This window comes from Podarcis raffonei, chromosome 3, assembly GCF_027172205.1.
Source record: "Podarcis raffonei isolate rPodRaf1 chromosome 3, rPodRaf1.pri, whole genome shotgun sequence".
NCBI lineage: Eukaryota > Metazoa > Chordata > Lepidosauria > Squamata > Lacertidae > Podarcis > Podarcis raffonei.
Window position 1 is genome coordinate 95,891,748 of NC_070604.1, and position 125,882 is coordinate 96,017,629.

A 125,882-nucleotide genomic window follows, 5' to 3' on the forward strand; every position below is an offset into this window, starting at 1 on the left:
TTTCCAGGCCTCCATTGCTCAGTTGCCCTCTGCTTCCCAAACCCCACCTCCTTCCCCCCACAGACCCATAGATGTTGAACAGTACTCATGCAAACTGTGCAAGTAAGAGATGTGCAGGTCTCTGTTCCTGGCTCTGGGGTCTTAAAAAGTCACACCAGGAAGCAGAATCCCCTTATTTTAAAAGGTATTTCCAAATATCATAGGTAGGTTCATAAAGCAGAGCAGGTAAGGTTTGGAAGAGTGAACTCTATGATTCCATTCCTTATCAAATGTCTGAGAAGCAGGCTTGTTCCACCACAAGGACTCATCACCACCAGTTGGAGCTACCCCTCATACCTGTAAGACCACCTCCATCCCAACAGACCCTCACTGGTGCTAAGATGGGCAGAGGAAGGCTCTCTTGGCTGTTTTATCACCCTCAAAAGTTTGGTGGCTTGCAGCCTGGAAGTGGGCATTTTCTGTGGCAGCCCCCAAAGTTGTGGAATTCCCACAGAGGTGTGTCTGGAACCTTCATTATACAGCTTCCAGTGTGTGCTGAATATGCACTACTTCGCCCTGGTCCTTGAGGTGTATATTTTCAAGGCTCACCTCATTTCTGTGAGTGTCAGTTGTTTTAAACCATTCTTATTCCCTAGCCTAGGACCTTAGGGTGAAGCATAGGCACCGAGTCTGAGGGGCTGTGGGTGCTCCAGTCCCCACAACATTCCCCATGAAGGGGCAGGGCACCCACAAATTTTTTTAAAGTGAATTTTTATTGTTTTCCTTACATATTCTTTTCCAACAATCCATAATAATACCATACATTCCCTTTGACTCTGCCGAGTTGCGACTCCCCTCCCTCCCTACAATTGGTATATTTAACCCCTTTCTATTACGCACATCATTCTCACAATAATACTATTATACATTGGAGGTATTAAGTCAATCCTGCTAGTGTCTTAACCTCTTTACAATTCTTCTTTAAATATTCAATAAATTTACTAAAAGGTCATGACTACTTTAGGACTACTTTGTAGAGGAAATTCCTGTTTGAAGGATGTTCAAGAGCACTGCTCTATTTGAAGGTGTCCTCTATTTTACAAGCTCTCCAGGTTCAAGGTAAAGAAGGGTGGCAGGCAGGGGCAAGAGCCCCCAGGACTTGCTTCTTCTCTCTTCTCCGTTGCAACCTGCTTGTTCACTCATGTCTCCCTCTGGACCAGCAGTGGTGAGAAGGAGGAGTGGCAGGTGGCCTTTCTGACTTCCTCATTGGCACTCTGCCTGGCAAGCACACAGGTGGTGGCAAGGATGAGGAAGAGCAGCCGCCTGCTGTGAGAATGGTGATGAAGAAGTCGATACACTGAGGGTGGGCCTTTCAAATCTTGGAGCCATCTCTGGCAGGGCCTGTGAAGTTAAGCCTAAGAGCAATTGCTCCCTCCCATTTATTGGTGCAATTGCTTGCAGTTAAGTAAAAGAGAAAGGCAAGAGGCACTTTACATATTAAGAACAGCTTGTACTGTACTTTGGCCCTTAGACAGTATACTTGGCTCGATAAATTATTAATTCGTCCCAGTTTAACTTCCTGTGGACTTTGTGAAATATATCACCTGGAAAATATTTATCAATAAGAGCAGATCACTGGTGGCAGCTTAGCTATGAACATGCTCAAAAATAAAATTTGTATATGGTCATTTTGGCTTGCAGGAACATTACAAGCGCATCTAGAGCTACGGTCATTTTCTGCTTAGATCACACCCTCTGTTTCCTTGTGCTTGTGGCTATTTTCAACAGGTCTAATGTTTGCTCAGGAAACTCAGTAAGGTGTCGTTCACCTGCCCTCTTGCCCGCCAAATCTCACTGGCTTCCCTCTCCCAAGCTTTGTGCATTCGGTGTGAAAGTCTGAAGGGAGATTGGAACTGTGTTCCATTGAACTGTGGTTAGAATCTTTCCTGCAACCAGGAATCTGTTAAGCTGAATGTGATTAGGTTCTTTAGGATTTTCTGCAGATTTTCATGCTCACACAGAAAAGAGAAGGGGATGGGGAGGTGAACACAGGAACGTTGGGGCACAGGTGTGTTCCCCCACCTGCTCCATGCCCCTATTCAACTGGAGTCCTCACTCATTCATTTGATGCCTGAAAAGGGCTTAATTTACTATGCAGTCCTATACATATCTGCCCAGAAGGAGGTTCCATTGAATTATGAAGAGCCTTAGAACACAATTCTACACATCCACTCAAAAGTCAGTCTGCTCATTTCAATGGGATATACCCCCAGGTTAAGTGTGCATATGAGAGAGAACATTATATGTCATTATATGCTGCCTATGATTTATGCTATGGCAAGATTAATTGTTCTGGGAAAAGTCTTGCCATATGCTTATTTAAGCTGATTTTTTTAAAAGAGCCCAATAAGGGAGATTCCCCAAGCTCCCACGGGCAATTTATTTTGTTGCCTATCTGTTCCTGGTAAGGCTGTTACAGTTCCTGAGCTGCTGCCCAAGTTGTTCTTCCTATACCATAAATCCAGCTTGCCCTCTCCTAAGAGGCCAAGCAGAACAATTGTATTTTTGCATCATTTCATTCCAGATTTTTACATAACTAAAGACTGTGGCCATGTTCTCTTTCAGCTCTCTGCTCCTGAGACTAAACATTCCCATTTCTTCCAACCTTCCCTCAGAGGTCTGGCATTCTGAATCTTTTATCATCCATGTTGTCCTCGGAATTCTTTCCAGTTCATCTTCATCTTTCTCAAAAATGTGTGGAACAAAAGCACGGACAATTCTCGTAAAGCTGGTTGCTTCTTATACATCATCTTTTGGTTAAGAGGACATGTCAACATAGTAACTATTTTCTAGCAACAGCATCAAATGTTTAATTCCTTCCACCACCAACACAGCAGCTACATCAGATGTACCTGAGTTCTGGCCTTCATGTGGGAGTTCTGGGTGTATTATGTGCTGGCACACGTGGCAGGAGCCCAGATGTTCTCTTTCCTGAAAGTAAGTCCCATGACACACCATAGAATTTACTCATGTAGAAGATGCATAGACTTGGGCTACACCTCTCACCATCACCAGTTGGAGGGAGCTTCAGTGGCCTCTCTAGCAGGGTAGGAGAATGTTGTTGGACTTCAGATCCCATCAACCCCAGCCAGTATGGTCAATAGTCAGAGATTATGGGAACCAACCACATTTAGTAAGCCATAGATCCCCCAACACTGTCCTAGAGTGTCCCTTCTTAAACTGGAATCTTGTTACTGTGGTACCTCTGGTTACGAACGCTTCTGGTTACGAACACTTCAGGTTACGAGCTCCGCTAACCCGGAAGTAACTGCTCCTGGTTGTGAACTTTGCCCCAAGATGCAAATGGAAATCGCGTGCCAGAGGCAGGCCCCATTAGTGAAAGTGTGCCTCAGGATAAGAACGGTTTCAGCTTAAGAACAGAACTCTGGAATTAGGTTTGGAACCAGAAGTACCACTGTACTTATCTTTTCTTTGAAAATTCAGATAGACCAGTTTCTCTGAAGTCTGGAAGTGAAGTGATCTCTAGATTCGACTTCCTATAAACTTTAAAAAGTTATGAATTGGCCTGATGCTCGTCATCTTAACACTAATTACCCTGGCTTAGCCGTGTTGTAGTTCTCTGGCTAAAACTCTGATACAAAGAACTAAGGAGCCTTCTGAGTCAATGGTGAGAATTGTCTGGTGACATCTTCCTTGGTGGGTCTTTTTAGTTTTTTAATATAAAAAAACCCCCAATGAATAAAGTGGTAACATAACTGAAGCTCTTATTGTGCTAAAGTGTTTAAGAAAAAGCAGTGTGTAATCCCCCTATCATAGTTCCTGTGCCAACCCAATAATTGCATCCAGATTATTTGCAATTTTGCTTTGAACATTAGTGGCGCTGGAAAGCGTTAGTGATCCTAATTGCAAAACCTACCATGGCTCAGGAGGATCAGCAAATGCACTTGCCCTGCTTAAATGACAGTGTTAAGTAGGCACTGAAAACACCACTAAAATAAACCTAGTCAAAAGCACACAAAACTGCTAGCCTGTTCAATATGCTTGCTCACACAACTTAAATCAAATTTACTTCCATTATTTTCCAGCCCTACAAGCTGCTCCAGGGGAAAACAGCAGGTTAGATAAAGCACAATGACCAAAGTGCCAAAGCAATGTCACAAACTGTGGCTGTTGCACTGGCACTGCAGACTATGTTATGTGTGCCACAATTTGGGTCAACGCTACCATTCTGGCAACCACAGTTTTCAAAATTGCACAGTAGAAAAATAGCAGTTTTAGAAGGTAGAATTCATATTTGTGTTAGGTCTTTAAACTTCAAGTGTGCAGATTCTGATAGGGGAAACTTCATGTTCTCTTTACTGTTATTCATTGGAGTTTTCCTCCAAGTCTATTACTTTCCTAATGCCAATTTTTAAGCATCAGCACTATATATCAACCAATGGCATTGTAGGTCACTAGGCCGGCTTTCGGCTTAGTGACCGTATAATGGATTGTTCATGTATGCACAGGCAGTTCAAAACTAGCAATGTCAGCATAGCCAAGGGGCAGAGGTCAGTATGGAAAGCAGACTGTAGGCAATCAGGAAATTGTTTGAGTGATCTGGATCCAAGGCATCAAACAGAGTCAAAATCAGTTTTACCAAACCATACTCATAGTCCAGGTGAGAAAGAGGTGATTTAGAGTTAATGGCAGGAGGAGGAAGAGGCAGCATACAGTACTAAAGTCCTGTATACAATGGTGATTCTTAATAGTATTCTTATGACCCCTAAATTCCTGGGTCCAGTAAGTGTTAGATTTTAATCAAGGTTTGTGTGTGTTAAACTGGATTCAAAACTCCTAATCCCTGGACCCAGCTTCCCATGTTCAGGAGATTGCCTGGGTCATTAAGAAAACAAAGGAAAGGTAATGGGCCATTAAGAAAGCAAAGGCTGTGGCCCAGATGATCAGTGGGTAGGGCCATCTCAGAGTCAGTTAGAAGACAAAGCCAGAGTCTGAAGTAGAGATGAGAGGTGGCTGTGATGTAACCTAGAGGAGGAAAAAGTTGCAGGCTGGGAAAGGCTGGAGAGAGGATCAGAACACAATGGTTGATTGAATCCAAAGCTGCAGCTATAGGAGAAACAAGACCCTCTTAATGCTGTGAATCCCTCCATCATGGGCTCAGGTTGTATATATATATATGTATAAATAAACCTTATATCATAAAGACACCACAGTCTCCTCTGTGCCTCATTCCTGAAAGGAAACACATGCCTGGAAGCTCACACTGCTGGGAGACTAGGGTGGCGTGTAGCAATATTATATTTCTTACCCATCCACCCTCATAAGGGCAGGTTACAAAAATATATATATACAGTTTTAAAATCCTGTAAAACAAATTACAGAAATGATAAATTACAAGAACATAGAGTGAGTCCTAGCAAGAGAGAAATGATGATGAAATAGCATATCTGGAAAACAGATAAGGAGGAAGGAGAGGAGGAGAAAGTGTTTCCTTGTACCAGAGCAGGGTGTACTCATGCAGAGGATGTCATCACAGCTGCATTGATGGTACCCACTATATGCACTCTCACAGCTACAAGTAGCTTGAGGATTTCTGTTGCCTTGCATATAAGTTCAAAAAAGTTTCTAGTCTGCAAGTTTACCTCTCCACCTGTCCCCATATACCTGTATTATTTATATGTGGCATACTGACAGTCTAAGTGGAAATATAAAGAAACCGGTTCTTTTTCCAATTTACAGAAGATTCCTTGCTGCTCACTTGGGGAGGATTTGTACTCACCACTGGTGACTAGGTGAAGGGCTATTTACACACCCAATATAAAGTTAATCCTTGTGGACTTCAGCATTGGCCTGGGCATCTCAGCGAAGCTAGATGCTATTGAAGCCAAGAGCGGTTCCCCCCAGTGCATTCTCAATGGAGGCAGCATCCGAAATGCAAAAGTATGGAAAAGCATTTAGATATCATTTTGCTGAAAGAATTACAAGGAGCCTCTTGCCACACACACACGGGCTCTGTTGACATGAAAGAATAGCTGACCGTTAGTCTGAATAAACTATTACATAACAGCTAAGCTATAATAAAACCCTGATTCCAAATCAAATAAGTCTCCCAGACTGCTTTCAATGAGTCACCAACAGCTTTATAAACATACAAAATACTTGACAAGGAAGTCTCTGATAATTTTTTAGCAATTATGTCTGCGAATTGTTCCTTGCTGACATCACCGTTTGAAATGGTTTCCCATAAGTTTGTGTTCCCTCTTTATGTCTGCTCATTAATCATTACAGCTTGGAATATTTCTTTTTCCTACCAACACCCCCCCCCAACAAAACCCATTATCAGAGCGTTTTCATGGCTCTGAAGCCAGCTGATGTGTCAGATTCTAAATTATCAGTGGCTCAGGAGAAACCATTTCCCCCTTTCGGCTCTGTAGAAGGAGGAGGCTTTTGTCTATACAAATAAAAGGACTGCATGGTTAGAGCAGCTCCATTGTAGTGGTTTGCAAACGTTTCCCTATGAAATAGATCTTTCTGCATTGACCTGTCTTGCCGCCCACCTGTCAAAATTGCTTACACTGCATTGCAAATCTCCTGCACTCCTGTCTGAGCAAAAACGCTCTTTGAAGCAGCTGCCCCTTTTCCTTTAAACACCACCACCCACCTGCTTGCTCTAATGTTTAAAGGAGGAGGTGGCTGCTTCAAAGAGCACATTTGCAAAGGGCTTCTTCCTTGCATCTCTGGTGTCAGAGGTGCAAAGCAGAATGGGGGAGGATCCCACAGGGTTTTCACTTCATTCTCATGTGGCTCTTTCCCACCTCTTATGTCACAGATGCCCCCCATTTCCATCACAGAGCTACAATTCCAGGAGTTCACTGGAAAGCGGGATGGACTGTTAAACCACCCTGAGAACCATAACTTTCTGAGGGGAAATGAATCGCCTAACAACTCTCAGCACCCTTAACAAACTACAGTTCCCAGGATCCTTTGGGGGGAGCCATAACTGCCTTGGCTTTGAATTCCTTTTCCCCACAGCACGTATGTAAGTGGTAATCATGGTTATGGAGAGACACTCTGCATATGTCCATTAGGAAACTTCATTCCGAATACTCCACAAGGTTCTCAAGCTAAGGCCTGTGTAGTCCTAACTCCAGTTAGGCTCCAGGAGAGTGGAGCACAGCAAAACATCGTCTGATTCCTGCACAATTTATCTCCCTTATCTTGGACAAGCAGCTTGACATTTTGCAGCAACATACAATTAAGAAGCAAAATCGGAGCCGCTGGCCCCAAGTGTCAAATGGTGAGCTCCATAATATGGCTTGGCACAACCGATGCAAGGGAAAGAGAATTTTAAAAAGCTCACCACAATAACAACAACAACATCCAAGGCAGAGCCAGAGGAAATAGCCTCATAATGTTGAATGTAGACTAGAAGGGCCCACGTGGTCCACTCATTCCTTCAGATCTGAGCTTGGGAACTAAGAAGTTGCTGAGTTCATATGGGGGACTGAGGCACCAATCAGTGTGCAACCTCAGGCAAGACATCTGATTCTCGCTGAGCCTCGCTTAGCCCCAGATTCAACTGGAAACCAGATGTTGCCTGTGCACTGAACCAAGTAAATAAGTTGTAAGAACATCATACTTTCAAAACATGCCATCACTGGGGGGGGGGGGGGTTTACTAATGGCAGGCCAAGTTGTGCACATTTCTTATGGACATGTGAATGCTTAGTAATGGTTTGAGCCAGGGATGGGGAACCTGTGGGTATAGTGAAGCTGTGCTGGTCCTCAAATTGCCTGCTCATTCCTGTGCAAGAGGCTGCTGTTAAAGTCACAATGGCAGGGGTTGGCTGATCATTTGGCAACAGTCCCCAATTCAAAGGCTGAACCATACCACTATTCCAACTATTTTCAGTTGCAGAAAGAACCATGTACACCATCTTGGGCTGTTTTTTTGCAGGGGGAAGGCAAGATAAAAATGGTCAATAAAGATCTTATAAATTTAAGAATCACAGAAGTCAATTGCATCCCTCTGGTCCTTCCAGTGTGGTGTAGTGGTTAAGAGAAGTGGATTCATAATCTGGTGAACCGGGTTCACATCTCCGCTTCTCCACAAGCAGCTGCTGGGTGACCTTGGGCTAGTCACACTTCTCTGAAGTCTCTCAGCCCCACTCACCTCACAGAGTGTTTGTTGTGGGGGAGGAAGGGAAAGGAGATTGTTAGCCACTTTGAGACTCCTTAGGGTAGTGATAAAGCAGGATATCAAATCCAAACTCTTATTCTTCATCTACAAGAACATAAGAAAGATCCTTACTGAATCAGACCAATGGCCTATCTAGTCCACTATCCTGTTTCCCACAGTAGCCAATCACATGCCTCTGTGGAAGCCCAGAAGGAGTTCCAAGTCATAAGTATGCTCACGTGTGTCCAAGGCTCCTATTTTGCCCAGCCAGTGTAGCTTTTCTGGTCTTCTTCCACATTGTGGCCCTCCAGGACCTTTTGCCTAGCCAGGCTCTCACCTTTTAGGAATAAGTACAACTCTATAAGGTCAGGAGTGGGGAAGCTGTGGGCCCTCAGTTGTTGTTGTCCAACTCCCATCAGCCACAGCCAGCTGAGCCAATATTCAGAGATGATGGAGGTTGTAGACCTGCATACCCTCCAACATTTCTCCAATGAAAATAGGGGAAAGTGGGACATTCTAAATCAGGGACATCCCTGAAAAATAGAGACACTTATCTGGAGAACCACACCATAGCATAGGTGATCTCAAAGAAGAATGACTTGCTTTCTCTGAGATACTTGATTTCAATCTTCTTTCATAAGGGCAAGCTAAGAAATATTGAGTGAGAAGGAAGATTTTGACTTAAAATCTAGCCAGGGCTGTTACCAGAGGCCAAATTCAGTAGCTAGTCTTAGCCCACCCTTCCTGAAAAGAATGCCATTGATTTCAGGGGTGTTGCGACTATTTCCGAACGAATTACCATTGCTTATTGGAGAAGAACTTGAAATTCTAGCATAGCATTGGCTTCAAAGATTCTGGAATTTTTATGGCGATGATGACTGAAAGGCCCATTTTCACAGCAGCTAAGGTCAGCTCCGCATGATGACTCACTTACACCACTGATCTACACAAATAGCATGTGCTATGATTGTCATCTGGTATAACAATCTGCATCACAAGACTCCACATTTCCTGTTCCCCAGCGTACATCCACTGCAGGCCTGAGGGAAAAACTTAGCAAGTTTCCCAAGTATCTTTACAGAGTGAATAATGTCGCTTACATGGTGTTGGAGGAAGAGTGATGGGAAGAGAAAAGGGGGGAAATTATGAGGTAACTCTCCTTTCCTTTGTCCCTCCTCATGATGCTTGCCATTTCAGAGAAATGAAATCTATGTAATCAACATCCTACCTGAACAAAGAAACTCTAGAGTGGTGTGGAGTGACTCCTTCCTTAAACCCTGAAGGCCTGTTGCCAGCCAGTGTAGGTAATACTGAGCTAGAAGGACCAATGCTCTGACTCACTATATGTTTCAAAATAAGGAGAATGTGCTTTGCCAAGAAGGATAAATTACAGCGTTGTATTGGAGAGGTTCTCAGACTGTGGTCTATCCATGCAGGGGAAAATGCAGAACAGTTGAATATATATATATATATATATATATATATTTGACAACACACTTGATTTATTTATTTTGATGACAGAGATTGAGGCTGTTCTGTCCAGGGCCAGATTTAGCATGCAGCATAACAACACCCAGAAATGGGGACCTGTGATACTTTCACAGTGTAACTGGGGCAGTCTACAAATTTCCTCCCCTGAAAATTATCGGCTAAAAGGCAGAACTATGGTTATCAAAATATGAGTTATGGATATAGGTTGAATTGTAGACCCCCCAAAAAAAAGTTTATTAAGTGGTCCACCACAGCCCCCTGCAAGAAGGTTGGACTACCAGCTCCCATCAGCCCCAGCCAGCATGGCCAAAGTGAAGGATGATGGGAATTGTAGTTCAACTACATCTGGAGTGCCATAGGTTCCCCATTCCCTGCTTTAGGGCATAACCTCTGTTCATATTAGATTCTAAACAAGGAGAACATCACATAGTTTCAGGCTCTACTGAAGACATGGCAGAACCATGTCATTTAAAGCCAGTGTGGTATAGACTGTTGGACAAAGACTTGGGAGATCAGGGTTCAGATTCCCCACTCGGCCAGGAAGCTCACTTGGGCCAGTCCCTGCCTTTCTGACTAACCTACTCCACAGGGTTGTTGTGAGGATTAAATGAGGACAGAGGAACCATGTATGCCACCTTGAGCGTCTTGGAGAAAAAGGTGAGATATAAATGAAAGAAAGAAATACAAGTACAGAGAATTTCTTTTACACTACCAAATTTCCCTCCATGGGCTCATGACGCCAAAAGACAAGAAATTCCTCCTCTGTCAAATAAAATAAAGTTAGATACGGAATGAGGTAAATAGAAAACAAGCTACTAAATGTCAGGCATTATGCAAACAAATGAAGATTCTGGAAACCTTGTAGGTTCCTGGCAAAGGACAGCCCTAAGCTCAAGAGGTCAATGGCGTCTTTCAGGGAACAGCTGTCAGAGCACGTCGACCCAGGGAAAAGGCCTCACTGAGATTTCAGAGATTTCTTCTTTCATGAACATTTCAATCAGGCTCTGACTGAGGAAAAATGACCCTTTTAAGGCTGGCTTAAGGAAAGGGTGCCGCATCCACTTGGGAAGTGTTGCATGTGATCCAAGAAAACAATTTAACTTTATAAAATTAGAGGTGGTGGGTGTTGATTTAACATAATTAGTGTTGATTTAACCTACACCCTGCAGGTGAGAGATGCAGTGGCAGAGACTCTGCCTTGCAGTCAGAAGTTACCAAGTTCCCTGGCATCTCTCGGTAGGGCTGGGAGAGCATTCCTTCCTGACAGCGCCAGAGAGACACTGCCAGTCTATGTAGAAAGACTGAACTATATGACCCAATGGTCTGATTTGGTATAAGGCAACTTCCTGTGTTCCTGTGAGGGCTACTTGTAGAGGCCATCTTTTCAGGAAGCCCCTTCCACACAATATAGGTATTGGGCCTTCAGTGTTGTGGCACTTTTACCTCACAGTTGTCTGAAATGGCATAAAGCCTGTTTTATTAGAAAAGCAGAGAGGAACTTGATGTATGCACCTATCCACCCCTAGACTGGGAGGTGGGGGGGGGAGAGAAACTAAAATATATTGTGCACTTTTGAGTTGTCTTCTGAAGCATTTTCCACAATGATACGCTCAAGCAGAAAACAAACAGCCCGAGAGCCAACATCACTGCCAGTTAGTCAAGCTCCTACGGCGCCCAAACCAATTTGTAACTCCATCCCCTTCTGCATCTGTCAAATTTCGTTCAGAACGGAGCAGTCCCTGTATGAAACCCTCTATTCCCACGGAGAATTACATTACAGAATGATGCTCCATGCGAGTAGTAATTTTGTTTTATTTGCCTTTCGCATATGGGAATATTTATCTTCAAAGTTTTCTCCTCTGGCTCAGAGGCTGCTTTGTAAACCAGATGGTCTTGTGTGGCCTAATTGTACGATGATTTGTTGTGTGATTCAGTAGCATTGTTTATTTGTACAGTGGTTTGATGGAATTTGTACACTGCATAATATTGTTCCACTGCGCTTTCTTTCAGGAACAAGTCCCATTTCACTCTTAACGTTTGTGGCTGCGCTTGTAATTAGATGGGGTTCTGAAGATGCTTTCATCTCGGTTCATTTGCAGTACTGAACTGGCAAAACTAAGGCAAATGAGTCCTTTTGGAAAATGTTGGCACGATCTAGACGTCGCTGACATTCAATGTTGTTCAATGTGGAGCTGCACTTCTGGACAGTACATGCATCTCTATAGATCTTTTAGTTTGGCAGCACTTCTACTTTGAAACTGCCTGCCTATTGATATCAGGCAAGCGCCTTCCCTGTACTGCTAAAAACATTTTTGTTTAGACAAGCCTACCCACATTTCTAGAAGGTTGATGCATGTTTTAATCTGTTTTTGATGAAATTTTAATTTTTTAGGTTTAAAATGGTTGTTCTTAACTGTGTTTATGGATAATTTTATTCTTTTTGTAAACCACTTTGAGGTCTTTTTTTTTACACTCATGTGGTGTAGGAATTTCTTTTTTTAAAAAAAATCCCCATAATTTTATTAATCTAGATTTTCCAAGATAGCCTACAAAAAAGAACCATAAAACAAATATAAAACAGATCAGAAACATCAGAAACAAAAGCAGTTATCGTAGCAACAGTAAAAATACAAAAAGTAGTAGATATTTTATCAAAGTTACCCTGCTTGCCATAGGGCTGAGAAAAAATCTGCCAGGACGTGATTCCCAGACGTATGGCAGCTTTGGGCAGCTGTGTGGGTGAAACCAAGCTGGTGGGCAGCAGTGACTGTGTGAAGATGAGGAGCAGGCCCAACTGAGAGCTGCAGGGCCTACTGAGATCCTCTTGCCCAAGCCTTCACCAAAGTTGGATCCATCACTGATAACAACCTTCACTTTCAATCCAGCAGAACTCACTTACACCAATCACCACCTGCTAAGTGCTGTGCAGAGAGCAAAAACAGGTCAGTCTCTCTACCTGGTGAGCTGCATTCAGTCTTGCTCAGTGTTCCCCAGCTGTTTTTTGGACTACAACTCCCATTATCTTTAGCTAGCAGAACCAGTGTTCAGGGATAATGGGAGTTGTGGTCCAACAACAGCTGGAGACCCAAATTTGGGAAACACTGAGCTAACTGATCATCAGTAATGGCCAACAGGGCAGCGTGACCAACAGGGCTTCCCAACTTGGAGGACGTGGCCAGTAACCAAGAGGCAAAGTGGGGGAGGTGAGGTGGACTGAAGAGCTGTCCCCTCACCACACTGAGCTCCATAGCACCTTGCCCTTCTCCCTCTCAAAAACTGGCAACAACCTCCACGTTCGGAAGCCAGGTAGGAAACACAGTCTCACCCCTCTCTGCTCTGCCAGCCACTACCACTAGTCATAAATGTTGCATGGACGTCTTTTTGAGGCATAAGAATTGCAGCCTCTTTTACAGGCCAAGAAAACTTTTGAGAAATTGGAGAACAGGTTTCGGCACAGCACTAGGTGTCTGGTGGGCTCAACAGGGGTCCTGGCAGCTGCCCTAGGATACCAGGAGCTGATTCTTATAAAAAGGTCCTGAAAGAATCTGGCTGACCTCCCACTTTTCCTTGAGATATATACACTGTCGTTGTTTTTTCAGCTCAGTCTACAAGCCGGTACCATGAGGAGTTATCATTGCCAACTGGCAGTCTTTCAAAGGAGTCCATCAAGCTGAAGGGACAGGACTGGATTATAAAAGAGGTGAGAGGAACTCCAAGCCAGGCTGCATTTGCTCCGTGAACTTCCCACCCTGATGGGAGGCTGTCATGTCATCATTTCATATGATACAAGTAAAAGAAGAAGTGGAGAAATGTGTACTAAACTGTTGACAAATTCTTGAGAAGATTTTTTCCCTTAAAAAAAAAGCAAACTGATGTTGAAATGGTAAGAGCTGAAGTCAAGATTGGAAGTGTGAGAAACTGAAACCACAATTGACAGCATCATCCATCCCTTTGCGCAACCCATAGCCACCTCTCAACAATAAGGTAAGCTCAGCTTCTGAAATTCTTCACGCAGAAATTCTTCAAATACAGATCATTCTTCAGCTTTTCTGCTATGGAGGAGCCATCCAGCTAACACATTTCCCTACTGTTGGTCTTGAGCTGAGAGACTGACTACACGGAGTTCATTCCAAGGCCTCTGTCAGGCTACCTACTGGGTCAAGTTTTGATATGTCTTTTGGGCACATCCACACCCAGAGCAGTCCGTGCATGAGGCAGGGGGAGGCAGCTGCCTTGGGTGGCACTCCGTAAGGGACGGCACCCCCCATTCTGCCATCAGTCTTTGCCGCTGGTCTCCCAAGTCTCTGGGGCAGAGAAAGACCGGTGACAAAGTTCAACCCTCCTGCTGAGTCAATGAAAGGGAGGCATTCTGCCACTCAGATGTACCACTGGGTGGGGTGGGGGGAGATCACTCACCACCTAGCAGGGTGACAGGGCTTTAAACTGGCTTCTCCTGAAGGGAACAGCCAACACAAAACCCCACCTCCAGGCAGAAGGGTCCTGAAAGGATCTCCCCCCCCCCACCTCATGGAGAAGCCCTTGTGGAGTTTGCTCCCCCCGTTGTGGGGGCAGAAGTGGGGCAAAACACCTCAGGCTGCCCCTGTCCACACTACAGAGGTAAACTGGTTTAGCAATCAATCCCTCTTCCCAGGGAACTCTGGGAGTTGTAGTTCTGTGAGGAGGGTCTCTCGAGAATCCTCAGCACCCTTAACAAGCTACAGATCACAGGATTTTGTGTGTGTCAGGGGAGGGGACAACCATGACTGTTAAAGATAGATATAAAATGTATAATGTGGATGCTACTTTCCCAGGATGGAGGCCACTTTGAAGCACGCAGGTGTGAGAATGTAAGAAGGCATTGTTTTCTGCCTGCCCTGCATTCATCACATAAAGCACTGTCTCTGTTCTACTGCATCAGTCATGAAATTAAAAGACGCCTGCTTCTTGGGAGAAAAGCAATGACAAACCTAGACAGCATCTTAAAAAGCAGAGACATCACCTTGATGACAAAGGTCCGTACAGTTAAGGCTATAGTTTTCCCAGTGGTGATGTATGGAAGTGAGTGCTGGACCATGAAGAAGGCTGATCGCCGAAGAATTGCTGCTTTTGAATTATGGTGCTGGAGAAGACTCTGGAGAGTCCCATGGACTGCAAGAAGATCAAACCTATCCATTCTTAAGGAAATCAGCCCTGAGTGCTCACTGGAAGGACAGATCCTGAAGCTGAGGCTCCAATACTTTGGCCACCTCATGAGAAGAGAAGACTCCCTGGAAAAGCCCCTGATGTTGGGAAAGATGGAGGGCACAAGGAGAAGGGGACGACAGCGGACCAGACGGTTGGACAGTGTTCTCGAAGCTACCAACGTGAGTTTCACCAAGCTGCGGGAGGCAGTGGAAGACAGGAGTGCCTGGCGTGCTCTGGTCCATGGGGTCATGAAGAGTCGGACACAACTAAACGACTAAACAACAACAAGAATACCTATTTAGCTTGGAATAAATCCTATTAAACTTCTGAGTAGGGATAGATTGTGCTCTAAGAGATTAATATGCATGGCTGGTTGATGGTATCATAGACCAGTGAGGTTGGTCTAGTTCAGCCACCACATCCTTCAACTTACAGTGGAATCCAGTCACATGTATGGACTTTTACAGCCCACTAGTTTCAGTAGGAGGTCTAAGCACATGAAAAAAAATGACTTTGGTTATTTGAATTCTGGCTGAATCACGCCTCAAAATGAGAGAGCTCCCTTTGAGAACTGGAACACTGAGACCTTGGCACATTCGTCTTCTTCAGTAGCATCCTCACAGTGCCAACTTTGTACATGTTGGATTTGCAGTTTCATAACAGCCATGTAGTTTGTTCATGGATAAATTATAGAATCCTAATGGCTGGGGGGGGGGGGGAATATTCCTCTATTTTCTTCTTCAACTGGGACTTTGTAGCAGCCAGTTCTAAGTGAGATCAATATTGCACAGGGGAGAGAATTTTAAATAATGATTAATAGTAACATAATATGGTCTGGGATTGGGTAGCAGCATTTACATGTCCATCACCTACCCCTGAAAAAAACCCTTCTACTGATTTATGAAGGCCTGGATTCTTACACAGCCACTGAATGTTTTTCCCAGGTTGTGCTTAATCTTCCATATACAGAAAGTAGTTGAGTACCGTAATTCTTCTTTGAATAGTAATGTATTAATAATCTGAATGCTCTCATTCCTTTTCACAGAATTACATGTTTTGTAATATCCTAGGCTGCATCAACAGAAGTCTAGTGCCCCTATCATGGGAAGTCATAGTCATAGTTCTGCTCTATTCTCCCTTGGTTGGGCCACACTTGAAGTACTATTTCCACAATTTAAAAATATTATTGACAAGCTGGAACATGTGCACAGGAGGGCAACCAAGATGATCAAGGGTCTGGAAACCAAGTCTTATGAGGAATGGTTAAGGGAGTTAGGTTTGTATAGCCTGGTAAAAAGGAGATTGAGAGGAGATATGATAGCCATCTTCACATATCTCAAGGGCTGTTACATTGAAGATGGAGCAAGTTTGTTTTCTTCTGCTCCAGAGGCTAGGACCCGAACCAAGGGATTCAAGTTACAAGAAAGGAGCTTCTGACTAAACATCAGAAAGAACTTTCTAACAGTAAGAGTTGTTGGGTGGAACGAACACCCTCAGAATGGTCATGGACTCTCCTTCACTGGAGGTTCTTAAGCAGAGGTTGGATGGCCATGTGTCATGGATGCTTAACTGAGATTCCTGCATTGCAGGGCATTGAGTAGATCACCCTCGGGGTCCCTTCCAATTCTACAATTCTATGATTGTATCTGAGTCTTCCTAGACTGATCCAGGCAACTGATCTAGCTTAGAAGGTATCTGAATAGAATGTCAGTTTATCAAACAGCTCTATAGAGTTTCCATATTTACATTTTTCTAAGTCTGAGAAGTAAATTGTTATCATGGTTGCCATTAATTTGATTTGAACTGATTTTATAATGGAATGATTTTAGATTAATGTATTATTTTACTGTTGTTAGCAGCTCTGAGCCTGGCTTCGGCTGGGGAGGGCGGGATATAAATTATTATTATTATTATTATTATTATTATTATTATTATTATTATTACCATCATCATCATCATGCAATTAATTAATTGTATTTGTATCAGTGTGGGATTTTTGGCAATAGGGTTTCTCTGTCTTCCGAGTAGTGCCGCGAGACCTAAAGTACAACACCATATTTCAAATCAGTATATTGGAAGGAAGGTACATCTACAAAATTGTCAGGTTATTTTCAGAGAAGACGCCAGGCCAAAATGGTTGCCTAATAGAACAACAACTTTATTGCTAAAAAATAGTCTAGAACAGCAGCAATTCAGATACAGCACCACCTGTGGTTGGCATAGCAGCGTAACAGTTAAGCTCTCTGTTACATCTCCTTTCCTCCAGTTACATTTAACCCTTGCTATATAATCATGTCCTACTTTACTAATTCAAAATGTGTCAAATTAGTAATTAATAGTCCTCAAAATGAACCAATGTCCTGAAATCCCAACTATCATTAGTAACAACTTGGTCACCAGCTTTTAAGACTTTAAGTCTCTTTTAAGATATGAACTGAGAAGCATTGTCTGCTACAAGCTTTTTCAGAAAGTCCACAATGTGCAGATATGCTCTGTGGCCTGCCTGTTACATTATTGACATGATTCTCAGACATACTATTTCTATATAGTTTGTGAAATAGTCCACCATCACCAAGTACCGATTGCTATTTACATTCACATATACCATCTGCTAAGGAATGCGGTTGGCGCTGTGGGTTAAAGCCTCAGCGCCTAGGACTTGCCGATCGAAAGGTCGGCGGTTCGAATCCCCGCGGCGGGGTGCGCTCCCATCGCTCAGTCCCAGCGCCTGCCAACCTAGCAGTTCGAAAGCACCCCCGGGTGCAAGTAGATAAATAGGGACCGCTTACCAGCGGGAAGGTAAACGGCGTTCCGTGTGCTGCGCTGGCTCGCCAGATGCAGCTTGTCACGCTGGCCACGTGACCCGGAAGTGTCTCCAGACAGCGCTGGCCCACGGCCTCTTGAGTGAGATGGGCACACAACCCTAGAGTCTGGCAAGACTGGCCTGCACGGGCAGGGGTACCTTTACCTTTACCTTATACCATCTGCTAGCCTCTCCATTACAAGAAATGTTCTGAATTTGGCAAGAATAAGGGTGTAGAATACTAAGGACCACCCCATACATTTTACCCACCCCTCATTCTGTATTGTGTAAGCACTCCAGACCCTACTATTTAGTTGGCATGTGGCTAGTTTAAATAACAGCAACCAATCTCACAGCTTTAAGACACAAAAGATGAATTACTTAAACACTGTAAAAAAGGGGGGGCTCTGGATTCCGAATCTACTTTATAAATAGTAAGCATTGCTGAAGTATGTGCAAGCAGAACAAAAACCCAGGAAATAGTGGTCACAGGACCTTTCTTGCCAACTTTTTGGTTTGGCATTAAATGGTTCATTCAAAGGCAAGATTAGATTGTTGGACCAACACAACGTGGTTTCTTTTATTCCCCTGAGACTCACTCTTGGATTCCAGCAGGTTACTTCATTAAACTAGCATATCAAATTTGATTGGGAGTTCTCATAGTTTTCTGTTCCGTTTTATTTTATTTTATATACAGATGAAGAAATTACTGTTACACCCATACCCAGTGACAAGCCAACTACATGACTTCACATCTACTTTATAACCACATATAATTACATAACCTTGCAGTTTATTTTCTCCCAGAACTCATGGCTCCTGATAGACTTTGTTCTGTCTGATCTAAGAGGCAGATTCTGGACTTCTTCTTCCTCTTCTTTGGAAAAAGAAAGTTTTCAAGACACTTATACAATTAGGTTCCCCTCCCCCACCCTCCGTATCAAATATTTTACTTTTATTAACGACATATTGACTCAACCAATATAGAAGGAGTGTAGGGAAAGCGAAAAGACAAGCACTGCTAGCAGAAAAATTGGCACATGCACCCACCTTTTAATAACACATAGCTGCTTGTTCACAGTGATGGGACAGTTCTCATATTTCCAATCCTACATCATAAACTCTTTTCAGAGTACATTCTGTTCCCCTTATGAAAGTCCCCTCCCCCACTTATATGTATTGCATGTTTTGTGTAGCTTATACAGTTTTTGACATGATCTTAACCTGTAGTGGCAAATTCACAGTGCTATTTTTCTAGAAAAAGAGGTGCCGGAACTCACCATGAATGTTTCCCTTGTTCTCTTATAATGGCAATGGCCCCCACCTGAAAAGTGCCGAAACTGAGTTCTGGTGAGTTCTGGCTGAAAAAAAGCATTGCAAATTCAGAAGTGGAGGATCCCTTTGTGGTAGTCACGGCCACACCCCTTCTAAGGTTATATACAATCTTCTTATTTTTTAAGAATTGTTTAAAATTAGTTTTCTAATATACTCCCAGGGACACGGATGGCGCTGTGGGTTAAACCACAGAGCCTAGGACTTGCCGATTAGAAGGTCGGCAGTTTGAATCCCCGAGACGGGGTGAGCTCCCGTTACTCGGTCCCTGCTCCTGCTAACCTAGCAGTTCGAAAGCACGTTAAAGTGCAAGTAGATAAATAGGTACCGCTCTGGCGGGAAGGTAAATGGCGTTTCCGTGCGCTGCTCTGGTTTGCCAGAAGCAGCTTAGTCATGTTGGCCACATGACCCGGAAGCTGTACGCCGGCTCCCTCGGCCAATTAAGCGAGAGGAGCGCCGCAACCCCAGAGTCAGTCACGACTGGACCTAATGGTCAGTGGTCCTTTAATATACCCCCAATAATAGCCAAATTACAAGAAAAACAATTAATTCCCAAATTATACAATTATCAAAGTGCCAATCAACTTCCGGTTAATACATTTTAGTTAAAGTGGCTCCTGCATGATGGTTTAGGTGTATTTCTGATCTTATATCACTGCGTTCCATAATCTTAATGAATGTCAGTCACATTTCAGTTATAATAATAACGCCTTAGTCCAACAGCTACATAATTAATGATTTCTATTCGTGATGTTACAATATATACATTTATAAAGCTTCAAGTGAGGAACTCAAACTATTATCTGTATTCTGCCCTGCACGTGAAAACTGTTATATCCATGGAGATCCTTCTGTCCATGCATGGTGTTGTCGCTTTCACTTCCTAGCTTTTGTTTTCTCTCATTGTGACTTGGGGCGGAATTGAATATTGAATTTCTCAGAGGGCTTATCTTTCCGTCCCTTGCTTCGATGTCTCGGAACAGGCAACGGTCTGCTATATATACTACATACAAACTTCTAAGATTAGGAAATGCATTGCAAAATCAATGCAGATCTCCCTGTGCTTCAGTGGGATCTATTATTTTCTGTGGTCATACATGAGCAAATGATTTAAAGTGCTCCGGTATCTTCTTTCAGAGTGACTTAAGTTGTGTTTTCCATGTAGTTCCGTTGTACATAATAGAACTTGCATGTCATTGTCTTGAAACTGAAGCCGTGTTTTTGGTGTTCCTATATGCTAAGTTTTTGAGTATAAAGCTCCTCTTTAAATGCTGATTAGATGCCTCTAGAATGCTGGTGAGGGGGTCCCTCCTGCAGAAATAGTAAGGAATTGTGATCTCACATAACCAATGACCACTACATCACTGATCTCAACACAATTATTATTATTATTATTATTATTATTATTATTATTATTATTATACATATTTTTGATTAAAGATTTCTTGGTTTACAGAAGTATGTGCAATGTCTCTTTTTTCAAGTTACATTTTCTACAGCTCAGTTTCATTTGTTGAGACATTAGTGTTACATTAGGAAGAGAAGGGGGGAGGAGGCATGGTGAGTGGGGGTGGGTGGCAATGTTTCTGTTCTTCTTGATGTATGTGTGGGGTTTTGTGTCAGTGTCGCTTGTGCAGGTTCTCTTTACTATTCGCTTGTCTTCCTTTGGTGATGAGAGAGGTTGGGGTTGGCCTAGGGTGTGGTTGTTTGTGATTGGCTGTGGTGAACCATGTTTTCATGTGTGAGGGGGGTGGGTGGGTGTTTTTGAATCAGGTTAGCCATGTTGATTCATATGCTGTTGGTGGATTCTTGTCATTGTCTTGTTGGGCTGTGTATGTGATAAAGGGGAGCCATCTTCTTCTATTTGTCCCCGTGTCAGTTTCAGTTTATTAGTTAGTTTTTCTAATAAGGCTGTTTCGCATAGTATTTGGTAGCATTGGTCCACTCCATGATTACTCCTGACAGGTCTCTCCAGTGTCTGGCTATGATGTCTGGCTATGATCCCAACACAATTACGAAGCTCACTTAGTTAATTGTGGTCTCTCAAGTTGACTAACCTTTGGGAAGACAAATCAAAGCCCCCATGTACATTGCCTGCTATTCTTGAAGGAAGGACAGAATACAAGAAGTGCTCACTTAGAACACCATCTCCTGCATCAACTTGTTTGTGCACTGTGTTCAACATCTGTCCTCTGCTTCCAACCACCTTAGGAGATGTGCTCAATGGAGACATGAGAGCAGACCTTCTTGGCACTGTCGCCCAGACTGCAGAACTCTCTCTCAAAATAATGTGGTTCATGAGAAGGTGGAAAATACTTTTATTATTGTGCTCTGTAGCTGACCACAGCAGTAAGTATAGGGTTGTGGAATAATGTATGGTAACTGAAACATGCCTTATTTATTTATTGAATTTACATCCCACATTTTCTCCAAAGAGAGCTCAAGATGGCATACCTGGTTCTCCCCGTCTTCATTTAATCCTCACAACATCCCTGTGAGGTAGGTTAGGCTGAGAGGCTGTGGTGGGCCCAAGGGCAGAAAGCTTCATGGTTGAGTTGGGGTTTGAACCCTGGTCTCCTAGGTCCTAGTTAAATACTTTAACCATTACACCACACTGGCTCTCTCCACACTGACAGTCTCCTGTAATTAAGAAGCACTTTGTACACTTGGGACAAGTGCAAGTGATGGGCAATAATCACACTACACTTCCAACATTACAGTGCCAGGGAGAGGGGATTGTCAAGTGTCAGGGCACATGTAACCATGCACATTCTGCATTCCCAGTTAAAAAGCAGCTGTGCTAGCCATGAATTTCTTGCCTAAAATGTCCATTGCCATTATTAATGGCATAGGAGCCGAGATTCCATTGTCTCCATGTCAACAGAGCAGCACTTCCCCAATGGCAGTGCTGACTGGAGCTGATGGGAGTTGAAGCCCTCAGAAATGGCTGCAGGGCCTCAGGGACCCCATCTCAGCTGTAGGGGGAAATCTCTCAAATTTAAAAGGATCCAAATGGTTCTGATTACATACAGTGGTACCTCGGTTTTCGAAGATAATCCGTTCCAGAAGACCTTTCGAGTTCTGAAACGTTCGAAAACCGAGGTGCAAAGGGCGGTATGCAAATTTAATAGAGAAAATTGAGAAAAATACAGTGGTACCTCGACTTCCGAAGTGCGTTTGAAAAGGGAAGCATTTACTTTCAGGTTTACGGCGTTCGAGTTCTGAAACGTTTGTCAACGGAGATGTTTGAAAACTGAGGTACCACTGTACTTCTGGGCCAGTCCTTGAAAACACAGCATTACAGAATTCAGCAGACCTTTTCTATATGGAGAACATCCAAGACAGAACGACCAAGCTACCTCAAATATCTAAGTTATATCCACTAATATAATGTGACAATCCAATATCTGTAGTAATAAACCGTTTTTTGTGGAATTTAACCCTGTTGCTAGAAACAGGCTTTGTATGAAACTGAGCTATTAGATACCTATTCCAGGTAACCTGCACTGACTTCAGTAAGAGTTACTGCCAAGACTAGAGTTGGAATAGAAATGTCCGTCTGGTCTTCTCTTGGGGATTTTGTACTTAGACCTCCAGCTCCATGTGGAGAGTGTGGGAATCCACATGGCAGCCATCACAGTTGGAAACCGCTTTTCAAAAGGTTGTCCTGAGGAATGTGAAGAGCTTCCACATCAGCCTCTGTGGCTGCCAACTCGCAGTGTTGATTCTGAGCATTTACACATTATTTGGTTGAACCATGAGGAAAGCAGCTTTCAAAACATCACAGCCGGCATGGAGTGCAACGTTTCTCGAACCATTTTTTGGCAGTCTCCGCACAAGAGCTGTAACATTTGATCCAAAGCTTACAAGCCTCCGGAGAACGAGAGTGTGGCCATTATTCTGGAAAACTTGTTTAAGTTTCCAGTCATTCTTATTGCAACAACAGCCCTCTTCACAAGAACTACCCACACATTGAATCAATGTGCGAGTGGAGTCATGCCAAGCGACTCCTCCCCGATTTCCTGGTGCTCATGCTGTGCTAAGGATGCCAAGAGCAGTCAAGTCAGCATGCAGGATACTGGGGGCAGGGCTGGTTGGTGTGGCTTCAGCATGCGAACATGGCTGAGTGGTTCTTGGGAAGAGGACTTCTTTGTACCTCTGTTTCAGTGTTTCATGAACCGATTCAGCATATATCATGATTTGGCCCAGTGCAAAGAATCCTCTATTGTGAGAAAGTTAAAGAGTATGGCTAATGTACCCACTTAATATATCACACAAGTAAGACTCAACCAAATCCCCATTTCCAAATAAAATATTTGGAAGTCCTATTACTGGACTGTTTTCTTAGCGGGAAATGACATCTTCATTTCATTATCATATTCCTATAGACACTAATGCAGAACCATTCAAATCATTAATGTACAGTGGTACCTCAGGTTACATACGCTTCAGGTTACAGACTCCGCTAACCCAGAAATAGTACCTCGGGTTAAGAACTTTGCTTCAGGATGAGAACAGAAATCGTGCTCCGGCGGTGCAGCGGCAGCGGGAGGCCCCATTAGCTAAAGTGGTGCTTCAGGGTAAGAACAGTTTCAGATTAAGAACAGACCTCCGGAATGAATTAAGTACGTAACCAGAGGTACCACTGTAATAGTGAATGTCTGAAAGTTGGTTGGTGTTGACAAAGCCTAAAAAAGGAATGTAGTTTTATTCATGTCTTTTAAGAGATAAGTACCATTTTGTTCAATCGGGCTTACTCCCAAGTAAATACGGACTAGGCACACTAATCTGAGAGCGAGCCTAACTGAATGCAGTGCGACTTGTTTCTGAGTAAACATGAACAGGATTGTACTGTGAAGATAGATTCTGGACACTGACTGAATCCATTTGGAATGGTCAGAAATCACATATGAAAGCCAACATTTGTTCAAAGCCAATGTACTACTTTCAAAATAGTATAAAATAATTTGAACAAAAAGGAGCTTTTGTGTGGTTCCTTTTGCACTTTAATGAAGAAAAAGAGAAAGGCATTATCAGGGGAAGCAATGAATAAATTATGTAAGACAAAATAAAAATGCACAGGTGGAAAGCCTGATCCTATAAATCATTTGAGAAACTGGTCATTTGTGGACAACAACTTTGAAAACAAATGTTCATCATCTCCAGATAAGATAGGCAAAGCTGAACAATAACCACCCTGGGTTCAAATGACTGTCCTACAGGTACGATTTTGTCCTTTTGCGGGGACAGAGTCTGTAGCCCTCAAGTTGGCTGTCAAAATGTAATCTGTGTAGCCTTGGGGAAAAGCACTTTAGCAGTTTGGCACTTGGGTAAACAATTAAGGCCGTGTTCCCACTGTGGCTGTGTAGGCCCAACCAAACACAGTGGGACTTACTCCCAAGTAAACATATGTAGGATTGCACTACTGATTACAGTTTAAACAAACTGAATGTTATTTACTTAAATTCAGAGTTAAAATGATGTGATTTTAATATGGATTATTTTAATAGCATACAACCATACAACTAATGATCCCTGCGGCTGAATTTATTTACCTCATTGTGAACCCCCATATGCATAGCTTGTGTTCCCCTCAAACTCAAACCTTCCTGAAAGTATGAATCAAACCTCAATCTTGAAACCTAACACACCCTTGACTGTATCACTTTAAAGGCACTATTGTGATTTTTTAAATGCACGCTGGATTATTTAGGACTAAAGACTTGGGCATGTGATGCGCAAACCTAGCTGAGGCTGCATGTGCAGGGAAGCAGGTTTGGGCTATGTGGGGAGGTGTGGGCACAACAGTGTGGTACAAATGCCATTCCCCCATTTGAACCAGCTGCAAACCTTTTCTTTAAAAACAAACCTGAAATCTTCCCAGGCAAGCTAGGTGCTTCTTCCTTCCCCATCTAGCAGCTAAGTTGGCCACTTAAAGGTAAAGGTAAAGGGAACCCTGACCATTAGGTCCAGTCGTGACCAGTGACTCTGGGGTTGTGGCGCTCATCTCACTTTATTGGCCGAGGGAGCCGGCGTACAGCTTCCGGGTCATGTGGCCAGCATGACTAAGCCGCTTCTGGTGAACCAGAGCAGCACACGGAAACGCCGTTTACCTTCCCGCTGGAGCGGTACCTATTTATCTACTTGCACTTTGATGTGCTTTCGAACTGCTAGGTGGGCAGGAGCAGGGACCAAGCAACGGGAGCTCACCCCGTCGCGGGGATCTGAACCGCCAACCTTCTGATCGGCAAGTTCTAGGCTCTGTGGTTTAACCCACACATCACAAAAAAAGACAAGAGATTTGCATGGACTTTGAATGTGTGAATTTATGTTGCGATGCAAATTTTGGAAATAATTGCTAATTTAAATAGACATACAATACATATCGCCAACATGCAGAACCCTGCACTCAGCTGCTAACAGTTATTGGGCATCTTTATGGCCCTTGAGTCTCCCTTCCCATTTTTATCTTTAAGCCAAGCTTGGCCTGACAAGAGCAACAGAGGACTCCTTCAAATAGAAGCCTATTCCAGCAGCCCTTCAAATACAGGGCTGTCTGGGATTGCAAAACAGAATGCTTTTTCCTCCCAGGAGCTCAAGGCAGAACACATGCCTGTCATATCCTTGCAACCACTCTGTGAGGTAGGCTAGGCTGAGAAAAGGCGACTAGCGCAAGGTCACCCAGCGGGTGCTACAGCAGAGCCAAGATCCAAACCCCTGCGCCTGCTATATCAGAATGGGGGTGTAGCGTGTGACTTTCCTCTTTTCATTTTGACTGCGGCTGAACTGACTCCGATACCCCGTTATGGAATTAAACAGAACAGAAACTAACCAATCCCCCTAAGTGGAAGAAGTGAGGCTGCACGTGTAAGTGGCCTTTCTCCCTGCATATTGCTGATGCATATACACGGTCTCATGCAGACCCCCAGCACCACCGCAGCGCTGATATGAAGTGGCTGGATGTGCCCTTTGACAAACTATGGGTGACTACAACTTGATCAGGCCAATGAATGGCTTATACAAGCAGATCAATGTTAAGTCCAGAAGTGCAGAAGTCTTTGCTTCTGTGTTGTCCCTGCCATCTGGGGAAAAAACAGAAAATTGCCTTCTGTTCCAGCACCCAAAGAGAGGTTTTAAACTCCAGCATTTTGAAGCCTCCCATTTTCAAATGTATGACTAAGGGGTGGGAGTTTGCCTTGCCTTTTGTTTGCTTTGTTTTTACTCTACCTTATTTTCTTCTTCTGAAACAGAATGAAATTGGAGTCAGGTAGCTTATATCGTCAGGATGAAAAACAACATACAAAGCTCATGTATAGCAAATATTACAAAACATGTATTTGTAGTGCAAGTTGGGGGGAAAAAAACAAAAAAACAGGGGCTTCACTCATACTGGCCAGCTAGAGGGAAACACACAATTCCAAGTGATCAACAAGAGCCCCTAAGTTAAAACTCTTCAGAGTTGACAGTATTAACAGAGTACAAAAATATGGTGAAAATTTACACGTTACACATAAAGTACTTAATTTTTTAATAGTTTACAATAGAGATCTACAGATATGTTTCCAATTAAGCTGGCTTCTTACTACCCACCTATTGTAATACTATAGGTACGGTTACATATACAAAACAAAAAAACAAAAGAAAATTCCCGCGCACACACAAATAAAACAGACAAACAATCCCAAAGCAATAGCTATACAGCAACATATTAGGGTCTGAAGATTAGACCAGTACATGTTAAATATTTCACTGGTTTACTAAACTAACAGTTTAGTTCATTTACAGTCACTGGTGGTGGTGTGTTCGCATGTTTAAAAGAATCTTAATAGACTTGTCTTTGAGACTGAAACAAAAATGTCCTTTATTGTTAAGGTTTTCAGTATAAAAACAAATGGTGCGAGGCTTTGCATAGGCTCTTGGCAAGAAAAACAACGGTGTATGTGGCTTTTTCTTTTTAAGGCAGACTTCCTGAAAAATAGCGAACTACTGTTTTAACTGAGCTAAACAAATCATGGTTTGCAGGATTTTTTAAAAAAAATCTCTTTTTTTGAGCTCAGGTTTCTAAGGAATGAAACCAGGTTTCTTGCAGTTTATTTGGTCTGCTCGTTTTTTGTTTGTTTTTTTGCTCCCTCGTTCCCCCCACCCCTCCCCAATGGTAATGACATGCTCCCTCATTTGATCATATAACACAAAAATAAATAATGCGCTGTTAATTCCTAAGAACTACAGGGAATGGGTAGAGCATCTATGGCGTAACACGGAGGTCAAGTAAGCCACGGAACAGATACAGCAACTCCACTGAATGGGATATTTTTCCTGTTTTTTTCCTTTCACATAAGAACTCTATCAAATTCTTCCAGTGTTTATTTTTTTAATTTTTTTTAATTTTCTTTTCTTTCTTGTTAGTATTTTTTTTTTTTTGCTTTTTTTAAAAAAAAAGAAAATTCCTTCTTGTCTATCTCACTAACCGAGTAGTTGAAATGTAGGATAAGGCCTTCACGGTTTTTGCTTCAGATGATGGTGTGTGGTTTTTTTGAAAACAAAACGCAAAACAATGAAACAAACTCTCAAACGATTTGGACTAGTACCGCTTTTTTTCTCCTTTGTATTTTTTTTTTTAAATCACTGCTTGACCCTATGTGTTCTTTACATTTCTTCTTCTTCTTCTTCTTATGTTTTGTTTTCTTCCTTTCTTTTCCAATGCACTTGCTGGTGCTGCTTCAGAATATCCCTTAGCTGCATTTGCAAGACTTTACGATCATGTTAGAAAGTTGTTCGATTTTGGGCGTTTTTCCAATGTAATACAAGATGGTGAGGGGCTCCAAATCTTGGGATACACAGCATGGAGATGCAGAGGCTTCTGGGTTGATAGTGTTATACAAGCTGAGAACCTGGAAAGAGAGGAAAGAGAGATGAAGGCATTTCCTCCAGATGCTCAGCAACACATTTCATAGGTTCCATGGATTTCAGCTTGGTTTTACAAATGTGAAGAACTGGGACGCTGGATCAGACCAAAGGCTTATCAGCCCAGGATCCGGTTTCCATAGTGGACTGTAATTAATTAATTAATTGATTGATTGATTCATTCCTAGTAGACAACCAGTTGCTTCTGGGAGAACCACAGGCAAGACACGGGGCCAACCGCCCTCTCCCATAGCTGCCATCCAACAGCTTTTAATGTAATAATGATGATGATGATGATGATGATAATAATAATAATAATAATAATAATAATAATAATAATAATTTATTTATACCGCACCCATCTGGCTGGGTTTCCACAGCCACTCTGGACGGCTTCCAACAAAGTATTAAAATACAGTAATGCATCAAATATTAAAAGCTTCCCTAAACAGGGCTGCTTTCAGATGTCTTCTAAAAGTCTGGTAGTTGTTGTTCTCTTTGACATCTGGTGGGAGGGTGTTCCACAGAGCGGGTGCCACTGCCAAGAAGGCCCTCTGCCTGGTTCCCTGTAACGTGGCTTCTCGCAGTGAGGGAACCGCCAGAAGGGCCTCGGCGCCGGACCTCAGCATCCGGGCAGAATGACGCTCCCTCAGGTATACTGGACCAAGGCCATTTAGGGCTTTAAAGGTCAGCACTAACACTTTGAATTGTGCTTGGAAAAGAGTATACTAAAAGCAGCATATAGTCACTGTGACGCGTAGCCACTGAGAGTTCTAACCTCCATTAACAGTGAATCCAAAATCATTTATACCCACTTTCAGTTTAGAAAGGGGCGCAGCTCAGGGACAGAGCATGTGCTCTGCAGAAGGTGCCAGGTTCCATCACCCAGATTTAAGGATCTGGCCATAAAAGGTTCCCCACTCTGAGATAGATGGACCAATGATCTGACTCTGGATGAGGCAGCGTCCTGTGAGGATTTTGATCTCTTGAAACCTGGGCTTACAGTGAATTAAGACTGTTTCCATTTAAAAAGGAGACTAGCATGGCACTGGAATAGGACGGAGAGAAAGGGTTGAGGTGGCACTGGGACAGAGCAGAGGAAAAATGGCAAGGGGGTTATAGGTTACAGGTGTAGAATTGGGGGCAGAGGAATTACAAAGGGCAGACCGAGAGCCACCCTTCCCAACCTTTCCTTAGCTCCTCAAATAAGCAGGCGCTGCCCCAAATCTTTCAAGCTTTCTCTCTGCAACCAAGAGAAGCTGGCTTTTGTGTTAGTGACGAAAGCCAGGATTTTCAGGATGCCAAAGTGTGTGCCAGACCCTAGATTCTGTGCTGGGTTTTCACAAGCCAGCACATGGAACACACCCAATCCTGATCGCAGCTGCCCAGGAGAATTCCTTTCCCTAGAACAGGCCTGCGCAACATAGAAGTCCCATGTGTTGTGCAGGCCTGCCCTAGAATGACTTCCATGGGTGGAGTCAGTGCATTAGGGCCGTGTGGATGATCAAAACCTGGCCTACAGAAGGGCCTAAACTGATTTCAGAACAGGACAGGCCCAGGAAACTGTTGCCGCTACTCCTCAGACATCTGCTTCAGCAGGGAGAAGGCACTGAGGTCAGAATGAAATCGCCCCTGGCCCTGCTTGGGCACTGACTGTTTTAGAGCATGGATGGGGAACCGGTGGCCCTCCAGATGTTGCCAGACTCTAATTCCCATAAACCCTGGCCACGTGATGGGAGATGGAGGATATTCTGCCAGAGAGTGTGCTGTGCAACTGGACTTAAAAATACAAGGTGTGTTTGAAATATGTTCAGTTGGTGTGCAGACTACACATGTTGCACCAGTTATTTTTAAAAGACTTTGGCAGCGCCAAATTTTATTGCATTGGAAATGTATTGTGTCAATAATACACTAGTATAATGCACTAGCTGTCAGGGTTTTTTTGCAGGGGGAGGAGAAAGAAAAACTTATTTTTATTATCAGACATCCTGCTTTTCTGCACCCACCCCCACCCAATATAGCATTAATATTCTATCAGGAAACAAATCTAACCACCCCCGCCCCCTGCAAAGGAAGAGACTTACTCTACTATGCTGAGTATCTGAGCTCCATAAATAAGGACAAGCTCCTGCACAGAAATTTGCATGGTATCCTTTAGGTTCATGTATCCATTTCCATCCCAGATCTCTCTTGAAGTCAATATAAAATGGGCGCAGGCAGCAGTTGTCTTGCACGTTCCTGAAAATGCAATTGCAGACAAGCATATTATTACAGTCACAGCCACCCAAACTGGGCTGGGGAGCAAGAAGCTGAGCTCAATGCAACTCTAAACAGAGATTCTTTGTAAGCCCTATGCAGTGTTCCATCAAACTTGGGTGGCCACGTGCCATGGATGCTTTCGTTGAGATTGCAGGGGGTTAGATCACATGACCCTTGGGATCCCTTCCAACTTTACAATACTATGATTCTCAAAATGGATGCTTTCTTCTGAATTAGGGGTACACTTCATTTTTAGATCGAAAAACATTTACTTTCAAAATAGTAAGAAACATACAGGCGTAGCGAGTGTAGCGCTCTCCAGATCTTGTTGGACCAAGCCTGTCCAGATGTTCAGGGACGAACATCTGAGGGTGCCATGTTTGCTATCCCTGCGGTAATAGTAATAACCTCCTTGCATATTTTAAACACTTTAATTAGTATCTGTTAACAAATATTTTATATTGTCCAGTATAAGTCACTTCCAGGTCTTCTGTTGGGAAAGTGGTATATAAATTTTGTTAATGAAATAGATAAAAGCATGAGCAAAGGGAGCGTGTTGGCCATCCCTGTAACTTCCAGTTGGCTACCTGTTCAGTAAACGTGAGAAAAGGCCCCCGCAGAACTCCTACATGAAACTAGAGGGCTGGGAGAGGACTCTGGACCAACCAGGATCTTGTTCTTGGTCGAATGAGTTCTATATTTTGATATGCAGGTAGGGTCCTTTTCACATGGGCCAAATGTGTAGCCATGGCTGATGGAAGCATCGCTGGCCCTAGGGGATACAGCTAGCCTTCTCATGCCTACTTTTAATACACAAGGCAGTTCATCTGAAATTTGCCCAATGGTGTTTCTGCATGAGTCATTCCTCTGGGTACATCTCCTCCAACAACAGTTAATTCCAATCTATCTCGCTGCCAGGGATGTTGAAGCAATCTCATGGCAATGGAAAGAGGAGCGGAAATGGCCAACGTTTGCTTATTTGTCTGGGCCAGTAATCAATCCAGCGATTAATTATTTGCATAATTAATTCCATAAAGTCCCACCACAGCAGGCAGAGAGATGACTTTACATCAGAAACTGAACTGCAGGAGAACAGAAACAGTGCTGCATGCGATGAACATGGATCGGAACGGAAATCAATGCCTAAGCAGGATGTGGGCTAGCTTAGCTTGTTTCCCATGACACCAGAACTCAGGGAACAATGGTTTATTTAACTTATGGTTAGTGACGACACATCAGGTTCAAACTGTTGTTTCAGATCCTGGGCTATTAGAGCAAACCAGGTGTAGAAGCGAGATAGAAATGTATATGCAAGCCCAAAGCTCATCCCAGATTGTTTCATATTGCCAGGAAATACTGTTTCCTGCTACAGTGGAACCTTGGTTTTCGAGTGTCTCAGAAGCCAGACAATTCGGAACCCGAACGCCGAAAACCTGGAAGTAATTGTTTCCATTTTCGAACGTGCTTCGGAAGTCAAACGGCTTCTATGTGTTTTTCCATTTTTTCAATGGATTTTACTGACTGTCCATTGATCCTCGGTTTTCGAACGTTTCGGAAGTTGAACAATCTTCCGGAACGGATTACGTTCAGAGACTGAGGTTCCACTGTACATCTAAACTTGGCCACAATGTGCATGGTTTTTTTGTTTTCTGCGGGAGGTGGGGAAGTGGGAAGTAAATGTGGTCCTTTCATTACAACTAAGGCCAGTAGGAGATAATGGAATTTACTGGGAAGAAAATTCAAATTTTGTTACATTAAATCAGTTGTAATGAGACTGTAAGAACCCAGGTGTTCAACTACTGCTCTTTGTTCATACCCAGCAAGAGGCATTTTTTAAAAAATAGAATCATGGAATTATGGGGCTGTATTTATATTCTATGAATGTTAACCTATTTCTACGCATGCAGGCAGAGACAACGCCTCAATCCATAATTACCTAAAACAATAGGCAGCATCTAGAGCACGCTTCCTCCGCCGACTGGACTGTTGCGACTCAACTCTGTAGGAGGGCAATAACATTAGCAGAAGATGTGGGGTCTTCCCACTGTTTTTTTTCCTACTGGGCTTTAAAGATTTCTCACCACTGGGATATGTGTAGTAGTCATCAATACCTTTAAAAAATACATTTTGGTAATAAATATTGTGCTGCTCTTCTGGAACAAATTATATAAACCAACTTTTTACAAGAAACTCGAACCACAGAAAAAAATCATCATAGGGCACTGGCATTGGGTGGGAGCATTTATCGCATGCTGATATGCATATGTAAATTTCATAAGAAGTTCCCATTATGTTGCTCGCTGTGGCTCCTTTGAGACAACCTTCCAAACCTTTATTCGGGAAGTTCTATAGCACTGCCTTCCTTCATTATACACCAACACTCATCTTTATTTTACTAAAGTATGACACCTGGGTTGTAGAAACTACGGTTAGTGCTGAGCCCCAAACCATGATTGAAATGTGTTTGTAAACCATGCTTTGTAGGTTAGCACTAATCATGGTTTGGCATAGGGTATCATGACAAACTATGGTTAGAACAACCCAGAAACAGAAGTTGGAACTGGTGTACAACAGAAGATGGAGGCTGTGTGAATCCATGGCATGTTCCTAATGTGTCAAGCTGTGGTTTGGAGAAGTATCCAAACTGAACACGTATTCTGCCCTCCATCAGATAAAATAAAATAAAATGCAATTTCAGCACATAGCAATGCCAGGAGATGAACTATATCATAAACTTCATCTGCATTCATGATTAGTCATTTAGTCAGTTGTAATACAATATATTAAATTTTTTTTCTTTCGCAGTTATTTCAGTACAACATGCATTTAGATATTTATTTAACTCAAATATTAACTCTACGCTTCTGATACACTCTACTAATCTAAGCTAAAAATGCTGTGCAGTCCAATCCTAAGCATGCTTACTTAGAATCAAGTCCCACTGAGCACAATAGGACTTACACCCTAATATATATGCTTAGGACTGCAGTCTAAGGCTGAAAACAACAGTCTGACTCACTGATTTGTATGGGGTTAGATTGCACTAGAAGATAACAGGAAATAAATTTTGACAGCATACTGAAACCCACCCAGGTATCATCACTAAAGGAAAAACAACAACCCAATCTCTGTACACAAGCACACACTCATCCTTCCAGATCCCATTACTGTATTTGAGATCCTGTAAACAAAAGCAGCAAACTCAGAGGTGAGGGCTTGATTTAAGATGGACAACGGAATGGGGACCCTTCATCTTGCTTTCTCAGGCAACTTAAATTATCACTGAGTTTGATTCCTCTCAATTTTGTTGTAATTTTTTGTTAAATCGATTTATGGGTTCCTTTATTGTTGCAAGATGGATTTTTAATTCCAATGTATTCCACCCTGAAACGCTCTTGTGGATTGCAGTTTTTTTTTAAAAAAAAAACTATCCACAAATGTTTCCTTTGTTCTCATTTGCTAGTACTCAATAACCACGACCCACTTGCTCCCACTTGATTCAGTTGATGATCCCACTTGGATTTGGGTGTGGAGCCGGTCAGGGATTTGCAATACGCTTCTGGGGTATCCCAGCTATCATCCAAACAATATTTGGCTTCAATAAACTTTGGTGTTACCATGAGCATTCCCTCTTAGCTGCACTGGAGAAATCCTTTCTTTCAGGAAGGAGACCAAGATCACTCTTTCTACACACACACACACACACACACACACACACACACACACACACACTAAACACACAGAGCTCAATCTTTTCAATGAACTGGGTTTTTGTATTTTCCATGTACTGTAAAAACTCCTCTTACTTATCACATAACAATTTTATTTTTTATGCTTTGTCATTACCTGCAAATCTTGCCTCTAGCTCTTCACTTTTATTTGGGATGATATAATTATTTGAAGGCACGAACGTGCAACATGGACAGTGTAAACTTATCTTAAATCCAAGATTCCTGTCTGCAAAACATAAGGGAAGGAAGGGGAAATTGCCTTTAGATCCAGTGCAGACCTGAAACCATTTGGATTTAGCATAGGCAGGCTCTAAATGATCAAAGGCTTAGGATATGGTCACCTCGGTGGTGGAGCCACTCGTGTACTGCATCAGTTACATCGAAAGATAGCCACTCGCCCTCAGCTCTGGTTTTAACTACCTTGCTATCAATGTAGCGCTGCATAGGTGATGTTAGATCTTTGGTTTTCAGAACCTGCAAACGAGAAAAGACAACATACATTCTGTTGGTTATGGGCTTTCAGGATTTCACTGAGAAGAAAAACTAGCTCAAAACTAGTTCAAAACAAGATGGCAATGGTACAGAAAATAATTGCAGCACTCAACAGGTTACAAACAATCACATACAGTAGATATAGATATAAATATATAGAATGAAATTGGATTCCAACATTGAGCCTGCAAATTGTGATGTTGCAACCAGACCTGGTGGCATCCTGCTTTTCATCTGGGCTGTTGCGTATGTTCCTGTGTTGCAAATGAATATGGCAGGATGGTTAGGGTTTTAAAGATCAGAGTAGCTTTTACTCATGGCTCCAAGATTCTTTGCTCATCCCAGAACTGTTTCCCTCCTGGCTCGATCTCTCTGTGCATTACAAAGAGGTAACAGAACTGAGATCCAGGCTTTCAAAGCCAGAAGTTACTACAAACCACAGCAAAGTGGGTTAGAATTTCATCATTGCCGGGACACTGGAGGAAAATAAAAGCACATTTCAAACCCAGACTACATCCTCTTTTACTTGTGTTGACCTGCTTTACGTATTTCTGATATAACCCAGAGTGTGTTAGTTTTTCAAAAAGCATATAAAATTCTCCACAATGTGACTCAATAAGATCTTGGAAAATAAAAACGCTAGTCTTGCTTTCACTGATTTATTTACTAGCAGAATGTCCATCATTAAGACATGACCTGCTTAGCTTTAACAGTGTACCAGCATCTCTGCCCAGATACCATTTTCCATTGCCCAGAGCCAGATTTAGTGGCAGGTGCCCAGGTGACTGCCAAGGTGCCAGGCTTGCATTGCACAGGGCTTGGGAAATGCCTTTCATGGGCTAGATACTCCCCTGTCCAGTGATCAGCTGAGGCAAATAGTACTAACAGTTTGAACCATGGTTCATTCATTTACATCCCATCTTTTCCTCCAAGGAACTCAAGGCATACATGGTTCCCCACCTTCTCATTTAATCCCTACAAGAACCCTGTGAGGTAGGCTGGGCTGAGAGGAAGTGACTAGCCCAAGGTCACCAAGTGGGGATTTAGACCCTAGTCTCCCAAACCGTAGCTAACCATTACAGCACACTGATGGGAAAGAGACAAAGTGAGCCGGGGTCTCTGACTTTCATTTTTTTAAAATTAACCATACTTTCGTGTGCTGTCCAAACCCTAATTTTAACCGTGGTTTGTTAAAGCAGGCTAATTTCAAACCATAGTTTGTCGGATTCAGGCAAAATGAAATCTAAAAAGGAAACAAGACCTTCCCACCTCATGACTGCATTGGAAGAGGAGGTGGGGAACAGAACACACCAACCCAAGGCCCACAGCTGCTTGCTCTTGTCAAGATAAACCATGGTTTGTTGTGACATCCCAACTTGCCCAGTGCTTTTGCTTGTAAAACTGGCAATCCTGACCTGCGCTGCCAGTGTTGTATTGACATGTTTTAACTTGCAGGGAAAAGTGCTACATCCATGGATGCGAATTTCCCGTCTTATGTGGCAAGGGAAGTATAATGAGCTACAACTGCAATACGATGCAATACCAAAATAAGATACAGTGGTATCTCGGGTTACAGACACTTCAGGTTACAGACGCCGCTAACCCCAGAAATAGTACCTCGGGTTAAGAACTTTGCTTCAGGATGGGAACAGAAATCATGCTCCGGCAGCGCGGCGGCAGCAGAAGGCCCCGTTAGCTAAAGTGGTACCTCAGGTTAAGAACAGTTTCAGGTTAAGAATGGACCTCCAGAACGAATTAAGTTCTTAACCTGAGGTACTACTGTACTTTAAAGCTGAATAAAGGAAGGGCGACAAACTGGTACTGCACCAAGTACCTATGTGGGCAAAGCTGGGTTAGATAATAATAATAACAATAACAACAATAATAAGAAATTTTATTTATATCCCACCCTCCCCAGCCGAAGCCGGGCTCAGGGCGGCTAACAACAATAAAATAGGACAACATATCAGTTCCATCTAGATCTCAGTAATACATGCCAAGTCACCTCCTTCATCTACAATCAAAAGGTGGATGCGTGAGACTTCATTGTGAACCAATAGAAGACTAGCAGGCCAGAAGGCACAGCAGCCATTCCACAAGGTACCTGCCTAATGGGATGGCCTGTAGGCATCGGAGTCTCCCCACATAGTGTCCCCACCTTAGTGTCCCATCCCCCTACCCACAACCACCATTATGGGTACCACCACCCCTCCCTCTGTCTCACATCCAAAGTACAAAATGATGACTTCATGCAAACCTTTGAAACCTATACTGTAGAAGAAGAAGAAGAAGAGAAGGAGGAGAAGGAGTTTGGACTTGATATCCCGCCTTTCACCCCCCTTAAGGAGTCTCAAAGCGGCTAACAATCTCCTTTCCCTTCCTCCACCACAACAAACACTCTGTGAGGTGAGTGAAGCTGAGAGACTTCAGAGAAGTGTGACTGGCCCAAGGTGATGCTTACTTGGTTATATAACCGACTATTTGTGAGCAGTGTATGACGAGAATACAGAGTTTGGCTGTACATTCCTTAAGGTCACCAAGGTGAGCAGAAATCCCCAGGTATGCGCCATCGATAAACAGACATGAATGCAACCACTCGTGTTGACCTCTAAGTTACATCAGCCACACCATAAACACATAAACAGATTTTATACGCACAGGGGTGGGGAAAACGTGTTCAAAACAAAATTGGTAAGTTTAACTTGCTAGTACCTTCATCTACCATCTTAATTGCTAAAGGCTGGCCCATGCCACACCTGGGTTGCAGTGGTTGGAGCACTGGACTATGATGGGAGCAGATCCCGGTTCAGCTGCCCACTCAGCCCTGAAGCCCATTGGATAACCTTGGGCCAGTCTCTATCTCTCAGCCTAACCTGCCTCAGAGGGTTAGAATCATGGAAGTGTGGAGTTGGAAGGGACCATCTAGTGCAACCCCCCGCAATGCAGGAATCCTCTGTCCAACGTGGGACATGAACCATGATCCTGAGATCAAGAGTCTCATGCTCTACCGCCCAAACTATCCCAGCTGTTGTGAAGATAAAGCGGGGGTGGGAGAGAACCCTTTATGTTTCATGGAAGGAAGGGGGGAAACTTGAGGTTTCAGCTCTGGTGTCAACTAATCCTATGTGTTTGCTTCTCTCTTCTGGGAAAGTGACTCAGGTTGGCCATCACTTACTGCAAAGCCACTCCAGCACATTTTGCACAGACGTCATTCAACAGGGGTTCAAGCCGGCCTTTTTAGGCAACCAGGCCTACCTGCCAAACCTTCCACGTCCTGCTCTTCTGTCGGCCAGCCTTGCGTAATGGTGTGCGATTGCAAAGGGGAATGGCATTGCAGCCACGGAAGCCAACAGGGGTCTTTCCCTTGGCTTCAACGAGGTTTGGATCTGGCAATAATTGAGAGCAGAATGTGGTCCTTATAAACTATTGTACGAGGTGCAGAGTTCTTGCCAAAATACAAAAGGTACATATGACTTGCCAAATGTTTTAAAGCCTATAGTTCTGTGATCCGCTTCCTGAGAAATTGCCAAGCACGTTCATCATGCAAGTTTGCAAATAAAGAGTACATGCTGCAGACACAGCCCAAACCCAATTACGGCTTGGGTGGGTGTAGCAGCCACGTTAGTTCACACAGTCACAACAGGGTTGCTTCCATCCTCTGCACCCATGCTGAACAATAGTAAAAATCAGACAAGACATGTTTTTAAAAATTGAATGTTACTAGCCCTCATGATTGTCAGAAATGGTTTTCAATGTGTGCAGAGATCTGTTGACAAACTACAATGGGCTGGTGGGTTTTCTGTCTCCATCCACAGCTCGTTTCTTTCTTTGGGTGCCCCATCTTTTCACTGCCAGCTCTTAATGCTGGCTGTTATGAATAATACACTTCAGGGCCTGCTATCTGCAAGGGTAACGCTGCATATACAGAACTGCTCTGTGTCAGTCTTTTTCCTGGAGCGGATAGTCTGATCAAAGAGCCACATTTACCAACAACATCCCATTTTCATTGCCGGCTACAACACTACACTGTCTAATTTTAGCCTACGTTGGAAATGATTACTCTCAATATTGCCAAAGATTGTGTTTAAGGGGCAGGTATATGGAAAGTGTGGAGAGCAATAAAGAATGAGGATGGGTTGCAACTGCAAGGCTGTATCCTTTCCCATGACAACTACCTGTGTGGCAGAAAATGTAGGAAGTGGTACTTCAACAACCATAGCACAACAGTAACACAATCATATGGGCTGCTCATACGGTACCAGGCCAAGTTCAAGGTCAAATCTTGGGTCCAGGACATCATAAGGCCTGTTTGGTGTCTTATATCCCTGCCTGATCACTGAGATATTCAGGGGAGTCTCTGTTAGTAGTCTCTCATGGGTCAGACGCACAGCTCGCATCTACCAGAAACTGCGTATTCAGATTTGTGGGCCTAATTCTCTGGATTTCTCTCCCGGCTGTGATCACACAGGTCCAGAGGTCAGAGCTTTCCAAACTTTTCAAGTTGGTGACACTTTCTGGACAGGCATCATTTTGAGACATAGTAATTCAGTTTTGCATCATTTCATGACACAGTAATTCAGTTTGACTAGCAAACCGGAAGTGAAACGAACCCTTTCCAGCCCCAGGAGGAGTGCGGGGAGCGTTTGTGCGACATACCTACACACTGCAGCTGACATACTAACGTGTCGCGCAGCACACAGTTTGAAAAGCTCTACCGTAGGTGCTAGTTCCTGGGGGCGGAGGCACTTTGGGCCCCACATTGTTCAGAGGGCTTTTGGTTCCACCCTCTGCCTCCATGCGTGACATCAGGGCCCCCTCAGTAATCCTGAGAAGCTGGTGCCTCTAGACAGGTCCCCTTCCTTTTGAACACCAGGTGTCTGATGAAGACTTTTAAAGATTTCAACAGGCATTTTAAGTAAGCTTTTCTGGTTTAACAGTACATTTTAACAAATTTTATCATTTGCATCTCTTTTGTATCTTCATTGTACACCGCTTAGAAACAGTAGAACCTCGACTTACCACTGCCCCTACTCACGGACAAATCGACTTGTGACCGCAGCAAACCTGGAAGTAAATACTGGGTTTGCCGTGATTCACGTACGTGCAGAAGCGGCTTCTGCCACCTGCACATGCTCAGAAGCGGCTGCCACTGTCTGCAAGCAGAACGGTGCTTCTGCCAGCAACCCGGATTGACTCACATAACGGACCTCCGGGACAGATTCCGTATGTGAGTAGAGGTTCCACTGTACTGTATAAATTTGCTGAAACTGATAATTAATCAAATAAATACCACATGACATCAGTGTTCTTCCATGTGGACTAGGTTATTTCTCACTAACCTCCATAATCTGGTACCACCCACCCACTCGCCCACCCCAACAAGTGGAGATCCATGCAAAACATTTTCCTTAATCATGTCGCAGGATAATCTCATGGTAATGGAATGAGTTATCGATTGTGGGAATACATTGCAAAGAAGTCACTAACCATCTGGCTTTGGAGTAGGCAATATTATGCCCTCCAGATGTTGTTGCTGGACCCCAACTCCCATCATCCTTTGCCTGCATGGCCCATGGTCAGGGATGATGGGAGATGTAGTTCAGTAACATCTGGAGGCCACCACATTGGTTGGCTGCTACCTCTGATCTAGCTAGCGGAGCAAAATAATGTCTACAAAGCTGGGAAGGCTTCCCAACAACTCGCCCTTGTTTCTGTCTTCTTCACTTTACAGTTCAGCACAAAGCGGTCTCAGTACCGTCAAGCAAAAAACAGACAAACAGAGTTTCACCCCAGGAAAATGCCAAATGCTCGGTGCAATTTCCTGAAGTTGAGGGAGATGTCGAGATTGTCAGGAACGAAGATGTCATGCAAAGCAAAACAAATAAACCTCGGCAAAAAAAAGGCACGAGCGTTAGCTGTAGCTCGCCTGAGGCGTGGTAGGTTTTATTAAAACACCAAGCCATAGAAGGCAAAGCCACTAAACCAGAGCAAGCCCTCTTTTTTGTTTTGTTTTTCAGGGATGCTGACTGACACACCTCTTCCAATATTTGGAGGTCAGCATTCAGTGCCATTACATCCCAACATGACAATTAATAAATAAACTAGGGTGATAATTTGATGCTAGATTTTATGCCCAATATAAAGCCTGGTGTGGAATGGCTCTTGCACAATCCTGTCTTGGCTTTCCTCTAAGTCACATACATTTGCTGCAGGAAGACTGAATGAAGCCAAGAGACAGAGCTTAGTCATCAGCATTTTGGTGACAAACAAGTGAGGCTACACAAGAGGAATCCTGTGGACAGCTGCAAAGTCTCACAGCTGCATTAACACCAATATCTTAAGAAGCAATAGTAGCAAACACTTAAGATGATCAATGGGTGCAACCAGCAATCTTGATTTCTAGACAGATGTCAATAAACAAGGCCACCATATAGCCTGTCTAATTTCAGCTGGTAACTTATTCCAGAGGGCTTATTCTTCAGCAGCCTGCATCATCTCTGCCTCTTGGCTGCCCTCCTCTCCAGCCTGCACTTTTGCCTCGCCCTCTGACACAGCCTCTTCCTGCTCACTAAACCCTGTTACTTATTCAGATTCTGACCACTCATCGTTGACCCATCACTGATCCCCTGGCTCTAAGCCTTCTTCTTTGTGGGTTCCCCAGCTGGTGCAGCCCACCAGTGGGTGGCACAGTGGTCTAAACCACTGAGCCTCTTGGGCTTGCTGATCGGAAGGTTGGCGGTTTGAATCCCCACCAGGGGGTGAGCTCCCATTGCTCTGTCCCAGCTCCTACCAACCTAGCAGTTCGAAAGCACACCAGTGCAAGTAGATAAACAGGTATCACTGCGGCAGGAAGGTAAATGGCGTTTCCATGCACTCTGGTTTCCGTCACGGTGTCCCGCTGCGGTTGTCATGCTGGCCACATGACCCAGAAAGCTGTCTGTGGACAAACGCCGGCTCCCTCAGCCTGAAAGCCGAGATGAGTGCTGCAACCCCATAGTCACCTTTGACTGGACTTAACTGTCCAGGGGTCTTTTACCTTTACATTTACCTCTCACCACTCCTCTGCATCCAGCCAGTCCATTCCCTGCTGGTGCAGGGGAGAATTTAAAAAAAAGATGGCCCCCGCCCACTTCCAGCATGAAGTGGTACAGTCCATTCTACAATACGCACCCCAAACTATTCCACCTTATTCTGCTCTTTGTGGAGCCCATCATGCAATCATGCTCCTCCTGAGCGATCTCTTCCCGTCTTTATTTCAGCAGGATCTGAAGGAATCGTACTGGTGATCCGAAACCCACACCAGTGTAACTCAGAGCAGAAAAATGCCTTAAACCTTTTGCCTCCTCAAGTCCTTCCTTGTAATATAATGCCCCCCCTGGGGTCCAAGCTGCCGCTGGAAGCCCAGTGCAGCTCAATGTGTCCCCCCCTCCTCCTCCTTCCCTGTATCATTGCATTCCTCCCTTCCAGCAGCCTATCAGGTACCTAAGCAGGCTAAAGCCTCAGATAACAGTAGTAATAAAACCCAGAATTTCAGCTCCATTCCTCATGATGCTTTATGATGTGTTACCAAAACATGGCACTGTTTCCATAGGAAGTCATTTGAACACGTTATTGTTTTATAGTCTGTAGCTAATAAACTGCCATAAAAACAATCTCGCTGCAACCACTCCAAACAACGGATAGGATTTGTGCGCCGCTCTGCTTCCTCCCTCCACCCCACCGCTTGTCCTACTCTGCCAGGGGTGCCTTTTCAGGATGCCTATTCATAAAAAGAAAAAGAAAAATGGGAGCAGCGGTTTATTTCTAAATACAGAAGCACCTTAATAAAATAAAGATGTGGTGAAGGCTACCAAAGGGGCCGCCAAGTCGACGGGTTCAAAGACATTCCCACAACATTCAAATTTTTATCTGATCAAATTCCAATAAATCCCGCATTTGGCATCAATCTTTCAAAACATAGCAAGAGACACTGGTGGATGCTTGAGCTTGTTTGTTTAATCATTTTATTTCCCTCCCCCTTCCCCCTTTTAAAGGTCTTTTATCCGTCTTATATTACCTAAAGTCTTGGTCTTTTGTTAGAACTTATGTTGAGGACAGTGTCTTATGTTGTTGTTTAGTCGTTTAGTCGTGTCCGACTCTTCGTGACCCCATGGACCAGAGCACGCCAGGCACTTCTGTCTTCCACTGCCTCCTGCAGTTTGGTCAAACACTTGTTGGTAGCTTCGAGAACACTGTCCAACCACCTCATCCTCTGTCGTCCCCTTCTCCTTGTACCCTCCATCTTTCCCAACATCAGGGTCTTTTCCAGAGAGTCTTCTCTTCTCATGAGGTGGCCAAAGTATTGGAGCCTCAGCTTCAGGATCTGTCCTTCCAGTGAGCACTCAGGGCTGATTTCCTTCAGAATGGAGAGGTTTGAGCTTTCCAGCAGTCCATGGGACTCTCAAGAGTCTCCTCCAGCACCAGAATTCAAAAGCATCAATTCTTCAGCGATCAGCCTTCTTTATGGTCCAGCTCTTACTTCCATACAACACTACTGGGAAAACCATAGCTTTAACTATATGGTAAGCTCCCATTAATGGGAAGAGACAAACCCAGGAAGGCTCTTTAATATGTTTCGGTTTTCATAGGACCCTTTACTATTATGAGGGACAGGCGAATTCTGTGCACCCTGCCTGGATGGAGGGTAGGACTTGAACCAATGGCTTCACGTTACAAGAAAGAACTAAACATCCAGAATAACTTTCCGTCAGTAAGAGCTGGTCGACAGTGGAATGGATCTCTTCGGGTGGTTGTGGACTCTCCTTCAGTGGAGGTTTTTAAGCAGAGCTTGGGTGGCCACATATCTGTCTTGGATGCTTCAGCTGATTCCTGCATCACTGAGGCTGGACTAGATGACCCTTGGGTCCCTTCTATGATTCCTTAACAACAATGCTATGTAGCTCTGAGGCTAGAATGACATATTGGGACTGAAATATGGCTGCCAACAAAACAGTCTCCTGCTAAATCTGCTTCATTGGCTGATGACTGTGAAACACATTGGCAATGATGTCATGGCATAGCATGATGATGTCATGGCAGGCATGTTTCTTGAGACACATTCTCCTATATCATCCATCCTGGGCCCTTGTCTCACTGTTAAGCTTGTCCCACTGGGTTGTGACATGTGCAACAGCTTCCTGTGTTGTGGGTCCCTACCTATGGAACACCCTACTGCCAAAAGAGCAGACTACAGACCCTGATGGATTTCCACCATCAAGGGAAAACATTCCTATTCTACCAGGCATAAACCAGCAAGGCCACTTTCTGTATTCAGTAATTTTAGGATGCTCTGGGGTGTTTCTTTTTATTAGTTTTAAGGGGTGTGCATAATAAAATTGCAAATAATACACAGCTAAAATCCACAAAAACTATTAGAAAACCAAATATGAATAAAATAATCATCATTAAAACAATTAACATTAAAACAAAAATAAAATTGGTAAAATGTTGAGAATGAATACAGGTAACTAATTCATATGTCTGGTTAGGCTTTAAAAAGGTTTTAGGTGCTGAAACAGTCTAAAGACTGATTCCTTGAAAATGTGGAGTGAACATTATTTGGCACTTGTAAAAGGGCAAGTTCTGCAGGCTGAAATTGGTTGAGAAGGCACGTCTTTATATACCAATAGTAAAACACTCAACTCGGCCCTGTAAGAAAACAGCAGCCTGTGCAGATCTTTGAACAAAGGTGTAATATGCTGACAGAATCTTATTCCTGTCAGCAATTGGGCTGCAGCATTCAGCATTAACTGCAATTTTAATGATAGTTTTAACTGTGTGTGTGTGTGTGTGTGTGTGTGTGTAGTAAATGATGTTTATTTTATGATATTCTGGAAACTGCCCTGAGACCATTATAAGTGATGAAGGGTGGTCTACAACTCTAGATAAGGAATAAATAATATAAATTACTAAACATTACTGGAGGGGAAAGGAGGCATAGCCACTGTTTTTGGTGATTGTCATAACATCTCGTTGCAGCCTGATGATGTATGTACAGTAGTCAATGGGACTGTACACAAATGGTCCCTGTTTGGAAGAACTAGTATTCACACATCCGCATTCTAGGATTACTTTCCATCCATGGAATTGCCGTTTCTCCAGCCTCAAATAAATGTGGAAGTGGTAAAATAAATCATCTGAGCACATTTATCACAGGCCGAGATGGCAACTGCAAGTGGCTTTTTGCAGACAGTAAACCAGTATTAGAGTCCATGAATAAACCATGAGATGATCTCTTTCTTGATCACTTCCATATTCAGTTCAGGCTATGATCGTATTGACTGAAACGTTTGCTAATTGTTAACACTTGTCATTACTGCGAGTCACTCAACACTTTGTTGGAAAAGTGGAATGCAAATTTTAAATCAAGTTTTATTATATCAAACTAAAAAGTCACTGACTTTTTGCCTGCCAACCATGCCTATCTGCACAAACCCCCTACCTCCCCAAAGCCACCCCCCCCCCAGAGCTTACCAAAGTCACCCCCTGTCCTCACCCCTCCCGGAAGCCAAGATAACCCAATATGTTTTCGTGTCTGAAACATAAAAATATAAATGGTATCTCATATGGTGGTGAATTACCGGTATAACAACACAGAATATAATCAACAATCTGTAGTCTGAAGCCTGGCAGCCATGTGGTAAAGGAAACAGAAAACACAAGCAGAAAACAGGGTTCGAAACAAAGGGCTTAAATTATATGAATTAGCTCAGGGGTGGTGGTGTTATTATTATTATCTGGTTGAAGATGTAAGAACGTAAGGCAGGCTCCTAATTTCAATTAATCATTTCACAGACGTTGTTTGAGGGAAATGGCTAAACACAAAACGCATGAAAAATCACAGTGAAGTTAAGCTGAAAATGCTGTGTCCCTGTTGCTGGTTTTGGGGGGACTAAAAAAAAAAAGGTAAAGGACCCCTGACAGTTAAGTCCAGTCGCAAACGACTCTGGGGTTGCAGCGCTCATCTCACTTTACAGGCTGAGGGAGCCAGCATTTGTCTGCAGACAGTTTTTCCGGGTCATGTGGCCAGAATGACTAAGCTGCTTCTGGTGCAATGGAACACCGAAACCAGAGCAGCGCATGGAAACACTGTTTAACTTCCCGCCAGAGCGGTACCTATTTATCTACTTGCACTTTTTGGCGTGCTTTTGAATTGCTAGGTTGGCAGGAGCTGGGACCGAGCAATGGGAGTTCACCCGGTTGCGGGGATTTGAACTGCCAACCTTCTGATCAGCAAGCCCAAGAGGCTCAGTGGTTTAGACCACAGCGCCACCCGTGTCTCAGATCTCAGCACTAATCCGTCTCAAATCTCAGCACTCTGATTTAACTGAATATCATATGAAGATGCAAGTTCACTATATATGAAGTGCCACAGACATCGGCAAGAGAGGAGGGGTAACTCCATCAAACTCCCATGAAGGAGAACTCTAAATACCGTCACAATAGCTGTCTGAGGCAAGAAATGTATGGCAGGAACTGCCCTCCTGGCCTAGACACTGTCACCAACTCTGCTCCTGGATCTGAAGAGGGGGCAGGAAGAGTGCATCAGGGAGGGACTGCGCTTTATCATGGGAAAGACAACCACTGACACTGGCAAGGAGCTGCTACTTTAGACGGCCGAAATCTGCTTGAATAGAACTATATAACTGTGTTGAAAGCACTTGTTCTGGAGCTTGCTTTTTCCTCCTCCCGCCCACTCCTTTTTCCTTATGTGCCATGTCTTTTTAGATTGTGAGCCTGATTGTTTAGTACTGATTTTTGTAAGCTGCTCTAAGAGTCTTTCTTATTTTTATTTTTGCTAAAGGGTGGGGTATAAACGTGTTAAACAAACAAATAAGTGAGTCAATGCTTCTTCTTTTTTTAAAGTCAGTTAAGTGACGGAATGGTTAGAAACAAAAATAAAACAAACTCCCAGGAATGTATAGCAGCATCAATAATCAAAGACGACAAAATGGGGTCAGACGGGTTGAGGATGAGATAAAGACTCCACCCAGCTTTCGGCTCTGATTTTTAACAAACTAAGGCTGCAATCCTGAGCACATGTCCTTGGGAATAAGAACTGGACTGGCTTCTGAGTAAATGTTTATAAGACACAGCTGTAGAGCTGGGATCCCATCCTTGCTTAACTGTAGAAATCAGTGGGACATAGTTCTGAGTATAATATAAATGTATGACATTATTTATATATATTTATATTATTATACTTAGGGACTTGGGTGGCGCTGTGGTCTAAACCACAGAGTCTAGGGCTTGCCAATCAGAAGGTCGGTGGCTCGAATCCCCATGACGGGGTGAGCTCCCTTTGTTCGGTCCCTGCTCCTGCCAACCTAGCAGTTCGAAAGCACGTCAAAGTGCAAGTAGATAAATAGGTACCGCTCTGGCGGGAAGGTAAACGGCGTTTCCATGCACTGCTCTGGTTCGCCAGAAGCGGCTTAGTCATGCTGGCCACATGACCCGGAAGCTGTATGCTGGCTCCCTCGGCCAGTAAAGCGAGATGAGCACCGCAACCCCAGAGTCGTCCGCGACTGGACCTAGTGGTCAGGGGTCCCTTTACCTTTTTATATTATTATACATGGATGCAGCCCTCATTAATACTATGTTTGATATTAGTTCAGAATTCTTATGAAGTGCTCACCCTAAACCTCACTGTTCAGGGGTGCTGTGCTATCACCATGCCAACAGGAGCAAGACACAAATTAAGAAAGAAGCATTATTCAAGCAGAGGAATATAGGAGCTGCCCTATACTATTATTGGTATATCTAGCTCAGCATTGTCTACGTTGGGTGTCAGCACCTCTCCAGGGTTTGAGGAAGGGTTCTCTTCCAGCCAGACTTGAGGGTGCTGGGGTTTGAACCTGGGGCCTTCTGCATGCATTGGGTTGACAAGACGCCACCATTTCTGTGTTAAGGGCATCTCTTCAATAATACAGTGCAGTGTTCCTTAATAAAATACCCAGTGCAAAATACTCACACAGCGACTTAGTTTCAGCCCACCTAATATAGTGGTACCTTGGGTTACAGACGATTCAGGTTACAGACACTTCAGGTTACCTCAGGTTAAGAACGTTGATTCAGGATGAGTACAGAAAGCGTGCGGCGGCAGCGGGAGGCCCCATTAGCTAAAGTGGTGCTTCATGTTAAGAACAATTTCAGATTAAGAACAAACCTCCAGAATGAATTGAGTTCTTAAACTGAGGTACCACTTTTTTTAATTCTACCGTAAAAGCGTCTTAAGGAGAAACCTCATTTTCCAGCTCCCAAGAACATAAGACAATCCCTTCTGGATCAAACCAAAGACCCATCTAGCCCAGCAAGAGGGAGAACATGAACTCCAGTCAAAATAATTTAACAGACTATGGTTCTTTTCACATCTGAGGCTTAAACTGTGGTTTCTAAAGTAAGTGTGAAACTGAATTGGCTGGGATACATGTTCAAGTTGTTCTTCCGATTTCTCTCATATCTGACAGAAAACGTGCAAGAGATGCTTGAATATGAACATACACTACAAACTTAGATCTGCTTTATACTATTTATATTGGTCTGGCATCTCCCAAAGGATCCTGGGAATGGTAGTTTGGTGAGGTAGTGAGAATTCTGTTGCAGATCCCCAGACCTGCCTCACATGAACTACATTTCTCACAGTTCCCTGTTAAGAGAGAAGCGTACATTAAAATCAGCCGAACTCTACATTGCACAGAAAGGGTCACACAGGTAACAGTCATGAGACAGCAATGATCACTACAGTTTTACCTGATACAGTTCTATCCGTTGTTCCGAGACACGAGCCTTTGGATTCTGCAATCGAAAGACTCTAAATTCTGCCTTCACCAGGTTGGAAGCGTTTTTTTCCATCGCCGAGACATCAAATCTCACTCGTCTAAAATAGGGGATGGGGTGGTTTGTTGAGATGAGATCTGCAAGAAGTTAGTGTAATGGTTTAAAATTATGAATATATTGTTCTTTTACAGGCCACAGCACAAGGCAGACTCAAGAAACAGCGACGGAAATGTCTGCTGGATGATTCAGCTTCCAGCAGCCAATTTCGATATCATTAACAATTTAACCAGATAAACAAACACATGTGTTTGATTATAGAAACAGCAGATTAATAGAGATCAGCAAGCCATTTCCAACTCTCTTTCAGGGCATGCATTTAACCCTGTTCTTTGAAAGCAACGTGGAAAATCCTGGATGATTATAAATTGGAACAAACTCATGACAGCTGATGTTTCACAAATGACTCCAGACTTGCATACGCTTAATAGCAACTGCCAAGAAAATAGAATTTAATGACAAGCAGTTTGCTGTGGGTAGCTTTATGAAAGAAAGAAAAAAAAGTCTGGAGGAAAAAAATATCTAAACTCTTGACAATATGTTTTGTCTTTTAAATATTTCGACTGAATCTCAAAGAAGAGGAAAGGAAGCAGACAATTGTATAACAAATCTAAGACTTTACACAAAGCAATAAAGTCCCTCTCCTCTAAAGAAGGGGGGATAACCAGTTGTATTTCATCATGAAACCAAAAAAATCTTTTCTGCACGCTGATGGGCATCAGAGCAATAATGTAGACTCCTTATTTTAACAATTTGTGTAGCTATACTTAAATATTAATTGCTGGTTTAAAATGTTAAGTGTTTTAATGTTCAAGTGAGCCTCACTTTAGATTAAGAGCCATTGTCATATTAGATGGTAGTGAGCCATATTGTCTCCATGGCAATTTCTAAAACAGGAAGTGTTCCTTGAGGAGAGGTGATTAGGATTGCAGAAGTGGCAAGGGAGGGAAGAATTAGGCCTTTCTCTGCACATAATTTCCCTGCACCAAACTGCCCTGTCCTACCCCATGACATTCCAGAATGTTTCAAATGTCCCAAAAAACAGATCTGGAATTCCATAGGGAGGAAAGCTGCTCTCTGAAGGATCTCTCTGAATTAAGTACTAGTAAAGGAGAACGTGCAACATGATCAAAAGAGACTGACAACAAAAATACCTAGCGATTACTATGAGCTCCTCAGTCAAGGATTCAGAATTAATTATATTTATTTAAAATGTTTCTCAGACTCCTTTAAAGCAGGGAAAACTATCTCAAGTTTTTTTTAAAAAAAGTATACGAAAACACGGTTAGAACAACAAAGCCATGATCAAGAATGCAGTAACAACACACAACCCTAAAAATCTGAAAGACAAAAGTTATCAATAACCAAAATTAGCATTAGGGAAACACAGCAACTTAGGGGAAAGGCTACAAAAACTGATTCTGTAGGGGTCTCCTAAATAGTTGTAGGAATAAAACTTGTCCAATTGCAGTTGGTAACGTGACTCAAGAGATGTGGGGCTACCATAGAAAAGGTCTTCTCTTTGTCTCTCATACCCACAAACTTGGTGACACTTTGAGGCCTCTGTTGCTATCTTCAAGTGCTGGCAGGCTGACAGAAGTGAAAGTGGCCCATCAAATAGAGAGCAATGGTGCAAAGTTTTTATTCCCTGAAAACCAAGAATCCCCGCAACTGATCTGTAAAATGCAAAGCCCACTGATAGATCTGATTTCAGGGGATATGGAACTTAACCCAACCCTTCCTTGTGCCCCTCAAATAAATGACAATGTCCCTCAGGAATAGACCTCTGGATCAAACTGTAGATCCTGATTGGCATCCAGCAGGTGCCCCTACTGGGATTCTTCACCTCATCTCCTGGAACATTGCTGGATGGGAGGGGTATATTCAATTGTATATTACTTCAAGAAACCTGGTTAGTGACATTGCTGGGTTCTCTTCATACAATCTACCCGCTCATAGACAATTCTCCAAAGGTCTCCACAAAGCTGGCTTATTGATCTTAATCAGATCTGGCCTGCCATTCAATACAACTCCTTTTGGCACTTATCCTCCATTAGCCCAAGCTTATCTAATAACTATGAATAATCAACTGGTAATTTTGGTAAATTTCTACCTCCCTCCCTCAGGAGATGAGATGATTCTAACTGCTAATTGGGACAAGCCAATTGCGCTTTCAAGGAATAGATATAATACCTACTCCATTGTCTGTTTCCTGCTCCTCTAAGGATGGATTAAGTAATAGAGCGGAGTTAAAACTTATGGATTTTTGTACTGCCCATAATGCAGTTATCTTAAATGGACCGAATAACTTACCTGGTGATGATGAGTTTACTTTTATCTCGACAAGGGGTCATAGTGTAGTTGACTATTCTATCTATTCTCTAAGCCAGGAATGGCCAAACTTGGTCCTCCAGATGTTTTGGGACTAAAACTCCCATCATCCCTAGCTAACAGGACCAGTGGTCAGGGATGATGGGAACTGTAGTCCCAAAACAGCTGGAGGGCCAAGTTTGGCCATGCCTGCTCTAAACCTATATTCTGATGTCAACTTCTTTTCTATTGGAGTCCATACAGAAAGTGAACACTCCCCTTACTTCTGACTATACAACGCAGCCCAGCTGATAAGATCTTGAAGCCTGGTAACTCAGATCAGGCTTCTCATAGTATCCTGAAAAGGATTAGATGGTCCCCGCAATTCGAAGGGGTGATCGCCAAATTCCTGGACGTGGACAAAATGTTACAAAGTCGTGGTTGACTTCTGTAATGATCCCAATTTATTAAAAAAGGCGATCCTGGGCAGCCGTGTAATTATTGCCCTATTAGTCTTCTGTCCACTATAAGTATACTCTACTCTAAACAGTTAGAGCACTATCTATTGGATTGGATTAAAATGAACAGAATTATTGGCCCTAAACAGATCAGATTTACAAAACAGAAATCAACTATTGATCACTGTCTCTTACTTGCCTTTTTAGCCGATAAGTATATGAAATCCAAAAGGGGAAAGTTATATCTAGCTTTTATTAATCTGTAAAGTGCTTTTGACTTGATACCCAGGGGGTTGTTATGGGAAGAACTGAATGCTATTGGGCTAGAACCCCGATTACTTTTATTGATAAAAAAAAGCTGCATACAAATACTATGTGTCAGGTGAAGATTTCCCCAGACGGTCACTTATCACCTAGCTTTACAACTACTAAAGAAGTCAAACAAAGCTGTATTCTTGCTCTACATCTATTCAATGAAACAACATATTGTGAATGGCCACCCTCCTAGGTTAGGACCTAAGGCAGTTCCCATAGTTTTACATGCTGATGACACTTTTTTCCTCTCCTGCACCAGAGTTGGGCACTTTTAGATGTCTAAAAAGCATTCTTTCATTACTGCCAAGGAAATCACCTAGCGATTAATTACTCAAAATCCAAGATCTTGGTATTTTCAAAGAATTGGCATTCATCTAAATGGTGTATTGGTGATCAAGAAATCAAACAAGTTAAAAGCTTTAAAGATTAATGGATCACCTTTTATTACAATCTAAAATGGGTGACCCATCGTAACGGGATAACCGACTTAGCTAAATGCTCTGCAGCATGAATTAAACAATTCTATTTTTGATGGTAATGTGCCTGCAGCGGTTAGGGGCTATAGTGCAAAAACTGTTTCGCAACTCCTTTATGGATAACTGACTTTAACAACAAAGTCGAGAGTGTACAGGGCTCCTTCTTCTGACAAATTCTAAGAGTTCAAAAATACATCTCCTATCTTGCTATTTGTGCAGAGTTATGCCAGCATCTCTTAGAATCTAGGGGCTGGATTGTGACTTTCAAATACTGCTTAAAAAATCACTTTAATACAGACCCAGAAAGTTTACTAACTTCTTTATTGAGAGATACACATAATTTTACATTGTTTTCTGATATTATCCTCAAACTCAGGCAAATAGGGATTGTAGATTCCCTTCTTCTATTGGATGAGTCACAAATCTTCTCTGTCATCAAGCAGAGACTGCTAGACCATGAAATCCAAAAACTCTACCCCTCCCAGCCTTTTGTATGTTCATCTGCTTACTTAGGATTGCAGCCCCACCATGGAGCAATGCCTAATTGCCTTTATAATTTAGATACTCCATTGCATCACAGAGCTTTTAAGCTAGCTCATCTAAATGCATTCCCCTCATCTGTTTTGTTTGGAAGGTTCCAAAAAATCCCCTTCCAGAACAGATTCTGCTCCTGTAATAAGAAAACACCAGATCACAAAATTTTGGATTGTCCTCTTCTTGACACCCTTCACAGGGATCTCCTAGTGACTCCCTTACAGCTTAAAATATTGATTTACAAAGAGTCTGTAATCCAATTATTTGTTGAGGGATGATACTCCCCAAACTACCAAGATTGTTTTGGGGTATTTAGCCGAGAGCTTTAAATCTAAATCTAAAGTTGCTTGATTTATGCAATGGTGGCTATCTAGTGTTTTATATATTGTATGTGTTTGGATTATGAATGTATTTGGATGCCTTTATATGATTTTATTGTTTAAACTTACGCCAATAAAGGCCAATGACCAAATAACTTACACCCAAATCATTTAAGGCTATAAAGCAGGAGTAGGTAAGGTTAAAGGTTTGGCCTTCCAGATGTTATTGGAGTCCCATCAGTTCTAGCAGCTCTGGTGAATTATGAGGTTAAAAGCAACCACTTTAATTTAGGTTTGGAAATGCAGCAGTGCAGCTCATACGGAATTAGTGTTGCATGACTAACACACGTGATTTGGTGCTGACTGAGGAAGCTAATACCAAAATGCATCCTCTGCATGTTAATTTTGTCTCTCTTTGTTGCTTCAGTGCGTAATAGTCAACTCTTGATTTTACAGCTGCTTTATGTCATGGGCAGTATCCAGTGAAGTGGCTCCACTAGTGTAGTGACAGGGCAACGGAACGTCCTCTCCTCTCTCTGATCCACCTTAAATATGTTCTGTGGGTTCCTCAAGCCATCCAGAGCAGATCTGGAGCAGGTACAAAAGTCATGAGGGGAGAGGAGAGAGAGGGGAAGTTCAATTGCACGGGGGAAATCCTTGCACTAGCAGAACTACTTCAATGGATACCACCTCAAGTATTATTTTCTCTTCCAATCTACCAGTTTATCCATTTACCACCACCCCCCTTTCAACACTGCTGCTTACAGTGATTGGCTCATGGACAGGTATCTCTTGCACCAGCCATCCATCTGTCCAAGAGTATGGTCTGAATGCATATGGAGCTGCTAGATTGATGAATCTAAGCAGGTATGGGTTTGGTCTGTCTGTGGATGAATGACTGCTTGGGAACCACATGTACCCAACCTTGGGCTCCATCTCAGGAAAGGTGGACTATGAATATAAGGGGGAAGTGACTATCTACCTGTTCATCTGTCCATCTGGCTTGGGAGCTTCTAAAGATCCTGGGACAGTCAACAGTAGATCACTAAGGAAATGACTACATTGATAGATAGATAGATAGATAGATAGATAGATAGATAGATAATAGATGATAGATAGATGATAGATAGATAGATAGATGATAGATAGATAGATAGATAGATAGATGATAGATAGATAGATAGATAGATGATAGATGATAGATAGATAGATGATAGATAGATGATAGATAGATAGATAGATAGATAGATAGATGATAGATAGATAGATAGATGATAGATAGATAGATAGATGATAGATAGATAGATATAAAGGTAAAGTGACCCCTGACCATTAGGTCCAGTTGTGGATGACTCTGGGGTTGCGGTGCTCAACTTGCTTTACTAGCCGAGGGAGCCGGCGTACAGCTTGTGGGTCATGTAGCCAGCATGACTAAGCTGCTTCTGGCGAACCAGAGCAGCGCACGGAAACGCCGTTTACCTTCCCGCTGGAGTGGTACCTATTTATCTACTTGCACTTTGATGTGCTTTCGAACTGCTAGGTGGGCAGGAGCTGGGACCAAGCAACGGGATTTGAACCGTCGTGGGGATTTGAACCGTCGACCTTCTGATCGGCAAGCCCTAGGCTCTGTGGTTTAGACCACAACACCACCCGTGTGGTATACACACACACACACACACACACACACACACACTAATTCATAAAGAAAACATCAAAGCGGTTCACAACAAATATGCATAAAATGGTACCATAAAAACAATATTTAAAAGTTAAACTCAGAAATCGGGTATCTGTTGTGGAAATATGTATCAGTTATGTTCATGGTTCCATCTCAACAAGTGATACTGACTGGGGTAAAAACACCTCAAGTAAGAAGTCAAAGCCCTGGACAGCTACGATTCTGTCTCAGTATTTGAAGTGGAAGCTCCCAAATCACACTAAACGGGAGTTATGAAGTCTGCAAAGTCACCGCAACCGAAGTTCACCAAAACTTGGAAAAACTCCACAGAATAACACTTTCAGATGCAATGGCAGACAAGAAAAAATATTTTTATTTTTTTTACTACTGTTTTAATGGGATGTTGAGTGCACCATCCACATGCACACATGAATTAAATTCTGACAGTTTCCCTCTCAAAACATAATAGCTCAAACTGCTACTTATTTAAAAGCAGCTAACTGATGCTGGTGTGAACACTACTTATAATCACAGTCTGAAACTGTGAGGGGACAACAACGCAATTTCCTAAGCATGTGCAACTTGTACTGTCACTGCTCCTGAAGCAGAAATCCAGCTGGTAGCCTACTGTGGGCCCTTCCCCTCCAATGCATGCTAATCTGCAAGGGGCACAATCTGCCAGAAAGTTTTCCTGTTAAAAAAAAAACCTTGTGAAAGGAACAAGAGCTGTGCAGGAGCACGACACTGCGCTGGTGTTCCAGTTGTTTATTGGCTTTGTCTCGTACTTTCTGATAGAGCACACCAAGTTCTTTCTCTGTTTCCTAGTTTGTCATTGGTGGCACCCATATGGAGCAACCAGTTCAATTTGTCTCCTGGTACAGTCACCTCTAGTGACAATTTGAAGCTGCTTAGACCCACTGGGATGCGGGTGGCGCTGTGCATTAAACCACAGAGCCTAGGACTTGCCGACCAGAAGGTTGGCAGTTCGAATCCCCGTGGCGGGGTGAGCTCCCGTTTCTCGGTCCCTGCTCCTGCCAACCTAGCAGTTCGAAAGCACCTCAAAGTGCAAGTAGATAAATAGGTACCGCTCCGGCGGGAAGGTAAACGGCATTTCCGTGTGCTGCTCTGGTTCGCCAGAAGCGGCTTAAGTCATGCTGGCCACATGACCCGGAAGCTGTACACCGGCTCCCTTGGCCAATAAAGCGAGATGAGTGCCGCAACCCCAGAGTCAGCCACGACTGGACCTAATGGTCAGGGGTCCCTTTACCTTTTAGACCCACTGGAACGCAGCGAAGTGCCATGGTGCTGGTCCACAAGGGTTCCACGTGAACAACATCGGCGAAACAAATTATTATTGTTATTATGCCCTTTGGAAATCTTTCAGATTTGATGAGAATCCCTGCTGATGTGAGTCTGGTCCATTTCAACTGCAAGTGCAGCTTTCCCTGCTAGAGAGCAGACACATCAGCTACTCTTTGATAGACTATCCTAAGTGAGTGGAACTAATTCAATATGTTTCCTGTTTTGGGGAGACATAAACAACTTTCTCTTTGTTATTTGGGCGGGGGAGGGGGGAGTCAGACCATCCGGGTTGATTTTTTTACTATTTTGCAATCTCGCATCCACACACAGAGAGAGGGAAAGCTGAGAGCCCCAACCCGAGCCTTCCAACGAAAGGGGGCAATAAATGTTCCAGAGATTTATTTTTATTTCTTTTCGTGTTTGTTAAAACTTTGGCGGGCTCCCCTCTTCCTCCGCACGTCTGCTCTCTCCTGGTGCTCTGCCCATCCTTAATTCAAGCAGCCACAAGCCACGGCGGTCCTGTTGCTTTCCCCTTTATCTTTCATGACTGAATCACATGAACGTACGAGGCTTTGATGCGGCATATATGCAAATATTTATAAGAGTCACTTGATTGTGATTAAAAGTGGTTTGCAAAGCTCTCTTTGCTCTGGCTGGCTTCCCTAGACCTCTGCCTTGTAGGGCTCTTTCAGTTGTTTAAGTTTCAGCCGATAAAACACACACACACACACACACACACACACACACACACACAGTTTCAAAAACAAAGCAGAACTTCTGTACAAGGTGGAAGAGCTACTTCCCACCCTCTGTTTTTAAAGCCTGCTCCCTGATCTGCATATGGGATTCCATCCAGAAACATCTCCTCCTTCCATAACAACGAAACAACGGTAACTGATACTGCTTGCATGGAAGGCAAATTCAAAGGAAGAGGTTATTAGGCCGTCACCACATGTCTTTCCGGCAAGATCCTCTCCTCGCTGTGAGGCATGCGAGGGTCACAAACCTTCTCCCCTCTTTCATAGGAGGCTTCTCCAAGAAATGAGAAGTGTGTGTAGCGCAGCTGGACTTCAAAAACTGCTAATTACCACTGTTCACCCCTTGTGACCCTGATGTTAATAGAGGGGCGTGCACAGGGCTATTTTTCTAGGAAAAGAGGTGGAAGAACTCACCAGGAACACCTCCCTCGTTCTCTTAAGAGTGGCAATGACGCCCACCTGAGAGAGGTGCTGGAACTGAGTTCCAGCGAGTTCTGGCTGGGGGGGGGAGTGCCCTGGGCATGCATTATATATGAAAATAAGTACAAAGGGGCCAAAAACCCCAACCCCCACAACAATTCTGAATTTCACATATATCTTAAGGACCAAATCACACATATAGATGCCTGTGATGCCATCCCAGTGGTCATTTTTGAATAAGAAGGGCCACTTCTGAAGGGGCGATTGAGATTGGACAAGCAGTGGGGAGGTGAGTATTTTAAATTCCCCCCCAACCTGCCATTTTCAAATCCCCCCACAGTGGGTTCACAGCTTCAAATGAGTTCCATTAGGAAGTTTGCATCAGCGAACCTTGTAGTGGAGGGCTACTTTGAAGTGGGGGGAAACCAAAGCAGGTTTCTCTGTTTTAAAAGGGTGCAATGCAGGGGTGGGCAGCCTGTGCCCCTCCAGATGTTGCTGGACTCAAACTTGCATCAGTCCCATCCTGTAAGGCCAGTGGTCAGGGACGATGGGACTTGTAGTCCAGCAGAATCTGAAGGGTCACAGGTTCCTCATACCTGATGCAATAATACATGTGTCTGAGGGTAACATCTAGTTTGGATGTGTATATAGGCTTGCTGTGACTACCCAGGAAAGAGATACTGGGGTTGGGTTGGGTAGTTCTGTGAAACTGACTGGTACTGGGTGCAGGCTGGTTTTTTCCTTTGCAGGCACCTACCAGGGAGAATGCAGCTACCTGAATGGTTTCAGGGCATGGACACATATCCGTGATGGAAGGCAAACAACTAATTTAGGGCAAAGGATTTCATTTGCCAATCCTCCATTTGGCTTTTTTCGAAACCTGCAAAACCGATTTGGCCAGAAATGACAGTGGGACAAAAGAATCGACTGTGTGAGAAACAATGACAACCTCCTCCAAGTATCTTAAAACCTATTGTCACGTGCCAGTCTATGTGTTTCAACTGTCTTCCAATGGGGGGGGGGGGAGAGAGAGAGACCACATTCCCAAGAGGACGGGATGTTTTTATTTCTCTCTGGCGAAATCTGTGATTGGCAACTGAAGAGATGCATCCCTAATCTGTTTACAGTGGCAGCAAAGCATCTGCCCACCAGATCATTCAAATTTAATAACCACATTTCCAGGGACTGTTGTTTTGAGTTAAAAATAGCTGCTCCTTACTTTACACGGCACATTCACCATATTCACAAGCTGCTGTTATTTTAGCTAAAGAGCTTTTTTATTTTTTAAAGAATTCTGTGTACATCCCAGTGGTTGCTTTGAGTAGGTGTCTTCAGAATTAGCAAATACCCAGGAATTGATGATGTGGTCTCCACCATGTTCTAAATTACAGCTGGGAGACAAGTGGTCCTCCATATGTTGTTATTTTCCAATTCTCTTTGGCCTCAGCCAGTACCAAAGGACGAGAGGGTCCCCCATCCCTGTTCCAAGTCACCTCTCTCTCACTGAACAATAAGTGCTTCCTAAGCAAGTACTAAATTTTCACACAGTGTTCCTGGCCATGCACAGACAAAACACAGCACTAGAAAACACTGCTCCTACTCAGGTGCCTTTGCACCTAGTCACATGGAAATATTTACTCATTAGTAGAGCTGCACGGTCAGGGAAAAAACAATGCTGTCCAGGGTTGCAAAGACTGTGGAGAGAATAATTGGGTGCACTCTTCCCACCTTGGATCAAATCTATGCTTCCAGGTGCCATAAGAAAGCTGCAGAGATAGTTCAGGATAGTACGCACCCCGGAAATGATCTCTTTCAGCTTCTGCCTTCTGGAAGAAGGTACAGGGTTATAAAGACTAGGACTGAGAAACAGTTCCTATCCAAATGAGATTTTGGTTTTAAACTCAGTGTAAGGTAGTCTTTATGTGAGTATATTGTATTCAATTATGGGGTATCAGAGTTTTTAGGGGCTAACCAAGCTGGGATAGATGGGACAGCAGGCTTGTGGGTTTTTGAATGTCTGATGTAGATTTTTTCAATTTCGCTGTTATGTATGGGACAATGACAATAAAGATTATCGTATTGTATTTGTTTCCCCAAAATGTACACTGATTGGCTCACCGACAACTTCTGCCCAAGCAATTATTCCCCTTAAGACTGTAATTTGCTTGGTCGGGATGGGTCAGGGGAGATGGTGGCATTGCTTTCAGGGATCTTACACTGAAGATTCCCTGCCTGTCTCATCAAGCTGCAGGCTGGCGCTCGTCTCACCCATGGACCTCACACAAGCATGTGCCCCAGGCCTGCCACCTGACAAGGCAGACTTACAAGTCATTCAGGGCTGCCAAGTGCAACAACAAAGACATTTGCAGGAACCTACAGGGGAAACGTTTGCTCTTCCTTGACCTAGAAATCATTTCGTAAGGGAAAGCAGGTGTGTGGACCCAGCCCTAAGAGAAGAGGGCTTTCAGGAAAGGGACACCACCATGGTTCTGTCTCGATCCCGAGATGCAGACAGACCTACATGTTGACTCTTTTCGCCCTGTGTATCTTCTAAGCACTGGTCGCCAAATATTTGCAATCCACTGATGGAACTGATAATCCATTGATGCATTCACACAATGTAGGTGACTAGTTTTTGTACACACACACACACAGAGAAAGAAATATGAGAAAGTGTGGAAAGAAAACAGGAAGTAAGGATTTTCCCATTTGGAAAGTTAAACAGGCAAATGATTTGATCTTCCAAAGGTACAACAGATCATATTACATGCACTTTACATTAAACTTGGCAACAGTTGTCTTTTCTGTAGCTGGCTTTCCTCACTAGATTATAATGTACAGCAGAAGTGTTTGAAGACTGTTTCCAATTCTCTGTCCAGTAGCTGGATATTCAGGGTGGTCTGACAAAAGCTTCTATTTGGACCTCCATTAGCACAATACAGCATGCAGAGTTATATATTGATCAGCAAGTTTTCACATCTCTCCTGCAGTTCTCCTGAGCTTTATGTGGGCTGTGCTCATTCCCGGCAAGCACTGTGTTTTGTGTTCTTTGATTTCCATCACAGAAGGTAACAGCAGTGGTCTCAAAGCAAGTAAGAGGGGGGAAACACAGTAGTAGAATGGAAGGGGGATAAATCTGGAGCTTTTATTGTTTGCTGAAATCTGTCTTGGCCCATTGGCTTTATGCCTGAGTTTTACGGCAAGTTGCGCTAAGTCAACTTAGATTGCAAGCCTAAAGCCCATTTACTGGACAGTAAACCCTATCAAACATAGTGTCTATTTAAGCTACTTAAGACCAAACCATGTTCAACCCAGTGTGACTTGCTTCTGTATTGACATGTATAAGATTGTGTCATTGGTGGATTAATGCAAGAAGGACATTTGGTACAGTCTTCCTCAATTTGGTGCTCTCCAGACATTTTGAACTACAGCTCCCTTCAGCCCCAGCCAAAATGGTCAATGGTTAAGGATGGGAGTTGCAGTTCAGTAACATCTGGAAGGTGCCATATTGACGAAGGACAATTTAGTAGATAATTTCAGATTTTCAACTGAGAATAAATCAACTTGGCAATTGTCAAGGAAGCCCAACACAGTCACTCCAGAAGAATGAACTCTCTCAAAATGAGGAGATTGGAAAAAAGGAAGGTGAAAGGGAAAATGAAGATGGCCAAATCTCTCCAGAAAGCCTGGGTGTTGTTCAAAACAACAATAATAGAAGCTCAGCTGCAATGTACGCTGCAGATCAGGAAATGAACCACTGGGACTGAGAAGATACCTGCAGGAAGCTATTAAAGGCAAGAAGCTTTCCTTCAGAAAATGTCCAAGTCTTGTTCAAATGGGGAAAACAAAAAGGAATGCAAACTTTGGCTGAAGAAATGCAAGCAGGCAATAAGGGATACAAAAGAAGAAGTAAGGAACACATTGTTAACATACATACGTGTGTGTGTGTGTGTGTGTGTGTGTGTGTGTGTGTGTGAAAGGAGTCAAGCAAAGGAGGCCATTAGACCTTTGGATAACAAGGGAGCCAAAGGCGAGCTAAAAGAGGAAGAGGAGATTGCAGAAAGCTATGGTGTGCCTGCACTTAGAATACTGTGCATGGTTCTGCTTGCCTCAACTGAGAAACGATACTGTCAAGATTCAAAAGGAAAATGATCAAGGGGCTGGAGCAACTCCCCTAGAAGGAAAGGTTACAACATTTGGGGCTTTGTAGAACAAGGTTAAACCAGGTTACACAATGTAGGGCATTACTGTTCAAGTAATGCTACAATTAAGTAGACAATTGGCATTGAACATAAACAAGTAACTGGTACAACTGATGCTATTTTAAAAATTACCTGAGTGCCTTAGCAGCAGACATGTGTTTCTGCTACTGGGGAGATGGAAGATGCAGTGCATTACCTTTTGCACTGTCCCTTGAATAGAGATCCCCGGACTCATTGGGGGGGGGGCTTTTTTGAAAGCAAGAGCCGATTGGGCCTTGACTGATATTATTTGTGATCTGTTGGCAGACCACAACAAAACAATAACAAACAAGGTGGCCACCTTTGCAGTAGTAGCTCAAAAATTCACAGTCTATTAGTCTGAAGTCTGTCATTTCTAAACAGCAAAAAGATGCTTTATCTTCCCTTTATAAGTCTGAGCTGTATTTTCCAGTGAAGATTTCAGTTTCTGGTGGTGGGTGGGGAGCAACTAAACAAACACTCTTTGCTTTAGCAGTATAAAGTTGATTTCTACTAGGGCCAGAAACGTACGTTTAAGAGGACAGATTCGTTATAAAGCAAAACATTTACAGCTATTGAAAAACAAAGAAAAACCCTGAGTTCTGGATGGTTATGAGTAGAACTCTTAATCAATATTATGTATCCAAACATTTCTAGAATGCCAGGTCTGTGGATTTTCTCATTTTTGAACTGCGAGCGGGAAGTTGTCTGCAGTCTCCTCCAGAAAAACTACGTTTCTTTCCCCAAGTTATCCATCTTCTAAGTCTCATCTTTCTTCACCACTGTGCTAGACTATTATATTTGCCATGTGAGTGATGGATAATGTTACATCTTAGGGATTACAGAATGATTAATGAAGTTCTATATGCCTGCCCAGTGAACAGGGAATGCATCTGGGACTAAGCAATCACTACTGGTGGCGCAGTGACAGACTGGAGAGTTGGCTTGGCGTGGTCAGTGGTGAATGTGGAGCCTTTCCCAGGTTGTGAATCTCCCCTACTACATTACACTTTCCATGCTGAGCAGGACAGGGAAAGCATTCATTGGAGGGCTTAATAATTATGTTATTTCCCACACCTGCCCCTTCTCACCCCCTTCGCAAAACCAGAAGGGTCCATTGGTGGCCGCTGTGTAAAGGCTTGTAAATTTCTTGACAACCAAACATGGATTTTTCCTTCTTACATCTGCCAACATGGTGTGTCCTCCAAATGTTGTTGGACTACAACTCTCATCATCGGCTGTGCTGATTGGGGAGGAGGGGAGTTGAAATCCAACAAAAGCCAGAGGGCCCGTTCCACATATTCTGTCAGTGTCTCCAAAACAGTTTGGTAATAATAAGAATCATGAGGGCCTGTTGCCTGGATCAAAGTGGCCTAGAATTCTATGCCACTCAAATCTGATTGGTTGAATGGAAGGCGGGCTGGATAGTTCTTACTCTGTTCAGAGGGAGTGTGAGACTGTCTGACATTATGGACCACAAGAAGCAGCTAGGAGAGAAGGCTGGAGTTGAAGCAGGTGGAAGATAGGAAAGCAACTATTGAAGAGGCTAGGAACAGCCTGGTAAAATAGCCTGCCCTCCCCACAAAAGAGCTGAATTCACTATCTTAAGCTGAAGATTGGCAGAGAGGTCGTCAAAGGAATGTAAGCAGCAAGGAAAAGTTCAGCAAGGACCAGAGAGAGAACTGCCTGCAAGCTTGGCTAATAGAAAACCAGCAGAAGGCCTCTGTGAGACTGACTCCTGGCAAGACTGACTGTCCTGAGAAAATGGGCTACGGGTAATTACAGACCCTCCAAGGAATGTCCCATATTTAGAGAAGCCGTCCCGGTTTCTGATTTGATCCCGGAATGTTCCACTTTTCCTTAGGATGTCCCTGTTTTCATTGGAGAAATGTTGGAGGGTATGGAATTATCCTACCCCTGAGCCATCTGAAGGCAATCCTGTTTAGGGAAGGTTTTTCTTTTAATATTTAATGTTTTATTATGTTTTTATATATGTTGGAAGCTGCCCAGAGTGGCTGGGGCAACCCAGTAAGATGTGTGGGGTACAAATAGTAAAATTATCATTATGTAATGGTATGTCCCTATTTTCATCAGATAAATTTTGGAGGGTATGTAATTAGCACACAGGATTTAATAGGAAAATAAACTAAGATTTTAACAGCAAGCCTCATGCAAGCTTTTGTATTTGCAAGCTGTTGCTAATTATAACAGTAACCTTACAAGTGCAAGTCTTAAAAGAAACTGTAACCAATATACGGTATGTATAGTATTTACATTTCCCCCTCTCTTTATGGTTAATAATAATGAAAGAGCAACTTCTTTTTTTTTTACTTATAACTTGAGTTGGGCTGATTTTGTACCATGTCTACTGGGTTATAGATTAAGGCTTTGACAAACACCATGGTTTAGATACATGGCAGCAGCAGTTAGAAGGTTTTGAAATTCAACTAACGTGGTGGTAGTTGGCATAAAATAACAGCCCGCACACACACACACACACACACACACACACACTGGACTTATCAGCAGTGACAAGTAGAAGCTGGTCCATCACATACGAAGTGGGAAGACTCTCCACAATGATTGACGCTACACATCTCCTAATGAACAGCAGTTGATAAATAAGGGATATTAGGATGTTAATAACCCAAGAGTTGGGACGCAGGTGGTGCTGTGGGTTAAACCACAGAGCCTAGGACTTGCCGATCAGAAGGTCAGCGGTTCGAATCCCCGCGACAGGGTGAGCTCCCGTTGCTCGGTCCCAGCTCCTGCCAACCTAGCAGTTCGAAAGCACGTCAAAGTGCAAGTAGATAAATATGTACCGCTCCAGCGGGAAGGTAAACGGCGTTTCCATGCACTGCTCTGGTTTGCCAGAAGCGGCTTAGTCATGCTGGCCACATGGCCCGGAAACTGTACGCCGGTTCCCTTGGCCAATAAAGCGAGATGAGCGCCGCAACCCCAGAGTTGGTCATGACTGGACCAAATGGTCAGGGGTCTCTTTACCTTTAACCCAAGAGTTAGGCTCTCTGGAAAGGGCTACAGCTCTGTGATGGAGCAGTAGGTCCAAGGTTCAATCGACGTCATCTCTTATGTAGTGCTGGGAATGTCTCTTGTCTAAAAATCTGGAGAGCCACAGCCAGTCAGTGTGGAAAGATACTAAGCAAGATGACCCAAAGGGTATAAAGCAAAGTATAAGGCAGCTTCTCTTGCACCTAAGTCAAGTTCTTGGCAACTGAGGCTGGCAGAGGCATTTCTAGCACTGTCTAGGCTGTCCATGTTCTCCTCTGCTATTTCAGACGAGCAACAAAAAGTCCTTCACGTTTTGCCAGAACATCTGAGAAAGGCAAAGCTCCTTCCAAATCGCCATCAGACTCGCATCCTTGGCCTGCAATATCCCAGGCTCTCATGTATCACTGCCGAAATCAAATATGCAAGTCAATGTGTGTTGTGTTTGGAAAATTCTCAGGTATGCACTTTGCTATTCTGCTTATGCTGGAATCTTTTTTTTCTCTAAATCAAATAAAAATATATATCCACAACTCTTTCATCTTCTTCCATGAAGCGCTGCTCCTTTTCCATCTTGGATTAATGTGTGTGAGTCACAACCCTGTCTCCTATCTGCTCCTAGGAAACAGGAGGAGGAGGAGGATGCAAGCTGACCCTCCTTTTACTGGCAAAAGGTAGATCTTCTAGCTTGGTTGTGCAAAGTTGGTTGAGCTGGCCATTGAGCTAGTGTAGTGTAATGGCTGAGAAACTGAGTTATGAACCCATAAATGCCCATTTCAAACTTTTACTCTGCCATGACCTCACTAGGTGGCCTTTGGCAACTTTCTCTCTCTCTCTCTCTCTCTCTCTCTCTCTCTCTCTCTCTCTCTCTCTCTCAACATCAGGGTGAGTATGGATGATCATATATTGGCTCAGAAACTGAGATATGATTGATCCTTCTGACCTGGACTCTTTGCTCAAGCCAGCCAACTAGGATTTTTTCTTCCATTATCTAAAGTTTCCCAGTTTGTTTGAACTATTGCTGTGGTTTACAGCTTCAGAACAAGCCAGGAAGGCTACTACCCAACTTCAAACTATGAGATAATATTCAGACTTGTTCCAAACAGTTAGCCATGGTTTACTGATTCATATGAAATGGCAAACCACAGTTAATGGAAGAATCCCTGCCTAGTTTGCTTCTTTGCACAAAGGACTGCAATATGCTTTATATCTTGGCTTTTAAACCAAGATATAACCATCCAAATGCAGTTCCACTCTCCCCCTCTGCAATGTGGGGAAATAATAATACTGGCTTGCTTTACACTGTGGGTAAATCTAATAATATTTGACATCTACACAGTGCTTTCGGGTGTTCAAAGTGGTTCATGTGCATTAGCTAGTTGTAATCCTAAACTTGACAGGGTTGTTAAGGATTACAACTACATAATGCACTCCAAAGTGTTAAACATATGTTAAGTATTATTATTATTAGATTCACCCACTGCCATATTTGCAAGGAGGAGAAATATTCTAAAATAAAAGCCTTTTCTTAGTGGCTTGATGGCATGGCATCTAAAATGACATTTTCAAGGGTTCTCTTTCTCCGCTGAGAAACTGGAACAAAGAAAGCTGTCCTGTAACAGGTCACACTACAATTTATCCATCTGTCCCTGTGTTATCTATGCTGACCAATTCTGGCTTCATTTGCACATTATGAGAAACCACACTTTAGGGCTTCACCACAACTGCACCTTTCAGGTCCTTTTTACTCCACCGTGCTCTTGTATAGATGGAACAAACCACGATCCTTGGCTTAGTGTTGTACCCAAACCAAAGATAGTGGTTGGTTTTGCTCCAACAAACCACGATCAGTTAGATCAGAAAGAGACTGTGGTTTGTTGGGAGCATATTAAACATAATCCCTGGTTCAGATGGTAAAACAAGCAGGAATTAAGTCTCAACGAAGCCCCAAATTTGTGTGCCCCTCCCTCTCCTCCTGCCATGTGCCCAAGAGAAGGCCTGTGTTCACATTTAGTGTCACTTTCCATGAATGTTGACTTGTCATTACGTACGCACAAAAGATTGCAACTTAAATTGTAGGGAGTTTAACAAGACAGTTTCTTGAACGGTAGGCTGACGTACGCTTGCTTGTTTTAAACCATCGTCTCTAATTTGTGCATCTCAACAAGCCAAGATTTTGGAAAGTGAAGCTAACAGCAAACAAACCCCTTCTACGGCCAGTGTGGAAAGTTAGAAGGCTTAGGCCTTTTCCTGCTCGTGCACATAGCACTAAATCGTAGTTCAGCATTACCTGTGAACTAGCCCACTTACAGAGCTAATAATGTGCCTAACCTCTTTGCTAGCTTATATAAAATCATTTTACTTTTTGCTGGCTCCTTCCTGCCCATTTGCTTATATGTTCTAGATATAGGGAGTCATGAAGCAGAGAAAGGGAACATAGCATTGGGATTTGCTTTTAGAACTAGCCGAAATCTACACAAACATTCTCAGTTCAGTATGTAGGTCATAATATTTGAGGATTCTGGGGGCCATCCAGCAGGTTGGGAGGGAACTTCCTCAAGTCTCCAGAAATTGCACCACTCCTCTCGGCTACAAAAGTGAACACATGCCTCAGCCCCGACTTCAAACGCTAGAGGAGGAGATGAGTGAGGAACTTGGGTTTTTTAAAAGAAAATAATGAATTAAAACCAGAAGCCCACTTTATTCTTTCACCTGGACATTTTTCTTTTAGAATACGCAGGAGTAAAAAAACACCTACTCTCAAAGGAAGCTGGGCCCTGCAGTGCTCTGGGCTTGCCCTCATTCCAATCAAGGAATCATGGCTCAGTGGTAGAACATATGCTTTCAATGCAGACGGTCCCAGGGCCAATTTGCAGCATCTCTAGGCTTGCGTGGTGTCAGGGACTGGCTGGACAAAGAGGAGTGGGATGGCCCCAGCTGGAGAACCCCCAAGGGAAGGGGACTGGTGGTGGGATGGCGATGAGTGGTCAGAGAGAGAAGAGGGAGCAGGCTGGAAGGAGGTGTCGGAAGGTGAAGAGGTAACAGGGTTTAGTGAGCAGGAAGAGTGCTGCAGAGAGCAGTCCAGAATCAGAGGCAGCACCAGATGGGGGTCAAGAGGCAGAGTGGAGGCAGGCTGCTGAAGAAGCCAGGGAGGTTCCTCCTCCTCTGAAACCAGCTTCCCTCACCTGTGGTCTCCCAGAGCACAGAGAGGAATGAAGAGGGAAGAGCAAAGAGAGGCAAGACGAAGCTGCCTCAGGTTGCTAGAGAAGGATCCGAGGGGGGAGTCTTAGAGAGTGGCTGGAAGGCAGGGACCTTCAGTCCTTGCAACTGCCTTCTTGGGACAAGACCTACTGTGATCACTAGGCCTGAGCTGTTTTGGATTCTTTGAATAAAGAATTAACTTTACTGACACTGGGTGTTTTATTGCTGTCTTGCCCCTGACTCCGGTCCCTGACAGCTGATGCAAAAGATCTCTGCCAGAGTCTGCAGCGTTGCTACCAGTCAAAATGGCAAATATTGGGGAGATGGAAAAAATAAGTCTGGCCTGGCACAGTGCAAGTTCCTATGTAGTCCAGGTGCAAAGATGTGAACCCTGGAGAAATGTATTTGTGGATGGCTACTCTGGGCTCACAGGAGTTCTTTATTCCGATACACCTCCCAGAAGTAAGTCACATTAAGTTCAATGGGGCTTACTCCCAGGTATAGGGTCACAGCCTGCATAAATTTATTTTCAGTCAGTTAATTGCCTGACACTGACAGGTATCTTGCAAGCACAAAGTTATCTGGACTGAATCATGATTCCACCACAGATGAATTCCACCACAGATAAAACTCTGTGATGCTGAAACTGAAATAACCTGGTTCTATAAGGTTAGGTAACAGGCACACCATGCATTTAAAACACACTGCTTCCTCCACAGAATTCTGAGAACTGTGATTTGCCAGGGGTGCTGGGAATTGCTGCGAGGGATAAACCACAGTTCTCAAGATTCTTTGGAGCTTTTATAGTTTGGATGTGACCCAAGTCTTACAAATAAGGCCCAGGCACCTTACTCACTATGGCACCAGGACAGCACTGAGGCTTGGGGAGTTAATAGCCTGATCTTTGCTGAGGAACAGTGTCACCTATATAATGGCCAAAAAGGGCAGAGTGACTCATCAGCCCAGCCAGACCATGTGACATTGGGATTCAAGAGTGGCTGGAAGCACTACAGATACTTCTTCAAGGTTGCTTCCAGAATTTGACCACCAGCTCATTTTAGACCACATCTGTCTTTAGCCCATGGAATCCTTGTCTGTCCACTCTAAAACCTGACCTCTGACCTGTCCTCAACCATGTTGCTTGTCTGTGGTCCTGCCAGGCCATGACCCAAGATCAGGCAACCTGACTTACTTCACAGAGCTGAGTTTTTCTTATGTATTGCTAGGACAGTGGGCTCCCTCTTTGAACAAACACTCACAGCTTCATTATTATAGCTGCCTGTGTTAAAGGACTTGTAGCTACAAGTGTGGTTCCACATCCAAGAAAATGCTTTGAACACCACTCTCTCCCACATCACTCCTGGGAAACCAAACCAAACCAAACCCGGAGGTAATAAGAAGAGGACAGATAGTTGTGGTTCGAGGACCCGACCCCCGCGATGTGGAAAGAATACACAAGGAGACGTTATATAAGGTTAATGGGCAATGAAAGGCCACAACTTTATTGATTACAGCAGTGAAAAGGTATTGGCTTAGGCATTGGATCTCTCAAGCAAGTGGGTTTATTCACCAGTAGGTGGAGCCTGTTGATGCTAATCCAACTATAGGCTCACCCCTGATGTCACCGAGGGTCGTGCCATGGCCTCCCGCCAAGCAGGCATCGGACAGAATACACGACCGCCAGATTCCTTTAACGGAATACCCCTAAATTGAAGGCATAGGCGATGGCCACACCTAGCTCTTCGACACACCACAACACATTATTCCAATGCCTAACCTACCCACCAATACCACAAAAGTTGTGACGATTGCTACGAGGTAGGCGAAAAAACCAAAAAGCCTAATGCCAAATGGAAAAACTCCTACCAGGCCCCCTAGACAACCAGGGCGACCAACCTAAGGTCCATAGCAAGGCCAATGACCTAAGCCCTAACTCAAAGGGAGTGGAGGGTGGGTGACTCGCGGCGAGACGACGAAGAATGAGGCCGGGCAGAGGCTGGCGCCGCAGCAAAAGGCTGCTGAACACGCCCCCTCTCAGGCACCTGGTTGGATGCCTGCCGAGGGGCGTGGGCGCCAGCCAGGTGAGATGGAGGCAGGGGGCTAACGCCCCCTGCTAGGGGGCGGTGCTCGGCTCCCGCCCACAACCACTCCCCTCACTTGCAGGGAGGAGAGTCTTTACTCTTCTTACATTGTATGAAATATAAGGCACAGTTGAAGCATGCTGTGCTGGGGGAAAGACAAATTGAAAACATTTTGAATTATTTAGAGAGCTAAATAAACTTTCTCCAAATCCAATTTTCTCCAGCAGTGTCACAAGAACCACAAAGCCGTCATCCATGACAAACTTGGTAGTGTTGAAATCAAGGAAATGGCAGTAAAACGACATTCTCAAGCTATTTCACAATTCAGCTGGGCTCATTATACTGTTGTGTTTATGTGTCTCCACCTTAGTGCAGGGGAGTCCACCCCAAATCTGCTTCTTTCAACCCTCACAATGTTCTTGCTTTTGTAAAATGTTTTTAAACAATAAAACCCTAGAAACATTTTAACTGTTTCTTGATTAACCTCCAGGGACATCTGGATAACTGGAAATAAATGTGTGTGGGATGGAGAGATGAATAAAATCATGATGAACAGCATGCTGGTGATAGTAATTATTATTACTAAAGTAATAATTTACATTTACAGAAAACTCAAGCCTCTAGCTATATAGCCAAATGAACTTCAGTTTGAGGGTTCTCCTGAAAACTAATAAACGGAATAAATTATTTTTATAACTTTTTAAAACCAAGGCCCGTGCCTGATAGGAGTGGGGGTAGAATATAGCTTTAGTGATTAAAAAAACAACAACTGCTGGACTGCATCCCTCTATTTGTCCATAATGCAAAACTGTATGTAATACTATCCTGCCAACATCCTTCAATAGTGTACTGCAATACTACTCTGCAGAGCAGAGAACGACACTCTGCCAGCATGCCATTTAACCTGTCTACTCTAATTCACGGTTTCTTATCCTTCTTCCATGGTCATTATTTCTTGATCCCTTTCCTGTAATCCAGTCACAGTATCCAAATCCTTCAGTATCCATAGCCTTCTAGCAACGGCACGAAGGGGTATGCATAGGAAGCTTCCTTAATAAAGAACTCAGGCCAGTGGTCCGTCTAGGTCTTTACAATGACTAGCTACAGATCTCTCTATGGTTTCAGATTATTTTGCAGGCCTAGATGTGAACCTGTGGCGATTTGCATGCATTGCACTACAGTCCTCCAGGGCTTCCTTACCAACATCATCAAGCAGGCATAACCACTGGGCTTGACCATGGTTGTTATTTTCGTAGTACCCACACCCAAGGCAACAGAAGCAGGGACGTGAGAGATGAAGGGATGGAAAAGGGGGAGATCAAAAGATGGTAAAGGAGGATCCAAAGAAAAATGGGAGTCTAAGTCACAAGGGGCCTAGAGATAGAATGAATGATGTGCTGTTGATAGGAAGCAAACAGATAAGAAGGAGAGCTGTGGATTCCTTCATACTGTGGGCCCTCATCAGAGCTGAAAGTAGACCAAATCAAATAGTCAAAGCTAACTGTCCACCTGAATGCATAAACAAAGAACAGTGGAAACTGTTAGCTCTATCATAGTAAAAATGACGGACGTGGAGAGCAAGATGAGCGCCACAACCCCAAAGTCATGGACGACTCTGGGGTTATGGCGCTCATCTTGCTCTATAGGCCGAGGGAGCCAGCGTTTGTTCGCAGACAGCTTCCAGGTCATGTGGACAGCATGACTAAGCCGCTTCTGGCGAACCAGAGCAGCACACAGAAATGCCATTTACCTTCCCACAGGAGTGGTCCCTATTTATCTACTTGCACTTTGACGTGCTTTTGAACTGCTAGGTTGGCAGGAGCAGAGACCGAACAACGGGAGCTCACCCCTGCGCGGGGATTTGAACCGCCGACCTTCTGATCGGCAAGCCCTAGGCTCTGTGGTTTAACCCTTCTATCATAGTAGTTTCTGTAAATAATTCTTACTCCAGAGCTTGGTTTAACTGTAAACCCTATGAATCCAAGATTTTTTAACTTTAACATGTGCATTTCTCATTTCTTCTGTAGTGGCGTATATTAGATACATTTACTAAAGGAAAAGGAAGCCTGGGTGTGTGGTAGGTACCTGGACAAAGAATTTTTTGACCAGGCAGAAAATAGCCTGGTCAGGTAACCTCCAGGTGACATTACTGCAAATGTGTTGTATGTGGGGCTGCCTTTGAATCGACTTGGGGATGGGGGTGGGGATCAGTAATACAAACAAATGTCTACATCCACCTGCTGATGCACTTCACATCATCTGCAGAAGCCTTTCCTGAATCTCCCTCCCCGACTGTCTGAGGTAAGGCTGGCAATGACTAGGAATGGGTCTTCTCAGATTGGGTTCCTGTCTTCTGGGTTGTTCAATGCAAGGAGACGCCTGCATTTTCAGGAGGCTGGAGAGGAGGAGTGCCAAAAGGCAGAGCTGAGGAAGACTGCTGAAGACAAGGTGGCGAAGTATCAGATTGCTTGGGAAGTAACTGGAGGAAGGAGGAGAATTAGGAAATTGTGGGGAGACAAGGAACTTCAGCCCCACATTGGGGCAAGATAGAATCATAGAATCATAGAGTTGGAAGAGACCACAAGGGCCATCGAGTCCAACCCCCTGCCAAGCAGGAAACACCATCAGAGCACTCCTGACATATGGTTGTCAAGCCTCTGCTTAAAGACCTCCAAAGAAGGAGACTCCACCACACTCCTTGGCAGCAAATTCCACTGTCAAACAGCTCTTACTGTCAGGAAGTTCTTCCTAATGTTTAGGTGGAATCTTCTTTCTTGTAGTTGGGAACCATTGCTCCGTGTCCGCTTCTCTGGAGCAGCAGAAAACAACCTTTCTCCCTCCTCTATGTGACATCCTTTTATATATTTGAACATGGCTATCATATCACCCCTTAACCTCCTCTTCTCCAGGCTAAACATGCCCAGCTCCCTTAGCCGTTCCTCATAAGGCATCGTTTCCAGGCCTTATCTACCAGGAAGAGTTGCTGTGCTCACTGGGCCTGGCCTCCTGAGCTGTCTTGCTTCTTTGAATAAAGAGTTAACTTCACTGGCACCATGTGAGTCATTGCTGACCTGCTCCTGACAGTTGTTTTGGTTTTTAACCAAAAGCTTTTATTGTTTTTTGTTTGTAAATAATGATGATGATGATGATGTGACTTTGTTAGTCATGCTGGAAACCCATGCATTGAATGGCAGGATATAAATGTATTAATTAATTTAAAATATTTACTAGTCAACAATACTATATAGAATAACTTCACTGCTTGTTGGGCTGCCTGAGTCCATGTAAAAGATGACTTCCATCCTTGAAAGCAAATCAAAGAACTTAACAATACACTTTTAGTTTTGAAGCAGAGTTGGACCTGTTTTTCTACCTTTTCCGAAACAGCATATGTTTCTGGGTTTAAAATGCCATGGTATACCTGCATCAGCAAAACTGGACATCTTCATCTGCTCCACCTGCAATAAAACATGTCTCTCCCGTATCTCTACAGCCACAGCGGGAGCTATAACTCTCCAACGGTTTAACTTCATTCCCAAAATGTGAGCTCTTTCATTGTCTCCTGAGACAGGCGGTTGCCAACCAATATGCAAATATCAATAGTACCTACTGGGCTTCTATCTCCCCTTGTAAGGTTCCTTCTTAAAGATATTTGAACTCGACTCTGACTTTTGGCACAGGTTAGGTTTTCAGGTGTAAATCTAAAAACTTAGCAGGTAAAAGAAACACGTGGATTCAGGTTTGCCACTGTGTAATGGCAGCTTTCCACAGTTGTCTGCACTGCTATTAAAGCAGGAGCATGAATCTCTGTTGAGAAGTTCTCCTGCACTGGCTCTATTTCAACTAAGAAGTTCTTGACTTCTGGGGTAGGGTAGTCATTAGAGTGGTATAGTCAATTTCAGTGGCAATTATTCCACTTGACCAGTGGTTCGACTGAGTTATGAACCCATTTTCCCTTGGAAAAGCCTTATTCCCAGGATATGGTCTGAAGGCACATGAGGCCACCACCTTGTTGAAGCTAAGCAGATCTGGATCTGGTCAGTGTCTGGATGGGCGGCCACCTGGAAACCACATGTGTGCCAGCTTGGAAAAAAGGATGGTCTATAATGGCAGGAAAATAAATAAATAAATACATAACTAAATGTTCCTCCCTCTGAGCACTGAGTCACTTCCTTCCTTAATTAATTCCTTACAATAAAAACATCCCTTGTTCTTTGATTTACGAGTTATTTTTCAATAAAACTTTTTTATTTTATTTTTTTGCAGCACCTTCCACAGACTGCAGTCTTGAAAAAGCTAATATGTTTGTCTTGTCTGGAGATAACTGGCAACTTGCTCCAATTCCTTTCAGTTCTAAAGCCTGGGAAATGGCCATATTTCTTCTTTTAGAACTGCAAAGATGGTCAAACACAATGCAGGATTCGTGACATCGGACTGTCACAAACAAAATCAGCTTATGGCAGCCATTTCCAGTTGTTGTAATTCTAATTACTAAGCAAATGAACGGAAAATGACTTGGGCTCATTATTCATTTGCTGATCCTATTTTTGAACGCAAATGTTCCAGCAATGATCAAAGAACTACCTTCCCCATTTCCATCCTTGGAAAGTATTGTGGCTAGATGCGCTATGTGCAAATGTATGCTTTCGCATACAAGGTTATTTCCTACAGAGTTTCAAACCAGCATAATAGGGGTTTTGATTTTAATTGTTTGATCCAATAAATTTATTCCACCATCAGCAGGGCACTGTTTCAAATTCCTTACTCTGCAACAGGCAAACCTTTCAATAAATGAAGATATATAAATGAATATAATCTAGATTTCCTCCACTTCCCTCACTCCCAGAGGAGAGGTGGCAACCCTAGTTACAAGGACCAATCCAATGTTGCTTATGTTTGACAGCAGTTAAGGCTATCCAAGACACACATAGAGTTTGGCAATTGCTCTGAATACCTGGATAATAGTACTGCATCTTTAGGTGCTGACCCTGCCAATGCAGCTGGGATGTTATTGGGTTGTTTTTGTTTTCATTTTGATTATGTATTTTGTGGTTTTGTATTCTGATTTTATCCTGTGAACTGCCCTGAGACCTGCGGTTATAGGGCGGTACACAAAATTTAATAATAATAATAATAATAATAATAATAATGCAATTTATTGGGCAGTTTGTAACAGCCCTTTTGTGAAAGATGCAAAACTGCTACCAAGGGGACAAGTTCGCATCCCTTTGCCTCTCTTCTACCAAGGCAACCAGGCTAATGCTCCCCAAAGGTCTGGCCCACAACGTTCTGCTATTTGAGGAGCACCAGCAAAGTTCTGCATTCCCACATCAAGGTACACAGTACCTACAGTTAGCCAAGTTAATTCCACAAGTTTCTCTCCCATCCCTGGCAGTAAAAAAAGCAATACAGTCGTACCTTGGAAGTTGAATGGAATCTGTTCCGGAAGTCCGTTCGACTTCCAAAACGTTCGGAAACCAAAACATGGCTTCTGATTGGCTACAGGAAGCTCCTGCAGCCAATTGGAAACCGCGGAAGCCCCGTCAGATGTTTGGGTTCCAAAGAACATTTGCAAACCAGAACACTCACTTCCGGGTTTGCGGCATTCAGGAGCCAAATCGTCCGAGTACCAAGGCGTTCGGGATCCAAGGTACGACTGTAATACTAAGTTAAAAGGTAAACAACTCCTTGCCCTTTCATAACTGCCTAGTGAGATGGCTCTGGGTCATCCTCTCAAGGACAGAACGTGAATGTGGGTGTGGATCTAAATATACATCCCACTGGATGTTGATGGTGGGGCACTGCAACGCTGGGTTTTGGGTCAGTGGGGTGGCCTTGCTCCCCATTTTATGTATGGTGGTCCAATATGTGACAAATGCATGAAAGGGGCGTGAGGTGTAACCCCATCAAGTTGCAGGGAGTTGAACCAGATCACCCTTGTAGTCCCTTCCAACTCTACAATTCTGTGATTCTATGTTCGATACAGGATTCCTGACGGGCTAATAGGAGACAGTGAAGGAACCCATTCATGTATAAAAAAGGAAGGAGGAAAACAAAGCAAAAACTAGGCACGTAACCACTATCGGACATGAAAAAATGTGAGAAAACATGGAAGGTAAATTCATACACATCTCCCCAACCCAATCCACTCAGATGGGATTATACTAAACTTGTGACATGTAGATTGGCCCTGAATCCCTACCAGCCCACACAGCAGAAAACAGGAACCACAGATTGCAATGGATGGCACTCTCCAAATATGGAAAATGGTTGTGCTGCCACAGGAAGCCAAATCACCACATTTTTGTTTTAAGTTAGGCCAAGGCTTATCTTTCCTTCTTTTTGAGAGAACTGTTTCTCACATTCTTTTGCTGAAGTAGGATCACAGTCCCTAAGTGAATGTTCCCCTTTCCACTCCTCCTTTACAAAAGGAATCAGCAATTGGAGGCTGTAAATGAGGGGTGAACATTGTAACACAAGAAAACAACACAACACCAATTTGACAAAAGCACCAACTCCATCTATATCAGAGCCACTCTTTTGTTCTCTCCCTGCTCTCCTCCTCCCCCCCCCCCCCCCGTCCCCAAACGGTCTTTCTGCATTCCCAGCTGAAGTGAAAGCTGGTAAATATTACACTTGCAAGAAAACAGGTTTGGAATTTAAAGCATCCAAGCAGAGTCTCTTCTTGGCATCTAACTGCACAGACATGGTTGCCTGGTGCCAGACTGCATTCAACCGGCTGCAGAGAATTCAGATAAAGACATTGAACCTGTGGCCATAAAAGCAGCTTCTGTGCTCAGTGATGCAAAAGTTACTTCCTAGTGACTTTACACAGCAATACCAGTTTGTGCACAAACTACTTTTGCTGTTGCCTAGAAGAATACATGTTTAGGAAGAAGAAGTGTGCATGCACACAAAAGCTCATACCAATAACTAACTTAGTTGGTCTCTAAGGTGCTACTGGAAGGAATTTTTTTATTTTATTTATTTTGTTTTGTTTCAACTATGGCAGACCAACAGAGTGCTCACTGGAAGGACAGATCGTGAAGCTGAGGCTCCAGTACTTTGGCCACGTCATGAGAAGAGAAGACTCACTGGGAAAGACCCTGATGTTGGGAAAGATGGAGGGCACAAGGAGAAGGGGACGACAGAGGACAAGATGGTTGGATAGTGTTCTGGAAGCTACCAGCATGAGTTTGAGGAAACTGCGGGAGGCAGTGGAAGACAGGAGTGCCTGGGATGCTCTGGTCCATGGGGTCACGAAGAGTCGGACACGACTAAATGACTAAACAACAACAACATGGCAGACCAACACGGCTACCTACCTGTAACAAGAAAAACCCTGACATGGAAGACCAGACGTCTTTCCACATGTACCTACCTGGGACCTGAAATCTATATTTAAAGTTCTTCTTTGGCTACCTCTTTTACAAGTTAAAGGGGATTTTCCAGTGGTGGAACCCTAGTTGTGGAATATACTTCCCAGGAAAGCTCACCTGGCACCCTCTTTGGACTGCAATTCTATACCACTACCCAGGAGTGCAGCAAAGTCTTGTGGCTCCTTGCTGGAAATAATTCTAAGTGACACAACTGAGTAGACATGTCTAGGATCATACTGCTATTGTCTTTTCAGGACCAAGTGAAACTCCTCTCTTCTTAAGCTTTCAAAAGATAGCTGCAACTTTTTCTTAGCTGTTTTATTCCCTGCTCTTTCATCTTGCTCTGTATTTTAGCTTGGAGCTGTTTTAATGCTGCAATCTGCCTATTCCGCTGCATATTTTTATAGTTGTCTTTAAACTGTTTTTATTTTGTGAGCTGCCCGGAAACTAGCCCTGGTGTATGAAAGGGCAATGAAACCAGTACGGTATACTCCCAGCAAGCAGCCCCAATCAGAGTCCCCCAAGGGCGTGCAGCCTTTGACAGGAGAAATAAAACCCCACCTCTACTGTTCAGGTTACTAAACAGCTCTGGAGAAAAGCTTACACTGTCTGAAGTGAGGAGGGATACACTGAAATATAAAGGGCATCCTTCAGTCAGCTAGGCTGGGAAGCATGGAATTGTGCTAGAGGTTGGAGAACTGATGAGCTCTCCCAACATATGATGCTGTCATGAAATTCATCTTATGCATCATGAATATTTACAACGACGTATGTTTCAGAAGTCCCTTTTCTGGTATCAAATAGAGGCCTGTGTATTTTATGTCCCGGACCTGGAAAAAATGCTGTCTAATTCAGCTACATCTGGAGAGAATTAATCTCCACCACTGGCACTCAGTGGGTCAGAGAAACCTAGTGTGCCTGAAGAAATATAGAGGGAAGGCCTGGCTTGCACACCGGGTGTCCGTAGCAAAGCTCCCACTGAGCTGGAAAGTGAAGAGAAGGGAGACCCCAGTGTTTGACTCAAGGGGGCTAAAGCAAACAGAAGAGGAAAGCAAACAAGCAAAAGATAAGGTGGCAAACTGAATGCAGATGCAAGCTCCTAACGTTTTGTGCTGTGGAGCGCAGGGCAGTCGACACTGGGCTTTATTCAGGAATCCTTGAAATTAAGTCAAACTCCTGCTCCCCAAAAACAGTGCAAAGTCACGGTCTTCTTTCAAAGCTGAGAAGTTATTCAGATGCAGAGGTAAAGGAAACCTGGGCAGGAGAAAGCTCAGGAAGCACTCCAGAGTGCAGCAGGTGAGTTACCTGTAAAATGTCTTAGGCAAAGAACCTGACTGCTAGGGTAGGGAAAGGAAACACCCCTGTGTTGTCAAACTCCAACTGCAATCAGTCCCTGCCAGCATGGCCAATGGTCAGGGATGATATGAGTTGTGGTTTGGCAGAGGGTTGCAGTTTCTCCATCTCTCTGCTAGGGAGACATTAAATACCATTATACTGGTGATTCAGAAACCCTTTGCAGGGAGGAGTTTTGAGGCCTTGGAAAACCTCAGTGATCCTGGGCCCTATCAAGGAAGGGTTGAGCAAAACGAGATAAAAGAAGACCACCACCTCAGTGAGCCAGCTGCCATCCCATTTCCAACTACCATAGTGTGTCATTAGTTTAAGGCAGTGGTTCTCAAACGTTATTCTCTGGACCACACTTTTCTCTGATAGTTCATATTTGTCAGAGTTGAAATTCCCTGTTCACAACAATATGTCGTGGGGAACTATAGAAGAATAGCCAATGCTCTTGGAGTCATGGGTAGTGTTTCTGGTTGTAAATCCAGATTTTTTATTATTTATTTTGATACTATACTACAGGCAACTCCCAATTTTTGTGGGGTTACGTTCCAAGGCACCTCATGTTTAAATGAAATCATGTATATTTGAAACACCATTGAAAACGCCTGCAAACCCCCATTCCACCCTGCACCTCACCTTTTTGTGACGTTTTCTGGTCACTTCCGGATTTGGTGTGATGCGCATGTGCACAGTCAGTCACATATTGGATGTGCCTAAACTGGTCGCTGCCTGTATACTATGCTATATTACAGCTAATAATAATAATAATAATTTTTTATTTATACCCCGCCCTCCCCAGCCAAGGCCGGGCTCAGAGCGGCTTACAAGCAATAATAAAAACAAGATGAATGATTACAACTTAAAAACAAAAATAAAATACAACATTAAAATAATGGAACATTAAAATATTAAAATGTAGCCTCATCGCAGGAGGAGAAGGAAAAGAAAAAAGAAAGAGAGGGAGGGATGGAATCAAATTGGCTCCAAGCCAAAGGCCAGGCAGAACAACTCTGTCTTACAGGCCCTGCGGAAAGAAATCAGATCCTGCAGGGCCCTGGTCTCATGAGGCAGAGCGTTCCACCAGGCCGGAGCCAGAGTTGAAAAGGCCCTGGCTCTGGTTGAAGCCAATCTAACTTCCTTAGGGCCCGGGACCACTAGGATGTTGCTATTTATGGACCCTGAGGCTCTCCGTGGGGCATACCAGGAGAGGCGGTCCCGTAGGTACGAGGGTCCTAGGCCGTGAAGGGCTTTAAAGGTCAAAAGCAGCACCTTAAATCTGACCCTGTACTCCACCGGGAGCCAGTGCAGCTTGAAAAGCACTGGGTGAATATGCTCCCATGGCAGAGACCCCGTGAGGAGCCTCGCTGCAGCATTCTGTACCCGCTGGAGTTTCTGTGACAGCTTCAAGGGCAGCGAATTTTTAATTTTTAATTATTAATGTAATAAATCAATTCCAAACTGGCTTGTCAGGATAAGCCATAGTTAAAACTAGCCACATTTCCAAGTTTTGACATGATGACAAACCATATTTAGTTGAAGAAAGGAGCAGATGCTTCATTTCTCTTCCTCATGGCCATTCCAGAGGTGGGACAGTAGGTTCACACATCTAACACCTAACTATGGTTTACTAATATGTTCAAATGGAAACACTGAATAAAGAGGAAAATAAACTAGTTTTACTTTTTTATTTCTGCAACTTGACTTGTATATATATTTCCACAGAAATTCTATCCTTCCACGACAATTTGCTGAATATGCACATTAGAACAAGCCTACCCACTAAAAACCACTGGAGCCCACTGGCTAAAAAACAAAACAAAAAAACCCAACCCAAAACAAACCCTAAATGGCCTCTTTTCATTATTTATCTATAAATCTCAATTGCCACCTTGAGTTGCACTTTGCCCATTCAAACCGATCAATTCAATGCACATTTTGTCAAAGTTACCCAAATACCTCCTTTCGGCATGTTCCTCGACGCTAAAAGAATTACGTACAGAACACTGCTGATTTGACAAGAACTATGTGTCCTTTGTAAAGAAAGATGGCGACCACAGCAGTGGAGACAGAAAAAGAAAACAAAAACCTTCCCTTGAAGTGAACGGGTGAAGGCAAAGTAGTGCAGGCCCCAAATAAGGCTGAAGGGATATGTTCACAGAAAGCGAATGCCTCCCCTAGCCCAGCCCCCCTTTCCCTCAAGTGGATGAAAAGTTAATATTTCAGGCAAAGGCTCCAGGGATCTTGGTTAGCTCAAGGTCAGGCATGATATTCTGCGAGACTACTGGGTCAGCAGCTGGAAACTTAAACAGCTGCTGAATTCATTCAGTATGCAACTATCAAAACAGCACCATTTATGCTTCTATCAGGGTAGATTCATCCCTTGGACAGCCCCGCACACCCTTGAGATCTGCTTCAAAAATGGAATTTCCATCCTAAAGAAAGTTCTGGTGTGCCAAAGGTTTTCTTCGTTCTTAATGGGGACAGAATGTCAGAACATTTCCATTTAAAAAATAATAAATCACAGGCCAAGCGCATAAGAAATGGAGAGGTAGGGTTTCTCTTCCCACACTGTTTGACTAAAAGCATTCTGAAGTAACTGACTGCTGCTTCTGATCTAGTGTGCTAATAAAAACACCCAACGTTGGATAAACAACTGCAAATAGATTTCCTTATGTTCTCTTTCCCAATTTTCTTTTCTACTTGGCAATACTACAGTGATCCCCAGCTTAGAGGACACCCCACAGATAGTGGAGTTAAAACTCTCTTACACAGAAAATTTATAAAGGTACTCCCTGAACCCACACAAAGACATCATACAACAACCTTTAATAATCAAGAGTACTTTTGTTTTTAATTTATTTCCCAGGTACATAGTGTCATGAGACATTCGTCTGAGATAACCTGACCACCTCCATTTTGATAAGGTTTCTAAATTTAAACATGTCTTGGAGCCCAGCTAAAAGAGTTCTGTGGGCTAACTGAAGGTGATAGGGATTTAATTCAACGTAGATCTATGGTCCATCCCACAGCTGGGGTAACACAACATATTTTTTTAAAGTTTCTCCATCACACATAGGGTTCTGGTATCAACACACGTTGGGGTGTGAACCACTTTATCCTGTCAGCTAAACATACATGCAATTCAGACTCTCATGCAGATTCATCTTCAACTTTGTTGATAACACAACTCGAGCAACAAACAACTAGTAGGTGTAGCTGATCAAATACTTGGTTGGTTAACGGGTGGTTGAGTCTCAGTGACCCAAAAGAGATAGTATGGATGAGGAGAAAAGAAAATGCAAGGCCAGGTCTTCCAGGCTGCAGCTCAAGTGGCCGAGAGCAAGGCCATTGGGAGTCTGTTCTTCTGAGGAGAACTGAACTGATCTAGATATCCTCCACAGGAACAGCTAATCAATGCAGGGCACTACATAAGAGTACAGTGGTACCTTGGTTTACAACCATAATTTGTTCCGGAGGTCCAGTTGTAAACCAAAACAGGTTGTAACCCAAGGCGCGATTTCACCAATGGGGCCTCAAAAAAAAATAAAAATGGGTTGTCATCCAAAAAAAGGGACACACACTTCCGGGTTTGACGTGGTTGTAATCCAAAACAGTTGTAATCCAAAAAGCTTGCAAACCAAGGTACCACTGTAGATCCACAGGATGCTAACAGATCCAGAGGGGAAATGAAAGAAGTTCTAAATACAGAGACTGAGGGGGCAACATAACAAATAACAATGCTAAGCAGGGGCACAACATTTGCACATTTCATTCATTTATTCACCTTGCCTCATCCAAAGTTCTTTGAGGCAGCTTACAAGTACAGTTGTACCTCTACTTGCATATCCCTCTGGATACAGAATCTTCGGGTTATGGCCACGGCAAACCTGGAAGTGTATACTTCCAGGTTTCGTCGTGTGCACATGCACAGAAGCGCTCTGCACGCCTTCGCAGAGGTGCTGAATTGCACCGCACGCATGCGCAGAAGTGTGAAGTGCACCTCTATTTACGTAATTTTTGGCATGCGAACGGACCCCTGGAACGAATTAAGTTCGTATACAGAGGGTCCACTGTATAAAAATGAAGCAGAAAGAAGAAAAAGGTATTTTAAAAAAGCATAGTAGTCACAAGACAAAACACTCAAAGCAGTACAGGATTAGATGTTGCGTCCAAAGGGTGTTTTGAGTTCAGATCACCTGCTATGGATGCAAAGGCAAGCCTATCCTCTTCTCCCCCCACAGCTCTGAACTGTGGGGTGCAGTGTTTGTTTTCCCTGGGATCTCCAGCGGGAACTGAGGAAGACCCATGTCTGAAACTCTGGAAAAGCGTTGTCAGAGTAGAGAATCCTGAGCTAGGTGGACCAATGGTTGGCTTGGTATAAGGCAGGTTCCTATGGTTCTATCCCAGTTATTAAATCGAAGTGACTGGATTTAATCTGACTTAGTCCTGGTGACATCCCTCACTGCAATCCAGGGAAACAGCTCCAGGTCTTCAAGTGGCAATGGCGTTGTGCAAGAGAACACAGACAGCTCAATGTGCTTGTAAGGCTGTGAGCCCCATGCATTAGTATTCTGTTCACTGCATCACAGCTAATGGAATAAATTCAGCCTAAGTGCTGCTAGCATGAGCTTCACTCCTCTTCCTCCCTCTCCCCAGTATACAGGGGACTAGAAAGAGCAAGGCAGAGGGAGAAAATTCTAGAAACCACATCTGGAAAGTATGCTATTTGGTACTGGCTGAATCCCAGCTCACTTGTGGACTCAGTGGGTCAAGATACCATGCCTCAGCCTCATCTGTAAAATAGGAACAATAAATATGGTCTGTGGTGAGGTAAGGACACACTGGCACCCCAATCCTCAATGCACTGGCCTCCATCAGCAGGTGCCTGTCTGTGAAAGGACTTAGGCTGCTGAATTTTAACCCCCAGGTTTGCTCTGACATCCATTATAGTCCCACCAATTTCAGTGGAGCATATTTCCATGTAAATATATTTAAGAGCATGGATGCTACTGTAGTTTTGCACTGCAATCCTATACACGTCTACACAGAAGTTCAACAAACTCAGATCAATGGGCCTTATTCTCAGATAAGGTTTACAGCCTTAAGCCTAATTGGAAGTGAAAGTGAAGTCTGACTTTCCTGATAGAAGGGAGTTGGTTTAAGGAAAGCTAAATTATCTGCTAATGGCTGCTTACTTCCCTTACAGGTGAGCACGGTTGCGGCCTGACACAGCACCTCCTCCGTCGGCCTGGACGCACCGCACCATTTTGTCTGTGCGCATCCCCCTCTGAGGCTCACAGGTTCTCACCAACCTCCATGTCAAATTGGGCCAATCCATGGCAGCCTTGGGGTGTGTTGCTTGGCAAGCGGACCTGAGTCAGGCAGGCTTCACTCAACTCCTACTATATATCTTGGCCGACACTGTGCTCTTTATAAAGTCGGCCAGGAGCGTCACCCCCCTTCCCCTCCCTACTTTAATTCCAGTGTGGTGTAGTGGTTAAGAGCGGTGGACTCGTAATCTGGTGAACTGGGCTTGCGTCTCCGCTCCTCCACATGCAGCTGCTGGGTGACCTTGGGCCAGTCACACTTCTCTGAAGTCTCTCAGCCCCACTCACCTCACAGAGTGTTTGTTGTGGGGGAGGAAGGGAAAGGAGAATGTTAGCCGCTTTGAGACTCCTTCGGGTAGTGATAAAGCGGGATATCAAATCCAAACTCTTCTTCCTTGCTGCTTTAACCATTTTCTTTTCAGCTAGGAGGGCTTTGCTTTGGTCTGATTTGGGGCCGGGAAGGAATTGTCCCTGTGCTGCAGGTTTCACCTTCCCCAAATCACTAGTCACAACTTGGCGGTTTAGGCCTTGGGCAGAATCAAATAGTCTTTCATCCAATCGGGGTGTGGTGAAGTGGTGACTCAACCCCCCCCCCAGTCTCTGCAATGGCGATAACAGGGTACCCCATTAAATGTGTTTGTTGGGAAGCCTCTGTCCAAAGAACCAGTTGCATGGGGCCAGTGGGCCACAGAGTCACCATCTGCATAAACCTGGGGTTTGCGATGGATCCATTCCTGAATAGTCCCTGTCATGCCTCGGTTCCCGCTACCCCAGTGTGGAGGGGCTGAGAGGGATATACGGCCAGTGCCTATGCCAAGGCTTCCTATATCTAAAGTCAATAAAGTTGCAGCCATTTAAAATCCCAGACTGTTGTTGTGTCCATTCATTTCCCCACTTTAGCAGTTAGGTGCGCCGGGAGGGGGGACTCTGCAGCTGCGCACACAATAACATGTGTGTGTCAGGCTTAGGTTATCACATTTAGCTTGGCAATCTTTGCACACGAGGACATCTCAAAGGACTCTGACAGTGAGTGGGTCAGTAGCTCACCAGCATCTGATGAAGCACTCTTAATTCACAATGTTTGAAAAAACCCACGCAGAGGAGATTATGGACATTGCTGCAGCTACTTGTGTGAAAGCAGAAGCTAAATGCAAAATCTACTTTAGTCTACCAGAGGCATGCACGACTTGCAAAGCCAAAGAGCAAATCACTAGCCATGCCTTGTAGCCTGCCAGGCGCTTGGCAAAACCTTTGCCATTTCTGCAGGCGACAAAGCCAAGCGCTTTATCGAGCTTCTGGTGTGCCACCATGGCTGATGGGCTATGTTAAGTATGGCACTGTGCTCTCTAGTTCTCCTGCTATCATGGTGCCACCCACTATGATCCCCAATAAGTTCACCTGGCAGTAAACAGTGGTGGTCCCACAGCTGCCATTTAATTCTTCGAGAACGCCCTGAACACAGTATCTTCCAGAGCACTGTAGAAAATTTAGCCAGACCTCAAAAGATCCTGGGAGAGATTTCCCCACTCCAAACCTCCTCAGCAATTAATACTGCCGCGTGGTTCCCTGAAACCCGCAACTGCTATAGTCTTGCCTGCTCATATCCAGACCAGGGGCTACATTTGCATGTTCAAATTTTTCCCTACGGCCATGAAAGCAAGCCAGGGGCATGCCCTCCTGCTCTTGCTCCCACTGAAATGTGGCTTCCCCAGAAGACCCCCCTCAGGGGCAATTACTCCCATGTTCTTTTATTCACATAATAAAAAGAAGCTGCGATTTTAGCCACTTCAGCACCAGGGTCTTTGAAACACAAGCATGAAACACAAACTGAACTTACTTGCAGTGCAGTTATGACAACTGGCAGCACGATAGGAAAAAGTGATTCTGAATTCAAGGGGCTTTTGCCTGCCTTGAAATGTACTTATACTTGGTTGCTGTTTATTTTGAGCGACTTTGATTAGCATGGCATTTTAAAGAGTTAATGTAAAGCAATAAAAGAGAGATGCGCAAACTATACCACTGTCCCTATTATCAGCGAGACATTTTGAGCACAGCCATTTGAGAAGAGCCAGTTCATGCAAGGTGATACTGATGGTACTTCACAGCGACTTGGCATAGCATATTTTCCCTTAACGAGTCCTCAAAATCACACTCAGGATGGAGAAATTCACTCTTAAGCTGGATGCCTGCCCCTTTGGCACAGGCTAACTTAACATTTTTACTCAATTACTATTTATAAAGGGGGGGGTGGCGGCGAAGGAGAACCAAGTAGCTTTCCCTTTGTCTTTTTCAAAACGGGACCTCGATTGTCTAGTAATTTGTGAACAGAAAACGTTAAAGTCATCAGGGAAAGTGTAGCATCCTGATGGAGAAAGAGATAGAATGATGCAAGAGGTTTCTGTTGCACAGATAAATTCTGTTCATCAAACCTCCGCTCCCCGCGCTCTCTCTGCCAGGAAGAACTCCTGTTCTCTTTGGCACGCTGCAGCAAGGCTGGCTTTGGAGAGTTCTCTAAGGGCTCCAAAGAACAGAATTTCCAAACCATTCCCTGGCTACAGAAGGAAATGAAAGTCAGTCATTTTCAAGAAAAGCAGGTTGGACTGTCCAAAGTTACTATTCTGCGCCATTAAAACCAACACGAAGTTTGCCACCGATGTCTATAGGTGTAGGACCGCACTCCAAGCAAACTTTAGGGGAAGTTTAGTATGTCAACCAAAGAACCAAATTCGAAAAGTTCTATGAAACTGAAAAACAAATGTAGGTGATGGCTAACTAAACGATGAATAAACCCAAGCCAAGTCAGACACACACACAAAATTGCAAATATTTTAACAGCAGTAAAATCCTGGTGCTTTTAGTTTCTTTCCAAAAGTCACCAAAGAAACCAATGTACACTATAAATAGACATTGGATTTACCTGTTTAGGGGGGGGGGGGACTTGCTTGTAAATTTTGCCGTGAATTTTCCAAATGAACTATATCTCAGGCATTACCAGTACCGTTCATGACAATACAGAGAACAAATTTATAAGCCACGCAAATTCAAGTAAAAACAAGGGCAGGAGTCACCTAATGGGTCCCATCAGTAGAAGCCCTTTGTAAGGAGTTCTGCTTGCTCAACAGGGTTTCCCCCTTGCTCCCTGCATGCCCCTCACCATCAAGAGAAGCCCAAGAACAGCACAAGGAGAGGGAGAATCATTCCATCTGCACTGATGGAAGGATCAGAATAGCATGACAAGGAATTCCTCCCCAAGTCTATTTAACGATTTGGATCTGCCAGCAAAACAGGGTTGTAGCCCATCCAATGCTAGCCTCTACTCAATAGTAGAGCCATTGAAATGAATGGCCGTGACTCACTTAAGTCCATCAACTTCAAGGTGTCTATGCTGAGTAGGATGAGCAATGGCTACAACCCAGAGTTACTGGTTAGTTACAATATCACTCATGGCTATACAGTGTTGTATCCAGTTACAAACTGTGCATAAATAAAACCTTCTGTTCACACACAAGAGGGGTAACAAGGTGTTCACTGACCCCACCCACTGCATCACCCTGGAAAACTGTTAGTGCAAAACCAACCATGGTTCCAGTGCACGTTCAAATGAAGTGTGTCAAATTACTTAAGTGTAAATGCCGGCATTGTTTTCAATGGGAGAAAACTGAGCCAGCCTTTGCCTTATTATTGAGTTTGTATGGAGCTAGCCATTTCCAGCATTTGAGACCCAATTTCACGGTGTGAAAATTGCTAATGAATTCCGATTCAGCGGCTTCAGGTCAACACGTCCTTTGAAACTTTTTATTATTTTTTATTGCTGGCGCACAGCAGCTACAGAATCTCCTGGAAGATCGAAACGCTCCCCAGCGGTGTTTTTCATGTTACTGGTTTGTGTCCATGTATAACGAGGGACCTGTTTGGCCTGTGTATAAATGGCAGAATGACACGGTTGGCAGGCGGTGCCTTGTATCAATGCGAATCCCAAATCATTTCAGAGTTACAATGTATTTGTTACTGTTTTGGAGACTCCCAGGTTGTACGCTTGGCTGATGTACACACATGCACAAAATATTTTCTTCCATTCCAAAACAGGAATGATGTCAGTTAATTAGCAGCTATAGAAATGGCTGCTTTGAAAGTGTTTTGAGCAAAGGCTGTTCTCTGCAGTCATTAACTCAGCCAAGAGCATAAGGTCAAACAGATTCCTCACTGGCCTTGCAGACAACTTCATTGTCCAGAAAGTGGGAGAAGCAACAAGAGGAACAGCCATTTTAGATCTGGTCCTAACCAATGTTGATGACCTGGTTAGTGGGGTAGAAGTGGAAGGATCATTAGGCGCGAGTGATCATGCTCTTCTGAAGTTTACTATACAGCGGAAAGGAGCAGCCAAGCATACTAGGACTCAATTTCTCGACTTTAAGAAAGCCGACTTCATAAAACTTAGGGAAGTGCTTGGTGAGATCCCATGGACAGTAATACTAAAAGGAAAGGGAGTTCATGATGGCTGGGAGTTTGTTAAGAGGGAGATAGTAAAAGCACAACTTCAGGCAATACCAATGAGACGGAAACATGGAAGGTGCCTAAAGAAGCCAGGGTGGCTATCTAAAGAACTTTTAACTGAGTTAAGATTAAAAAAGGATGTGTACAAAAAATGGAAAAGGGGGGAAACCACCAAAGAGGAATTCAAACAAATAGCCGGCACGTGTAGACACAAAGTCAGAAAAGCTAAAGCACAGAATGAACTCAGGCTTGCTAGAGAGGTTAAAAGCAACAAAAAAGGCTTTTATGGGTATGTTCGTAGCAAAAGGAAGAACAAAGAAACAGTGGGGTCACTCAGAGGAGAAGATGGTGAAATGCAAACAGGGGACACAGAAAGGGCTGAACTCCTCAATGCCTTCTTTGCCTCAGTCTTCTCCGATAAAGAAAACAATGCCCGACCTGAAGAATTTGGAGCAAATGATTCAGCAGAGGAAACACAGCCCAGAATAACTAAGGAGATAGTACAAGAATACTTGGCTAGTCTAGATGTATTCAAGTCTCCAGGGCCAGATGAACTGCATCCAAGAGTATTAAAAGAACTGGCAGATGTGATTTCAGAACCACTGGCAGTCATCTTTGAGAATTCCTGGAGAACAGGCGAAGTCCCGGCAGACTGGAGGAGGGCAAATGTTGTCCCTATTTTCAAAAAGGGGAAAAGAGAGGACCCAAATAATTACCGCCCAGTCAGTCTGACATCAATACCAGGGAAGATTCTGGAGCAGATCATTAAGCAAACAGTCTGTGAGCACCTAGAAAGGAATGCTGTGATCACCAATAGTCAGCATGGATTTCTGAAAAATAAGTCATGTCAGACTAACCTGATCTCGTTTTTTGACAGAATTACAAGCCTAGTAGATGAAGGGAACGCAGTGGATGTAGCCTACCTTGATTTCAGCAAGGCATTTGACAAGGTGCCCCATGATATTCTTGTAAAGAAGCTGGTAAAATGCGGTCTTGACTATGCTACCACTCAGTGGATTTGTAACTGGCTGACTGACCGAACCCAAAGGGTGCTCATCAATGGTTCCTCTTCATCCTGGAGAAGAGTGACTAGTGGGGTGCCACAGGGTTCTGTCTTGGGCCCGGTCTTATTCAACATCTTTATCAACGACTTGGATGATGGACTCAAGGGCATCCTGATCAAATTTGCAGATGACACCAAACTGGGAGGGGTGGCTAACACCCCAGAGGACAGGATCACACTTCAAAACGACCTTGACAGATTAGAGAACTGGGCCAAAACAAACAAGATGAATTTTAACAGGGAGAAATGTAAAGTATTGCACTTGGGCAAAAAAAATGAGAGGCACAAATACAAGATGGGTGACACCTGGCTTGAGAGCACTACATGTGAAAAGGATCTAGGAGTCTTGGTTGACCACAAACTTGACATGAGCCAACAGTGTGACGCGGCAGCTAAAAAAGCCAATGCAATTCTGGGCTGCATCAATAGGAGTATAGCATCTAGATCAAGGGAAGTAATAGTGCCACTGTATTCTGCTCTGGTCAGACCTCACCTGGAGTACTGTGTCCAGTTCTGGGCACCACAGTTCAAGAAGGACATTGACAAACTGGAACGTGTCCAGAGGAGGGCAACCAAAATGGTCAAAGGCCTGGAAACGATGCCTTATGAGGAACGGCTAAGGGAGCTGGGAATGTTTAGCCTGGAGAAGAGGAGGTTAAGGGGTGATATGATAGCCATGTTCAAATATATAAAAGGATGTCACATAGAGGAGGGAGAAAGGTTGTTTTCTGCTGCTCCAGAGAAGCGGACACGGAGCAATGGATCCAAACTACAAGAAAGAAGATTTCACCTAAACATTAGAAAGAACTTCCTGACAGTGAGAGCTGTTCGACAGTGGAATTTGCTGCCAAGGAGTGTGGTGGAGTCTCCTTCTTTGGAGGTCTTTAAGCAGAGGCTTGACAACCATATGTCAGGAGTGCTCTGATGGTGTTTCCTGCTTGGCAGGGGGTTGGACTCGATGGCCCTTGTGGTCTCTTCCAACTCTATGATTCTATGATTCTATGATTCTATGATTCTAAGTAGATTAGTGTGCTAGTCAGTCTTCCACTAGAACAGGAAACTATAGGGGCCTTTCCCATTTATACCAAGCATCCCCACATCAATCCAGATACATGGGACATTATATTTAGACTTTAAAAATCCTGCACTCTGCCAGAAGAGTAACCATGAAAGCCAACAATTTTTAGACCATCTATGTATTCCAACATGGAAACCAGAGACAGAGGCTATACGCTTCTTATTACAGGGGAGCGACCAGGAGCTCACCAAGACAGTAGTTAGGTTCCTCTATTTGATTTTTTGCCACCAAAGTACGCTACAGGATCCTGCCCTTGCTGGAGACCCACAGAGATGAAATAGATTGCTCGCCTCTTCTTCCCTTTGGCAAATGACTGCACTGTACTGTTGAAATGGCGATGAGATCACACTGGCCTATTTACTCTGAATGTTTGTATGTGATGCCAATAAAGGTTTGATGATGATGATATACACCAGCATGACTTTTTTCAGATGGAAATTCCAATGGAATCATAGAGTTGGAAGGGAACCCCAGGGTCTTCTAGTCCAACTCCCTGCAATGCAAGAATCTTTTGCCCAGTGTGGGGCTCAAACCCACAACCCTGAGATTAAGAGTCTCACGCTCTACCAAATGAGCTGTGTTGGGGTAAATGCCTACCAAGAAGGACCAGTTCCTGACTTAGAAATGCTCCCTCTCCCATCCCTCATTGGCGACCACTGGAAGTCATTAAATCAATGGTAACAGAGAAGTACTCTCTCACACAGAGATCCTTTATCACAATATACCTTAGAGGACTGATCCCTAATACTGCACCCAGGTTTTAGGGTTAAATCCCTGTATGTCACTGGGATTGATTCACAATATGCCCAGAAGTCCTGCTTTGAGGCAGCCCAGGAAGCTCTGGTAGGTCATTCATAAAAGGTACCAATGGCAACCAAGCTGCTTGGTTTGTTTGTACCCGTAACAAACCTGATGCTATGGACTTGGCTGGGATGGATGATCCCTTGGTAGGATTCAATATGCAAATGGCCCAATGTGGACTACAATTTCCACTGCATTAGGTTACTTCCCAAGCAACTTCCTTGATATTATAGACCACGTCATGCAACTATCATCACGATTATCATCTGTTTATCCCACATAAAGCCAAACAACACATTTCTCCTTGGCACACATGCCTCGTTCCACAATCATATTGCTTCTAAGATGCCTGGCGAGGCTCATACTTCTGTTGCCAGCTGACTCCATTTCTCTCAGTCAAAAGTGGCTGACGGATGTTATCCTTGCTTTTCTTTCTAATCATAGTTGCCTATTTGTAGCTCTTGGAAGATTTAGTGCTTATGCACGTTAAAAAGGTGCGAGTTTGCATTTGTTCCTGGAGAGCCTTTCAGATATACAGCCCACTTCGACTCTTAGATGAGTAACAGCTTTGGGAGAAGGAATGATGGAAAGACATTAAAACATGTTTATTTGGAAGGTCTTCACGGTCAGATTATCATTTATTATGGGAAGGAGTGTGCGTGTAGAATACCAGAAAGGTACAGTGCATAAACTTGTGCTTATTTCCCTGAATTCCGAAACCACACGCCATTCCCATCTTGCTGCCATATGTTGCTACCAGATGACAACTGCTATCAAATGCTGCTACCAGTAACCTGCCACTCTGTTTATTTTTCCTTTATTTTTTTAACAGCTCATGTAGAACTACAGCTCTGATGGTAATTCATCAAAGGCAAAGAACCACATTTCAAAAAGGTGTTCCAAAATACCTCGCAACTGGGGCTCTTTCTTGAAAGGGTGACTACAAATGCACGGTGCCATTTCTTCAACAGGAGCACAACCAAGCCCAGATGGCACTGATTTTACTCCCTTTTGCCTGGCCAGATTGTATCATTGAACTGTGATACAGCCTCTCATCTGCCTGGATGCAGAGATTTTTTGAGGATGGCGGGTAGAAACTTCTGGATTTTGCTTGGCTAGAATGTCACCTGTTGTACAAAGGTAAACATCGCATGCATTGCCCCGCCCACCACTGGGCTAGCAGCTCCCAAAAGTCATGTGGCCTTCAGACTGAAAGAGATTCCCCATCCCAGCTCAAGTGACGCAATGAAGGACTCACATGAAGCCACCTTATACAAGTTCAGACCATTGCTCAGTGCAACAGAGCTCTATATTGTCTACGTTAACTGATGGCAGCTCCCTGGGGTTTCAAAAAAGGATCTCTCCCAGACCTGCATGGAGATGCTAGAGATTGAATCTAGGTTCTTCTGCATGCAAAGCACAAGCTTTTCCACTGAGCTCCTGCCAGGAGACAAATGGCCACACCACTGCAAACGCATCATGCCTCTGAATGGCAGTTGCTAGGAGTCGCAGGTGGGCAGCAAGCAGGCATCCTACAAGCATCTGGTTGGCCACTATGAGAACAGGACGCTGGACTAGATGGGGCATTGGCCTGAGCCAGCAGAATGGTCTTATGTTCTTATGCTCAAAAATCCAGGGAGAGGAGAGGACATGGTGACGCTTATCTCAGCATCAGATCTACAACCAACCAGAACTTTGTGCAATCAGAAGTGCCATATTGTAAATGGCTGTTTGGAACTATTCTGAGAATAGCAGATGCAGATGGTGCTACAAGTATTCAAAGGAGTTGCGTGAGGGTTCAAATTGCGTAGGGGTGTGAGTGCCCAGCCACTCCTTTTCCCCTCCTTGTGACCAGGAACCCTGTGCAATTAGGATTCCAAATTGTGGGAGAGATTCTAACCATGTTCAGCTAAGTCTCTCCCTGCTGAGCTTCATCTTCAGTGAGCAAAAAGCCAGGGGAAGGAGGAACCACAGGGGAAGGGGCTGTGCACACAGGGATGGGGACAGGAACACACTGCACCACAGTTAGAGCTCTCTCACACATCGTTTTGGTTCTGCATGACAATAAAGGGCCAACTCTGATATCTGAAAGTAACAGGAGGAAAAGAGATAGACATAGCTTTGAACGTCTAGAGCCTTGCTTTCTCCTCCTCTCTGCATGGGCACTGCCATAAATGAATGAGGGCAAGAAAGACAATACCGTGTGGTCATCCAATGACGGAAAACCGACACAGAGGAACTTCCTGCTTTTTACTGTAGCCAATATACTACCCCCTAGAAGAGGTATTCTCAACCTGTTTGAGTTTAGAGGTTATAAATTGAAGCCAAATGTATAACAGTCCCTGATAATGCATGAATTAGACTTAGCGGTCATGGGTAAGAAGAATATCTACATTTAAGATAGCAACTCAATACTTTCTGGCCTAGTGGAGATGTTCTTGTGTGCTTCATTTTTAAAAGGGGGGGATTTAGGCCTTTTCTTGCAAGTAAATCCAGTGATCCCACATTTTTTGACTGCTATTCTCCTTTCACAATAAATCTGCTTCTCCTGTTCTATTCTCTGCCCGCTGTCTTGTGTAATGCTAAACCATGGCTCAGTGCTACGTAGCTAAGCCTGGGTGAAGAGTCAGGCTCACAAACTACCCCATGTGGCAGGGAGAAATTCAGCAAGTATTGAGTTTCACTTTTTAAAGGATCTCGGTTGAGCATTAGTAATGGTTAGTTGCTAAACAACATGACTTCAAACCATGAGTTATGATGCTGGGTTATTAAACTAACCATTGTTCATTTTAAACCAGGATCCCTAGGTTTGAACATAAGGCTAAGCTGGAATCCTTTCAAAAGTGATTTTTTACCTGCCAAACCCCTTCTCTTGGCCGTGTGACAGGTAGAAAGCCCAGCATTTTCATTGTTCTCACTCAGGCTCATCCATACGCTGCTAAACCATGGTTAAATGTTACATGGTTAAAAGCATACGGATACGCCTTAGGTGTTACAGTGGTACCTCGGTTTTTGAACATCTCCATTTTTGAACATTTCAGTTTTCGAATGCCGTAAACCCGGAAGTAAATGCTTTGGTTTTCGAACACGCCTCAGAAGTCAAACATGCCATGCGGCTTCCGTCTTGAGTTTTCGGTTTTCGAACGTTTCAAAACTCAAACAGTCTTCCTGATTGGATTATGTTAAAAAACCGAGGTACTACTGTATCTCTTTTTCTTTCCTTTGGCATCCTCCCCCATCGCTTTTGTGCATATTAAAATGTGCCAGTTAGATATCTCAATTCTCTCAGTTGCTTCAAGTCAGTTTGCAAACTTTTTATAATGTACTGGGGTGGGAATATTTACTGCTTCCCTCTGAAGGTTTTTTAGGCTGAGCGGAAAAGTAAGTTTTGATCGCATTCCACTTGCTATGACCTCTTTGCCTCACAGACCATGTTGCTTTTCCTGGTGTATCCACTCACATGCAATGTTTGTCCTGTGAAACTTTCAACTGTGCACACGCACACAACGATTTCTCCTCTTTTTGGGCTTCCTGTTTTAAAATGAAGTAGCTGGCATCCTCACACAAACACACACACACCCCAGATACCAGTCACCTAGGGATCTGCTCAAACCCACTTTGGCACTCGGCCCTTGTGTGTGCCTGACATTCCTAGTGCCTCTATTGGTATCCCTAGTGTTTCTATTGATAAGGGTGCAAATCACTTCTGTGGACCTCTGTGTTAAGTATCAGAAGCCTGTCACGCTTTGGAACATGGCACCAGTGTTTTCCATTCCTCACAGGCCAGATACCATCCTCATATTTGTGAAGAGATGTAGACTGCTTTGATTCCCTACCTTCCAGGCAAGGCAGTGTGACAGATGCTCTGTTTTTTACCCACAAAACTCTATCTGAGCCGACCAAGCTGCTGACTTGCAAATGCTAAATGTAAACAAAAAACAGAATCAGAAAAACCAAAACGCCTTCAGCAGCAGTTGGGCTGCCTTTTAAAATTCAGGGCAGAGTTTTGAATGAGAGCATGCCAGTGTAAACACCCTGACACTGGCCAAACAAGGAAAATATCATGGATTTCTATGAGATGGAGAAAGGGAGTTTGAAAGAATGAGAGATTTACTGCTGCATTTTGCTGCGTGTGTATAATCACCACCGGCAGACTCTCCCCAGGAAGTGTCGAAATTCCCATCCATCGCTGACACTGATCCAACCGCTAAAAATTAAATTATCTTTCCCAGAACATTCCAATTTGGGCTTTGGCAACAACATATGTTTTGATGCTGTTAAACAGATATACACGTACTATCTAAAACATATATAATACAGTGCTCTCTCCCAGGCAAGATTTCCCTCTTGGATTTTTTGCAGCAACTTTTTTTTTAAAAAAAGAATCAATTGGACATGAAAAATTGAGTGGAGATTCAGATCACAAGATCTGGATCCAGCCCCAAAAGATGCAATCCAAAATTGTGAAAGGAAGTAACGAATGGATCCTTATGAGAACCTGGCGTTATGAATGAACGCCTGCAGATGTGTCAGGGCAGATGCGGCATTTGTCAGTACAGTGTGAATTTGACAGTGAGGCAAAGAGCCAAACAAACGTGGCCAAGGTCAGATTCACAGCATTTTTCCTCCCCTCACTTTCCTCTTGCATTTGACTTAGAATAATGTTACCGGGGTTACTGAAATGCAATGTGCAAGCCAGTATTTTTTTACTATCAACGACAGGATTTTATTTTCAATCTTTTAACTTTACAATAAATGCCATTCAGAAAGCTTATAGAAATTTAAAGAGGGAAGGTACCTCAAAGGACATCTAGCCTCACCCTCCCTGCTCAGTGCAGGAATCTGCAACATTCCTGCCAGATGGTCATCTAGCATTTCCTTAAATACCTCCAGGGAAAGAAGTACCTTGGTTTAAGAACAGCTTAGTTTATGAACAACTTGGATTAAGAATGCTGCAAACCCGGAAGTAGGTGTTTTGGTTTGTGAACTTTGCCTTGGAATAAGAACATGTTTCGCTTCCTGTTGAGTGTGTTCCATTTGTAAATTGAGTCCCCTGCTGCTATGGGAAAGCATGCCTTGGTTTAAGAACGGACTTCCAGAACGGATTAAGTTCGTAAACCAAGGTACCACTGTACTTGACTTTAATGCAAAATAATATAAAATGCAAGTAGAGCTCTAGACTGCTACTCTGGAGTTGACCACAGGAACAAATTGCCAAGGTAGAAAAGAGTCAAGCATACTAAAATTTCCTTTGGAATGACTTCCTCAAGGCCTGACTGACCTTGTACATAAATGATTATGTACTGGAATCTTCCCCTCAAGTCACATTGGCTACAGATGATCACTACCCTGTGCTTTCCTCTACAGCAGGAAACATCCAGATGTGGTTAGACTACAGCTGCTGGTTCAGGCTGATGCGAGGTTGAGTCCCAACAACATTGGAGAGCCAGAGGTTCCCCATGTCTGCTGTATACCATGCTTGAAGTACCTCAAACTATTTGCTCTGCAATTCCCTCTCAGGTTCTTATAGCACACGTGCGAGGAACCTTTAGCCTTCCAGATGTTGCTGAACCATAACTCCTATCATCCCAAGTCCCTGGTCATGCTTGCAAGGGCTGCTGGGAGTTGTAGTTCAGCAATGCCTGGAGGGCCAAATGTTCCCTGCTCTTGTGGGAGGGTTCAAGTCCTGTAGGGGTATGCATGCCCCTTGCTGTTTGAGCTGCTAGAGGGCTGAAAGCAACGATGGCCCTGCCTTATTATAATGGTTAACCTTGCAATTATTGCAACCAGGAGCCCAGGATTCAGAGGACTGTGGAAATCTGTGAACGCTTCCCACCAATTGCCTTTCAAGCAGGACAAATGTCCTCTGAAAACTCCAAGGTTTTATCCTCTAATGTAGTGCCATTATGGAGAGATCACCTGAAACAGCAAATTCTCTTTTTAAAAGACACCAAGCTACTTGAACAATGACAGAATACTGGCCAGTTATTGGGGAAATAGCTACAGAATAAGTCACAGACCCCATGTTTACACGAATACAGTATTTTTAAAAGATACCAACACTTATAGCACACCAGAGATTGTCATACAAAGATGCTTGGCCACCATCAAGGATTTAGCTACTGACCCCCATCTGCCTTGCCTCTCAAAACTCTAAGTCTTCGAGAAGCAGTTCCCTCACTGCAAGAAGTGAAGCTACATGGTACCAGACAGAGGGCCTTCTCGGTAGTAGCACCCGCCCTGTGGAACGCCCTCCCATCAGATGTCAAGGAAATAAACAACTATCTGACTTTTAGAAGACATCTGAAGGCAGACTTGTTTGGGGAAATTTTTAATGTTTTATGTTTTGTCACATTATTATTATTATTATTATTATTATTATTATTATTATTATTAATTTATTCTGTTGGGAGCTGCCCAGCGTTGCTGGGGAAACCCAGTCAGATGGGTGGGGTATAAATAATAAATTATTATTATTAATTGTTATTATTCTTTGGTGGGGGCACCCAGAGAAACGCCCACAAATGTTAAGTTAAGCAATTGCCGGTATGCAGCAATTGTGGGTGGTAATAAGTAGATATGGTCTTGTTTTTTTTTCAAAGACTCTTACTCAAGGATAGCTTATGCAATACATTGATTTTACTTCTGCCTTTGCAAATTATACATATACGCATTTACAAAGTGCACCAATCCATCCTTCCACATGTTCTTGTGTGTGCGCAGAGCTTCCCATTTCAAAAGGGAGATCCTATCCACAGGCACAACAATGAGCTCCCTCCGCTGAAAGCGTTGCTCCTTTCCAATAGAGTAACCATCTGCAAGTATCAGAGCTCTCCAGACTTTTAGCATTTGATGACTCTGCAGATGTGCATTCAGTGTTCGTCATTGGCACGAAAAGCCCAGCAGTTCTTAAAATGCATGCCATGGGACTCTGGTGCAGAGGTAGATAACATGGTGACTCCTTCCAGATGTTCTTGGGATTCTCAACTCCCATCATCTCTGATGACTGGCTATGCTGGCTGGGCTGATGGGAGTTGTAGTCCAATCTGAAGGGCACCAGTTTAGCTACCCCTGCTCTAGTGAATCACAACAGGGATGGAAGCATTATTTGAAAAGTTAAGCATCCATCAGCCTGGGCTCATTGAGTTCCGCCATTTCTCAATATATGAATAGTGGCATTTGTCCTGAGGCTCCTGCCAGGATTCACTGACAGTTCTTTCTATACCTGGTAGGTTCAGGGAATCCCAGAAGCAGCATAACTGTATTCAAAGCGTATACCTGAACCTTGACTTACCAGGCAAAGGGAGACACAGAACACCAGGAGGCAATTTTAACCAGTACCAACTTGCTGGGAGCTGATTAAGGAAATGCAGGTGTATCTTTTTTAATTTAGTAAGTGAAGTGCTATTCCAGTTACAGCCTAGGAAAAAGAAATGTGCTGCAGGTATGAAAAGATTAGGAAACCAGCTCAGCTCAGCTCATGTTACGTGAATGAATCATGGATTCTCACACTCCCTTCCTTCTTGTCCTGCAAAAAGACATCTGTCAGAGGCGCTGTGGGCTTATATGTTCATTGTAGATTCTGTACTGAGCAGGAAGTTGGGTTGCTTGACTCCAAAGGTCTTTTCCAATGCCATAATTCTTTGATTCTATGTAACCACAGGCTAACTATAGATGGGTGGTCTGTATTATTTTATTAATACTATTGCTACGAGTTTGTCATGGCCTTTGGCTAGAATAATAAATTTACGAACTAGATTGTAACCACAGTTTGCCATTACATTAAGCTGAGCAAACTATGGTTTGCTTGTGTACAAGCCAGTACTGGAAATCACACTGTGTCATTTCTGATTTACAGATGCACTTTAGTTTGTAATTACTGGACGTAATTAGGATTTGCCATGACAGAGTCAAGGGTGCAATGAGAGAGGGAGGAAGCATGTAAGTCCAGGACTTCTTCCTGTAACGCTAAACCACGGTTTAGTGTTTGCATCCAAATTGAGCTAAGGTTCCCATCATACACATTCACTAAACGGCACCCTTCCTATAATCTCTTTGTCCACTGCAGACGTTGCATTCTTAGTCATTAAATCAAAACAATGTGGGAAAAATTGATTTTGTCAACAAAGAGAAACAACTATTAGAAACTGAACCATGCTGAAAAGCACAGTGATAGAAATCATGCCATTAAGCACTCGACTCGTGGATAGCATCTTTGCAAAAAGAAGCAAAAAAACAACAACGCCAGCCCAGCCAGTTACAATCGGGAAGCAAACACACTCTAAACAAACGAGCAAATAAATGTGTTTAGTCTAAACAATGCTGTTGATGCACTTATTAAATTAAAATAATACCTGGGGAACATATCATTCCCATGCTGAAAAATTCCTGGGGGGGGGGGGGAGTAAGAGAAAGGGAGAGAGAGAGAACAAAGTATAGCATATGGTTTTGCAACGGGAGTGGAAACATTTGTGTATTCTCACTAATGACTTGTTTTGTCAAAGATGCACTGGGAACTTCCAGTGAATCTGTACCAGAGAAAGACTCCGAGGCGAGAGACACAGTACAGGCCAAGGCAGCAGTGGGCCAACTGGAAGGGGCTCCTTAGCTTTTCCCAACCTGACCCCCTTTAGATGTTTCAGATGGCAACAGCCGCCAGCCCCAGAGGGCACGGTTGTTGTAGTCCAAGACATCTGGAGGGCACCAGGTTGGGCAAGCCTGCTCTCGGATCCCGTTGTCCCTAAAAGCAGAAAAACTAAAAACTGAAGACCTAGTGTTTCATTTCCTGTGATGTTGATGGTTAGCAGCCCATGCTAACCTGTATACCTGAAGGAGCGTCTCCACCCCCATCGTTCAGCTGAGATCCAGTGCCGAGGGCCTTCTGGCGGTTCCCTAATTGCGAGAAGTAAGGTTACAGGGAACCAGACAGAGGGCCTTCTCGGTAGTGGCGCCTGCCCTGTGGAACGCCCTCCCAGCAGATGTCAAGGCAATAAATAACTATTTTACTTTTAAAAGACAACTGAAGGCAGCCCTCTTTAGGGAAGTTTTTAATGTCTAATGCTGTATTGTTTTTAATATTCAGTTGGAAGCCGCCCACAGTGGCTGGGGAAACCCAGCCAGATGGGCGGGGTATAAATAATAATAATAATAATAATAATGATGATGATGATGATGATGATGCTGTGTGAGGCATTTCGGTAACTGTTCACTCCTCAGAAGGGAGGTGGAGTTCTGCTATTAGATTCATTGTGCATATAAAGTTCCTGGGTTCTCTGTCTACACTCTAGAGCAGAGGTGAAAATTAGGATCCAGCCGGCGCCTGACATCACAGTGGCACCAAGTGACCCAAAGTATTTTTTACCACTTTGAGCAGCAGATTCCATTGAGGCTTGCTGTACAATAAGTCCTGCTATGGGCAGGGGTTGGTTGCACTGTGGAGTCCCATGATTCTCACCACCAATCAGTTAGAGCGGGCAAGAAAGAGAACGGAGCGCCAGGGTAGCAAATTCAGGTCTTCGTGGTTTTCGTGAAATTGAATGGGACAGCTTTAAGTGGGTGACCCCCAGCAAGACTGATTGGTGGGGGGAACCCTATTTTCTCCCCCCCCCCATGGATCTGTCAGGGAAAAGGGTAACCCCAACCCTCTAGGCACAGACTTCTACTTTCTCCCATATCAGGGAATGGCTGCCATTCACTTCTGTGATAAAAAGGAAACTGCTGCGAAACTTGCCCCCTTCCCTGTTGCGAGGTGGCCCAGGCTCTGTCAAAAGTATTCCCTGGGGAATGCTGTGTGTGTGACAGGCACTGCAATACTTTAAGCCCCCTATATAACATACACACCCGATGTAGATGGGCATTTTGTTCATGTTTATTTACAGAAATCGTTGTGACAAATGTTCTTAAACTGTGTACTTTAATCTTCCCCTCCCTCAAGCATTTGTCATTTCGTAAATATTTTTGTCAGGTACCGAGGTAAGACAGTTGTGCCTAATGAATTTTTTGGCTACCGGATGGCCCTCTCTAACTCTTAACGCTTTTGCAGAAACAGCAAGGTTTTTATTCTGTTATTCTGTCTTCATGAGCACTAGAAACTTTACAACACACACATTATATTGATGGGCGTTTTGCCAATATTCTTCTCGGAAATGAGTTAAAACTCAGAGAGTCTTGTGATTCTTTATGAAATGCCAGGTTCTTATGAGCTACAAAGGTTACTTCAGGTCATGCAGATTCCGACACTCCTTGCTCCCACTCCACACACAAAAAATCATTCTGAAGTCTCATAAAAGTCAATGAGAAAAGTTTGGCAAATCATGACTAAATCCTAATGATTTCAATGAACAGCTCCAATTCCATACACATCCATCTGGGAGTAAGTCTCAGTGGACTCAACAGACATGTCATCTGTCATGGATGCTTAGCAGAGATTCCTGCATTGCAGAGGGTTGGACTAGATGACCCTTAGGGTCCCTTCCAACTCTAAGATTCTATGATTCTATGCACATATTGAAGCACACCTAGCTTTAAGCACATATATTTAAGCCAGGCATAGGCAAACTTGGCCCTCCACATGTTTTTTGGGACTACAATTCCCATCATCCCTGACCACTGGTCCTGTTAGCTTGGGATCATGGGAGTTGTAGTCCCAAAACTACAAGCCGAGTTTGCCTGTGCCTGATTTTAGCACACCTAGGCTATGAAGAATAGCTATGGTTATCAGGGTAAGAGAGAAAGTCCATCAACCCGCAACAGTAAGAAGAGCAGACCCCAAATCCATTTAGTCTGGCATCCCTTTTCCAACAGTGGCATGTAGGCAATAGCCCTCCAGGTGAAAATGACGACTACTTCACCCAGAGACAGCTCATAGATTTGATGGCTGGGATCTTGGAAAACCGCAATAGGGAACCTGTGACCCACCAGATGTTACCATTTCTATTAAGACATTCTTTATTGGAGATCCAATTACTCTTTTCATAATTTAATAAGGAGCAGTGAAGAACCCTGACCCTCTTCTTCTAAAAGCCTCGGCCAATTTAATGTGAAGGCACTTTCCCTCTCAGCAGATCACTGTCCCTGGTGACTATAGTTTTCACTTTTTACACTAGAGGGTTTTGGTACAAATTGTACTTACAGCCTATAAACCTTTCCCAGATATGACTCATTTTCAAGTGTCTGGATTTAAGTCTCTGTTCCAAAATGAGAGAAGCTCATCTGAAGCCAATTCCCCCAATAGGCTCAGAATTAAAGACATGTTCTACCATTGGCATGTGTGATGGTGTCCCGTGAAAATGTCATAATGCATGTTTTGCGTAGCAGTGCCAACTGCAGACAATGGGGAGAAGATGCACTTCATTTTTCAAGTATTTGCATTTAAGTCTCCGCTCCAAAATGAGACAAATGCCACTCCAGGCAACTTCTCAGGAAGGTCAGAATCCAGGTCCCAGCATTGGTTAGCTTCTTTGCTTGCAAGCCACCTTAGATATTTTATTTAAAAGGTATAGTATAAATGCTAACAGTGAATAGTAAACTGCCATGCATGGTGATCTCCTATGATAATATATGGACAGCATTGCCAGCTGCAGAGAATGCTGCAAAAGGACTAATCAAGTATAGTCACCTGATGAAGATGCTTTGAGCAGTGGTGGCTAGTGCCTTTTGGGTAGAAGGCAAGGAGACCAACAGTAAGTGGACCAGCCTCCACTGGTTGAGGTACCAAATCTAACAATATTGCATAATGATAAAATACATAGCATAGGAAACCAACATGGAGTTATTCAGATGTTATTGGACCCATGTTCCATCAGCCCCAACTAGCATCGGCAATGGTCAGGAATGATAGGTGTGTAACTTCTGGAGGGTCTCACACTGGATGCCCCTTATACAGAGACTTGAAAGATCTGAAGGCAGTGCTATGCATAGGAGCATCAAGATGGACTTGCCTTGCTATATGGAATCTTGAATGCAGCCAGCACCACCTGTGTCATATCTTGTGGGACATGGGTGGCGCTGTGGTCTAAACCACTGAGCCTCTTGGGCTTGCCAATCTTAAGGTCAGCAGTTCAAATCCGTGCGACAGAGTGAGCTCCTGTTGTTTTGTCACAGCTTCTGCCAACCTAGCAGTTCGAAAGCATACCAGCGCAAGTAGATAAATAGGTACCACTGCAGTGGGAAGGCAAACGGTGTTTTCATGTGCTCTGGTTTCTGTCATGGTGTCCAATTGCACCAGAAGCAGTTTAGTCATGCTGGCCACAGCATTCTGTGGACAAATGCCAGCTCCCTCGGCCTGAAAGCCGAGATGAGCACCACACCTCATAGTCGATTTCAACTGGACTTAACTGTCCAGGGGTCCTTTACCTTTACCATATCTTGCAACACAAGTGGGATGTATGGCGGCCCCAAGAGCCAGCTATTTCACTATATGTAAAGGATTCACTCATGAACTTTATGGGCAAGTACATAAAGCTAGTCCCTATTTATATCAAAATATGATTCAACAACTAGTGGGCTCTGGGCAAAGTTTAGCTCTCTCAAGTGATACCACATCAGAAAGAGTGGAGGAGTATAGAGGAGTAGCATCTGAGGCGATGGGGTGACACAGCAGGACACTCTGGGGGGCCCCATGCTTCACTCACTTGTCAAGGTGGCCTCTCTGTCTTACAGGGTGCTCAGAGTTTCAGAGAAGATGATCCCACAACTTTCCTAAGCAACATATTAATACAAACGTAGCCAAGTTGGTGATCTTCAGATGTTGGTGGACTACAGCTCCCATCAGTTACAGCCAGCATGGCCACCGGACAGGGATGGTAGGGCATGTTGTCCATACACCACCACTTTGGCTACCGTGTATTAATGATTCGAAATCTGTTTTGGCAAAACTTGAGAACTCATTGCACCTTACCCATCTCCTTCAAATGTGCTGATAAAAACTTATGTCCTCAAATTCCAACGGATTCCTGACTAGTCTAGCCTCTGCATCTTAGTTAAATTCTAGAATTCACTCCTGCAAGAGGTAGTGCTGGCCATCAACTTGGATGCGTTTAAAATAAATTCAGAAGGGTTAGTGGAAGATAACGCCTGTCAACAACTACTAGCCATGATGGCTAGGTTCTAGCTCCACTATCAGAGGCAGTATGCCCCTCAAGGCAAGTTTCTGAATCACAATTTGGGAGAACGCTGTCGGGCCTTGCTTGCAGGCTGGTTGGACCTTGTGAGAACAGGATGCTGGGTGGGCCACTGGCCTGATCCATCAGGCTCTTATGTTCTTTGCTATGCATCTGTCCACCTATCTGGCACCTGTTACAAGAAGCACTTAATCTTACTTCCACATGAAGAAGAGGAATGTCACTCCATGCCAATACGTCCCCCTCCTCCAAACACCAGAGCAGCAGCACACTTTCTGAAGCTGTGATATCTCCCATTCCCTTCAGCCACTTCTCATTCCATGACCCAAATTCCCCGCAGCCCAAATCCTTACTGGAAGTGAGTTCCACAGAATTCAGTTACTTCCCAGTAAGTGTGATTAGGGCTGATATCTTAATTCCCCCATTATCCAGTCCACCCTGGTGGGGCTGTGTAACCCTCTGGAAAACAAAAGCCCACAGCTACTTCTGTACTCTACTAGTAACCCAATTCCTCTGAAGACAAGAAACCTACACACATATAAACACTAGTAAATCAATTCCTTGTTGATAAAGTAGAAACATGCCATTGTATGTAGCTGGTTTATAATGTTTTCTTTCATTAGGTAAAATACTCAGCAAAGGAGGGGGGGAGACTACGTGAAGCAAATATTCATGCAACAGAGCTAATGGAAGGATAAATCACACCAGTGGCTCTCATAAAATTGAGGTGTAGACTAGAGATTCAATTTAAGGAGTACGGTTGTGCAGGGGGTGAACTGTTCTGCATTAAATTAGTTAACTTTCATGTGGAACTGCTACGAAAAGTATAAACAGTTGCAGTTTTTCAGGACTCTGTAAATTTATATCCCAACGTCCAAACTTCAAAGGGGTAAGTTATTCTCTAAACTTAAGCCCAGCTCTTACTCAAGCAAAACTCTCATTACAGAAAGCAAAGTTTTTCCTCAGCGAAAGGAGAAAGAAAAGACATAATTGGTCCTTTTATAGCTATTAGAAACAAGGTGTACAACTCAGGCTCTGGAAAGGTACATTACTAATTCTCTGGAGGAGGAACTAAATTCCCATGTCATCCTAATTTGCTTTCCAGTGTTCGATACTAACACAGAAACCATGAATGTGGTCCTGGTTAACCTCAGGGCTAAAAGAAATTATGAAAAAGATGCAGTCCCATAATTTAAAGGTCTCTAATGGATCAGAGGATCTGGAATGTTTTTATGCGGCTACACGGTGGGAATTTTTTTCTTACACTTTTGGAACCAATACACAAAATCTGTCCCAAATGAGGAAAAATCTGGTTGTCCTGATGGACTCTTATCCTCAATGCCCTGCGTATGATATGAGGTTTGCTTTTATATTCCACTCCTGTAATCCTGTTATCTTTTCAATAAAGTTTATTAAAGGAAGAAGAAGAGGAAGAGGGGAAGGAGAATTGATACTATAATGCCAAAAAGAAAGAGGATGCGCTTCACATCTATTAAAAGCTAGAGAGGCTTTGTTGTTGCTTTCAAATGGGTGACTGATGCTTGGAACCAAAATGCTGCACCAGATTTTGCTTCATCAGCACTTAAACTACCAAGACCAGCCCTATCACACACAGTTCTGCTTGTGATTCATGCATCTATGTTTATGGACTGCCTATCAAATGATGGCCTGCATCTGTCAATAGCCATCAAAGATGCAATACCCCACATTTTGTCCTTCCAATATCATGTTTTATATCCTCTTGTATCATTTCAAACACAATACTTTCAATAGATTCCATCCGCACACTTGGGGACAAGTAATCAGGCATGCATTTATTTCTTACTCATTTAAAAGCTGTTTAGGGTCATCCTACAGGACAGCAATGGGGAACCGGTGGACCTCTAGATGTTAGTGGGCTACAATAATTCCCATCATCCCCGACCATTTGCTCTGCTGTCTGGGGCTGACGGGCGTTGGAAGTGCAGCTACAGCAGAGGAGCCCCAGGTTGCCCATCCTTGCTATACAGGACAGCTTACTCTCTGGACATCTTACCAAATCACCAGCCATGAAGGCATCTTCTGCTTGCCAGATGCCCATAGCATCAGGTTAGCCACTGTGGCAACAGGATGCTGCACTAAATGGGCCTTTGGCCCAATTCAACAAGCTCTCTTCTTATGTTCTTAAAATTATAATTCCACACACAATCAACACAGGTTTCACAGCCAAAGAGCAACAAGTCCTTCAGAGCTATGGTGGTACAGTGGGACTGTAAGGACACACGTTAAGCCACTCCCCCAAGGCTTCACAACTGTTGTATCTATGGAGGCTCCAGGGGGGTTGAGAAAGCCTGGGAGATCAGGGTTCTCAATCATGTCTCCTGGGGTCCCTTCCAACTCTACAATTCTATGATTCCTAGATAAAGAGAACTGCTATTTATGTTTGCAGTGTTTATCTAGAGCAGGTGTGGCAACCTTTGGCCTTCTAGGTGTTCTTGAACTACAAATACCATCTACCTCAGCAAACATGGGCAGTGCTTTTTTTCCTTAAAAAAGTGTTTAGGGATACTCTCATTTTCCTACTCATATTGTAATTCTGCCTCTCAATGAGGCCAAACTTAGATTCACAAAATGTTTAGGGGTATACATACCCCTGCGTCCCCCCAGAAAAAAAGCACTGAACATGACAATTGGCCAGGAATTATGGGATCTGGTCAGTAACATCTAGAGGAACAAAGGTTCCCCACCCTTGATCCACAGCTATAGGACCCATGGAAGTCCATTAAGCTTTTTCCATTGACCTCCATGCAATGTACATTATAGTTGTGAACTTTGTGTAACCTCAATTGCAGCAAATTTGAGACTTGTAAGGGAGACACAGAGCACAGCTAATGAAAGGATGCCCCAAGCCACTCAGGGATATTTCCTTGTCTGTATCTTAGAAATCTAGGCCTGTTAATTCCTGGTACACGTTGATTTCCATGCCCGACCCGAGTCACTGTCTCCTTTTGTGCTCTCACAAACCATCATGTAAAAAAGCCCAGTGCCCTTTGATTCCCTTGGTGCAAACTATCGGCAAAACCTTAACACAACTTCGCTTTGAGCCTTAAACTAACAGCACGTGAAAAGATTAATACGAATAAATTCTGAGCTAATCAGATCCCTTCTTTAAATGTTGACACAGTATTATTTATATCCCATAAATACCTTCTTGACTAAAATTCATCCCAGGAGATTGGCAACATGCCAAGGCTATTCATATTTACTGTATTTATATAGTACAGTTGGCCAAGGATAATATTTAAGACAAAATATGCCCTGGGATATATACAATATCTCTTTGCGTTTTCCTTTTAAATCTCTCCATTGCTAAAAATATTTAGACTGAATGTTACAAATGTCCCACAAAGACCTATCAGGGATCTGCTTAGTGATATATAGCTGACTGTGAGTATAATTAGAGCATATTTGCAATACTTGGGCCATAGTCAGTTACCAAATGCTAACATCTCTGTGGTAAAAAAAAGGGGGGTATTTTTTAAAAAGAACTCTGAATGATGGCTCTTTCCCATGCCTTTCACTCTATGACCTCAGTGTGTTTGCAGAGATCTCCTTTCTCTTCCCGCATCACTGCCTGCTCAACTAATGCAGGACTGGAGAGTTTTTTAAAAAAAGGGGGGGGGAAAGACCCACCACCCCGTAAGTCTGAAGGAAAGTGTACAAAGCAGTCCAAACCTGCATTTTCAATTCACTCATTCAGATTATATATTTCTTCTTGGCTGTATATTTTTTCTTCCTTAGAATGGCTTGTCCAGCCCAGCATATATAACTAGACAGTGGAAAAACAGTTAACCCACTTACTGTGATCTTCCCAACCAAGCATTTCCACAGTAAGGCTGGCTGAAGCTCGAGAAGGGGCCTCAGCTCTTAAACTCATGATGCTCTCTATTGGCGGCTACCTGCAATATCCGCACTTGTCCTCCAAGGGCTGTTTTGCCTTACAGACCCAGCTCTGGAGGAGATTCTCACAGGGTTTTTAATTATTCCCCGGATCGCAGCTTGGATCGTTTACGTTCTCCAGAAGGCAATGTTTAGCCAGGCTAGCGTTGCCTCTTTACGGGGAGGAGAAGTGTGGTTAGAAAGATGTCAGAAACAAAACAAAACAAAAATCTCCAGCTAAAAGGTGATAAGCCTAGATCAAGATGCTGCTAGGATTATAGATTGGCTGGTAAACAGTCTCAGAGCACAGACTCCTGTGGAACAAACAAAGAGATCTCCAATGAGCCAGCGGAAGATCAGTGTGGGTGGGTGAAATGTCTATTTAAGAAGAAGGGGGGGCAGCCTTGCCATTCTCTTCTGTGTCTCAATGTTATTGCTACAAATTACGCTAGAGAGCTTGCGCATACCCACTTGGCTCCAGCACACTTGACAAAGTCTTCCTTCCCTCGAGGCAACAAGGGTGGAGCACATTTATCACAGACATTCTGGATGGTGCCTTAATTGCAATAATAAAACCCTTTGATTGCCAGCGGTGTCCTCTTCCAGAGATTGTCATTTTTAACAAATAAAAAAGGGGGAGGCAGCAGCACAAGGAGAAAACGGGGGGGGGGGTCTGAGTTCCCTGGCTGGCATCCTGGGACTCTCGCTAGCAAGCCCCAGCAAGCCTCAAAAAGCTACACCTTGGTTGCCTTCAAAATAAATAGAAGAGGCTACAATTAGAAAGTCTAGGCTAAAGCTGCCAAGGTGGCTGCATTACGCATTTCGGAAAGAGGTATGCGCTTTTCAGAGACAGACCAAGTATATGAGTATCAAATAAAGTTATAGGGGTGGGGGAGGGGAGGGGAGGGGGAAGACTGGAAAACAAATCAGGGGAAAGAAACACTTAGCCTAGGCATGTAGTAAAGCTGCCTCATTTTTTTCTCATACGAAGTTTCCTACAATGATCAACACTGGGGTTTGATTTTCTACGTATTCTTCCCTTCCTACCCACCCACCCCAGCTGGCAAAAAAGGTGAGCTGACTACAGTGGAATGTGAATGGGTCCATTTTACAGCTGAAAAGACTAAGGCTGCTATCCTTGTTGAATGCAGTGGAACTTACTTCTGAGTAAGCTTGTAATTTACTGCACAGCAAGGCTGGAATCACTTACTCGGGTACAAAGCCCATTGGGCTCAATATTCTGAGCAAATGCATAGAATTCCTCAGAACGGCTGCTAGACAAGAGTCAGCCGGCCAAAGCCAAACCAACAAGTCCAAGTCGGAGGTGGGATTTGAATTCATGTCTCCCACCTCCAAACACTAAGTCTCTGGACCACAGTGGCTCTGGCCCAATGCACAGAGCCAGCTCTTTCAAGCTCTAATTTATTTTTCAGAAAAGAGTGCACATAATCAGTTCCAGCTGAAGCCTTCACAGACTGTGTCCAGGAAGCTGGACTTTAAAAAAAAGAATTAAGGGAGTATCATTTTGTACCTGGAAATAAGGTCATCACAAACGGGAACAACTAAATTGAAAATAGGATCTAAAGAGGCACTTCCTGGAGGATCTGTCCTTTTTTTGCTTGTATCAATTGCAGCAGCCAGCTTCAAAAGAAACTCGGTTTTGAGGTGGATACACTACTGAGCTAGATTGCTCCCCTCTCTCCAAGGTACATTGGAATGGACCACTGCCCATATCAGACACAAACCAGCAGTGGGAAGTGAAGTGATCAGCTTTGGAAGCTACTAACTGAACTAAAGGGGGGGGGCTAGGCAGGTGATAAGAAAAGAACTGAGAGAATACTTTTGGGGTGGGTGGGGGGTGGGCTTTAACAAAGTAAACTAATCCTATTAAGGGGAAAGTTTGTTGACCCAGGTGTTGGCCAAATACTAAGGGGAAACATACACTGATTGCTGGCTGGCTAGGGGCAGGCAAAGACTGGATGGAGAGCACCCAGGGAGAACAGATTGAGAAGCCACTGTTCCCACCCAAAGTGGGGGCGGAGGGGAGGGCTTTGAAAAATAAACAGAGGGAATTTGAGGATGAGAACAGATAAGGAGGCTTATTAATGTATCTGGCATCGGAAGGCACCAGGCACTGCCAAAAACGATGGGAGTGAGGCAGGAGAACTGCCAGATGTCCCCTTCTTTTCGAAGGGTGATTCCCGGGTGCTTAGATTCCAAAATGAGAGGTGCCAGAGACAAAGATTAGGTGGGAGTCGCACACTATTCCCAGGAAGTCCTAAACTCTGGATCTCAGATTTGCTGTCCAGTAGAGAGGCAAAGGAAAAGCACTCTGCACATGCTCTGGATAATGCCCTTCTAGAGACTATGTGTCATGTGCCAGGACTGAGGTCCCACACAGAAAAACAAGGGGTGTGTGATCCCCAAGACACAGGAGCCTGATCGCAACCCTGCGAGGATCCCAGATTTCAGTTCATTAGACCTCCCTCTGGTGCAAAGGTGGTTCATTCACCTGCCCTCTCCGTATCTCGTCTCCACCCCAGCATCACAGAACCCGATCTGGGAAAATATTTATAATGCAGAAATATTTGAAATTGGGAGGGGCCCCGGTATTCTTAGAGGCGACCCCAAATTTTATTTTATTCTTGGGTAGCTGTACCCCTGGGCTGTGCTTAAACAGTCAGGACAGCCTATATTATTTTCTAGAGATTTTGATCTTAGCAAGGCTCGCTCTGACCGCGTGCGCGTTTTTCTGCCCCCAAACAGCCGCAGGCGCGCGCATTCGCACTTACTTGCGGACTGGAAAGTAGGCTGCATGTCTACTTTGTAAACCTCTTTGGCGTAATACTCCTCGTCGCTCCTCTCCTTCTCGCAAGTAGCTGCCCTGTGGTTCGCCTTCTCCTGCAACAGGTCCCTGGTGCTGTTGTAGATCGAGATGACCTCCGGAGAAACCTCCTCGGGCTCCGGGTACTCTTCCGGAGGGCTGTTGAGTTTCAGTTTGCTCAGGATCTGCCCCCGGATCGCTTCGATCCTCTTGCGCATAAACTGATCCATGTCGAGGGTGCTGCACGTCGACAGGGCGAAGGCCACCGTGGCCAGATCCAAGGTGAGGAAGACGCTCCACAGGTAGCAGTGCATTTTTAGGAAGGTTGAGAGAGAAAGCACCAAAAAGCACGTTTTCTCACACTTCACTTCACCTTCTCCCCTACCCCCCCAAAAAGAAAAGTGACCGGTTTCCCCCCTCCCCCCTCCGGTCTTCTTGCTTATGTGGACGCGTGAGAATAAGGCTGAGAATTTATATATATATTATAGATTTTGGAGAGAGGGGAGGAATGCAACAGATCGCTAGTCCAAACAGTAGCTTGCACCGGATTTCTGGCCCCCAAAATGCTGGGATTTGGGTCGCACGGTTGCGAGCAGCCGTGGCGTTGCAGCAGAAGCAGCAAGTTCAACCCGGCAGTCGCTTCTTATTAAAAACTGCAACAGGTTGATGAGCGGTTTTTCTTTTTTCGAAAACAGCTGCAACAGGTTGCTAAGATTTTCTTTTTAAGCAGGTTGTTACCACCACAGCAAACAGATTGCAAATCAGCAATGGTAGCTGCGCTTCCGCCAGGAAGGAAAAAAGAAGAGGGGCGATACTGATTTTAAAAAAACCCCGAATGAATAATAATAATAATAATAATCACGTCAATAGTTTCTTAGATAGCTGAAGGGGTTTAGGCGGGTGGAGAGAGAGAGGCAACTGGCCACCAATTCAACTGCGGGCTTCCGAGACGCGGATCTCCGGCTTCCCACGAGCTCTCGCGCTCCTCAAGTGAGATGGCACCAGCTGGTAGTCGGAGGGAAGCCCGTCCAGGGGGGATGCCGCCCCCCGGTCCTCCTCCTCTTCCTCCTCCTCCTCCTGCCGAAGACAGTCCGCAGCTCCCCCTTTGGCCGAGGGGCCGGCGCCCCAGCGCGCTGGGAGGCGGCAAGCGCCCACGTGTGTGCGTGTTTGTATGGATGCGTGTGCGCGCACGCCGGGGGAGCAGCCGAGCCGTGCCAGGGGCGCGCGGCCGGGCGCCTTAAGGTGGCTGCGCCGGGTTCCCCGCCGTCTCCGGCACCCGCGTGGAGTTGCTCCTCCTTTTCCCCGGGCCCGCGGGCTGCTCCTCTCGCTGCTGCTCCCCAAGCAGCCAGCTAGTCTCCCTCTTCTCCTCTGGCTACTTCTGGCTGCCCGACTTTTCCAGGAGCTCGCTCCTCTTCCACAATTAAAAAACAAAAGGAGAGAAGAAGGAGAAAAACCCAAGACACAGTCAAGCGAGCTGGGCTGCTTCTTCCCCAACCTCTTTCTTTTTTTCTTTCGAGTGGACTGCAAGAGTTGGAGTCTTCCAGGCAGCCTCTCTCCTCCTCCTCTTTTGCTTGGCACCTTCCTCCCCCGAGTAGGTGCTTTCTTGCTGCTGCCCAGGACTTCTTCTTCCTCCCCGGCTTGAAGCGCTGCCCCAGGTCCGCCCCTCTCGCCGCTCCTGCCCTAGCGAGAGAGAGACCCTTTCGCCGGCCGAGAGCAACATCGCGGGCTTGGGCCGGCAGAGGGAGAATTTATAAGGGCTGCCCGCACCGCGTGTGCGCGCGTGTGCTTGGCCTCCCCGGCGAGGTGACGCGCGGGGGTTGCCGGCGGAGGCGGCAGCGGAAGATTCCTCCGCCGGCGCTTTCTGTCACTGGTGGGGCCGAGGCGCCCCTCGACCCCGGGGCCAGGGAAGGAGACGGGGAGCCCCGTCCACGGCCAAGGGAAAAGAAGTTTCCTTGGGCCAGGCCAGCTCTCAGCTTCAAGATTTCCTCCTTTATGGAGAGAAAGGGCACACAATTTCACGCGTCTTGAAATAAAGGAATCCGGTGAGATTTAAGGAGCCCCTACTTTTAAAGCCAGCTTCGAAAAGATAAGAGAGACTATACAAAAAGTTGGTTTCCACCAGGGGTGGCAACTTGAATAATATACTGTATTTGGGGGGGGGGTCAGGTAAGCCCCGCCCTGCATAATTGGACACGTGCATGCACACTATTTGAATGTCAAAGCCCATCAACTTTGGAGGAAGGGTAGCCCTATCAAATATTTTATTGGGGGGCTAAAGGGGCCTCGGCCCCTAGGAGTTGGCTCATATGGTTCCCACATCTTTTTGCCATCTGAAGAAGCCATATATATGAAACATGTCTCTCCCACATCCCTTTCTAGAGCCACCGCAGGTGCTACAACCTTCCAACAAACTGACCTCACCTCTCCATTGCCTCCCAGGCAGACGGATGCCAACGAGGAACATTGAGCTGTTTGGGACTTTATTCAGAATTACACACATACAAACAGTGCTTGGCTAGTTATTGTGCAATGTTGTTGTTGTTTAGTCGCTTAGTCGTGTCCGACTCTTCGTGACCCCATGGACCAGAGCACACCAGGCACTCCTGTCTTCCACTGCCTCCCACAGTTTGGTCAAACTCATGCTGGTAGCTTTGAGAACACTGTCCAACCATCTCGTCCTCTGTCGTCCCCTTCTCCTTGTGCCCTCCATCTTTCCCAACATCAGAGTCTTTTCCAGGGAGTCTTCTCATGAGGTGGCCAAAGTATTGGAGCCTCAGCTTCACGATCTGTCCTTCCAGTGAGCACTCAGGGCTGATTTCCTTCAGAATGGATAGGTTTGATCTTCTTGCAGTCCATGGGACTCTCAAGAGTCTCCTCCAGCACCAGAATTCAAAAGCATCAATTCTTCGGCGATCAGCCTTCTTTATAGTCCAGCTCTCACTTCCATACATCCTATTGTGCAGTAGGATCCCAATAAAGGTCTTCCCTCCAGATGTTTTTGCCTGCAGCTTCCATTAGCTCTAGCTAGCACAGCTGTTCTGGCTGGGGATGGTATGGTGGGTTGTTCCAAAACATCTGGAGGGCACCAGGTATGGGAAGGCCGGCATAGCATGTAAACCTTGTTTTCACTTCTTTATAGTCAAGACTGTGGAACTCATTCCCCCAGGAGGCAGTGATGGCCACCAACTTGAATGGGTTGAAAAGAGGTTTAGACAAATTCATGGAGGAGAGGGCTATCGGTGGCCACTAGCCAGGATGACTACGCCCAACCTAGAGGCAGCAATGCTTCCAAATACCATTTCCTGGAAATCACAGGAGGGGAAAGGGCTCTTGCGCTCATGTTCTGCTTGCTGGTTTCCCATAGTGCAGGACAGTGCGCACCCCGGAAATGATCTCTTTCAGCTTCTGCCTTCTGGAAGAAGGTACAGGGTTATAAAGACTAGGACAAGCCGCCTCAGAAACAATTTTTATCCAAATGCGATTTGGGTTTTAAACGCAGTGTAAGGAATCTCTATGGGAGTATATTGTATTTTAAAATGGGGTATCAGAGTTTTTAGGGGGCTAACCAGGTTGGGATAGCTGGGATAGCGGGCTTGTTGGTTTTTGAATGTCTTATGTAGATTTTTCAATTTCATTGTTCTGTATGGGACAATGACAATAAAGATTATCGTATCGTATCACATTGTATCGTATAGGCATCTGGTTGGCCATTGTGAGAACAAGATGCTGGACTAGGTGGGCCAATGGCCGGAGCAAGCAGGCTATTCTTATGTTCTTATATTGGTTTGGTTTCACTTGTAGAGTGGGGGGGGTTGGGGGTGTCACAGCTTGCCCCAAGTATAAATGCAATAAGGTCCATCAGTTATTGAATGCTTACAAACTTCCTAATGTCACGGGAGATCTCTTCACATGAACAATGTCTGCAAGTGGTTGCTACCTGGAATAAATACAGTGGTACCTCAGGTTAAGTACTTAATTCATTCCGGAGGTCCGTTCTTAACCTGAAACTGTTCTTAACCTGAAGCACCTCTTTAGCTAATGGGGCCTCCTGCTGCCGCCGCACCACCAGAGCCCGATTTTTGTTCTTATCCTGAAGCAAAGTTCTTAACCTGAAGCACTATTTCTGGCTTAGTGGAGTGTGTAACCTGAAGCGTATGTAACCCGAGGTACCACTGTATAGATTTATCGTCCAACAACATCTGAAGGATCACAGCTTCCCCTTACTGGACATATGTCCTGATCATCACTTACAGACCACTTGATGGCACACAAGGAAGAATGTAAATGCAAGATAGGATAGAGAATCACATGGAAACAATCCAGCTTAAACCACCTCGCTGCACTTTATGGTTCAAAGCAGGGAATTCAAGTGCCCCCGTCAAACCGAGGGATAAAAGGAAGAGCAAGCAAATCATCCATGCAGACACAAAAGGCTGGCATATTGTGGCTGTAAACCATTCATGAATCCCCCACTCCTGCTACAACTACAGAGGGTCTGTGCATGAATTAGGCCTGTGAATCAGCGTGGCTGTTGACCTCTTCCTAAACATAGAATCCAGAGCAATTATTTGTTATCTTTGGCAGAAGCCTAAATATCTCAGCACTCAGAAATAGCAGCTGAAGTTTAGTCATACGGCCATACTTCTTGCATGACAAGAATCCTGCAGTAGCTTGATTTGGTAAGATAACATCAAGCCATAGGTGAGCTCTTGTAGACTTAAGTGAACCCTAAAAATATAGACCCTTCAGAAAGGGAGGACAGCACAAATGGCATATACATGAACACACACAGGTATGTACTCTACATAGTATATCCCAAACATGATGGGTGGCAAGCCTGTGTGCCCAATCCTGCACTACTTGTATAACAACAAAGAATCCTGAGGTACATCTCAAGATTAGTAAATTTACAGTCGGGGTGTCAACTTGAATAAAATATTGGGGGGGGGTCAAGTAAGCCCTGCCCTGCATAATCGATCACATAACATGGAGCACGGACACCATGTGAATGGCAATGCCCATCAACTTGGGGGGGCAGCCCCCTCAAATATTTTATTGGGGGCCCCAAAGACCTCTCGGCCCTTAGGGGTTGGCTCCTTAGGAGTTGACTGCTAGAATGAGTTTCACTCACTTCTACATTTCTATCAGGAAATATATGCAAAGATCTCGTTTCTCTGTAACTAATAGGAATTTATTTGTTTGTTTGTCCCATCACCTCCTGGCAAATAGAAGGGGAAGAATTGGAGGCAGTGAGAGATTTTACTTTCTTGGGCTCCATAATCACTGCAGATGGTGACAGCAGTCACGAAATTAAAAGACGCCTGCTCCTTGGGAGAAAGGCAATGGCAAACCTAGACAGCATATTAAAAAGCAGAGACGTCACCTTGCCAACAAAGGTCCGTATAGTTAAAGCCATGGTTTTCCCAGTAGTAATGTATGGAAGTGAGAGCTGGACCATCAAGAAGGCTGATCGCCGAAGAATTGATGCTTTTGAATTATGGTGCTGGAGGAGACAAACACATCCATTCTTAAGGAAATTAGCCCAGGGTGCTCACTGGAAGGACAGATCCTGAAGCTGAGGCTCCAATACTTTGGCCACCTCACGAGAAGAGAAGACTCCCTGGAAAAGACCCTGATGTTGGGAAAGATGGAGGGCACAAGGAGAAGGGGACGACAGAGGACGAGATGGTTGGATAGTGTTCTCGAAGCTACCCGCATGAGTTTGACCAAACTGCAGAAGGCAGTGGAAGACAGGAGTGCCTGGCGTGCTCTGGTCCATGGGGTCACGAAGAGTCGGACACGACTAAACGACTAAACAACAACAATATGAGTTTGACAAAAGAGGAAAGAACTCTTGACATGAAGGCTGACATGACATTTTTCCATTTGGATGATGCCTGAATGCAGGCTTTGATGTCCTGAAAGCAAATGCCTCCCAGGACAGCATAAATATCCTCAAACTAAGCCCACCATTGCATTGCAATATGTTCCCTAAATAAGCAGTTAGCGGCAAAGCATTTGCTTTCCTTTAATTTCACTTTCCTTTCGCTTGTTTGTGTTACATTTAGGCCTAAGCAGGCCCCAAAAGAAGTCTGGGGCTTGGCTTTAATACATTTCTGAACTCTGCATTCTGGAAAGAGATGTACTTTTCTAAAGTCAACTTCCTAACATACATATTCCACCACAGGCATGTGAATACAATGGTGTCCTTTTCCACATTTCTTTTTATTATTATTATTCTCTCGCTCTCTCATGACAAAAATAGGGACACCTGGAAAGTTACTTTATTGAGCATAAGGATCTTCTGTTTCCTGTTAACTTAAAAATTAAGTGATCTAGATTTTTAAAAACAATCTTGTGGTTTCTTTTTACATTGTTAAGTGCAAATGCACTATGTAAGACGTAAAGGTAAGACTCCTTCTGCATCTGCTGATGACCAAGTCATTACATAAGAAGGCTGGCTATGTTTCGTACACTAAAGACCATTGTTGGAGGAAAAATATGTTTTGGAATTTAAGAGGTAATTTTCATGCGCTGCACAACGACAACAAGCGTCAGAGAATTGCACAATTTCCCTTCTCTGTGGCAAGGTAGTTACAGTCCTAAGGCAGATTGAAGTCTTATTCAAAAAAACTTTAATTTGTGTTCTTTCTCTCTCACTCTCTCTCCAAGTTGTGTGCTGGGACTAAGATGGTTCTTGTAAACAGTTGAAAAGTTGAACAGTTGGCTCTCCCCAACAAATGCAATTTTAGAACACAAAACCATCATTGTAATGACATAAGATGAAATTTGGCAGCAATGTGGAAGCCTTCCCAATCATTGCCTGTGACGCTGTGTTGTCATCCTCATGACCATTCTAACCGCTTAATTCTAAACAATGGACCATCTGCCAACAGCTTCAAGTGAGGGAGGTGAAAGTTTGTCTAGGAAAAGCTTCGCACTGGCTTTAGAAAGGTAGGTATGGAAACTGAATAGTAGAAAGCCTCACAAGGAAGAAATCCTCTCTTTGCCAGTCTTAAAAGCCAGAAGATCCACTTGGCAGGGTCTGTGAGAGATAATCTGCTGCCCCGGGGCAAAGGATAAACTGGGACTCCACATCCTGCATACAGAAACTGACAAAACGGGGAGTGAAATCTTACTTGAACACTGGTAATGGGGCAACATAGCTGAGGGGACCAGGCTAGCTTGATCCTACAGGGCAGACCATGTGGTATAAACCAGGCATGGGGTACGTTTGGCCCTTCAGATGCTGCTGAACTAGAACCCCTATAATTCCCAGTCATTGACCATTCTGGAAGTTGTAGTCTGGAGAAGCAAAGCTCCCACACCTGGTACAAACAAAATTGTCCACACCTGCTATAAGCTCTGCTCCACACTGCTGCCTGAGGAGGCTGCCTCACTCTGCCTAATGATAGGGCCCACTCTAGGCAATTCAAGAGCACAGTGTGGTTCAGGGGACAGCAGAGAAGAGACATGACAGAGGCATCTTACAGCAAGCTGGCATAGTGGGCAATGGAACCAGCATTTCTCTCATGACAATAATAGCTTTGCCTTCTCAGCAGCACATCTCTCATCTAAAAAGAGGCACATCAAGGACCTCTTTCATATATCCTTTTTTTTAAAAAAACAACCCAAAAACCAAACCTGTCATATAAATCAGTATTTTCACTTTCATTCAGCTGTTCTGCTTATTCGGTTTAGAATCCTGAGAGATTGTTCTATAGCATTCCCAAATTAATCCACCTTTAAAATAAAGTGGCAAACAGCTGCAAAGGCCACCCAAGCTTATAGTTGGCTCTCAGCTGTCCCTCGTTCAAACCTCACATTTACTCCAGGCTCCATGACTTTGGTGGAGCTACTTTTACGGCCTGCAAACCAGTTTGCATGTGGAGCACAAGAGCCAAGGAACGAAAGTAAGAAAATGCACATAAGCAGGTGCAGAGTCACCAGATTTTGCTAAACGTGGAAACTGGCTTGAAATCCGGGGTTTTCATAGCCCCCCTAGTGCCAATATTTCAGAATATATCGATGCGACTTTAGAAACCACTTACCACCTTCATCTACAACCTACAAGTCACTTCACCCAGTGGCCTAGCATGCCTTGGGCCTCAAGAAAGTGCCCCTAAACAGCCATAAACAGACTCAAGCTCCTGATTCATGTATTTCTCAGAAACTCAGGTGCTGCTAGAGGGGCCAAACCTCTTCATTATTTAGAAACCTGGGACCAATGAAGAGACAAATGAAGCCCAGGTACCTACCTCCCCACGAACAATAGTTGTAAGAAATAGTTGTTTTTAGATGGTAGCCTGGGAGACTTCAGCTGTGAAAAACGAAGGCTGGTTCCTATGAAGCAGTTCATAAAAGGGCTTCGGGCTGCACAATGGAATAGCCCTACCTTTCCCACACACTGCTGTATATATTATTTTGGGAGTCCCACAACCCCTGAGAGCTGACGGCAGGGGTGTAAGGAGGGGGCGGGGATCATTGCTCTAATGAATCTGCTTCACTGGATACTACTCTTTTAAGTATTTGGAAATGTAGGGAAGTTGGTAGTTCTCACATGCTGTTATCTCCCGTCCTCAAAAAACTACCCCTTGTCCTATCTTAACCTATTGGCCGCTTGCCTCCGTTTCCTTTGTGTCAAATATTAGACTGTAAGCTTCTCAGAACAGGGACCTATCCTTTTCTGGTCCAAAACATGAGAACATTACTGTATCCTTATTTACTAAATGTTTGTGTGGCCAACATTTAGTTCTCTTGGCATCTCACAGAATACGGCCTATTAAATGCCAATTCAACAGTTACAGCAGGCAGAATAAAATATGGGGGGGGGGGAGAGAATATTATTATGCAACATATTTAGTTTTCCACAAATAGATCTCACATTAATGAGAGTTTCCTCAGGAGGTGATAGTGAACAGTGTAAGGAAGGCAGGATTTTATTTTTACAGTACAACATATACTTTGCCGTTTTAAAATATTTATTTATTTATTTAATTTATATACCACCCTTTATCCGAAGATCTCATGGCGGTGTACAACATTTTAAATATTTAATTTACAAAACATAATAATAATAATACTAAAAATTAAAACAATCACGGAAAAATGATAACAGCCTTTTTAAAGACCATAGATTGTTGGGTAAAGAGGAATGTTTTCACCTGACACCTAAAGACACGTAATGATGATGCCAGGCGAGCCTTTCTGGGGACAGCATTCTACAAATGAGGAGGCACCATAGAAAATACCCTCTCCTCATGTTGTCATTCTCCAAAACACTTGGGGGACACACAGATAAGGGCCTCGGATGACAAGTGCAGGGTCTGGGCAGTTCATATGGGGAGAGGCAGTCCTTAAGGTATTGTGGTCCTGAGCCCTATTTAGAAGTGTCAAGATGTGGTTGAAATTTATGATGATTAAAATAATCTTTCATCATGTCCATTCTTCTGAGAGCACAACATAAAATAGTGGTGTCACTGTAATATGACTAGGGTTAAATAATATAGCTTTTTTTCATAAACAAACAAACCTGAGATATAATGGGGGAAATGCAAAGCAGATTTGAACAATTTTCCCCCCATTTATAGTGTAGGTGCAACAACGTTCAAGCTTACTAGTTTCAAACATTACACATTACTGGTAAGAGTTTAAGAAGCTTGTAACTTCCACCTTGACTTCCATCATGGAAGAAAGGCAGCACTATAGATGTAATTACATTAAAAATAAATACCATAGGTTGAACTGGCATATTTCCCTAGCTTCAAATGCAGAAAGGACAAAATGATTGAAGGTATCATTACTGGCAGAATGATTTGATTAATCAAGGAAGTAGAATAATTTGGCAGAGGAAACTGCTGAGCCAGGTTTGCACAAATGCAACCTCACTATCAGGAACTATTTTAACCAGTCACTCCCAATGCAACATAAATATATTGCTTTATTACATCTCAACAACGTTTTAGATTTCCCCCAAACCTACTTTCAGGGGCGAACAAAGTACTTCCACCTGAGGCATCCCTGCTACCCACATGGATGCAGTAAAAAATAATATGCAGCCTGGCACATCCAGGCAGTTCAGCCTCCTGATGGCAACTCTTGTGGTTGCAATGCACTGTAAAAGCTCTTCTAGACCGCAGGCATCATTGCCGGGCTGCATACTGGGAGAGTTCAGATTATCATTTCCCATCTTAACAAGCCAAGATATGAACAAGCATTTTGGCCAACCTTGCAGCCCTTTCGCTCCTCCCTTTATGGCGGGAGCAGACAAACCAAGGCTGTCTTCCATTAACTAGAGTTTCCCATTTCACTCAAACTGGGGAGCCGCAGTTAACAGCTCTGGAACAAGCCAGGATGTTAAGCCAACTTCAAATCATGGCTTAACCTCCTGGCATATTCCAGTGATGTTAACCCTAGTTAACAAAATGGGAAACTGTAGTTAATGGGAGACTTGGTTGGTTGGTGGTACAAAAACCGCATGCATAGCCAAAAGGATCATTACTATCTTGGCTTAGTAAAGTGAAATAAGGTCAGCTCCCATGGCTCAATGCCTTGGAAAAGTTACACTGGACCACAGGCATCATTGCTGGGTCACATAATACGATTTTAAGTCTGGGCAAAACTGATGACAAACCACGTTGCATTGTATGGAAATGATTTTGACTCTGTGCTCTGGCCCTAAAACATCCTTCATTGTTCGTTTAAATTAGCCAGCGTTTATGCAAACACCCAGTGAATTATTACTGCAGCCTAAACCACTGAGCCTCTTGGGCTTGCCGATCAGAAGGTTGGCAGTTCGAATCCCCGCGACGGGGGGAGCTCCCGTTGCTCAGTCCCAGCTCCTGCCCACCTAGCAATTCGAAAGCACATCAAAGTGCAAGTAGATAAATAGGTACCGCTCTGGCGGGAAGGTAAACGGCGTTTCCATGCGCTGCTCTGGTTCGCCAGAAGCGGCTTAGTCATGCTGGCCACATGACCCGGAAGCTGTACGCCGGCTCCCTCGGCCAATAAAGCAAGATGAGCGCCACAACCCCAGAGTCAGTCACGACTGGACCTAATGGTCAGGGGTCCCTTGCACAAGCAGCCAAGCATTTAGTTTTTTTATCAACAGGTCTACATGTGGGAAACAGTGAAGAGACCAAAAGCTATCCTTATCTATGCTTCATCAAAAACTGAATGGCCAACAATCCCCAACTGGGTCTATACATGTCTTCTAAAGAAAATGTTCAGATCCGCTCATTGCGCTCAGTTCCTGACCCAAATGGTCTTCATTTGGCTTTCTTCAATTCTTCTGCTCCCTGCTGTTGACATAACATTCACATTTACTGTCACCAACCATGCATGCTATCTGGCTGGAAAATCTAACTACTTGAATAACATGACTTGCAGGGAGAAGCAAATTAATCTAAATTACACTTTGCCATTTGGATAACTTTATTAGGATGATGAAAGCAGGTTAATTAGGAGGAGGAATGGCCTGGAATTCAGATGATTGCATCATGGCTGAAAGATTCTTAAAAAACATAAACAAAACAAAAAACGAATGGCTGAAAGGAGTAAAATAATTAAGATTTATTCACAGCCTTTCAGGAGCTGAAAAAGCAATGCAAAGAGTCAATTACTGGTCTCAAGCTGGCTCAGTACAGGAACACCAGGACTGATTTCATGATGTCTCACGGCAACAGACAAACGCAAGATGAAAAAGGAAGTGGCCCCCACATCCCATCAGGTGTTGGACACGGACATGGGATGTCTGGGTCTAAATCAGGGATGGCGAGCGTTTTCCAGTCAGAGGTGGCAGTCAGCCATGGGCAGCCATCAAGCGGCAAAAATGGGCTGGGATGGCAGATGCCACCACTGTCTTTGTACAATTCTCTGCATCCCAGTCACACAGGAGCCAGAGGCTCACAGACACACATCCCTCTCTACCTTCATTTTCCACCCTGGTCCAAATCCATAGTCAGCCGTAGCCTTATTTGTAATGGTTTCAGCACCTTGTCAACATCAAGTTATTCCCATTTTACAGATGAGAAACTATTTCACAAGGTTACTGCAAGGCTCACTGGTGGCCAAATTACTCACTACAGACCTTGGGTTGTATTCAGCATAGTGACAAGTAAATCATTGCGTAAGCAGAATGACTTTTTCTTGCCCGACAGACTTCCCCCTTCCACTGCATGCTTCTTAAATTTTGTTTTTTGGGTCCCTGCCCCCCAGGTCTCCAGAGCAAATTTGGGTGTGGCGCAAGATGCAGGCTGGGGTAAGGGGGGAGGAAGCAAAGCAAAGTTGTTCCACTTGCGCAAGGATCTAGTTCAATGGAAGCCCCTTGCTTCCATTTACAGCACCCAAATTGAGCACCTGAGCAATGCACATGCCCACCCAAGGATGGAAATCACAGGAGAGCAACAAAGAGTTCAAATACTATTTGGGCATGCCAAACAAAGCAAGGAATGCTTCATAAACCATCCCAAAGAAGAATTAGCAGTATCAGCTACACACATTTCAGTAAAACTAGATAACCATGTATTAGAAGTCAAACTGCCTAAGAATCAACCATCCTTTTGACATATATGGTATCCAGTTTCAAATCACTGCCACCATGAGGACAACCTACCCTTTCATTATGCGAAGAACATCTCCTAGGAAATCAAGTTTTGTTCCAGAATCTATGTTCTACAGTGCAGGTGCAGACATGCAGTTCTTAAAACTACTCCTTTTGGGGAAATGTCTTATTCTAAATATGTTTAACTTTGCTTTTTAAAGATTGTATTCCTCTTTATTTTATTGCTTTGAAGATTGCTCCAAAGCAAAGTACTATTTGTTGCTGAGCAGCCTATCTGTGAAGGGATCTGATTCACGATCTGTTCCAGTGCCACTATACTATCAGCAAGAAATAAAACAAATGAAACTCACAACTTGAAACTGGGTTTTAAATCCCAGCACCTTTTATACATGCCTCACAAATGCATAAGCTAAGCTAACGTTGGTTCGATATTACAAGAACTTGGCCCTAGCCCAACTTTTCAAAAACTGATTATCTTAGATCAATATGTAAAGGAACAAAGAGTCCTATGGCACCTTCGAGTATATTTATTTAAAAGCATTTCTAAACAGCTTAATATTTAAGAATCTTTAAGCAGTATGCAAAAATACCAACAAAAAATCTTAAGAGTTGGATTTTGGAGAACTATAATTCGGGTGAACTATAATATGCAGTTGATTAAGATATTTAAAGGACCCATGGAGGGGAGGCCCAAGATTCAGAAGAATCTTGCCTGATTTTTTAAAATGTAATTATGTTAATTGTGTGATTTATTTTGTAAGACCAATAAAAATTATTTCAAAAAAAGAAAAAGGAATCTTAAGAGTTGGAAGGCACCCAAGTGTCATCTAGTCCAACCCCCTGAAAAAACAGTATCGGGGGAAAATTGTAATAACAGGCTCCAAACTTATAGGTCAGAGGAAAACCATAAAAGTAGCACAGTTCACTAAAATTAGTAGGGTAATCCTGGATGGATCATGGAGGCTTAGGTGGAAAGGTCCACACAAAGTGGCTCTCTCTATTCTAGAAATTTCACAAAGTATAATTTCAATGCACTGCATGTATATGTGAGTGACTGCTTATACTCAAACTCGTAATTACTTTCCCCACATTGCTACGGGCTGCCTTGCCTTGACCACACCATCCATGCGTCAAGCCGACAAAGCAAGGGTGTTTTTGATGTGTGTGTCGTCCCCCCTTCCATCTTTTGAATGTTCACACAGAAATCGTCCCTTGAAGAAGTGCTACAAAATGGAATCTGGGTTGCCCTAGGGTTGGTCAAAAGCTGAAGCTGGTATTTGGAATTCTGGTATTGACATTGTCTGGGGTTTTACTCTGATGTTTTATATTTCAGCTGTTTCCGTTTAATCGTTTTGCTTGTAAGAACAGTTGTAACCTGCCCTAAGCCCTTAGTTAAAAAATATATATCACGAATTAAAGAGCGCTTGCATCTGCTGCTACAGGAGACGTATACTGCAATACCTGGCAATTTACCATCCCATCCAGATGCTCAAATGTAATTTTCCTTCGGTGCCCTACTAAAGAGGAAGATTAACCTCACCTCTCCATGCATTAGGAACATCAAACAAGGATTTCACTAGGTATAATTGGTGCCTTTCTACTGAATTCAAAAGCAGGCTTGTTTATTGAGAGCAAGTTTCTTGCGGTTTAAATCAGTAGCGCCATATTGGCACTAAATGATTAAAGATGCAGGAGGCTGTTTTCAAGCTCATATAAAAAAGCACACCTAGAAATGGAATCTAGTTTCAAATAGGTTACAGTAGGAAAATTGCAGAAAATTTGTCCATCCAAAACTCCAGCCATCAAGCATAAAGGCCTATTCTTGTAACAGACATTCCCATCCATCTACTTCATTATCTTGTGATCCGCAAGTGGGTTTTGAAGCCTGTGCACATGGGGGTCACAGGCTCTAGATTTAAATCCAAAATAACTGTTGCTTTTAATCCTTAACTGGTACAATAGATGGGCCCTGGTACATCTGCAGCAGCACAACTGGACACCTCCACCTGCCCCAGTTGCAACAAAGCAGTCTCTACAGCAGGAGCTGCCACCGCCCAATGGCTTGACCTCACCCCCAAAGGCACACTCCTTCATTGTCTCCAGAGACAGACGGGTGCCAAGAAAGAACCTACTACAATCTTTAACTGTATTGGTCTATCATAAAGCTGCGTTGACGCAGGTAGCCAAACTCAGGAGACACGCGAGTCTTATCTTACATTTTAACAACTGGTAACTGCTCTCTGGTTGTAGAGTTCTTTTGAGTGGCTGTTGCAGCTTACCTCTGAGGTGAACCGCAATCATCACTCAAAGTAACTCCCTGTACAAGCACCTTGAGGTAAAGTGTCACCAGTGCTTTTTTTCTAGAAAAATAGGTGCTGGCACTCAACATGAAGTTGCTACAGTAAGCGCCACACATTTTAACGACAACGAAAAAGAGCACCCCCTGGGGGGGGGGGAAAGGCCCTGAGTGTCACCACATCTGCCACCAGTGGGGGGTAGGGGTGGGAATCACTGAATAATTTGGGATGGACACCTGAAGGGCTGAATGAAAGTGGCCAGCTGCTTCCTCTACTAAAGGAATGTCCAAAACACTGGCAGTGATCTACCCATTTTATGGACCGGAATTGTTGAGCTTCTTTTGGGGAGCCA

General features: G+C 43.9%; 1 protein-coding gene across 1 annotated transcript; it reads right to left on the reverse strand.

The window, feature by feature from the left end:
- Positions 1–26,499: 26,499 nt before the first annotated feature.
- TGFB2 (transforming growth factor beta 2) lies at positions 26,500–111,033 on the reverse strand. Its single transcript, XM_053383151.1, has 7 exons — positions 110,640–111,033; positions 48,163–48,326; positions 34,224–34,356; positions 33,998–34,108; positions 32,088–32,262; positions 29,977–30,130; positions 26,500–27,879 (listed from the first exon to the last, which is right to left on the reverse strand). Exons 1-7 carry the CDS (start codon positions 110,983–110,985, stop codon positions 27,721–27,723), a joined length of 1,242 nt encoding a protein of 413 aa, XP_053239126.1. The 5' UTR covers positions 110,986–111,033; the 3' UTR covers positions 26,500–27,720.
- Positions 111,034–125,882: the final 14,849 nt, after the last annotated feature.

Coding starts and splice junctions, on each gene's coding strand:
- TGFB2 (XM_053383151.1), bottom strand. CDS start 110,985: ATGCACTGCTACCTGTGGAGCGTCTTCCTCACCTTGGATCTGGCCACG. Junction 34,357..48,162: donor AACGGATAGAACTGTATCAG/GTAAAACTGTAG, acceptor TCTCGTTTGCAG/GTTCTGAAAACCAAAGATCT. Junction 27,880..29,976: donor CAGATACTCAGCATAGTAGA/GTAAGTCTCTTC, acceptor CTCTCTTTCCAG/GTTCTCAGCTTGTATAACAC.